This window comes from Gracilinanus agilis, chromosome 3 (assembly GCF_016433145.1).
Source record: "Gracilinanus agilis isolate LMUSP501 chromosome 3, AgileGrace, whole genome shotgun sequence".
Taxonomy (NCBI): domain Eukaryota; kingdom Metazoa; phylum Chordata; class Mammalia; order Didelphimorphia; family Didelphidae; genus Gracilinanus; species Gracilinanus agilis.
The window spans coordinates 82,456,309-82,578,583 of record NC_058132.1 but is presented as its reverse complement, the minus strand read 5'-3'; the positions used below and the strand labels follow the sequence as shown (position 1 = coordinate 82,578,583).

General features: G+C 39.4%; 1 protein-coding gene across 1 annotated transcript; it reads right to left on the bottom strand.

The window, feature by feature from the left end:
• Positions 1–8,940: 8,940 nt before the first annotated feature.
• PSMB2 (proteasome 20S subunit beta 2) lies at positions 8,941–44,436 on the bottom strand. The gene is made up of 6 exons (XM_044668060.1): positions 44,227–44,436; positions 37,278–37,400; positions 33,950–34,020; positions 13,192–13,354; positions 11,177–11,226; positions 8,941–9,179 (listed from the first exon to the last, which is right to left on the bottom strand). The coding sequence occupies exons 1-6, from the start codon at positions 44,315–44,317 to the stop codon at positions 9,075–9,077; spliced, it is 603 nt and encodes a 200-aa protein (XP_044523995.1). The 5' UTR covers positions 44,318–44,436; the 3' UTR covers positions 8,941–9,074.
• Positions 44,437–122,275: the final 77,839 nt, after the last annotated feature.

The following is a 122,275-nucleotide window of genomic DNA, read 5'->3' as shown; positions in this document are numbered from 1 at the left end:
CCCCCCCCCCTTTCTCTCTCCCTCTCTTCTCCCTCTCACAATCCTGGCCTCCAACAGCAAGAGGTTTTGCCCTCTTCCTTCCACAGCTGGCTCGAGTTAGAGAACAAGAATAACCTTATTGGATAACGACCTAATGGCACATTATCACGGAACGAAACCGCTTAAAATGTCACTTTGCATTTACAAGACTGCTCCCGGTTTGAACTGCGAGTATTGCTGGGGAGAAGCAAATCCCGTTCCTCCCCAGGAAGGCCAAGAAAGGGCCCCAAATTTGGAGGAAAGTGGGTTTGGGTTTGTTTCACTTAGAAAATGAAGGAAACCTTGACGGGACGGCGGAGGGAGGAGTCAAGATATCGAGGAGATGTCGGTGGCCATCGGAACAACTGGCGTCTGTGGAATAGAGTCAGAGCTCAGTTGTTGAGCTTTCAGGGTTTAGCCTAGCAAAGATGGTACCCAGGGAGAAGGTCCAGCCCCGCTCGTGGTTAGAGTTCTAGCGGAGTCAAGGGGAAAAGCCCCGTAGAGTCTCCCCCTCTTTGGCCAGGACTATTCTTGATGAACAACGCCTATGCCAACGCTATAGACACCGGAGAGTCCTCCCAGGTCATGTGCTCGAAGGATCACCCCGGGGCCCTGCAAGTTGAAGCTCTTTCTTTTGGGGGTGGGGGTGGGGAGGGCGATCTCCGCGGGTTACAGAGGGAAGGCTCAGAGGCCACAGTGATACCTTTCCAGGGAAGGAATTCTTGACCATCAGATTTCAGATATCCATGGACTGGCGTGAGACAAGAAAGACGTGTCATCTTTCTTTTCTTGACCTCTAGTTGAAATGGAGCATTACTTCCACTTATGAATTATTAGCAGTATTTATGACTCAATGATACAACTTGCATCTATGTTTGTGTCCAGCGCATAGCACAGTACCTGGCACGGGATGCCGTTGTGCAGTTGTTTTTCATTCATGTCTGATTTTGTGATCCCATTTAGAGTTTTCCTGGCAAAGACACTGGAGGGAGTTGCCATTTCCTTTTCCAGCTCACTTTACAGATGAGGAAACTGAGGCAAATGGGGTTAAGTGACTTACCCAGAGTCACCCCAGCCAGAAAATGTCTGAGGTTGGATTTGAACTCAGGGAGAGGAATCTTCCTGACTCCAAGCCTAAGCACTCTATCCACTGCCCCACTTGGCTGTGTTCATTCCTTACTTCAGAATGACCACATAGATCACATGGGATCAATTCTCCTGCTCTGAACTGCATTTCAGTATTATTGGTTTCCTTTGTGATCCTATTTACTTTATTTTATGCATTTAAAAACATTATTCTGAGAAAGACTTCACAAGCTTTAACAGACCACGGAAGGAATCCACCACAAAAAAGCTAAGAACCCCTGATCTGAAGCTATCCTGAGGGAGTCAGGCTTCTCACAAATTCCCTCTGGTCGGAACTCTGTCCCCTGGCTCCATCTTTGGCTTGGGTGTAAAGCAAGAGTGTCAAGGAGCCAGAGAAAGCCAGCACAGAGAATCACGGGCATATGGACAGTCTGTCTTTGGAATATGCCTTATGTAGCAACCCAAGAGGGCTAGCCGTACAGCACAAACCTAACTCAAATGTGGTACTAGAAAGCAATTTGGGAAACCACTGAGCCAAGCTTCTTTATTTTACAGATGAGAAAACGGAGGTCTATAGATAGGGCAAATGACTTATTCAGGCTCTTACTGGTAGTAAGTGGCAGAACCAAGATTTAAACCCAGGTCCTTTGCATCTAAATCTAGAATCCATTCCACTGCAGCACACTGTTTCCTTGGTCACAGAATTTCAGAGTTGGAAAGTAGCCACCGAGCCCAACCCACATCTGACAAAGAATCACCTCTGCAATGAATCTAACAGGTTGGTCATACAGCCTTTGGTCTAAGACTGCTCATGAAGGGGAGCCCATCCCCTCCTGAGGCAGCCTTCTCCTCTTTGGGAAACAGTTTATTAATAAGGTTTTTTTTTTCTTTTATCACATCTAAATTTGTCTCTCTAACACTCCCACCCTTTTAGTTTTGCTCTCTTAGAAGGGACCAAGCAGAAGTCTAACTTCTTCCATATCACCGTTCATTCTTCATGAAGGCAGCCATCATTATACCTCCTTTTCCCCTCCATTTCTTGGCACCCCTTCCCCCAATCTCTTCTCCAATCTAAACATTTCCAGTTCCCTCAACCAATTTTCATATGGCACAAATTTAAGATCCATTAGTATCCTGGTTGCTCCTGTCTGGGAACTTTCAATTTATTAATATACTTTCCCCTCTGAGATTACTTTCAATCTACTCTTGGATATGCCTGGTTACTTACATGTTAGATTCTTAAGGGACGTGTTATCTTTGTCTTTGTATCCCTACAGAGCCTAGTATGTAGTAAAGACTTAATAACCATCTTTGGGACAGCTAGAGTGCTGGGCTTGGAGTCAGGAAGACCTGAGTTCAAATCCGACCTCAGACATTTTCTAGTTGTATGACACTGGGCAAGTCACAACTCTGTTTGCCTCAGTTTCCTCATCTATAAAATGATCTGGAAGAGGGAATGGCAAATCACCCCAGAATCACTGCCAAGAAACCCAAATATAATCAAGAGGCAGACATAACTGAACAACAGTAAATGTCTTTTAAATTGTGAAATTTAAAAAAATTAAAAATAAATGTCTTTTGAAATTAAAAAAAATTAAAATTAAAATTTTTGAAATTTTGAATTTAAAATTAAAAAATTAAAATTTGGATTTAAAACTGAACAGATATTTTGAATGTGTCCTGCCCAGCATTAAGTCCAGTGAGGCTAGTATCTCATTTCTACATACTATGCATGTCTCAATGCAATCCATGATCACATTAGTTTTGTCTGCCACATCACACTATTAAAACCCAGATCCTTTTCTGACAACCTTGTCTAGCTATGCCTCCCCTATATGTACTTGTGGAATTATTATTTTTTTATAGTTATTTTTTAACCTATGTGTAACACTTTGCATTGATTCCTTTTAAAATTTCATCTTAGATTTGGCCCATGGTTCTAGCCTGATGCATTTGGATTCCTGACTTGCCTCCAGGGTGTGAGCTACCCCTCCTGGCTTTGTGCCACCTGTAGATTTGATAAACGTATGCCATCTATGCCTTCATTCAAGAAAATGAATCAAGAAAATAAAGTCCAGGTCTTTTGACACTAGCCTGTGATCCTATTAGTTACCTACTCACCAAAGGTCCTCAGGAAGGGACCATCTTTAGCCAGGAAATCGAAAAAATGAGAACAGGGTCTTGTTAACTTCTTGGGCCTGAGGCTTTGCTAATAAGACATATGGTCAGGATTATTAGCTGGAGCAGAGGCAACAGCTCACTGTGGATATTGGAACAAAGCAGAGAGGCATTAAAAGGGTCATGACATTTTTTTCCCTTTATGATTCTTTTTTTTTTTCTGGGGACAATTTTTATTATTTTTCAGCCCCTGACTTGCTTGGTTTGGCTTTAATGAAAAATAGGTGGTGATTTATATGTGTAGATGGCTGGTTTACTTAGCGGCTTTTCTGCACATCTGGTGGCCTCAAATGAAAATTCATGCATTTAGACAGCTAAGACAGCTGCTCATCATGACTTTTAAATCACTGGGAATTTAGACTTTTAGAAGACAACACTATATTACTGTGGAAAGAGCTCTGGACTGGAAGAGAGAAGACCTGGGATCTAGACCCTTCTCTAACACTATTTAATTGAGTGATGTTGGATAAGCCAATTCTTTTCCCCTAGCCTTGGTTTTCTCCTCTGAAAATGGAGGGTTTGGCAGATGATTTCTATGATGACTTCAGTTCGACAATCAAAATACCAAAATGAAGTCGTCTGTTAGTTGATGATTTGTCAGAATGGGATACCTCTCCATTAATAAAAATAATAAAATCCTTACTTTTCATCTATGCAATGCTGCATATTGGTTCCAAGACAGAAGAGTGGTAAGGGTTAGGTAATGGCAGTTAAATGACTTGCTCAGATTTGGAGTTATGCCTAAAGGGTTTTAAAAGAATGCGTATCTTTTGATCCAGCAATACCATTACTAGGTCTGTATCCCAAAGAGATTAAAAAAAAAAGTGGGAAAGGACCTGTTTGTACAAAAATATTCATAGCTGCTCTTTTTGTGGTGGCAAAAAATTGGAAAATGAGGGGATGTTCCTCAACTGGGGAATGGCTGAACAAATTGTGCTATAAGGAATGATGAACAGGAAGATTTCAGAAAGAGCTGGAAAGACCTACATGGACTGATGCAGAGTGAAATAAGCAGAACCAGGAGATCATTTTACACAGTAACTGAAATATTATGGGATGATCAAATGGCTTTGCTACTAACAGTAATGCAATGATCCTGGACAATTCTGAGGGGACTTATGAAAAAGAAAGCTATCTACCTTTAGAGAAAGCACAACTGGAATAGAAATGCAGATGAAAACATAATTTATCACTTGTTTGTTTGGGTATATGATTTGTGGCTGTGGTTTTATAAGATTATTTATTTAGAAAAATGAATAATATGGAAATGTTTTATATGATAATACATATATAACCCAGTGGAATTCCTTGTCAACTCCAGGAGGGGGAAAGGAAGAGGAGAGGGAGACAACAAGAATTGTATAATTTTGGAAAACTTATGTATAAATTTGTTATTGGAATAAAATAAAGATAATTAAAAAAAAACACTTTACCTTCCATCTTGGAGTCAATCTGTGTATTGGTTCCAAGGCAGAAGAATGGTAAGGGCTAGGCAATGGGGGTTAAGTGACTTGCCCAGGGTCACACAGCTAGGAAGTGTTTGAGGCCAGACTTGAACCTAGGACCTCCCATCTCTAAGCCTGACTCTCAATCCACTGAGCTACCTAGCTGCCCCTAAAATACATTAAAAAAAAAAATGACTTGCCCAGGATCACCCAGCTAGGAAGTAGCTTAATTCAGGACCTCCTATCTCTAGGGCAGGCTCTCAATCCATTGAGCTACCCAACTGTCCCCAAAATACATTTTTTTTTTAAAAAAATGACTTGCCCAGGATCACCCAGCTAGGAAGTATCTGAAGCTATATATGAATCTAGGACCTCCTATCTCTAGGACAGGCTCTAGTTGCCTGCCCACCTTTCCTTCTTTTTTTTAAAAGATAAAAATGCTGAGAAAAAAATAGAAAAAAATAATAATAAAGCAAAAAAATGCTGAGGATAAGGGTATGGAGATTAAAATTAATATTCAAAATTAATCAAAATTTAAAAAATCAAAATTCAAAATACTAAATATTATATTTATGAATACTTAATTAATAATAAACTAACAGAGACCTAACTAAAAGGTTACTAACCAGCCCACTCCCAGGAACAAAAGAGCAAGAGGGAGGAATTACAGCCAAATATAAAACAATAATGTGACCATGCAAATGTGGAGGCGCAGGAGAGATTAAAGGGAATTTTGGGAAAACTAAGGGACTTATGGGGGATGAAGTCCAAGGTTCAAAATCTGCATTTATACAAGGGGAAGAAAGGGAGTGGGAAAATATATTCCTTAAAAAAAACTCAGTAGACCCTCAGAAGGCAAGGACAGCCTCCTGAAAATTCAGACACCAACAGAAACATTGCTATTAAATCATAAGGCAGCAGGCCTTGAAAGGGTTTCTGGGAATATCCTAATTCTCCTTTGCAGATTTTGCTTTTGTAATTAAAGGCCTTAGTTATGAGTTTTTGGAGGGCCAGGAAAGCGCAGAAGGAGGGAACTTGACTGATCTTTGGCTCTTCCAAGGGTCTCTGAGCTGCACTAGTTGCCATTTTTAATGGCCCTTTGGAACCAGAAGGGGTTTTCAGTGCCCTTCAGGGAGCAGCTTTGTGTTGGCAGTTCAGACATCCCGGTTTCCTTCTTTCTTCCCAGAAGGTGCCAAGATGTTGGTTCCTGGTAAGCCTCCAGTATCTCTTCATCAGCTGGCCCTAGAGTTCTCTCTCTACCCTGAGGCTAAACAGATGCTCCCCACTCCAACCTACCTCCAACCCACAGGCCTGGGAAGGGAGAAATTGTTTTCTGTTTATTAATCACCTGTAGGCAGATGGGAGCCAATAAGAAGCGCATCCAAGTAGAATCTTTGGGAAGGAATCAAGGGATGTTAAAGGGACAGCATTGTCCCTAGAGTCTAACTTCGCCTGAATCAACTTGTTGAGTCTTACAAGGAGGCAGCAGAGGGAGAAGACCTCATGAAACGTTACCAGCCTTGGAAGTCAGACCTTGGTTCTAGTGCTGTTACGAGTTGTTTAATTTCTCTGATCTCAATTTCTCGTCTACAAAACGAGAAGTTGGATAGATGACTCCCTGGCTCTAATATTGTGAAACTATTAAGAACTACTGGGAATAGTCTTAGCATCAGAGGACTGAGGGCTGGAAAGGATCTAGAAGTGATCCAGAAACAGAAATTTCTATCACTTATTATCTAAATGACCTTAGATGAGTCACTGTCTCTGGGCTGTGGGGTATGGTGATAGGTTTAAGAGAATCTCTACAGTCTCTTCTGCCTTGGAATCCATAAACCTTTAAACCTTAAAGATCATTTAGCTCCTTTCTCTCCAAATGTATTAAAAAAACAAAACGACAACAAAAAAAACCACGTTTTTTGTCTTAGAATTTTATTTGTTCCAAGGCAGAAGCCAGTAAGGGATAGGCAACTGGGGTTAAGTGACTTGTCCAGGGTCACCCAGCTAAGAAGTGTCTGAGGTCAAATTTGAACCCAGGACCTCCTGTCTCAAAGCCTGGCTCTTGACCCACTAAGCTGCCTTCTCCCTCCAACTATCTTTAAATGATGTTACAAAGAACTCAGGTGACTTTTTTTCCAGGGTATAAGCATTGTAGCAGAATTGCAGCAGAAATTTTGAACCCGAATCTCTCAACTCTTAAGTGTAGGTCCTCCTCCATTAAAACCAAGTTTCCTCTCCTTTAACTCCTACTTATAAAGGACTAACAGTCTAGTTGAAATGCCAGCTACATGACAGAAGAACTGCATTCCTTTTGAAAAAAAAAATTATGCAAAACCAACTGGGAACAAAATTGGAGCAACTCAGCCTGCCAAACCAAACAGTGTTTGTCTAAGCAAACTCACCTTTGTTTAGGTTGCGGGTATATTCAAAATGGAACTTTGTTTCCACCATTCTTGTAGAACAAAGATCCACTTTAGGATCACACTGATCTCCCTGAGGATTCCTGAAGCTTTAAGGCCACCGGGACTGCCCCTCCTCTCCACTTCAGTTCCCACCACTTCCCAGGCCTAACCTTTGGCTTGGAATCTTTGTGGAGATGGCAAAAGAATTGATCCAAGGGTCTTCCAAGAATATTTTTTGGTAGCCAGACCTGGGTCTCTCCTGGGATTCCCCCCTACCAGAATGAGGAGAAATGGTAGGCGTAGTTAAGTAACTTGACTTAGGTCACTGTGGTGATCATTATTAGGGGCCTACAGAGTGAGGGTACCACCACCATAATAATGGTAGTAGTAGTAGTATTTATATGGTGCTTTCAGATTTGCAAAGCACCTTTAAAATATCTTATTTCATCCTCACAATAACTCTGGGAAGAAGGTGCAATCATTATCCTCATTATGCAGATGAGGAAACTGAGGAAAATAGGGTGAAGGGACAGGATCCTGCAGCTACTAAGTGTCTGGGGCCAGATTTGAACTTGGGAAGAAGCGTCTTCCTGACCCCAGACCTGATGCTCTGTCCATTGCACTACCTTGCTGCCCTACCGAGTCAACCTAACTGCAATTTACCCCAAATGGGGGCAGACACCAAACCGATGTGATAATCATTAAGAGATACCACATGATCTAAGCAACAGGATGGACATTTGGAGGCTGAGGTCCTGCACAAACATTCTGGGGCCTCTTCCATACGACTTGCTCTTTTAGGAACTGTCAAGCGGGAAAAGCATTTCATGAAAAATTACTCTGGGGGCCGTTAGGTAGTGCAGGAGGTAGAGTTGGTGGGCTGGGAGTCAGAATCTGGCCTCAAACTCTGCCCAGCCAGGTGACCCTGGGCAAGTCCTTTTCCCCCATAACTGCCTTTACTGCTGTCTGCCTTCCCTACTCAGAATCCATTCTAAGAAAGAAGATAATGGTTTAAGAAAACAATTCTGTGCTGGGGAGGCAGGATGGCAGATACTGTGAGCTAAGTTTGTGGCAGCCTGGTGCTTGTGTGTGCCTTACCTAGTAAGAAGGCATGGGAGCAACTTCTATGAACTCATGCAAAATGAAGGAAGCAGGCCCAGGAAAACAATAGACATAATGACTACAACAACGGGCGCAGAAAGAAAAACAATTGCCACCTCCCCAGACCTCCTGCGCAGAGGTTAGGAAGGATGAGAGTAGAACCCTGCACATAGCACACTTCTCCCAAGTGCTGGCTAGTTCTGCTGATTCACTCCACTCCACCCCCTCCCTTTCTTTTTTTTTAAACCCTCACCTTCCATCTTAGAATCAATCCTGTGTATTGGTTCTAAGGCAGAAGAGTGGTAAGGGCCAGGCAATGGGGTTTAAGTGACTTGCCCAGGGCCACACAGCTGGGAAGTGTCTGAGGCTAGATTTGAATCTAGGACCTCCTGTCTCTAGGCCTGGCTCTCAATCCACTGAGGCACCCAGCTCCTCCCACCTCTATCCCCTTTCTAAAAATCAAGAGTGATTGAAGGGAGGGCAGGATGCATGCAGATATGTGATATTAAAACAAAAGATATCAATAAAAACTAAAGAAAGGGCAGGAGAGCCTAAAGCAGCACAACACAGGAGTCCATGGGGCAGAAGTACCTGGAGCAGGGAATCCAACTGAACTAAACCCAAGAAAAAGGGGCCATTCAGCAAATTTGATGGCAGAATGTATCTTCCCTGAAAGAAGGGCCCAATCAAAAAGAAAGAAGAAAGGAGTCCAATTTGTCAATATCCAGCTTTATTGGAATTATCTAATTCTCTGAGAATTGAGTTTCAGAAGAGTAGAAAACAATATTGAAAGAGCCAGTCACGAAAAGGTAACTTGGCAGGTGGGATGTTTTGGGGTGGGGGGTGGCTAGGACTTCTTTGAAGGGACGATAGTGTCCAGGTCATGGATTCCATCTTTGTCAATGATTCGGACGCTGAAGGAAGGCAAGTTCAGGATAAAGCGCTTCTGGAGCTGCAGGGGAGACAAGAACGATTGTGATCTAGTGCTATGCTGAGGCTGAGGCCAGGAAGGCCAAGTAGCATGGAAGGGGTCTAAAAGGAGCCAGGGGATGCGGCTGTAGCCTGACCCAGCAGACATGGGAAGCAAGAAAGCCCCAATCCTTCTGCCCTTCAACCTGCCATCCCAGTCATTTCTGTGGAACTCCCTGGCCTGAGAGACAAGGTTGGGAATACAAAGAATAGGTTCTAGTCTTAAAGGGGTAATGAGAATCTAGATTTGTTAAACTACTCAGGCAGCAGTACACCAATCTCTCCTATGCTACAGAAAATTTGTCTAGAACGAATACCTAATAAAAGCAGAAGCAGGCTGGGGGCCAGGGAAACACCCCTTCCAGGTCTCATCAGCCAAGCTCCTAGACCAAAGTGAGAGTGAGTCCCCCTTTCCACTTCAAACCCCCTCTCCCACTCTCTGCTTCTCCAATTTGGGTCAATCTGTCAGTGGGAATCAGCTCTGCTTTCTAACAAGCATTTCTGTGTGAGAGGAAATTGCAAGGACCTATAGTCTGCACATTTCAAAGCAGACTGCTGCTGTCCCAGCTGGGGATAATGGAGGAATGAAGCTGGAGGAAATCACTGCTTTTCTATGTCCTTTCTAGCCTGCTCCTTCCCATAACCCTCCTTAGAAAAGGAGGAAGCTTCCCCAGGCTTCCTTTAGGAGGCAGACACTGAATCAGCCTTGTGCAAGCCTTCACACCTTGAAGCCTTTCCCCATGCAATTCCAACCCAACAAGATAAACAGTCCAAGAAATTCCTGCTCCCAGAAGCCTCCTTTACGGCTAAGACCATACTCTCATTTACACGCCACCAAAAGCTTGAGGTCAAGTGCCAGGCTCACACTGGGCAGTGCAGTTTGGATTGACAGTCTTTGTGAGTGCTAGGGAACAAAGAGGCTCAGTAGCACATGGGAAGATTCTAAGTGTTCCCCTAAAGCCACCTCTGGGCCCCCCAGCTGCCCCAGCCTCTCAGCTGACTTGTTCAAGAAACTATGAAAGAGAGTTTGTTCTCAGATGCTGCTCTAGTAGGGAGATTTACAAACAAGGGGGAGGGGGAGAGGGAGCTGTGATGGAGTGAATGCAACAGGCTTGTGGGAGAGGATAAACTAACATTCCCTGTACACACTCACTCCCACCCAGCTTTCCTCCTACACAGATCAAGTTGTGCTCTGCCCTTCACTCCAAGGAGCATGGACAAAGAAAATGATGAAAGAATTAATGTATTCTGAGAAGCCTAAAGTGGTTATTTTCTCCAGAAAGAGAGACTCTCAGCCTTCCATTTTTAGACTGTCATGTGCAACGTTGGGATGATGGATCAATAAAAAGAAACCTTTTCCTTCTTAGCTCAATGACCAAATGTCCTGAACATCCATCTCTACTCTGGCCCTTTCCTTTGCCCTAGACCTCCAAGTTTCTTTTTTGTGCTGCTTGAATAGAGACTTGTCTACACTCCATACGGAAGTTGTTTATTTTGTCTATACTCCATGCTGAAGGAAAATTATCTTAAACAATTTTCAAATTATTTAAGAAATCACATCCACCTAAGAATTGATACAGCACGTTGTTAAAGTCTGTAAAGTGCTTGATATAGCTTACCTCATTTGACTGATGCCTTTTAAAGAGGTCAAATCTGAGGGTCACAATAGATACAAAGCTTAAAAAAGTGCCATACGTGGCTGGCCACACCAATAGGATGTTCAGTTTAGAAGAACCAGCAGTGAGGAAAAGCAATTAAGCTGAAGAGTTTACTTTGGGGAGGATGTGAACCATGCTAGCAAAGATAACAAGGCTGCTACCCCCAAATCTCCCCTCAGTAGCCATTCCACATCTGGCTAGTGGGTATTTATTACGCCTTCTGGCAAGGACAGGAAAAAAATGCGACTAAGGAACAGGAAAAATATTGGCAAACACAAGCAGACAAACATTCCTTTCTCAAGATCACATGGGAGCCACTCACCTCTTCCAGACATTTCTTCAGGAGTTCTACTGCCTCCTCACGTGTGATACCTGAAAGAGAAAACACAGACACACTGCTACACACACGCACACACAGGTTGCTTTAATTAAAGCCCAACTCTCCTACCCCAAACATTTTATTAAGTTTAAACAGCTTTTTCAGCTCAGTGCACACACGACCAAAAGAAAAGAGCTGAAGAAAAACTCTCCTTCCAACTTTGAGCAAACACATTCCATATGTACTCCAGGGTGCCCTGGACCCAAGCGTTCCCACTGCCACAAGCCATTGCAAATCGATTTGTTACAGGGAATGGGAAGCATGACGGAATTTTGCCTCCCATGGCCAGGGATCTGCCTTTGGAGAAGTCCAGCCGTCTCTCTCCCCTTGACTTTATTACGGATTTAAATCAGCTCCATCTGCCTAGGGCCGGCTGCAAGTCAAGGGGAAAAGCAGGGCCTGGGTTTCAGTGCTACTTTCCCTGCTGGGTATTAACTATAACAATGGGGAAGGCACGTGTGGGCTATCTCTGTGATTCTCACACATTAGGACGAAAAGGGGCTCTCAAAGGGGATGGCAAACTGAGATGACATATTGTGCAATTAAGGTTTGGGGGAGGCTTGGGTTTTTTCTTCCTGGTTTTTGGTGGGTAGGCTGGAAGAATCAATGACAAGTCACAAAAGAGTATACAGAAGGCAATGACTAGTAATGTCTTAGATGTGAATTATAAGACTGGTATGGTTGGGGTTATAGGAGATGGAAACAGTAACAAAGGGAAACACTTCATTTTTATTGCACTGGATGAAGAAGGAAAGAGGAAAATTTAGAGAAAAGTTATGTCTTCATGGCCAAGGTCTTCACAAACTAAGTAAGGCTACTGGAACCACCTGTTCCTTGATGTGGTTAATGCAGGTGCTAGGATGCATAGTCCTAGGCTGGAAGGAAGGAGTTATAAGGCCAGAGCCAAACACAACTCAGGATCCCTATGTTTATAATTTTTGTTCCTAGTTGATTAGTGGCTTTAGAGAAAACAGCACTGATGTTACTATGGCCCTGATCCCCTAGCACAAGGTTTTGTACATAGTAGCTTAATAAACATTTGTCAAACTAAATCAGAAAACTAGTCTTAATCTCCAAGGAGGGACTGCTACTGGTTTATATTGATCCAGGGGGATAGGGTGGATGTAGAAATAATGGGTCAAAAACTGGTTAAAAAAAAAAAACAGAGCCACAGCTGTCATTGCTGAGACTTTTCAAGGCTCTCTGCTTAGTCTCTTCATCCTCCCCTCCTCTGGTCACTGAATTCTGAAGGCAACTGACTGACTACCTGTTCAGTTCCGTGGGAGCTGTAGCTCAGGTACCAATGACACAGAGAGGGACAAACTGAGAGGCAAATTACAAGTGCTGAAGACCAGTAAAGCTAAGACTTGTTAAACAAAGGTTTGTCAAAATGAGAAGATTGCATTTGGTAAAAAGTTCTGCATATTTGCAACATTTCTTTGAAAAAAAGGGACTGTTCTGTTGGCAAGAGAAAGAGATTCCTTTAGATTTCTGAAGACCATCAAGCCCCACATGATTATTTTTTGCATTAGTCTGAAAGGAAGACACATCAAGACCAATGTTTTACAGAATCTCTGGTCTGGTTACCTATTTCCTGCCTATCTCAGAGTAGGAGAGTGCCCAAATCATCATTGGGGCTCTGCCCAAGGACCTCTTGTGACAGGAACTCATTACTTCCCCAAGCAGCTCACTCACTTCTGGATGGCTCCGAGGAAAAAAGCTCTTCTTGACTTTGAGTCTAACTCTGCTTTTCTGGAATTTCCACCCAGTGTCTTTGGGATCAAGCAGACAAATCCTTGATCCCCAAGCTAATCCTGTCAATATCAGAAAGCCTCAATCTGTGCCAGTCAGATACCATCAAAACAGCCCTAGTGACTCATCTTTGTATGCCAGTGGACAGTGCCGAGAACCAGCTAGCTGTGGCCTTGCTGCTTCCTCCAGGGAACACTGTTACTTACTTGGTTTGTAATAACGATCTAGGATGCTGAGGGTCAAAAAGGCACCATAACCGTGGGCTGCAAATGGAGCTTTGGCCAATGCTGCCAGGTAATCCATGTAGTACAGTGCAGGGCCTTCATGCTCATCATAGCCGGCTAATAGGAGGTTGACATGGTATGGGGTCTATGGAGGAAAACACACACATATTTGGTTTTAAAGCACCAATACTAATTTGCCTTTCAATATCAATGGTGTTTCCCCCAAACCTTCCCACTGACAAGAAGATGTTCCTTAGCAGCTGAACAAATCATCCTTCAAAGACTATTTCAACAGAGAACCTGGGATGAGGAAGTGGGGATAGGGAGAGGCACTGCTGCTTTCTTCTGCCTCAAGTGCATTTTTGGTACACTGTTGTGACCTCAAGGCCCATTTCCAGAGCAGGCCACAGCTTCCAGAGTGAAGCCTGGGCTCTTTTAGGAGCCCTGCATGTCTCAACAGTAAGGTGGTTTGTAATCACAAATGTGAGTGTATTGGCCCAAGCCATGCCTTTCATTATTAACATGTAGGAGGACCCCAATAGCTGGTCCAAAGTATCATATGGTAGCCTGGCTATTCATATTAATGTGAAAGAAATCATCTTTTAGTTAGTGCTCACCTTCTTCTAAGAAGGAAAATGAGAGAAAAGTCCTGCAGTTTAAACAAATATTAGGAAATTAGAAGAGCTTAAATGAAATTGCTATCATTTAGGATCCCAAGGATTTAGAAATAACCTGTAATGCTGCTTGGACTTCATCTATATTCTTTCCCGTTCTTGCTTCCCTGTGGCCTTAAAATGCAACCAGTCAAGGGAAAATTTGGAGAAATATACTAATTCTTCACATCCAAAAAATATCATCCATTTCCACTAAAAGAGCCTGGCCATTCACCACATGAAGTTCACAGACAGGCTAATGCTTTAAAGCCCTTCCTTGCTAGTGGCCTCCCATTTTACATGGTTTCATTTTTTTCCCCCTGCACAACATGTATTCATCTTGCATTTGCCACAGTGGGGAACAGTATATGTATATGGTTATACGTGTATCCTAAAACATATGTGATTATATGCACATTACTCTCAAAGCCCTTAACTATCACAGAACACAGAATGATACAAGTTCATGGAATTGAATTATATGCCTATAAAAAGTGGCATTTTACATTTTCTGAATACTAAATTATTAACACAGATATTTGGCAGCCAGAGAAAACCATGTTAGAAGAGCAATGAAAATATCATGCATTCATTAGAAAACGGAAGTAGATAAGGTGGCCAACCTAAGCAAGAGAGCTCACTAAATAAAGAGCCACTGACTAGATGGGCAGCCCCAGACCATAGGGTTTGATCAAATTGACAGAACCTTGAAAAAAGAGAAGACTGACAAGTTATTTAAGACTTCCACTGAAGGTAACTCTTGGCCTATCACGTTTTCAGAGGACATTTCAAGAGACAGCAAGTCTGGACTCTTAGGTTTCCAATCTAGTTCAATGATCAACCAGCTAGCAAATAGGGAGGGAGCTTCCTTTCATTTCTATGTGCCTATTTCCTCACCTGTAAAATGAGATTAATTGTCCTTTCTTTTTTCGAACTGTTTATAAGTGAATATGTTTTCCAAATTCAAAGAATATTTGAGATCATGACTGGTCGGTTAGTGCTCCCACAAGATCAAAATGCTTAATTAACTCTGATAGATAGAGAACTGAGTTTGTTTTGAACCTAGCACTGTACTACAAAGTAGGCATACAAAAAACAGCCTGCTGCTCTTACGGTTAAAATCAGAATAGCATTTTGACTATTTCCTTGTCTCCAATAAGGCTTCTTTTGTTGACAAATATCAGGTAAAACTGTTTGGTTCCCTTATTTATCATACTATACAAAAATGCACATTTTAGATCTTAAAAGGTTATTTGTATTCTGTAGACTGGCCCAGACCCAAAGGTGGGAGCCCTATAGGATGGCTATCTACATTATAGTTGCAGAGTTGCAAAAATGTATAAGACTAAATCTGGAAAATACAAAGACTGTTAAAGCTAGGCATCTAATAGGTTCTTGCCTGTTCTATCCTTTCCTATTAGATCAAAGTAGGTTTACAAAAAATCTAGGAGATTTTAAAAGGCCTCTATCAGAAAATCTTGGATGGAAGCCTATGTCAAAAGAATTCCAGATGTAAGTTGTTACACAGATGTATCACTTAATTGGTCTATATAATATCATTTATTTATGCTTAAGCATCTGACATGCACTCACTAAAGTTGGGATTCAGAAGCCACCACACGTGGTACAGAAGATAACTCACAAATTATTGTGTGACTCTGAATTACCAACTTTTGTATGTGTGAGATGCTTAAGCATAAATAAATGGTGTTATCTAGACTAATTAAATCGATACATCTGTGTAACAACTTGCAGTTTCTGACATTCTTCTGACAGTGCTTCATGGAAGAGCTCTAGCTCACACTGTCTTTTTAAAATTTCAAATAAAGTCTTGTGTGCCATCACGCTCTCACTCCTCTAGAGAGGTGGTATTTTAAATACTGAAGACATGGTTTTGCTTTCCTGTCTGTATGCCTTCATGCTCTTGAGTGTCTGTAACACACCATCATTCCTACTCCATTTTCTACGATAGTTCCTATATCTGACCTCTTATGTTATCTGTTTTAGAAAATATTCCATACATGGAAACAGGTACAAGTTATCGTCTAAGTATTAATAATGTTAGGTTACCATCAAATTTGAATGTGTCACACATTTCAGCAACAAACAGTTAATGTTTAATAGTGCAAGAAGTTAACAAGCATTTTACTAGTGAAGATAGGGAAGGAGTGACTAATGGAGCCAATTAAATTACACCAATGATTAAGAAATGGTCCTTCCTATTTTGATTTTTTTAAAAACCTTTACCTTCCATCTTAGAAGAATGGTAAGGGTTAGGCAATGGGGGTCAAGTGACTTGCCCAGGGTCACACAGCTAGGAAGTGTCGAGGTCAAATCTGAACCTAGGACCTCCCATCTCTAGGTCTGGCTCTCAATGCACTGAGCCACCCAGCTGCCCCCTCCTTTTTTACTTTAATTCATAATTATTATGGGGTTGTATGGCATAAAGAATGGAAGAGTTGGAAAGACCTGGGTTCAAATTAAGACCCATATTGGCTGTGTGACTGTGAGAAAGTACCTTCACTGCTCAGTGGCCCATGCAGCAAACAGTGATCCATAGGACATGCCCAAAGGAAAGGGGCAGATTACCACAGTGAGTGAAGCCTAGACCCTTACCAATAATATTACATTTTTGTTATCCTCAGGATAGAACCTCTGATATCTCTTCTCAGATGATTATGCACTGAGTAGGCTTTGATTCAGTCATTCAAAACCCAATGAAGTATCCCAAAAGGTATTCAAAGCTCTCTGGGCTAATTTCTCCCAGGCCTTATGGTAAGCATGTTCACTATCAGAAACATTTCTATAGAAAACTCATGAAATTAAAGCTCACAGAAAATAAATGACTACCTTTCCTGACACTAATATGGATTAGGTACCCATCAACTTAGCTGGCTTTCGCTCAGGTTGTATGCAGTGGGAGAGTCCTTGGAAGGCAGAATGTATAGTAGCATCCTAAATATTCACTTCCATTTCAATTTTGTGAATAACTATGCATACACCCACACATTTAACTGTCTCTCCCCGCCCCCCTCCAGCCCCACACAGGAAGTTTGAAGGTCCACTCTCATTCTGTTTAACACTCAAGTATGTGTGCTCACCCCCTCACCCCCCTTTCCTTTAATGCCAACAAGTTCATTTTCTTCCCACTACCATTGTAACTTTTTTCATTATATGTGAGAACTTTCCCAATTAACTGATAAAAGTGGGCATTTATCAGTCATCACTGGATGCTTCACATCTGGATGGATTCATTTCACGAAGAAAGGAAAGAAGCACATAAGTACCTACTATGTGCCAAACTCTGTGTTAAGAACTTTGTAAATGTTATCTCATTTGAACCCCAAAATGGACCCTAAGAGGCCCCAGTGCTATTATTATTCCCATTTTACAGGTAGGGAAACTGAGACAGAGTGGTACTATGACTTGCCCAAGGTACCACTTGCCAGTAAGTATCAGGGCCAGTTTGAGCTCAGGCCTCCCTGACTCCAAGACTTACACTCTGTGCCTTTTGGCGCCCCCTGGCGGTGAGGCCTGCACAACGCTGTGCTGGATTTGACCATGCCACATTCTCTAATGGTTTCAGGGGTCCTGCTCTTGCCTCTCCAGTTAGACAAGAAGCTCCTTCTGGACTTAAATTTCCTTTGCATCATTCACAGCATCTAGCCCAGAGCTTGACACAGAGAAGTGAAGAGGCCACAAGCATTTCATGTAAATTTAAAGCATGAGCTTGCTGTGTGAACATCAATAGATTCTGCTTATAGTCAAGTTCATTTGAGCACAGGAAGAAAGAGGGACTATTCTGGGGATCCAACTAAGTTACTTTCAGAATCTGAAAAGACCTGGGTTTGAATCTCAGGTCTCCCACTTACTATGGGCAAGTCAGAGTGTTGAGGGGATTGAATAAGAGATTTAAGGACTCAAGAATGATTATGTAAATATTAAATATTGTTAAAACTCTCCTTGGGGACAGCTGGGTAGCTCAGTGGAGTGAGAGTCAGGCCTAGAGACAGGAGGTCCTAGGTTCAAACCCGGCCTCAGCCACTTCCCAGCTGTGTGACCCTGGGCAAGTCACTTGACCCCCATTGCCCACCCTTACCAATCTTCCACCTATGAGACAATACACCGAAGTACAAGGATTTAAAAACAAAACAAAAAAAAACTCTCCTAAAATGTTCCTCATAGTTATAAGGGAACTAAATACTAGGAAAGTATACTAGTAAACTAAAAATTGCCTTCTTTCTTACCTTAACAAGGCAACATTTATTTAAAATGTATCACTTTTCTGAGGTACGATTATTAGATTGAGGATCGTTCTTTTGTATTGCATAACCAACCACTGAATGGGAACCATGGAAATTATAAAAGTTCCCTGAAGGGTTGAAATGTAAAAACAGGGGAATGGCCTTCAAACACATGAACCCCTGAAAAACAGCCTATGATATAGTGGAAAGAACGAGATGTAGGACCACAGTTCTGGTCTCCACAGGGTCACTTGCTGGCTTACTTGGTATGACCACAGGCAAGTCCTTCCTCTTTTCTGGGGCTAAGTTTTATCCTTGGTAAAATGATGTGAACCACCCTAAGATCACTTCTAACTAGAACATTATATGATTCTATATCTTTCTTATTGCTCCTTAGGCTTCTGGGGGAAAAAATCCTATTCTTAGTCCTCTCTTATGTTTAATATAGTTATACCAGCTACTTTTTACATCTAAAGGGAAGGCAAACACATTCTGTTAGAGACAATATTTCCCACCGCTCAACTCTTGGTGCATACTTAAGTTCTTGTATTTTTTTCCTCTGATTTAAAAGAAACACACTGTAGCGATTAGAAGAGCGTGAAATTCCATAAATTTTACAGCTAAAGAGAACAGTTGTGATAAATACACTGAAACAACAAAATCAGCGACGGGAGTCTGGGCGGTGACAAGCAGCGGTGTGACATCTGGCGGAAGCCAAAGTCACAGCAAGGGGGAGCGAGGTGGGCGTGAGGAAGCATCCTGCCGAGCGTGGACACGGAAAAGGAGAGGAATTGACAGGCTTCCTTTGGACCCAGGCCAGCCTTTGCCACCTCTAATTGAATAGGACACCACTCTGAACTGAGGTGCCTCAGAAATTCTGCTATTTCTTTACTACAAATATGGGCAGCACCATGTTATGCTAAGCAGTAAGCTTCTATTCCCAGAGCATTAGCAATTTGGGGGTGAGGGAAATAAAGCTGGTGGGACAAAGAAATTTGTATAGTAATGACACTGAAACTTTAAGTAAACCTTGATAAACTAGAGTGCTCTTTGAATTTAGACAAAATCTGCTGCTCCTTCTAGGGCAATCAATTCACTATGCTATCAAACATTTTTGAGGCTGGACTTTTAGCAACAGAACTATGGGAATATTGCGTGTCTGAATAACTTAAAGAACTTGTTCATATAGGTATGAAAGATATATAACGGCCCCAATAAATCGGTCTTGTTTATAATTTTCAGTCCAAACACACATCATATTTCTTCAAGTTCATGTAGCTCTAAGAAGACGGATTTATTGGCCCAACCCCTCAATCCCATCCTGACCATAGCTTCTGATAAAATCTTGCACCTTGGCAGGTAGACTCCTTTCCCTAAATGAAATATAAATGGTAACATAGGATTAGCATTTAAAATTAAGTCCATTCAGGTGTTCTGATCAATAAAGAAGACAAAAGAAAAGATGAAACATTCTTTATTCATATCAAAGTAGGCTAAGAAAATTATAATCCCAGGAGAGTCTATGCTGCTCAATTAAAACCTGCAGTTCTGTATTCCATTTCGATAACCATGTTTTAAGGAGGATATCAACTAGACTGTATCTAGGTGGGTGAAAAGATTGAGAAAGAGTATGGAAACCATGTAATTATTATTAAGAGAGTGCCTGAATGGTGAGGTTTGGTTTGTCTGAGCCTTCAATCTCACTTCATGGCTAGAAATCCTTTCTTCTCTTCCCTCCTCCTACATAAATACTTATGTACCCAGTTGATAAATTTCATGTGCTCTTATATCTATTTTATATTATAGTTATTTGCATATATGCCTTATGTCCTCCACTAAATAGTAAGCCCCTTCAGTGCAGTTATTCATCTTCCTATTTCCCTCACTTTCTACAATATGGTACTTCATTTAATACTCTTAATAAATATTTACTGAATGGATGGTGTGACAGGTATCTTCAAATATCTTAAGAGTTGGAGAAACTGTGGAGAAAAAGCATTCATGAAAAGTTTGGAAGCACTAACTATGATTTTAGACATGATATACAACCTTTTGCAACAAGTTTCTTCTTTAAAATGAAGAGACTAGATTAAATGGTCTCTATAAAAAGCCCTTTCTACTTCTAATATTCTATATAAAAGAATCACACTTAAGTGCTTTAAAGGGGCAAGATGAGGTCTGAAGAACAGAAATTATAGAGAAATTGGTTTCGGTATAACTTAAAACTTCCCTAACAATAAAAACTATTTTTAAAAAGGGAATGAATGGTCTTATGAAGTAATGAGTTCCTCTGCTAATATTATATCTCTTTCATGCCTCACTTTTCTTAACCCATTCACTGTCCTCAGTAGGATGTCTAGTCTCTAAGTATTTTCCCAAGCCATCATCTTTGTTTTAGCTTCCATTTCCCCCTCTGCTCAATCTTGATTCTATAGTTTAATAATATACAACATTCTCTACAATATCTTGCCCCCTCGTCCTGTTGCCATTTATGCCTTGCCAAATTCTAATTGTAGATTACTCTCCCCATCTACCTTCTCTGTTCCTAATCGTATGCATCTGAAAGGTAGTAGAGAAAATCATGCAACAGTACAGAGTCCACCACAAAAATGGCAATCCTTTTACTCCTCTCTAATTGATCTCCAAGCCTCTCACAATATTCCTCCCCTACACCATCTCAACAGAGAACCTTCACTCATACTTTGCTGAGAAAAAAGGCCATTCACCACGAGCGCCTTTCATTTCCTACTCTACATCTTAAAAACTTGATACCTTTCTTGCCCATCCTTCTCTAATCATTTCTGAAAAAGTGACCAACCTTTTCACCAAGGCCAGCAATTATGTGCCAGTCATTGTGCTAAGTGATGGGGACCCAAATACAAAAGTGAAATAGTCTCTACCTTCAAAGGGCTCATATTCTAACAAGAGAAGCAATGTGTACACATGTAAGCATGTACATAATACATGGTTTTGGAGGGCATAAGGGTGTATGCTAGCAGCTGGAGAGCCTATGAAAAGCTTCATGTAGAAGATGTTGTTTGAGTTGGGTCCTAAAGGAAACCAGGGATTCTGAGAGGTGGAGAGCATTTCAGGTATAGAGGACAGCCAGTGCAAAGGCTGCAGACAGATGAGAGCATTGTGTTTCTCCAACAGCAACAGGCCTCTATGATTTGGAGCACATGGAGGGCAATAATGTGAAAAGAAGACTGGAAAAAGTAGGAGCTAGGTTGTGAAGAGTTTTAAGGACCAAAGACAGGAACTTATATTTGATTCTAGAGGCAACAGGGACCCACTGGAGCTTTTTGGGTAGCTCAATAAACCCATTCACTGACATGATTAGAACTGAATTTTACGAGAATCACTATGGCTACTCAAAGCTAGGAGACCAATAAGGAACCTGGATTATTGCAGCAGCAATGTTCTTATTTTTCAATATATTATTTTGATTCTGTTCGTTTTACTCTCATCAGTACATATAAGACTTCCCAGGTTTTTAAAAACCATCTATTTCATCATTTTTAAATAATGCAATAATATTTCATTACGTTCATGTCACAATTTGTTTAGCCTGTCCCCAGTTGACAGACACCTTTGATTGTACCAAACTGTTGTTGTGTGTCCAACTCTCATTTCTTTCAGATAAAAGTGAGGTTTATCTATTGTCTGCTGTACTTATTCTTCCAGGTTTTTATACTGTTTCTCAAGCACCCTAATTATGAGAAATAGCACATTCTTATTTTTACCCAACTTTTTCTTTTCCCTCTTAAAACCCTCAGAACAGAACCAGTCCATATCCAAGTCTTCTGTTTTTCTTATTTAATTTCTTCAATAACCTTCAAAGACTTTAAGGGTCTGAAGAGAACTTGTTTCTTCTCCATTAGAATGCTAGCATGACCTCACTATATAAATCCTTCCAAGTTCTCATATAAATTTGCCCTTCTAGGGTTCTCTGGATTCTTATGTTTGTATTTTAAAGGTTCTACTCAGTGTTGGCCTTTTCATCAGAAATGCTTAAAAGTTCTTTTTTCCATTAAAGATCCATTTCCCCCCATAGGATTATTCTCAGTTGTAAGTCTTTTGGAATACTATATTCCTAAATCCTCTATCATTTTAGCATAAATTGCCAAACTTTGTGTCCCCGACTATGGTTTCTTGGTACTTGAACTGCCTTTTTTTTTTTTTTTTTTCAAATCCTGGCAGTACTTTTTCTCTGGTGTGGCAGAGCTCTGGATTTTGGTAATGACATCTCTGAGACTTTTCCTTTGTCCCTAACAATACTCCCTCCTCTAACAACTATTTGCCTCTAACTCTATTTGCCACTTGATTCTATTAGATATGGGCAGTTTTCTTTTGATTTCTTAAAATACAGATTTGGGTTTAAAAAATATTTTTATGGAGTCTAATAATTCTTAAATGATCTCTTCTTGACTTATTTTCCAAGTCAAGTTGTTTTTAACATCAGATCTTATGTTTTCTTCTATTTTTTAATCTTTTGAATTTGTTCTACTATTTCTAGCTGTTTCATGGAACTTTTAATTTGTTTGTTTTGTCCTTTTCAAGGAGTTCATTATGTAGGTAAGTTTTGCCACTTTCTCTTCCATCCTATTTATTCTTCCAATTCTTTCCTCTAGTACTTTTATTTCATTAAAAACAACAACAACAACAAAAACCCCAGCAGCAACAACAAAAATACCAAGTACTTAATTTCTTACAGTTTTTGTAGCAAACCAATTTTTGTATCCTTTGAGTTTCAGCTTGCAGTTGTTAGAGTTATTCATGCTTTCCTTTAGGAATCTTTTGATCTATAATATCTTTTTAAAAAAAAAAAAAACCACTGGTCAGTGTTTTCTTTGGTTAATTCATTTCTCCAGTTTTAGTTTTTGAACTTAGTATTAGTGTCAGGGCCAGGCCTGCTGAATTTTCACCTGGAGTAATTGGTCTTGTTTGGTCTTGCCCTGGTTTCCCTGGATTCCTGTGCTGACCTATGCCTCTCTTCCTTCAATACTCAGCCCAAGTACCACCTCCCACTATGCCTTTAGCTACTACTACCTCTCTTTATTACCTACTCCTATTCCCAGCTTCTAATACCAGTTCCCTCTCCGTGTCCTTGTGTTTACTTTATAAATACCTGGATGGAGTATATGTTGTTTCCCTGGAGAGAATGTAAGCTTTTTCAGGGCAGGAACTGTTTTTATCTCTGTATTTCAAGCAACTAGCTTAGTGTCTGGAACACAGTAGACACTTAATAAATGCTCAATGATTACTGAACACGAAGGGATCTTTTAATGGGTAGCACACTCTAGATAATCTCTAAGGCCCCTTCTCATTTTACAGTATAAGATCAAACATTTTGGATGGAGTAAGTAAGAAAATAATAATAATAAAAATAAGTCTTCTTCCTAACTTTCAAACTCATCTATAACTATATGGGAAAAATAATTTCTATATTTCCCTTTGAAAGTCTCTGATTAAGTCTTAGTTTTATTCATGATTTTATCTGCAGAACAGAAACACACAGATCTGGTTCTACTCTTTATATACCCATGTACTCTCTGTAAGTATTCAAACATAAAGAAAATCTCAGCAGAGGTAGTATGATCAATTATATTTTAATAGCTCAGTTATGATATCTTAGATTTCTACTGCAAAGAGTCTTTGAATTGAGTGATCCTTTTTTTATTCATTAAAAGTAGATTTATTGTTTCTCTTTTTAAAAAAATCTGTGCAATATGTGCTGTTCAAGACATTCTGGAATCTGGTTTGTTGTTCACCTCTTCTCAAGCATCAATTTGGCAATGCTGAACATGTCCACTAAACCCTTCGGCATTCCTTTCTTGGCCTTCATTTTGTCCTTTTCTTTATCTCTTTCTTTTTCTCTTTTCCAGCTTTCTCTTTTTTCCTATCAGTCATATTCTCTTGGTTTCCATTCATTTGTCTCTCTAGAGAGTATGGTTAGTCACTTGCTGTCTCTAGGCCTGGTTCTCAATCCATTGAGCCACCTAGCTGCTCTCTGAGTGTCTTTTCTAGGTACAATTGATCAGGTTTTCCTTTCCCTTTGTTGGTAGACATTTATATTGTCAAGTTCAGGATATGTAGGCTGGTAGTCATTGTCTTTTGTCTTATTATGACAAATATCTAAGATTAAATAGTAAACTAAAGAGTTGTTTTCTAAAGGCAAAAACATTAGACCCTAAAGGTAACTTAGAAATTGTGTGATACATTCAACTTTATTTTATGGAGGAGAAAACTGGGACCCAGAGAAATTAAGGAAAATGACCAAGATCATTCAGCTAATTCATGACATTACTGGGTCTAGAGTCCAGGTTCCCTGGCTTCAGATACACTTCCTAGCTATGTGACCCTGGGCAAGTCACTTAACCCCCATTGCCTAGCCCTTACCACTCTTCTGCCTTAGAATCAATACTTAGCCCCCTGGAAATTAATTCTATTAAGACTTAAATCATGTGTGCATAGAACTGAGATTTATCCTTAATCAGTAATAATCAGTAAATAACTTAATGTTTCAACCAGCTTCAATTCCACATTCTGAATGTGAATAGAAGGTGATGCTCTAATGCAGTAGAAGGAACACTAGGTTAGCAATTAATAGGAAAGATAAATGCACCTGTGGCTATCACCGCCCCCCCCTCCCCTGATCGCTGCAGCACCCACCAGGGGGCGGTGGTGCCCACTTTGGGAATCACTGGTCTAAACCATATTACACAGTCCTGACTCAAAGGCCTTGAGTCTTTATGGAATAAAGTACAAACTTTGGGCTTGAGTATCTAGGTGGTTCAGTGAATAGAGTGGTAGGCCTGGTATCAGAGAGAGATGTCTCTCTGAGGCCAGTTCAAAATCTGGTTTGAGATACTTATTAGCTGGGTGATCCTGGACAAGTCACTTAACCCTATTTGCCTCAGTTTCCACCTTTGTACAATAAGCTAGAGATGAAAATGTCAAACCATTCCAGTATCTTTGGTAAGAAAACTCCAAATGGAATCATGAAGAGTTAAGACATAACTGAAAAAACAGAAACAACTGCCAGACTGGAATATCAGATGTACTCAAAGCTCATCCTATGCTGTCTCTATGGTATGTTTACATTTCCATTTCTCTACACCTGGAATTACCCCCCTTTCATTTCCTTGCCCCTTTAAAAAATGTCTCATTTTAATACTCATCTCAAGTACTACCTCTTACAATCTGAAAACCTTCCTTGATCCTTCTAGCTAAAAGTGATTCCTCCCTTCTTTGAATTTCTTATGCTATGGAACTTGCCTGATATACTTCAGCATATTCTAATTTGCATTATAGTGTTTTGGGTATGTCTTGCCTCTTCTATTAGATTATAAGCTCCTTGAAGGCATGGATTTTGCATTATTTCATCTTTATATACCTAATGGCAAGGCTAGGACATTGTAACAAATAAGTACTTATATTTGTTTAATTTCAATTACCTCCACACACATTTTCATAGATGGAAATGGAGTGTAGGGGAGGGCCCAACAGTCTCTTTTATTTATTTATTTTTCATGATCAAGCATTTATTATTATTTTTTAAATTTTATTTAATTTTGTTAGAATGATTAAAATATTTGAAGCAAAGTGTGCTATAAATCTGTGTGCTTGCTACCTGACATTTATTCCCCAAAAATGATCTTCAAAAGCCATGCAAAAGGAAGGTTTTAATGGAACATTAGCTGTATTTTCTGAGGATATCACAGAGCACTTTGTATTGCCTGTGTTCTGTTCTGCATTACTGTATTTACTCACAAGGGCAGAAACAACTCTGTATCATGTCTAGAACAGAGAATTACACAGAAAGCAAGCACTCAACTAAATGTGCACTGAATCCAATAGCAGAAGATCATTACAACTGCTACATGAGAAGGACAAGCAGTAAAACCATACAATTCTCAAAGAGCACAGAATGCAGTTTTGCTTTATGAAATAAGAACCAAGCACTTATTTTGTCATTTCGAAAAGAGAAGGAATAAGTGTTCACCATCTTCTTTGTCTGTGGGCTTCTTTCTGATCAAGTGTGAAGGCTGGTGATATTTTTGTGCCATTACCTGGGCCCCAAAAGATAAGGAATGGAATGGATGCTGGCAGCAATATTGCTTCCATAACAGCTCACATTTCTAGAGTCAGCATGCCTCGGTCACTAATCCTGAAGATCTCGTTCACTTACTACCTGTGTGACACTGGGCAAATCTCTTTTCTCAGTGTAGGCTTTTTCATTTGTAAAGTAAGGTTGAACTAGATTATTACAAAGATTTCATCCTACTCTAATTTGCTGTGATCCTGATTTTTCTGTATTTCCTTGTCCTGGAACAAGTCATTTAACCTCTATGGGCCTTGGTGCCCTTATGTATAAAAGGAGGGGAATGGGTTGAACACTTGCTAAGGTCTCCATCTGCTCTCAAGCTCTATTATTAGAACTATAAAGGGCACTAAAATCAAGGACAGCATATATATCAGTTTCCTGAAAAATCTGAGTGCTATATATTATTACTTCAAGTTTGTCCATGGTTTCAAAATTTCTGGAAATTTTACAACTCTGGCCATCACCAATCCTGAGTTTGCTTAACTTGCTTGTTAAAACTGGAACCACATGGTAATTAGAAGAGTTTCAAAATCTAATGACTTGAGATACAACAGGGCACAGCTGCCTTATTATACCAACTAGTTAACACAGTATTTGTTTTCGACATTAATTTCACTTGCTAATCAAAAATACTGCTTTAAACTCAGCAAATGACATGAAAATAAAATTGCTGTGTATCCAATGGCAAAACCAAATGAGATCTGCAAAAGGGCCACTTTGGTTCTTTTTTCCATTAAATATTAACTTATGGGGAAAATGTACCCATCCACACCCCCTATGAGCCAATTCTCAATGTTACAGCCAGACACCATGCTTTGTGACGGAACTGTACACCAGAAGGAAGGGCTAGCAAGCAATGAATGTTAAGCAGGAACATAAATAACTATGAACTCAGGATGTTACCTTAATGCTGACTCATCTACATGAGCCAAAAGCTAGTTGACATTACTGTGGAAGGTGATTAAATGTTTGGGCCAGATACACCTGCTGAGTGACACCAACTTGAGCATAAATGAGCATAAAGCAACATGTATACTGACAGGTCCACAGACAGGAACAGACAACACCTAAGTTAGATAATGAAATACAAATAAACTACATTAAACTGACAGGCATTATGCTCCCCATCTGTCCCAAGAGACCTGGCTTAATACACTAACCATAATCCATGTCCACAGCTTAACTGGCCATGAATACTTATATTCTCCCAGAATAGAAAGTGACTTCCTGGTCAAAGGTAAGTGTGTAAAGATGTTTAGCTTATTGTAGAGTTAAGTGTCAGGCAGACTACTGGTTGTAAGGTAGGCTGTATGTAGTCAGTATTGAACACAAAATCACAACCAGCCAAGGAAGACTTTTCTTCCCTTGATTTCCTTTTAGACTAGTTGCCATCCTCTCAAATTCAAATACATATCCTCAAAATGGGAGTGTGCTACAACCTATATTGACAGACAATATAATTCTCTTGCTGAATTAGGCCAAAACCCCTGCTACTTTAGGCCATAGTCATCCTCAGACATGTTATTTTACACACACACACAAAACCACATACACCTCTTTTTACTTTTAAAAGGCACAAGGTTTCAGAAGGAAACATATCTAAAGCAGTCACCTATGACAGATAAGAAAAAGCAAGGTCTTTACTAGCAAGGTGACATTATAGGGCAATATAATTTCAACCCTCCAATGGGACAATTCTACTCAATCAGGAACCAGGGGTTCTCTGCTCTCAGTAGGCATTCAACTGGGTAGCACATACATGCTCTCTGAGTGAGAAAGCAACACCTTCTCACATACAACCCCCTGGAGAGGGATGGGGAAGAGGAGGAGGGAGGACTTTACACCTGCAAACTCTTAACTATCAGCACTAAGGGTTGGGAAAAACATCACATTAAAGAAAAAGGAGGGAGGGTGGGAGACTTCTAAATATTCCAGGAGCTTTCAAAGACAAGTCACTTTAGCCATTTTATTACTGTGTCAAATCAACATTTTTTTCTGTACAGGACTGGTCAAGTTACAAAGACAGGAAAAGCAAAATGTATTTAAAATGGTCATTGTCCAAAATCTCATTTCCCCAGGAGAAAAGAACACTGTACAAGAGCAAAATGTTGTCATATTAATTAAGTCATTTCCACTTCGATGCACATCTGTCCCCATACAGCTGGATAATAAAATTAGCCACTAAAAACATCAGTGGTGTCTCCAGTGGGGTTAACATAAGCTGTTCCCAGTCCTAAGAGGTTTCCTATGGGAATGGACCTAGGCTTGCACATATGTTCTACAGAGGGCTTTTCAAGTTGACAAAGCAAGATTGTGTCCAATATGCATTTACAATGAAAGCATGTGCTTTTGTAATTCTACTAGGTTATTATTATTCACAATATTGGTCCCAAAAGAGGTTATGCCAACCTAAGAACCCAGAATTAAACCGAGAGAGAAATATGTGGGGAAGCTGCTGTTTGGGGTCAGGAGGTCAGAAGAGCCATGCTCACTCAGGTCTTCTGAGAAATTTCATTGATTTTTTTCCTGTGCTTGCCACTGAAAGAGAACTCTGTGACAGTCGAGATGCCCTGGCTGGGTGGCGGTAGAAGTGGTGTCAAAGGCTGCCATTTGCTCCCAGGCATTGCCATCTGCAGCAGCACAGAGTTCTGTCTCCGGTAAATAAACACATCTGCCTTTGCCAGTGTCCTCCCCACTGTGCTGCCCATCTGGAGCAGGTGAGCTGGAAGGCAAGCCTGGGCTTGGGGGAGATGGGGGTGAGCACAGAGGATCAGGCCTCGAGGGAGATGGCACGTAGAGGAAGAAGGCAGTACTGCGTCATGTCACATCCTGCTAACTGCGTTTGCCAAAAAGCATGTTCAATTACTCTCGTTAGTGATGTTTTTAATCACATGTAACAAATGGCTGTTGGTAGTGAGGGGACAGGACATGTAAAGTCAAGGCTTCTTTCACCTGTGCCATCTGTTCACAAGGTCACGGGACTTCACTGACACCAACAAACAATCTCTTGGGCAACCAAAAGCCGAATCTTTTGTTTGATTCACAGAAGGCAGAAGGATAGCACAACTGCTCCAGTGGCCAATATAGAGGCTTAATCCTACAGCAGCTAGGGTCAGAGTCACATGGCTCTTTTAAGAGGCCCACATAACACTGACTAGGGCAAATCTAATTCCAAACAGACACAAAATGAAGTATCATCTAATACTTGCAGGTGTCATGACTATTCTTTCAATTTTTCAAGGAGTTACAAAACTGTTTGTTGGATTAGCAAATGAGGATGAGGTCTCCCTAATTTTTCCTCATTGCCATAGTTTACACTTAGCACATATAAGGAGCACAAGTTGTAGTATCTCTGGCAATCAAGAGGCTTCTAAAAAGGCATCGTGGCACACACTCAGTGTCATTATTTGTAAAAGGGAACAGTGGATATAAGATAGTTTAAATAGGACATAGTATATCAAGAACTGTTTGCTAACAATTTTGCCAAAACTTTGCCAACAATTCTACTTTACCAAGGGCAGTGAATTTTGCTGATTTCTTCCTCAGTTTCCCTATTATAAAATAGAAATAATAGTTCTTTAAATACCTTGAGGGTATTCAGGCGACCTATTCTAAATTAATTATAATATTAATTTCAAATAAGAAATGGAAAGTTACTATCATCATAAAAAGTAATGGAGAATTGAAACAAACTTCTGACCTTTTTTTACCTTCTGTATATTGTCATGTATACCTACAAGAGTCAATAAGAAGTTGTTCTTAAAAAATCAATCTTGGGGGCACCTGGGTAGCTCAGTGGATTGAAAGTCAGGCCTAGCAATGGGAGGTCCTAGGTTCAAATCTGGCCTCAGACACTTCCCAGCTGTGTGACCCTGGGCAAGTCACTTGACCCCCATTGCCCACCCTTACCACTCTTCCACCAAGGAGCCAATACACAGAAGTTAAGGGTTTTAAAAAAAAATCAATCTTGTTAAAGAGCTGAGCAGCGGGTATTCGATGATCGAGTAATTCAGCATCAATACTGGAATTAAAGAGAGGCAGAAGCAAAGCATGCCTAGAGTTGGGAGGATGTCACAGATCATCTAATCTAGCCCATACCTAGAAAAGAATCCACTCTAAGAGATCTAATGGAGTGGTCAACCAACTTTTGTGTGAAAAGCTCTACTGGGAGGGAAGTCACTACACCTCCTGAGGCAGCCCATCCAGTGCATCTCATTCCACTGCCAGGTATTTGTTAGGAACTTTCCCTAAACATGTGGCCTAAATTTGCCTTTCTGCAGCCTCTACTATTGCTCTCTATGGACAAGCCTAATCTCTCTTGCATCTGACACCCCTTTTAATACTTGAAAAATCCTCTCCTACATAATTCTATGTTGCCACCTAGCCCAAATCAAGTGTAAGCCCGAATGTTTCAAAAATAAATCTTTGAAACTTCTTGTACTTTTCCATTGAGGGAATTTGCTACCTCAGAAGCAAAATGAAGTACAAATACATGTTTAATAATAATTATACAAACTTAACATTATGTAACAATTTCATATCATATAAATAACAATTATATTTATAAGTTTATTAAACAAAAAAAGTGATTGCTTTTTGCTTTCTCAGTCCAAACCCAAATGGCCTCATTTCTGGTTTCCCATCTCTCTTCTTTTTTTGTTTTTCCTATTTACATTCCATTTTTCTTCTTTCTCCAGATCAAGTATCTCTCCAATTCTTGCATAGCCGCACCTTCACATTCCCTTGTGTCCCTTTTTTTTTTTGTTCTTTTAAAAAACTCTTAGGGGGCAGCTGGGTAGCTCAGTGGATTGAGAGCCAAGCCTAGAGACGGAAGGTCCTAGGTTCAAATCCGGCCTCAGACACTTCCCAGCTGTGTGACCCTGGGCAAGTCACTCGACCCCCACTGCCTACCCTTACCAATCTTCCACCTATAAGTCAATACACAGAAGTTAAGGGTTTAAAACAAAAAAAAAAATTAAAAAACTCTTACCTTCTATCTCAGAATCATTACTAAATATAAGTTCCAAGGCAGAAGAGAGGTAAGGGCTAGGCAATAGGGGTCAAGTGACTTGCCCAGTTTCACACAGCTAGGAAGTATCTGAGACCAGATTTGAACCCGGTTCTTCCCCACTTCAAGCCTGGCTCTCAATCCACTAAGCCACCTGGCTGCCTGGGGGTCCATTCATCTTCACAACAGTCTTCCAACATTAACTCCACATTGTCATTTTAGTAGCATTTATTGGTTTGCACCAGCTCATCTTCAACCATAGGCCCTTAGAGGTGATATTCTCTCTTCCTTTTTTGTTTTTGATAAAAATATTTAAAAGTTGACTCAAAAGATATCTGTTCTCCCTATCTCATGCCAGTACCTAACAATATCATCAACTTAGCTATAATGACTGGTCATTCCAAGAAGTCTTTCTTACCCATGATACCAGGTACCTGTAAAACTCCTAGCTGACAGTTGTCAAATGAAAATATATCCTTTATAATCACCATAGATTCTTCTCTCCCTCCCCCGGCTCTTTACTAAAGCTCCATGTCACTGTTTACAAAGGAGATTCTTTTGCTAAGTACATCAAACATCTTAGCAGCTAGAAGATTAAATGGACCTACTGCATTTGCATGAGCACTGCCAGTCTTATCTCGATTTTAAAAGGAGCTTAGTTCACTTATTAATACCAGGGTATTTACAACAAAATGTTTATTGTGCCTAAAGGCAGAATTTGGAATTTGCCTGATAAGTCAGAGAGATACTTTACAAAGCAAGTCACATCTTATATTTTGCTAAATATCACAAGGAATTTCTGGATGGCTGGGATTTGGATTCATTTTCCAATTATAAAAGTGAAGGAAGAAATGTTATTGGGTATTCATTTAGTCAAAATATTTTCTTTTGAGTCTTCCTACTCCACCAAACTAATGTAGCCCACGCCTGAATTGTAGTTTCCTTCAGGTCTAGAATTTACCTGGTGTTCAGGCTAATGAGAAACTCCATTTCTCCAGAGGATCCCAGAGAAAAAGTGTTATGAGGAATAAAAATAAATGACCCTGAAGAGCTGCAGCATCATTTCCTTAGACCTGACTACAAAGCACCTGCCCAATTTGTTTTTATAATTGCAATATGTAACTTAAGCAGCTGCATAATATAAGCTCGTATGGCACACAATATTGAAATTGCTTTAAACCAAACCACACAATATGTTTTAGGCATAAGAAAATATTACCAAACACTATCCAAGAGTTTTGAGGTACCAGTGAAGATGCAAGGCTTTTATAAGATAAAACAATCTAAAAAGAGCAAAAGAAGGGGCAGCTGGGTAGCTCAGTGGAGTGAGAGTCAGGCCTAGAGACAGGAGGTCCTAGGTTCAAACCCGGCCTCAGCCACTTCCCAGCTGTGTGACCCTGGGCAAGTCACTTGACCCCCATTGCCCACCCTTACCAATCTTCCACCTATGAGACAATACACCAAAGTACAAGGGTAAAAAAAAAAAAAAAAAAAAAAAAAGAGCAAAAGAGGAGGCAGCTAGGTGGCTCACTGAACTGAGAGCCAGGCTTGGAAATGGGAGGTTCTGGGGTCAAATATGAGTTCACACATGTCCTAGCCATGTGACCCTAGGCAAATCACTTAGCCCCATTGCTTAGCCTTTATCATTCTTCTGCCTTGGAACCAATATACAGTACTGAATCTAAGACAGAAGGTAAGGATTTAAAAAAAATTTTTTTAAAGAGCTAAATGACTGTGAGAAAACCATTCCACCTGGAAGTTATGGCTTTACATTTGGGACTGAGGACCTTCCAGGCATCTCAGTTTTGTTTCTGACTTGCCAAGAGACCTTGGGCAAGTACCATTGCCATTTTTTTTGTCTCTTCCATACCAGTTAAAAAGGGTTAGACACCACTGGCACCAATGGGATGCTACCTAGACTAAATTAAGGAAAATGCTTTTCTGCAAAAGTCTTATAAATAAGAAATAGCACTCTTCTATGGTTGGCAAGTTCTCTTGACTTTACAGATGAAAAAACAAGCATAGATTGGTGAAGTCATATGATAAAGATTCAGTTATATGGTCTCTTCAGGGAGGGAAAATTCACATTATAGCAATTATACACACTTTCCTGATAATATTCTATAAGGTGGTCATACACAATCTTCATACATTCAGTGGCTAACAATGTGTTTTGAAAGGTAGAAGAGGGACAAACTAAATCAGTGACTAAACTAAATCCAACAGAGAAAGGCTAGTTCCAGATGGTGCCAGTCAGAAAAATTCTGATTAGAGTAAGAAGTTCAACATCAGCGAGAAGGATAGCTACTTGCTTATAAGTCTATGAAAACCTGGATTATTTATAAGGTATAGAGATAGCTAATGTATATGGTAGGGCCTTCAGTTATATGACAGAAACAAATTAATTTGTGCAAAGTTAAAAAATAAAGCAAATTTTAAAAAACCATTATCAAGTTCAAGTAATGGTATATTCTGATTAAGGCTGCCTCTCCAGTGAATAGGTGGTATGTGTTACAGATTTCACTTAGGAAATTTATAGACAATATAAAATAAATCCAAAGAAAAAAAGACCAAACCTATTGTCAAGGGGAAGAGCTACATCAAAGTGAAATAATATGGACTATTTATGATTAGATGACCTACAAAGAGTAAAGAATGCATGTTCCACCCCCGCACCCCCCAGCCCCGTAACCCCCACCATTCAGCTTTGCCTGTCTGCACTCCTTACCCGACTCCGGAGGTAGTCAGCCAGATTTCGACGTGTGAAGTTAGCTGCTGCTGTAGGGGACAATTCATACCCTAATGCAAGAGACAAAAAGTCAGACTTGTGCTGAAGTTAACTGTTTTAAGTGTAGTCAAACTGCAGACCCTCCAAAATGCCTAACATTCAAAATATAGAACCATACTATTAAAAGTTATGAATAGATTTTAAAGGTCATTTAGTCTAACTTTCCAGAAAGGAATCTTCTTTATGTCATCCCTGACAGATGAACATTTACACTAGGCCTAAAAACCCACTGTGACAAGGAACTCACTCTCAGTCCTGGGTAGACAATTCTAAATATCAGAAATGCAATTCTTACACTTGATTGCAATCTGCCTCTCTGAAAGTTGGTTCTCCTATCTTCCTCATTCTCTCTGATAAAACTATGGTCTAATCTTCCTTCACAGAGCAATACTACAAAGACACGAAGCTCTGCAATTCTGTCATGCCTTAAGTGCTCTCTTTATCACATCCTTTTAGCCCTTCTATACACATAAATTAAATAGTTTTGAGTATTATAAGAGTGGCAAATAGTATTTGATTCACTGAATATTTATAAAGCACCTATTACATGCAGAACAATGTGTGAGGCACTAGGGGAGATAGATACAAAATTAGGTATGATTGCATTAGCTTATAATCTACTAAAGAACAGAACACAATATTCCTTCTAAGGTCTTAATAGTATGCAATATACCATAGGACTACAATCTTTTTTTGGATAGTTTTCTATTAAAACAGTCTGATTGGATCAGTTTTTTGGGCAGCCATACCAATTATAGTGAACTATCAAGTCAATTAAAACCCCTAATCCTTTCTTTTCATATAAACTGTTCAGTCAAGTCTCTCACATTTTGAACTTGAACAATTTATTTTTTAACAACTGGTTTCTAAAATTAAAATGCAAGACTTTATATATGTTTCTTTTAAATTAATATCATTAGTTTAGGTCTATAATTCCATTCTGTTGAAAATTTGGATTCTTTTTTTGTTATTCAATTAATTAGTTATCTTTCATATTTCCATAATATCTATATACTTGATAAGCAAGTCTATGTCTTTTTTCAAATGCTGATAAAAATGATGAATAAGAAGGGATAAGGCCTGAGTACTGGGATACTCAAATACAAGCCTCCTCCTAGGTTTATAGTGAGTGATCTAATCACCAAATACTCTCCTGGTATGTTCTTTAACCAGCTACCAATCCATTTAACTGTACCATCATCTAGCCCATATCCTGGCTACAGAAATTCAGACAGGAAAAATGTTTTTTATTTTTAAAAATTGTCTTTTGTTTATCAAATTGAGATTATTGGTCCACTCTTGGTAGGGCATTATAGACATAGTTGTTTCTCTAGAGGTAAGGGTGGATATAGGCTCTCTGGCCTCTTCCCCTGGAGGTGAGAGGAATGGTGCAGTCTCTAGCCACAGTAAGAATAATATGAATTGACCTACAAACTTGTTCAAACTCACCAGTGTGATAACCTTCTGTACTATTACAGCTGTACTCATTCAAGAAATGAGATACAGGGGTAGCTAGGTGGCTCAGTGGATTGAGAGCCAGGCCTAGAGACAGGAGGTCCTAGGTTCTAATCTGGCCTCAGACATCCTAGCTGTGTGACCCTGGGCAAGTCACTTAATCCCCACTGCCTAGCCCTTACCACTCTTCTGTCTTAGAATCAATACACAGTAGTGATTCTAAGACAGAAGGTAAGGGTTAAAAAAAGAAACGAGATACAAACATATAAGTATAAGATGAACAAGAAGTTGTGAGAGACAACTTGAAAAGTATAAAAGAATCAACCAAGGGAAGAAATTGAATGTGTTACTTTTGGGGGCAACTAAGTGGCTCAGTGGATAGAAAGCCAGGCATGGAGATGGGAGGTCCTGATTCAAAATCTGCCTCAAACACTTCCTAGTTGTGTGACTCTGGGCAAGTCACTTAATCCCCTAGCCCTTAATGCTCTTCTACCTTATAAAAGATATTTAGTATTGAGTCTAAGACAGAAAGTCTGGCTTAAAAAATTAATTTTAGAAAAAAATAATGATTTTAAGGCATAAAACCATTAAGTAGTTTGAAGAATATTAAAGTATACACAAAGAACATTTAAAAAATAATTTTCTAACAATTTAAAAATAGAGGTTATTAGACTATGTGTCCAATGATTAAGATGAGAAAGAAAAATACTGTTGTAGATACTATTCACCTACCTTGTATACAAAAAGAAAATTCTCTCCCCCACTCCAATAAGCATTTATTAAATGCCTCACTTGTGCCAAGCATGTGATATGCAAAAAACCCCACAACATTCTTTAATGCATTCTCAATATAAGCTTCATGTATGTTAAACAAGCCTGCTGTTCAGAAAATTATATTAATGCACTTACTGAATTCTTTTATATACAATTAATAGATGCTTTTATATGTAAATTAAATTCCTTTCTGGTTCACATGTCTACAATGCAGTTATACCTGAAGAATTCCCCCCACTACATTGCCTCTACAAAGGGCTTTGTGTCTGAAACTTGGCCTTTCTCATCAGAGAAGAGCCTGGGCCTTGAAAACATCAGTGTCCCTTAGTCCTTATTCTTCTAAACACCTCATTTTCCTAGCAATTTTATACTTCTATCATATTCTCTTGACTACAAATTTTGTTATACTATACACTATGCCATTTCTTCTTAATGAGGTTAGCTAGCTACATAAAAAAGCACTAAGATTACTAAACCTATCAACTTAAGGAGTCTGTCAGATCCTGGTCTCATACCAGCTTGCTGTGTCTAAAAGTGCCATCATATTTTTGGCCTAAATGGGGTTTCATCTCATCATTGCTCACTCATGTTCTGCCCGTGAGGCTTGGTTCCCTAGAGATTGATGTGGAGAGAAATTCTAGCTGTGTTAAGGGGCAGTGCTTCTTGACTTCTATTGTTCTTTTTATTAAAATCAGAAACATAAGACTGAACAGCAATATAAACTGTTAAACTACATCATTTCAATCCAATAATGAAATTTTAAAAGTCACTCTTAAGTCCCTATCAGTAGTTTTTGAATCAGTTCTTATTTCAATTCACTCAAACAAGCATTTTAGCCATAAGAAAAAGCAGCAATAACATAAACTTATAAAATCAAGTAATCTCATAAATAGCAGGTGCTAAATAAATATTTGCTGATGAGAAATTCAAGTGAGCCAGCCAGGCCTGCACCATTACCATCTCCCAAGGACTGAACTTCCTACTCTTTGACTAGGAGGAAAAGCCAGGGCCCAAATGCCCTACTCTGAGGGCTACCTACCATTGCGCATCTTGTAGAGCTGTACATTTTTCTGAATGTATTCAGCAAACTGCACGGTGTCTCCAGCCTCTCCTACACAAAGAAGTAGGATCTTCTCACTCATCTTAAACATCTTGTCATGATCTGCTCAGAAAATAAAACACATTCAGCACCACAAATCATGCACAAGTCCAATAAATACAAACCTTAAGTAAAAACGGATTTAAAAAAATAAACAATATTCAACAATGTCAGGCAGGATTCTCATTCCTCAAGGAATGCCATCAAGAATAAGCATACTTCATTAGTGACATTTGCTACTGGAAATTACATAGAATTTCCAGATGGCCCTAAATAAAACCACAAACCCTTTTATATATTCAGGACTCATGCAGTGAAGAAACTTCAGCAATTATGCCAAAGGTGTGAAAACAATCCTTTAGCTCATGTTAACTAAGGCCCTGAGATTTTCTTCATGAGATCAAATCAAATTTTGGTTTTTGAGGGGATATGGTAGGAAGGGAGAGAATCTGATGATACAAGGAGAAAGATGCCACAATTAAATTAAGAAAACATCAAAAGAAAATGGCCCTTGAAAAGGTAAAAGAGTAAATACTGATAGAACTTTGTGGAGAAATCAACTGAAAATATAGACCATTATAAAACTATTAACTAGTATTACCCCCAAAGCATAGGCAAGAGAAATTTAACAATAATTTATATAAAAATACTTTAAAAAAACCCCAGATATTCCAATCTTATCTGGTTATGCCAGATTCCTGTTCTGATTAGAGAGAAATCAACATTCAGGCAGCCACTAGTGCCTAAGGAACATAACTCCTCATATTCAAGCTGGGGTTTCAGTAAAACATAATCTCCCTTTCCGACTCTGACTTTCACTTTCAATTTTTCAAATACTGCTGAATAATCTTCCCTGGAAGACATGTTTCATGTTTGAACGCTTCTGAAAAGTCTCAATCCTTTAATAGGATTTGGAAAGCATAATGCTGCTGTTAAATAGTTTAAAAAATATTTGAGTACTGAAACAGCCATTAATATGGTTGGATAGGGCTAGAGGGAAACACATAAAATGTAAATGTAAAATTATTAATATGTGGCTTCCAGGTCATCTCTGTGTGGACTGGAAATACAGAAAACCAAAATTGTATTTGTTACATAGGGTGAAGGAGCTTGTTAGTTTGCAAACAAGTTTAACAATTTTTGTCATTAGATTTAGGAAAAAAAGCTAGAGTTCCAAGAATGCTATTTTTCATTGTGAAATGAACTTAAACAAGTAAAAAGTTATGTTAAGTACCTGTAGTTTTGTGCCCAGAACAGTGTGGTGCAAGGTACTACAGAGGATATAAAAATATCAGGACTTGTGACTTATAATAACCACATTGCAATAGATTCTAGTCCAGGCTCTGCCACACTTAGCTGTGAGATCTTGGGCAGATAACTTCACCTGAATTTAAACTTGAAACATATACTAATAAAAGAAGGGGAGGAGGAAAAGAAAAGGGAGAGAGAAAAGGTTGTGTGGTTTCATTGGTATAGACAATTCCTGATGAGGTAACTGCCAGAAGATCAGAAACTGTACTAAAACTATACTAATCTTAAAGACTGGTATGATAATAAGATATGGAGACTTGCTCAGGATATCCTTCCTGGGTCTGAGGTCAGCTCTCTATTATATACTACCTCTCAAAGGATCATAGAATCAAAGATTTAGAGCTAGAAAAGGCCTTTCAGGTCACTGAATCCCATTCTTATTTTCCCGATGAAAAAACTAAGTTCCATAGAGATAAATAACTTACCCAACCTTAAAGGGCTGTTCTTATCAAATTAAGAATACATGAAAATGTGCTTTATGGTTTCAAAGTGCTATATAAATCTAAGGTATTTATATTATTACAACTAAGTGTAGAGGATTATAAAGGCTCTCAGTAATACAAGAATTCAGAGAATGAAAAAAATCAAGTAGGGCTGCAATAATCAAGGTAATTTGCAAGCATTTCTACAGACCAGATAAAGAGACTCAAGATACATAGTATTATAGAAAATATATTATGCTAAGTTAATAAAAAGCATAATCTAGGACCTTGAACAAGCAATTATGATTCTTTTTCTTTAGGAAATGAGATCTAACTTACATTGAAAACATGCTGGCAATAAAGTGGGTGACACAGATACCCAAAAGAATAGCTTCAATGAACAAAGATGGCAAGTCAAAGCAAACTCAATTCTTTCCACTTTCAGCACTTCAGCCTACCTGACAAAATAACTATTACAAACTATAGGAGGTAGGAAAAAAAAAAAAAAGCTCTCAAGCTCATATGTGAACAAATTTTTAGTCCTGGAAAAATAGTAAGGAGAAAATGGTGGAAAGCTATGGATATGATGTTATTATTATATATCCTTTAAGAATCAGCTCAACCTCTTTCCTCTAATAGGCTTTCATGGCCCACAGTGATCTTTCCCTCCTTTGTGCTTCTGACACTTTCTTTTTGTAACCTGTGATAACTCTAGATATTGTTTAACTTCCTCTAGTTTTGTTTCCTTTCCTTAACTATATTGTAAATTCCTTCAGGCCTGGAATTTTATTTCTTATGAGATCCAGCATTGCTTTCTACATAGCTAGTACTAAATCAATATCATTATTGCAACAGAACTAGAAGTGGATAGTTATATCTTACATTAACATTGCCCATTTGACTTTTTCCAATATGTTTTCTCTCAAAGAAAAAACTCCACTGGTCCAATGAAATAACTGTAGGCTTCTTCATTAAAGGAAGAAAGTTGCTACTTAGCTAACTTAAAAACCCCTATTCTGTGAAGGGTTTTGTAACTACTCCTTCCCACAGTGGTTGCCTTGTGTGACTGCTCAAAATGATTCTAACAAAAAAGCAATAAGGTTTCTTCTTTGAATTATAGATCAAAGAATATTAGGAATCTTCTAATCCAAACTCTCCCCTGCTGCAGGAATTCAATTTCCAATATCCCCAAGAATTGGTTTAACCTCTGCTTGAATACTTCCAATGTCACTATTTCATGAGGCAGCCTATTCTATTTTGGGGAAACCTATAAGTATTAAAAAGTGCTCTCTATTAAGTCCCCAAATCAACGTCATAACTTCCAACTACTTCTGTCCTCTAGAGTCTCTCTCTCTCTCACACACACACACACACACACACACACACACACACACACACACACACACACNCACACACACACACACACACACACACACACACACACACACACACACACACACACACACGACAAATCCATTTTTTATATACACAAACCTTTCCATTTTTGAGCACATACCATACCATCTCCAAGCTTTACTTTTTCTACTTCCTTTTATCTCCAATTCTTCTAGCAGTTCCTCAGATGATTTAGCTTTCATATACCTCACCATTCTAGTCTCCTCCCTTTGGATGAACTTGTTTGTCAGCATCCCTCTTAAAATGTAAAGCCCAAATCAGAACTGAAAGGGGGAAGGAGAGAGAAGCAGAGGAGCTGCTGTGGGCTTCCTCCCTTTTTGTATTTACTTAAGTGAAACTGGAATATTGGAATCCAATTTTCCAACTGGATATTGGAAAAAGTAAAATGTGCTATATTAATGTGAAGTAAATTATTTACTATATCCTTTTAGTTGTCAGTTATGATACTGAGAACCAGCCATGTGCAAAGCACTGCTGAGTGTTGTACATGTATACTTCTCCTGAAGCTTTATTGCCTAAAAATGTAACTTTCCTCAATTAGTATTTCTCATTCTAAGGTCAAGAATATTTCATTTGTAAAATGGAACAATCTAGATTAGATGGCTTCTGAAATATCTTTTAGTTTTAAATCTATGGTTCTAATTAAATATTACTTAAGGCTCAAATCATGTGTTTGACAAAGTATTTCATTTCCAAAGTACAAAGATTCAAGCCAGTGATATCTATTGGGGGAGGGTTATGATCTTCAAGAGAAATGTTTCCCAAATTAAGAAGCATTTTCATTTAAGGAATAAATCCATCTTACAGATATCTTGAGAAAATGTTCATTAATATACCACTTTCAAGGCCCTACTCCATTAAAAAGTAACATGCTCTGAATTAATGGAACTCAGGGAAAAGTTTTACAGATATTATTCCAACTCCCCATGTGATGAGAGAAAAAATAGTGGACCTTTAGAACTTCAAGAAACTGGAGATACATTCATTTATTCAAGAGATCTAGATCTGGAGTCAGAGAAATTGCATTCAAACAAATCCCAGCCCTGTCAGTTACTAGCAGCATGACCTTAGGCAGGTCTCTTTACTTCTTTGCATTTTAGTTCCTTCATCTGTTAAAAAGGTACTAAGGTAACCCTCAAAGATTCCTCCCAGCTCTAGATTATGCTCCTAAGATTTGCATTCAGCACTTCTTGCCTTTTAAAAACAGTACTACCAAGTAAAAAAAAATTAATCAAATTAATCACTTGATCTGGAAATATTCCATCAATCTTTCTTTCCTCATTGTTTAAAGGCCAAAATGAAAGAAATATCATAAAAACTTTGCCACCTCTTTCTTTAAAAGGGTTATTACAACAACTCTGAGGTACCACCTCACACCTAGTAGATTGGCTAATATGACAGCAAAGGAAAGTAATAAATGTTGGAGGGGATGTGGCAAAATTGGGACACTAATGCACTGCTGGTGGAATTGTGAATTGATCCAACCATTCTGGAAGGTAATTTGGAACTATGCCCAAAGGGCTTTAAAAGATTGCCTGCCCTTTGATTCCAGCCATACCACTCCTGGGTTTGTATCCCAAAGAGATAATAAGGAAAAAGACTTGTTTAAAAATATAGTTGAGCTCTTTGTGATGACAAAAAATTGAAAAAGGAGGGGGTGCCCATCTATTGGGGAATGGCTGAACAAATTGTGATATCTGATGGTGATGGAATGCTATTATGCTGAAAGGAATAATAAACTTGAGGAAGTCCATGTGAACTGGAATGACCTCCAGGAATTGATGCAGAGTGAAAGGAGCAGAACCAGGAGAACATTGTACACAGAGACTGATACACTGTGGCATAATCAAACATAATGGACTTCTCTACTAGCAGCAATGCAATGATCCAGGACAATTCTGAGGGGCCTATGAGAAAGAACACTATCCATGTCCAGAGAAAGAACTGTGGGAGTAGAAATGCATATGATCACATGGTTCAATGGGGAGCTGTTTGGGGATGTTGGCTTTAAATGATCACACTATTGCAAATAGTAATAATATGGAAATAGGTTTTGAACAATGATACGTATAAAACCCAGTGGAATTGCTTGTTGGTTCTGGGAGGGAGAAGGGAAAGAACAAGAGTCTCAACCATGAAAACATTTTCTAAATTAATCAAATAAATAAATAAATAACTTTTAAGAGAAAGGGTTATTACAATGTAAATCGCAAAGCAATTTCCACTATTATGTCCATCCATGGTGAACTCAAAAACAAAGTAGACCAAACCTACCAAGAGAGACTACTGTGCTGAACAGAAAAGAGTGAGGCTTGGATCCAGGAAGTGCCAGAATTCAAGTCCTACCTCTACACATAGTGCCTGGGTGATTCAGGCAAGTCACATGTAGCATAAAATTTGCATTGGAACAGGGAATTTGCTCATCTAGGTATTCCCTATATCATTGAAATCACAGATCCAGCTCCAATCCCTAATTTTAGCAAATCAATAAAGAGACAAAGTGGTGATGGGGGTGGGGGAGATAGTTGACCTTTTTTGCATCCCCATCATTTGGCACAATGCCTAGCACATAACAATACAGGCAAAATATTTTAAAATGTAATAATAACTATGTAAATGTTAGTTGACTGGAAAGAATTTCCGGCTGTAAGTCAGGGAATCTGGGTTCCAAAGCCTGCTTTCACACAAGATCACTGTGATCTTAGTTAAGTAATTTCCCTTTTCTGAACCTGATTGTCCAAATATAAAACAGGGACAATGATACTTCCAGTATTTCATTGGACTGAGAAGAAGTTAACTTTAGAAATGGGGGCAGCTGGGTAGCTCAGTGGATTGAGAGCCAGGCCTAGAGGGGGGGGGCGGGGTCCTAGGTTCAAATCCGGCCTCAGACACTTCCCAGCTGTGTGACCCTGGGCAAGTCACTTGACCCCCATTGCCTACTACCCTTACCACTCTTCCACCTATAAGTCAATGCACAGAAGTTAAGGGTTTAAAATTAAAAAAAAAAAAAATTTAAAAAATTAAAAAAAAAAGGGGGGGGGCAGCTGGGTAGCTCAGTGGATCGAGAGCCAGGCCTAGAGACGGGAGGTCCTAGGTTCAAATCCGGCCTCAGACACTTCCCAGCTGTGTGACCCTGGGCAAGTCACTTGACCCCCATTGCCTACCCTTACCAATCTTCCACCTATAAGTCAATACACAGAAGTTAAGGGTTCAAAAGTTTAAAAAAAAAAAAAGAAATGGCTTTTCATGTTATTATTAATGTCAAGACCTTTAGAGTTCATTCTGCCCCACAACCTAGGTTTCTGTCACAGGAGCTGTCTTGCAGTTCAAATATGACTTGAGCAAAGCACATACATTTAGAGATGGAAGGAAGTTCAATGCTCTCATTTTACAGATAAAGAAACCGAGAGGAAAAGGAACTGAAGTCCAAGGTCACATAGATAGTGGGAGAGCTAGGATTTGAACCGAGATCTTCTGACTTCAAACTCAGAGGGGCTATTTCCGCTATCCTCAAGCTGCCTGCCAGTCAGGGCACAAGGGAAATGGACCAAGCCAGAGGTGGCCGGAGAGAGCGCCGAGCTCCCCACTGCAACTCCATTAACAATATTCACCCACGGGCCTAGGAGCTCAAAGGAGAGAGGGCGGCAGGGTCCGCGCTCCCGGGGTCATGGCTGCAGGAAAGTACCTGGGCCCTTTTCCCTCCCGCCTCATCCCCGCCGGCCGCGCCGGGCCTCGCTCACCATCCTTCATCTGGACTATGTTGCTGGCGGCCACGCGGTCGGAGGCCACCAAAATGTAGTCGGGCCCTTGGATGCCGATAAGGTACTCCATAGTGGGCGGCGGGACAGGTCGAGACTCAGCTTCGGCCCAGCCTGCCTGCAATTTTTTCTCACCGCCGGCTCCCGGGTGAGACAGCACAGATCAGGCTGAGGAGGAATAGGCGGCGGCGCTGCCACCGTCGCGCTCGGATGACGTCACGACACATCGCGAGAATTGCTTGCAGTCAGCTCCGGTTCAGCCCGGGGAGAATAGAATTACGGGACCGCTGGCGCCCGCCCCACGGGGAGAACAGTCTGAAAAGGGGCGGAGCCTAAATGGTCTAGGTCCTGCCCCCTTTCGTCTCCCCACCTATCCTGACCTAAGCTCTAGCTCCCTGTGCTTTGGTCTGGTCTGATTGCTCAGCCTTAATTAAGGGCCTCTTGCGTGCGAAGCACTGAGAGACTTGAAACAAATTTAGACCTAATCTTGCCTTCCTCTTCTTTCCTTCTCTTTAACTTTTCCCATCTACCCCTTTAATCCTACCGCTGACGTTTCCCCAAATTCCCTCCATCCCTGCTTCATCGTATTCTTCCTTCCCCCTTTCTTTTCCTCTCTCAGCCTCATCACTCCCTTCTTTTCCCCAGCTTCATAGCTCTTCTTCCTTCCCTCATGCGTTTCCCCTCCCTCTCAGTCCCACAAGCCTTCCTTTTTTCCCTCTTTTTCCTCTCACCTCACCCGCTTCCCTCCTTCCCCTCTGACCCAAATTCTTTCTTCCCTCATTTTCCTCTTAACCCAGTATACCTCCCTCCACCCTTATTTTCTGCTCCATATTCTAACTTCCCTTCCTTTCTCTCTCAGCCCCACATTCTTCTTTTATTTTTCCCTTCGCAGCCCTACATTTCTCCTTTCTCCTTCAAACCCATATCAGTCCTTTTACTTTCAGTAACAGAAGGTTAACATTTGTTTTTACATGTAATTGAGGAAAAAAATAACTATAAAAAAAGAAAAAGAGGCCCTTCCCAGACAAAGCTCCTTACTCCTAACTTCATCAAAGTGCTGCTAACTCAAGCCTTGAGTGACTCCACCTCCCTCAGTCTCCTCTCCGCTATAGTTGGAAGACTGGAGAGCAGAGTACCCAGCTCCTTGCTGGGCTTTTCTTTAGAGCAAGTTGAGACTGCTGGATAAGGTGGCCCTTCCCTATAGATGACACGAGACAATACTTTGCACACTTTAAGGTGCTATGTGAATGTGAACTACCACTATTATAATTGTGCTTAGCCTACAACCTTCCTACTGAAGATGGAGTTCATCCTCTGAAAGTATATCCTTCCAGCTATATGAAGTACAATCAGCAAATATTAAGTACCTACTATATGCAAAGCACTATATCGGAGTGGTGGAGGAGATACAAAGTTCAAATAAGATCCAATCCTTGCCACTTACACACGCACACAGACACATAGAGAAAACTATAATGTACAATGTTGCATGATGAATGCAGTAGAGGGATACAAAACAGAATGCTATGGAAAATCTCAGGGAGATGGGCTTTATCAAATGGGGGAGGCAACTCAGTTGGATTTAAAAGATATGTAGGAGGAAGGCCATTTTAAGGCAGAAAGAACTGTGAGCCCCTGCATGTTTAGGGGATTAGTCATGGAATCATTTAGTTTGGTTAGAACATAGAGGATAGGGCAGTGTGATACAGTGGCTAGAGAGTCAGCCTTGGAGTCAGAGATCTGGGTTTAACTCTAGCAGCTGACACTTACTAGCTCTATGACCATGGGCAAGTCAATGTCCAAAGAAACACTTTAAAGCTCTAAGTCCATAACCTGTACCAATAGTGGGAATTTTCACAAGAGGATTTTCCTAAATTCATTAAATCAGTCCTGCAGATTCCCATAATAGTACTCTTCACTACCACCACCACCAAGTTTATAAAGAGGGGAGTAGCATGATATAAGGCTAAAAAAGGAGAGTGAAGTTCAAATGTAATGGAACTTATGTGCTGCAGAAGAATTTGCCCTTTATTAGATAGGTGATAGGGAGCCAATGAAGATTTTTGATCAGAAGAGTAACATGACAAGATCTATAAAGAAAATAAATTTGTAAAGGATGAATTGGAGGAGGAAGAGAGTAGAAGCTTCAAGATTTGTTTAGAAGATTATTGTCTAAATGGATAGTAATAGGGGCCTTTTTTAGGTTGGTAGAGTGGGAATAGAGAGGAGGTAAAAAGGAGATATATAATCTGTAGCCCGGGGGCCCCCTGCTCTTAAGGGGAGAGGCTCCAGGATTAATATCTATAGAGAGCCAGCTCTATATTTTTGGGGATCCTGAGTGGCGTTTAGTGGCATCGAATTGAAAAGACCAGAAATAGAAAACTGAGAACAGCCAGACTAAATGTTTAGCTCGTAGCTGCTCCAACTGCTATGAAGTCAGAGTTTATTATATACTGTTTTCACACAAAGAACACAAAGAAAGAATCACATCTGTGAAGGGGTTACAAATCACATAAAAGAAAATCCATGGAGGCTTCAGAGTAAAGATAGAACAGAGACCAAGGCCGAATTCCAACCACCAATTAGTAAGAAGTTAAATCTGGGAGCAGAAATATATTTCATAGAGATTTTTACTAATTGATTGTCCTCTAGATTTACAGGACTGCACCTGGTCAGATAAAGTCTTGTCTAGCTTTGTCTGTGTCCGGCCTTGACTATATTTTTTAGAGTTCAGGCCTTTTAATTATCAAGGAGAAAAATGGTTAACTCAGTAGCTGCTGGTCTGCTAAGGACTCAAAGCTTTCCAATAAGAATATTAAGAAAAGGTGGGGATCTGAAAATGACTCAAAAGAGGAGTCTCAGATTTTTACCTTAGATGGCCCATTCTGTTTGCATCCTGACATGCAGTGCAGAAAAAAATCATACACACAGTTTTACTTGCGGATGATTTTGTAATGGGATCCAGATAAAATATCTATTACAGAATCTATTTCTCTAAATGACTCCCAATAGCCTCCTGGAGGGGTCAAATTGTTTTTGGATTAACCAACCTGCTGGTACCAGAGCTTTTCAGGGCTCAGATGACCAGGACCAAACACAAAGACTGCCTCAGCCTGGATTGGTCATGTAGAGAATCTAGATAACAGACCCTATCCAGACCCTATTTCTCCAATCAGCCTTCTATAAATATCCAAATTCATTGTAGGGTGGAGATGGAAGGCTGACTGCAAGGAAGGTTTGTGTGTCCTCTCAGATTCATGTTCTTTCTGCATCAATTTAGTTTCTTTCCATAGTAAAACTCCAGGTAAACCTCTAAAACAAAATTTAGGTCTCTCTCTCATGTCTAGTGTCTCCTCATAAAGTGGGGATTCATTCTCAAAAAGGTAATCAAAAGATATAAAGCATATTACCTCCACCACAGAAACTGTTCAAAACACAGCTGAGTATTAGGAAAAAGAAAACACAGAAAAGATCTTGAATGACCTACTGCTCTCATATTCCCTTCAGAAGATAAAGAAAACATTGTTGGATTGTAGAATAGCTGCTTCACTTTCACATCAGACCCATATGACCTGTACTCACAAGGATGAGATCTCTAGCTATCCAGGATATAGCTTTCCTTAGTCCAGAATGGTCCTGGAGGTGCTTTTCTTCTCTGAGAAGCTGCCGTTGTGGGAGTCTCTCAGAACAGGTAGTGCTCAAAAATTCTCAGATTCTTGGAGAGCCACCAAAAGAGGAAATGCCAATTTCTTAAGATTGCTGATTACTGACCTATGTTCAATATGGAAAAAAAAGAAATTAAAGGAGAAAACACCAGAGACTTAGGGTCACATCTTAGATTTTCCTAGGTAAGTACTGGTTGATTATCATTACACTGGGTTTCTCCAAAGCAAGCTGCCATTGCTACTGGGTATAGATGGAGAGAGAAATCTCCTCTCCTTGGTTGATATTCCAAGGAAGAGAAAGGGCTAGTAGGGAGTCCTAAATGGAAAGTCTTGAAGATGGGGAATCCTTTCCACAGTTCTCATAGACAATTGAGTACATTCCTGACTCAGTTGCCAATCACCTTTGACACAACTCCCAGGAGTCATGTGAACCAGTCAGAAGTTGCTGTGTCATCCCAGCAAAGTACATGGCCCTTAGTGAACAGCCAGAGAATATAGTCAGTCACTGTGCTAAGTGCTTTTACAAATATTATCTTATTTGATTTTCACAATAACTCTGTAAAGTAGGTGCTATTATAATCCTGTCTGAGGAAACTGAGGTAAACAGAGGTTAAGTGACACACAAAGAGACACATAGCTAGTAAGTTTCATGAGGCTAAATTTGAATTTAGGTATTCTTATCCTCTGTACCACCAGCTGCATCTTAATAAAGAATAGGATCAAAATTACAAGGAGAATGATTCATTTATGGCCACTAGAAATATCATTTCTCATCTGTAACTATAGAGAAGGAGGAGAGAGTGGTGATAAAGACAAAAAAGAGTGTGAGGAAAGGAGGATCTAAGAGAGCTCTGCTTAATAAACCTAAATCTTGTCAGAGAAATAGACATAGTGCTCATGCACTAGGAGATAAGTGTGAATATACCTGGGGATTTTAAAAGGAAAGAAAAACTTCAGAACAGTGGCCATAGGCAATGAGATAGGGAATTGATAGTGGTAGATAGAATCCTTGAGCATCAGTAAGGTCTGACATGAGGTTGAGTACCATGAATTTTTTTAAGCCCTTATTTTCCGTCTTAGAATCAATACTAAGTATCAGTACCAAGGCAGAAGAGTAGTAAAGGCTAGGCAACTTGGGGTAAGTGACTTGTCCAGAATAACATAGATAGGAAGTATCTGAGCCCATATTTGAACCCAGGACCTTCCATCTCCAGGCCTGGCTCTTTCCACTGAGCCATGTAGCTGCCCTGTGTACTATGAATTTATAATAAATGAGTTCAAGATAATTTCTCAATTTTTTTTTATTAGTAAAAGAAGTTCCTTTCCAGGAGCAGAAACAAACAAAATAGATAGTGAGGGTTAACAGGGAATGAAGAATAATAATGTGGGAGTGGTGGAAGGTTCTATAACAAGATGTAGTACAGGGGTTCTTAACCTCTTTTGTGTCACAGACCCCTTTGGTATTCTGGTGAAGCCTATAGGTCCTTTTTTCAGAATAATAGTTTGATGCCTAGATTCATAATTGAGGGAAATGTTAAATTTCAATTTGAGGGCAGGAAAAATAAATATATAATTTTTCCCTTCCAAGGACTCCCTGAAATCTATTCATAGACCCCAGGTAAAAAGTCATTAATATAGCAGAAAGAAAAGGACAAGTTCTTGGTCTTTGAAACAAATTAAGTATGTGACTAGGGGCTAGCCACAACTTCTCACTGCCTTTAAAGCTATAAATTACAGATAATTGCCTATATGAGTTCCCACAATGGGAGTTTCTGAATGAAATGAAATCATAGGTCCTGAACAAACTTTTCTCTCCTTTCAAAAATAACACAATATCTTTTTGTAAACAAAGTGCCACAGCTGTCAATGTATAGCACTAGGTTGTAGTTCATCCTTTTTTAAAAAACATCAATGACAGCACAGAATGATGCTTCAACTTGCATGTTGAATCTGCACAAAGGCATCAGGCTCCATCTCTCTTCCAGAATCATCAAAGTCTAGTGCCAAGACAAAAATCAAGATGACTGGTGATGGCTTGGGATGGAGTGGATGACCTTGGCTTCTTCTATGTCTGTAAACCTCTGGGCTTAAAGTCTGGAAGACTTGAGTTCAAATCCAGCCTTATTGGCTGAGTGACTCTAGCATGCCATTTAACATCTCTTAGTCTCAATTTCCTCATCTGTGAAGTGAGGATAATCATAGCCTCATCTCTCAGGGTTGTTGTGAGGATCAAATGAGGTAATATTTGTAAAGCACTTATAAGACAGAGTGTCTGATACATTGTAGGCCCTTTTTTTGGTGGCCTTGTAACATTGTCAACTCAAATCAAGCTTATAATTCATCATATTTCTATTAATACAGATTAAGATTGGTTGATCTACTTTATCCTTTGTTATCTCCTGTTGAACCTGTCTCCACACTATTGTCTACTGTTGAACCTGGAGTCAGCTAAACATCCTACTCTTTTCCTTGTGAATTATTGTATAATCATCTCTCCCTATGTATACTTGATTTTTAATCTAAACATAAGATTTTACATTAATCTCTATTAAAATCATCGCTAAAAAAGTCCATTACCTCAATCTATTGCCACACTTCCATACTTAGTGGTCGCTTCTCCCCTCCACAAATGCTGTATTCCAGTCAAATTGGCTTTTTACTGTTTTTCACTCGTGATACTTCATTTTCCTTTTCCACATCTCTTCATTGGCTAAGTGAATCTTTATTTCTGCATCTCAAGATCCTCAGCTTCCCTCAAACTTAGTTCAAAACTTTACCTTCCAAAGGAAGGCTTTCCTCATCCTCCCAGCTGCTAGAGTTTTTCCACTTCAAATATCTTGTAACTATTTGATGTATGCTTAGGTAATGGAGGGCAGCAGGGATCCAGTCCTTCCAGCAAACTCAGGCACCTCTGCCTGATGCTAACCCACGGAAATTCATGGGGTACATGCTTCTGGAAATGAGTGATGATGGGGAATGGAGGGCACGGCCCTCTACTTCAGAACATGAGGAGATTCTATGACAGTCTCTTGCCTGCTTACTGAGTGGTAATGAAGAGTTGGTTATGGAGTCAATTTTAGGGTGGTGAAAGTCAGAATCTTTCAGATTGTCTGAAAGGGTTGGTCTGACCACGTTACACCTGCACTCAGTAGATTCCAGTGGCTCTCTCCAGGATCAGATATAAAATTCTTTGTTTGATATTCAAAACTCTTTATAACCTGTCCCCTGCTTTCCAGTATTTCTACACTTTACACCCCTATTCAATCCAGTGACACTAACCTTCTTGCTATTCCTTATACAAGACACTGTCTCTCTTGGCTTCCCAGCCATTTTCATTGGCTGGTCCCCGTGCCTGGCATGCTCAACCTCCTAATCTTTTCATCTTCTGATTTCCTTCAAGTCCCAGCTAAAATTCTACCTTTTACAGGAATTCCCCTAATCTCTCTTATTTCAAGTGCCTTTCTGTGGTTGATTATTTTGAATTTGTCTCATACAGTTTTTTATACTGTGTAATTAGAATTCTGTACCCCAGGACTCTGTTTCCCAGAATCCTACTTTTGTCTTTATGCTACATTCTTACATCCTTACATTTTGGAGTAAGGCCTCTCTCTCTTCTCCCTTGGTTGGGAAAACCTTCTCTTTACTCAGGTTCTTTCTATTTCTTCCATTTCAAGTGATTATTAATAAATCTTATAAAATATAATACTTGGAGTTATTGGATATTAATTTTAATCTTACATTTCATGGTTGTTACATGTTGTCTCCCTTGGGTGACTGTGAGCTGTGGACTGTCTTTTTGTCTTTTTTTGTATCCCCAGGGCTTAGGACAATGTCTGGCATATAGTAGGCACTTAATAAATATTTATTTATGACACACCTTCAAAAAGAAGTCTTCCAAGTTTTCTTTAATCTTAGTGCCTTCTCACTGAGAATATTTCTAACTCATCTTATCTATAGCTCATGTGTTCAGTTGTTTGTGTGTTGCTTGTCCTATAGACTGGGAGCTCCTTGAGCTATCTTTTGTCTTTCTTTGTATACCCCGGTTTAGGACAATGTCTGGTACATTTTGTTGTTGTTATTTAGTTGTTTTCAGTTGTGTCTGACTCTTCATGACCCCATTTGGGATTTCATTAGCAAAGATACTAGAACAGTTTGCCATTTCCTTCTTTAGCTCATTTTACAGATGAGGAAGCTGAGGCAAACAGGGTGAAGTGATTTGCCCAGGGCCACACAGTTAGTAAGTGTCTGAGGTTGGATTTAAACTCAGGTCTTTCTGACTCTAGACTTGATACTCCATCCACTGGGCCACCTAGCTGCCTCACCTGGTACACAGTAGGCACTTAATAAATGCTTGATCACTGAATGAAATGACTTTCCAATGAAAGTGGGAGTTGGGAGAAGTATCCCCAGTGCTAATGTTCAGTGTGAATATTTACACTCCTGAAACAAGCAAATGTCCTGTGGATTGTCTAGCCTTAAGAAAGTGAGGGGGAAAGTGTTAATAATGCAGATGCACTTTCAAAGTGTGTTGTGCCTATATTTTGTTTTGGAGAATTAATTATCAAACATTTACCAGGATACTCCCGGCATGACTATATTTGTACATGCTATCTCTCCCAATAGATTGTTAGTTCCTTGAAGGCAAGGACTGTTTTCAGTTTTTCCTTGTATACTCTGCACTTAGCACAGTGCACTTAGCACAGAAAATACTTAATAAACGCTTATTGATTGTTTGATTATTGAGACTATTTTGAATCTTTGTCCTGTCATCTAATAATAATAATAAATTTATTTTATTAACTAGTTAAATTACTAATAATAAATATAGAAAATATATTATAGAATATAACATATAATAAATTATTATATATGATTATTTAATTAATAAATAACATTTATATAGCACTGCAAGACTTATAAAGCACTTTTTATATACTATTACATTTGAACCCTATAGCACCTTTGTGAAAAATTAAGTATAGGTATTATTATCTCTATTTTACATATGAGAAACCTAAGGTTCAGAGAAGTAAAATGACATATTCAAAGTCACACAATTAGTAAATGTCAAGGATAGCATTCGAACCAACAGTTTTCCTGACCCAATTCTCTGCCCACCATGCCACAGTGACCCCTTACCCATAAGATGAGAAAAGAGCTGAGATCAGAGATACAGGGAATACCTACATTAAGATAACATGAAGGGCAGGTAACACAGTGGACAGAGTATTAGTCTGAAATCAGAAGGACCTGGATTCAAATCTGGCCTCAGGAACTTCCTACCTGTGTGACCCTGGGCCAGTTGCCTAGTCCTTGCCATTCTTCTGTCTTAGAACTGTTACTAAAGATAGAAGGTAAGGGTTTAAAAAGAAAAAAAAAAGAGGATGAAATGAGACTCTAGTCCCAAAAATACTACTTACTTCCCTATGTGACCTCTGAGGGTGAATCCTCCTCTCCATGCTTCAGTGTTTCTACCTTAAAAAGAAGATCTCCATCTCTATTTTTCCCTAGAGAATATACATAAAGTGTGTGGGTCCTTTTCCAAGACAGACTGGAGATATATCCTTCACAGCAGATTCAGATGACCCAAGGGCTTTTGGAAAAGTGATACCTTCTCATTCCTCCTCCCTGTTCCCTAGGGATCAAGGGTCACATCTGTTTATAGCCAAAAACACAATGCCATCTCTGAGGAGTTTGATGGAGCTAATGCAGCCCCAAGAGAACCAAGCTGGGCCATGTCAGGACTGGCTCTGTTGCCAGACAACTGAAAGCTTGATGTAACTGGGACACTTGACCCATTACTTACTCTCAATTGTCATCTGGAGCTTGTTTTAAAAAATCCCATTTTAAAAAGTTGGGGAGATGGATACAATGACCTTTTGGACTGAATAGGCCCAAAAAAGTCTTTGCATTGTAACTCCCATGATACTTTCGAAGAAGCCACAGATATAGTTGGAAGTGCTTCGGAAGATAGGAATTAATTCACTTATGATGGAGCTGTGATGTTGGCCCCAAACATACTGGAATATTATTTGGAATTATTCTTTTTAAAAAAGTGATGAATGTAGGAGACATCTAGGTGGCTCAGTGGACAGAGAGCTAGGTCCAGAGATGGGGAGTCCCAGGTTCAAATTTGATCTCAGACATTTCCTAGCTGGTTCACTTTGGGCAAGTCACTTAATCCTCATTGCCTAACTTTTAACTGCTCTTTTTCCTTACCATCAATACATAGTATTGATTCTAAGATGAAAGTTAAGGTTTTTTTTTAAGTGATAAAAATATATATACCCTTTGGCTCAGAGATCACACTGATAAGCATATACTGCCAAGGAGGTCAAGGACAGAAGAAAAATATTCATTGTAATTTTTTTGTGATAAGAAAGAACTTGAAGGCACTCAACTAGGATTAGGGATAGGTCCTGGACTTGTGTTTTCATTGATAAGGAGAACTCCTGGATATGATTTTCATATCCAACAGATTAGTAAATGTGGCAACATCAGAAAATGACAATTGTTGGAAGGATAGCTGCAAAATAGGCATATTAAGACACTATTGTTGGAGCTCTAAATTGATCCAGTCATTCTAAAAAGCAAAAAGTGCCCCCCCCCAAATCCCTAAACTATGAACCCTTTGATTCATCAATACTGCTACTAGAATTATACTCTAAAAAGATCAAAGAAAGGGGAAAAGGACCCATTATGTCCAACAAAATTTATAGTCAGTTTTTTTTGCAGTTGCAAAGAATAACAAACTAAGGAAATATCTATCAACTAAGGGATGACAGAACAAATCAGAGCATATGAATGCAATGGAATACTATTCTGCCCTAAGAAATGATGACATGATGGTTTCAGAGAAACCTGGAAATATTTGTATTAACTGATATAGAATAAAGTGAGTGGAAACAGGAAATCACTATATGATGACATCATAAAGAAAGACAACTTTAAAAGACTTGAAAACAGTGCACTGATAATGGAGTACAATATTCACCTCTTGACAAATAGGTGATGGATTCAAGATGCAGAATAAGACATATATTTTGGACACAGCTAACGTGGGAATTTGTTTTGCTTGACTATGCATATTTGTTATGAAGATTTTGTTTTTATTTTCCAATGCGAGGTGGGCTAGATAAGCAGGGAGGAGGGAAAGGTCAGATAAGGATAGGGTAGCAACAAGAAAAGAAAAGGAAACAAAAAAAGAGAGCCATTGAGGCATCTTTTTAAAAACTGTAGAGAAAGGGAACAGAAGGAAAGTCAGAAAGAACCATAAATAAAAAGGGTGATTTGGACTGGATTTTTGGAAACTTACTATATAATTTTAAAGAAAAGTAAGCTTTACATAATAGAGATCTGCAATATATAGTCCTCTTTTTCTGTTCTACTATGTATATGGAAGTGTTCAGTTTGTTAAATGTTTAAGTTCAGAATAAAGATAAAAACTTTTAAATGTGATGATGGAATATTACTGCATCAAAAAAACACCACATGAAGAATTCAGAAAAAGTATGAGTTACATGAACTGATACAGAAACAAGAAAACAACATATATAATGATTATAACAATGTAAATAAAAGGAACAACAAGAAATTATAATGACAAAATTCGACTTGGGGTAAAAGTTGAGAACCTCCCTGAGAACAGAGGTAGAGAACCAGAGATGCGGACTATATTAGATACCTGAGATGCCTCTGTATTTCCTCTGTTCTTGTCATCATCCTCAATCTTTTCTGATTTCTGTTGGATAATGGATACAATGGGGTACAAGGGGTGTTCTGGGGGTACTATCATCTCTGGTGTGAAGACTTGCCCAGTCCTTTTCAGGACTATTCATCCATCTTCAGTATCCACCTGTTACCCAACTCTCATCGGTGGCTCTAAGAAGCTATAGTGTGCCAGTAGCCATATTCTAACATTTGAGGATAACTGGCAGGCCTCAAACCCGCTGATGAGTTAGGGAAATGTCTACCCTATATATAGTATATATCAGAAGGTGTGTGGAAAGGCAAGCACACAAATGCATTGTTGGCAGAGTTGTGAAATGGTTTGATCACTCTGAGAAGCAATTTGGAATTATGAGTAGAAAATCATTAAAATGTCCATGCCTTTTGACCCAGAAATTTGACTTCTAGATACATACTCCAAGGAAGCCAATGACACACACAAAAAAAGTGTCTCATATAATACAAAGAACAAGAAATAAAGTAGATATCCATTGATGGAGGAATTACTAAATAAATTGTAGTGCATGAATGTAATAGAATATTGCTCCACTGTAAGAAATGATGAATACAGAGAGAGAAAATGGAAAGACTTATATGAATTGAGACAAAGTGAAGCAAGTTAGAAACAGGAAAACAATACAATGACAACAATGTAAATAAAAAGAATAAGAACAAAGTCAAAACTGAATAATCAACAAGCATGTATTAAGAAATTATGGCAATTCCCTCTTATGCTAAGCTTTGAGTGCTGCAAAATTTTAATGAGCAAATTTGGGCTCAAAGAAGAGATAGGAAAAAAACACATTTTTCCTTCTGCTTCCTTTCAGAAGTGGGGGATGATGAATGCAAAATATTCACATACACTGTCAGACTTTTTTTATAAGTTGTAAGTTTTGCTGAACTTTTGCAAAACTTTTGTTATAAAAGATTGCTCTCAGGGAGAGGGGAATGCCCTGGAATGTAGATGATACAGAATAAAAGATATCAGTAGAAAATAATTTCTAGAGAAAGGAGAATAGACAAGATGGGCTTGAGTGTTTCAGAAGCTGTGTTGCTATGGATAGAGTATTGGACCTAGAGGAGCAAAACTTGATTTCACTTTTTTTAATTTAAAAAATTTTTAAAAATTTCTTTTAAAAATATCTTTCCATGTCTACATGATTTCTTTTCTTTCCCTCCCCCTTCCCAGAGCCAATAAGCAATTCCTCTGGGTTATACAAATATTATCATTTGATACCTATCTCCATATTATTCATTTTTGTTATGGAGCAATCTTTTAAAGCCAAAACCCTAAATCCCCAAATCATATACCCACATATACAAGTGATAAGTGATGTCATATGTTTTTCTTTTGCATTTCTACTGCAATAGTTCTTTCTCTCAATGTGGATAGCATTTTTTCTCATAGATCTTTCAGGACTGTCCTGTATTATTGCATTGCTACTGGTAGTAAAATCCATTACATTGAATAGTTCTACAATGTTTCATTTTCTGTGTACAATGTTCTCCTGATTCTGCTCATTTCACTCTGCATCAGTTCTTTGAGGTTCTCCCAGTTCATATAGAAATCCTCCAGATCATTATTCCTTATTGCACAATAGTATTCTATCACCATCATATAATCAGGCATTCCCCAATCAAGGAACACCCTTTCATTTTCCAGTTTTTTGCCATCACAAAGAGTGCAGCTATGAATATTTTTGTACAAATATTTTTCATTATTATCTCTTTGGGGTACAAAGCCAGTACTGGTATTGCTGGATCAAAGGGCATGCAATCTTTTAAAGTCATTTGGCCATAATTCCAAATTGCCTCCCAGAATGGTTGGATTAATTCACAACTCTCTCAGTAATGCATTAGTGTTCCAATAAAACCTGATTTCAAATTTAGCTTCAGCCACTTGCTAGCTATGTGATCCTAAGAAAGTTATTTAAGCTCTTCCTGCTTTAATTTCCTTAACTGTAAAATAAGATGAAAAAAGTCAGCTAAGTGGCATAGTTGGTAGAACATTGGACTGGGACTGAGGAAAGACTCATCTTCCTGAGTTCAAATCTGGCCTCAAATGCTTAATAGGAATGAGTTCATGGTCAAATCACTTAATCCTGTTTGCCTCCATTTTCTCATCTAAAAAATGAGCTGGAGAAGGAAATGGCAGACCATTCCAGAATCTTTGCCAAGAAAACTCTAAATGGAGTCACAAAGAATTGGCACAACTGAAAAATGCCTGAAGAACAAAAAAAATGGAATGATAATAACATTACTTGTCTCCCAGGATTGTCATAAGGAAAAAAGATAATATTTTTAAGTGTTTTGCTTTAAAGTGCTTAAAAACACTATAGAAATGGTAGCTATTATTATTAATTTCCTTATCTTTGAAATGAGGTCCCATCTGGTTCTTAATCTATAATCTGGATCACCTCCCCACCAAAGGGTTTCTTGGCATCATAATATGGTGCTCTGGTATAAGGCAGTCCACAATGCCTGACCAATTCAAGCCTAATGGGAGGACCAAAGCACCATCCCAAGCCTGCAGTGAGGCTCCAAGTTCCATTACATAGCAGGCAATAGTGTAACAGGCTGTATAAGCCCAGAGTGAGGCTCTGAGCCTCTGCCCAAGAAAACAGTGAAAACCCTAACCCCAATGCAAAGGAATGTGTGCTTGGCTGATGCTAGCCTAAGGGGAGCTTTGCCCAAGCCTGCACTGAGGCCCCAAGCCCCAGGGCAAGGCAATCTGCATTGTGCATTGCCAGTAAGTCCAGAGTAAGGCCTAGAGTCCCTGCTCTGGTTTGGGTGAGTCCCTGAACCCCAGGTCAAGGTAGCTCACAATGCTCTGAGCCCTGCAAACTATTAGCAGTCCCTGGAGGAAACTGAATCAGCAGTGGGAGAGGACTTTCAGAACTCCCAATGCATAGGCCATCATACCAGAACTAGAGCTGAGAGAAGCAGCAAGGAAAAACTGAAGTTTATGAGAGTATCCTCTCTACCTTGAGAACAAAGTCCAACTTTAAGATAAAAGTAATTTTAAGAAAAGCCTGGGAAAATGAGCAAACAAAAAAACCCAGCAAAAACACCCAAACATAGAAAATTATTATGGACACAAAGAAGAGCAAGGCACAGACTCAAGGAGACAGTGAGAACAAGGCAGCCAAATGCAAAACTTCAAAGAAAAATGGGAATTGGTCTTGGGCTCTGGAAAAGCTCAAAAAGGAATTAAAAAACCAAATGAGAGATAGAAGGAAAATGGAGAAGAGAAATGAAAGTAATGTTAAAAGAAAATAATGGCTTAAAGAGAAGAATTGGCCAAATGGAAAAAGAGGCACATAAAAATCCAATAGAAAAAGATTTTTTTAAAAAGTAGAATTGGCCAAATAGAAAAAGAGATGCAAAAATCCAATGAAGAAAAGAGTCATCTAAAAAGTAGAATTGATGAAATGGTAAAGGAGATTAAAAAGCTCACAGAAGAAAATCATTCCTTCTTATCTCAAAATAGAATTGGGCAAATAGTAGCTAATGACTACATGAGATATCAAAAAAACACAATAAAACAAAATCAAAAGAATGAAAAATAGAAGAAATATGAAATATGTCATTGAAAAAACAACTGACCTAGAAAATAGATCTAGGAGAGACATCTAAGAATTATTGGACTACCCGAAAGTCATAATAGAAAAAAGAAGCCAAGACCTCATATTAAATGAAACTTTCAAAGAAAACTGCCCTGATATTCTTGAACAAAAAGGTAAAATAGGAATTTAAAGAATTTGCATGGACAGCTGGGTAGCTCAGTGGATTGAAAGTCGGGTCCAGAGATGGGAGGGTTCAAATCTGGCCTCAGACACTTCCTAGCTGTGTGACCCTGGGCAAGTCACTTAACCCCCATTGCCTAGCCCTTACCACTCTTCTGCCTTAGAACTAATACCCAGTATTTATTCTAAGACAGAAGATAAGGGTTTTAAAAAGAAAAGAAAGAAAGGAAGGAAGGAAGAAAGAAAGGAAGTAAGAAAGAAAGAAAGGAAGGAAGGAAGGAAGGAAGGAAGGAAAGAAAGAAAGAAAGAAAGAAAGAAAGAAAGAAAGAAAGAAAGAAGGAAAAAAGAAAGAAAGAATTTGCTGATCATAACCTACAACAAATCCCCCCAATGTCCCAACTTTTGGGATAAGAACTCAGTATTTGACAAAAACTGCTAGAAAAAACAGAAAACAATATGGCAGAAACTAGATATAGACCAATATCTTACACCTTATACCAAGATAAAATCAAAATGGGTATATGATTTAGACATAAAAGGTGATACTATAAGTAAATTAGGGGAACACAGAATAGTTTACCTGTCAGATCCATGGAGGAGGAAAGGATTTATGACCAACAAGAGCTAGAGAACATTACAAGATGTAAAGTGGACAATTCTGACTACATTAAATTGAAAAGGTTTTGTACAAAAAATATTCATAGCCAAGCTCATTGTGGTAGCAAAAAATTGGAAAATGAAGGGGTGTCCCTCAGATGGGGAATGGCTGAACAAATTGTGGTATATGATAGTAATGGAATACTATTGTGCTGTAAGCACTGCTGAACTGCTTGATTTCTATAAAAACTGGGAAGACCTCCATAAATTAATGTGGAGTGAAATGAGTAGAATCAGGGAAACATTGTATATAGTAACTGAAACATTATGGAATGATCAAATGTAATAGACTTTGCTACTAATAGCAATGCAATGGTCCAGGACAATCTCAAGGGACTTTTGGGAATACTATCCACATTAAAAGAAAGTAGAAATGCAGAAGAAAAATATATAATTCATCACTTGTTTATATGGGTAAAGGATTTGGGGTTTGGGTTTTAAAAGACTGCTGTATTACAAAAATGATTAATATGGAAATAGTTATTGAGTGATAATTTATAATTCAGTGGAATTGCTTGTCAGTTCCAGAAGGGGGGAAGGAAGAGGGGAGGGAGAGAACATGAATCATGTAACCATAGAAAAACGCTTAAAAAAAATAATAAACTTTAAAAAAATTTTTCAAGGCTAGTAAAAGCCTTAAAGCATTGGTATATGGTTTATACTCAGCTGTGAGACTATTTTAACCAATAAAATGTTAACAGGATAGTAAAGACAAACAAACAAATAAATATGTAATAAATAAATAAAAATCTATAAAAGGTTTTGTACAAACAAAACCAATGCAACCAAGGTTAGAAGAGAAACAAGAAATGGGGGAAATTTTATAACAGATTTCTCTGATAAAGGCCTTATTTCTCAAATATATAGAAAATGAAGTCAAATTTATAAGAATATGTCGTTCCCCAACTGACAAATGATCTAAGGATATGAATAAGCAGTTTTCAGATGAAATCAAAGCTATCAATAACGATATGAAAAAAGTATTCTAAATCCATTTTAATTAGGAAATGCAAATTAAAACAACTTTAAGATACCACCTCACACTTATTAGGTTGGCCAATATGGCGATACAAAAAAATTATAAATGTTGGAGGGGATGTGACAAAATTAGGGCACTAATGCATTGTTGGTGGAGTCGTAGACTGATTTGACTCTTCTGGAGGGCGATTTGGAACTATGCCCGAAGGATTATAAAACAGTGATTTTGATCCTGTAATACTCCTAGTAGGTCTATATCCCAAAGATATAAAAAAGAGGAGGGGAAGAGCCACTTGTATGAAAACGTTTACAGCAGCCTTTTTTGTTGTGGCAAAGAACTAGAAATTAAAAGGATGTCCATGATTGGGGAATGGCTGAACAAATTGTGCTATATGATGGTGATAGAATACTATTGTGCTGTAAGAAATGATAAACAAGATGATTTCATAAAGAGCTAGAAAGACCTACATGAACTGATGCAGAGTGAAATAAAGCAGATCCAAGAGAACATTGTATATAGTAATAGCAATATTGTGGAATGATCAGCTGCGATAGTCACTCTCAACAATACAATGATCCAGGACAGTTATGAAGGACTTATGACAAAGAATGCTATCCACCTCCAGAGAAAGAACTGTTAGAGTCAGAAAGCAGATCAAAGTATACTATTTTTTATTTTATTTTATTTGGACTTTTATTGGGGGGGTGGTTTTATATGATTATTCTCTTACAAAAAATGAACAATATAGGGGGCAGCTGGGTAGCTCAGTGGAGTGAGAGTCAGGCCTAGAGACAGGAGGTCCTAGGTTCAAACCCGGCCTCAGCCACTTACCAGCTGTGTGACCCTGGGCAAGTCACTTGACCCCCATTGCCCACCCTTACCAATCTTCCACCTATGAGACAATACACCGAAGTACAAGGGTTAAAAAAAAAATGAACAATATAGAAATATGTTTTGCAGAATGGTACTTGTATAGCCCAGATCAGATTATTTTCCATCTCTGGGAGAGGGAAAAGAAGAGAGAGAGGAGACAATATGGACTACATAACTTCAGAAAATTTATGTGGGAAATTGTTATTACAAGTAATTGGTAAAATAAAATATCTTTATTAAACTTAAAAAATAAATGTAAAGTTCTCTTACCAAAAAAAAATTATTGCAGAGCTTTCCTCCACCACCAAAGAGCTTTTGTTTACATAGGTCATAGCTTTTGATGATTACCATATTAGGAATTAAAACATCTTAGTATTATTATGAAAATAGCTTTAACCTGGAGGACTTGAAAGTGTCTTGGGGCCCCCAGGGGTCCCTGTATCACCTTGAGAACCACTACTCTAAAATACTCTGCCACACAGATAACCACTGCCAAGCTCTTTGGAAACACTGTTAAAAAAAAAAAAAGAGAGAGGATTCAAGTAGAGAAAAATTTGTATAGCAAGGAAGCTATAAGTGGGACAGCACAGCCGATCTACCGTTCTAACTGGTTCCCAATTGCCTGTGGCTGCCCTGGCTAAATTAAGTGCTCAGCGCATAAATCAAAGCAGGAGGGAAGCTTCCAACCACCTGACAACAAAATGACATATTCTCCCCAGGGGGCCAATGGGAGTAGAGGGTGCTTCCTGTGTGCAACCAATATGAAGCCTGGGGGGAGTTTTGCTTTTTTAAAAAATCATTTTCCTCCTCTGAGATATCTCCTCCCACTCTGCTAGAAGAGGTGAGATAGAAGAGATAGCTTAAAAAGGGAGGGGGAAGTGGGTAGGAAACAGTTGAGTATTCACAAGCAGCAGACCCTATCTCTTTCTCTCCCGAGTTGATTTTCATTGTGCCTTGGGGGTAATTAAAATGTTGAGACTGTAACCGGAGATGAGATGGCTGACAAGATTGGGCTTCTTCTTTGGGTTGTGGGTCCTTCACCTCCTCCCCATCCTTTCCCCCATCCACCCCAAAGTGTGAAAAAACAAATAAACAATTTGTCCAATGTGGACACATTATATGGCCTCTGTGGTTCCTTCTAGTTCTAAATTCCTTTATTCTAAGATCTCTTCTCTCTTCCAGCCAGTCCTTGCTTGCTCTTTTCTTCCTTCCCTTTGGAAAACAATAACAAAACAATAATAATAACGAAGCATGGATACAATAGCTACTATGTACCAAGCATCACGCTAGGTGCTTTACAAATATCTTATTTAATCATCACAACAACCCTGGGCAGTTAGTTTCTAGCATCAGTTAGATGCCATCCAATAAAACCTCCATTTTACAAATGAGGAAACTGAGGCCCAATATGATTACCTGTCTTTTCTATTTCAGATTGTTTTTAGCTTCTAGAAAACCAGCTGCCCCTGATCTAGATGGGTCTCCAAGTACTCTCAGGGAAAAAAAGCAAAGGCTAGTGTTGAAGATCTTTAAAACCCAGTGAGAATATAGGAAGATATATCATTTAATGGCTAGCACAATATCTAGGAGCATACTCCTGGAGAACAGTCATGGACATATAAATGCAAGCCTAAGCGATACAGTCCATTGAGTGCTGGACCTGGAGTGAAGATAGACTTAAGTTCAAATCTGACCTCAGATATTCACTGGACAAAATCACTTAACCTCTCTTTGCCTCAGTTATCTCATCCGTAAAACGCTTTGCAAACCCTAAGGCATAATATAAATGTTAGCTATTATTGATATTATTATTGGCTTCAGACAGTAGCTGTGTGATCCCAGACAAGTCACTAAACCTCTGTTTGCCTCAGTTTCCTCAACTGTAAAATGAAGATAATGATCAACCTCACATGGTTGTTGTGCTGATCAACAGATTATAATTGTAAAATGTTTAGCACAGTGCCTGGCACATAGCATTCAGTTTGTTTGTTTGTTTGTTTGTTTGTTTTTTAAATTAAAACCCTTAGCTCCCATCTTGGAGTCAATACTGTGTCTCTAGGCCTCACTTTTAATTCACTGAACTACCCAGCTGCCCCTAGCATGCAGTTTTTAAATGCTTATTTTTTCTCCTTGTCTATATTTCCTTCCATGTGCAAGGCAAATTCACCTGGGAAGAGGACTTGTCTCCTATTCTATCTATTTGTAGTGTGCTGTGTTTCTATGCTGCTGCCTATGCTAGGGAAGAAAGCATGAATTTCTACTTCCTTAATGGTGCTTTTTCTTTCTCTTGCTAAATAGGATTGTGACATGATGGAAATAAAGAAATGCAATAGGATCTCTTTTTTGGATGGTGGAGAGTTCATTTCATGCCTATTGTTTTGGCATTTTTTTTAAGAATCTTGGAATCAAAGCACCTAAACTTGAGCATTGGCTTTATCATCACTAACTTCCTATGTGACTTTTCACAAGTTTTCCTCTATAGACCTCCACTTTCCCATCTGTATATAAAAATGAGTAAAATAATTCTTTCACTAAATACCTCAGAGAACTGTTATGAATAAAGAGCCTTTTAAACCTTCAAGTACTAATTAATTGTGATCACTTGTTAAATATTACTGTATACTGTTTTAAAAAAATTTTAATATGCCATTTTATTTTTTAAAAATTAAGCTCATTTATTTAATTAATTAATTTGGAGTATTTTTCCATGGTTCCATGATTCATGTTCTTTTCCTCCCCTCCTCCCAAGCTCCCTCCCATAGCCAATGAGCAATTCTACTGGGTTTTACATGTGTCACTGATCAAGATCTATTTCCATATTATTAATATTTGCGTTAGGGTGATAGTTTAGAGTCTACACCCCCAATCATGCCCCCATAGAACCATGTGATCAAGCATTTGTTTTTCTTCTGTGTTTCTACTCCCACAGTTGTCTCTGGTTGTGGATAGCATTCTTTCTCATAAGTCCCTCAGAACTGTCCTGGCTCATTGCATTGCTACTGGTAGAGAAGTCCATTATATTTGACTGTGCCACAGTGTATTTGTCTCTGTGTACAATGTTCTCTTGGTTCTGCTCCTTTCACTCTGCATCAACTCCTGGAGGTCTTTCCAGTTCACATGGAATTCCTCCAGTTCATTATTCCTTTGAGTACAATAGTATTCCATCACCAACAGATACCACAATTTGTTCGGCCATTCCCCAGTCTAAGAACATCCCCTCATTTTCCAAATTTTTGTCACTACAAACAGTGCGGCTATAAATACTTTTGTATAAGCCTTTTTCCTTATTATCTCTTTTGGGTATAAACCCAGCAGTGGTATGGCTGGGTCAAAGGGCAGGCAATCTTTTAAAGCCCTTTGGGCATAGTTCCAAATTGCCATCCAGAAGGGTTGGATCAATTCACAATTCCACCAGCAATGCATTAGTGTCCCAATTTTGCCACATCCCCTCCAATATTTATTACTTTCCTTTGCTGTCAAATTAGCCAATTTGCTAGGTGTGAGGTGATACCTCAGAGTTGTTTTGATTTGCATTCTCTAATTATGAGATTTAGAACACTTTTTCATATGCTTATTGATAGTTTTTATTTCTTTATCTGAAAATTGCTGATTCATGTCCCTTGCCCATTTATTAATTGAGGAATGGCTTGATTTTTTGCACAATTGATTTAGCAAAGGTAATTAGACCTTTGTCAGAGATTTTTGTTATAAAGATTTCCCCCCAATTTGTTGCTTCCCTTCTAATATTGGTTGCATTGGTTTTGTTTGTACAAACCCTTTTTTATTTAAAGTAATCAAAATTATTCATTTTACATTTTGTAATATTCTCTATTTCTTGCTTGGTCTTAAAATCTTTCCTTTCCTATAGATCTGACAGGTAAACTATTCTATGTTCATCTAATTTACTTATAGTTTCCTTCCTTATACTGTTTTTGAATGGGGCAATGGAGTCATTTATTCTCTTCTTGATTCTGCCTCTTCAAATACCATGGCTCCATCTCACTACCACTGGTTATGGTACATAGAGACAAGACAGTGATGTTATCATTATTGTTGAAAGCAATAACAGATACCTCTCATTTCTATAGCACTTGCCAGGTTGGGGGTGCAGGGACAGCTTCAAGTCATTGAAGCAATAGAGAAGTGTATCCCTTGTGTCAAGGGTCACAGGCACCTAATGAGGTCATCCTGCCTATTCTCTGTCTCAGGTAGGGAATAGGTTAAAGTCATGAGAATTTCATGTTTTTCAAAGACCCTTCTCTTTCCCTCCTGATTCTCTTCCATTTTCCATGAAGAATCCATCAAGTTCCTTGATCACAAGAGCCCCAAGTCTAATAGTAATCTCTCACCGTAAGGAAAGTTGTTTTTGTTTTCTTTTACTATTTTGTGAATTCTAGGAATGACTTCTAAACCCAGTTGAGCAATTTTAATTTTTTGGATGATGGGGACTCTAGGCCTGTTCATGGGTTCCCCCCCCACCCCATTTTCTTGGCTTTCTCTCAGAAGAGGAAAAAGGAAGATTTTATGTTGGAATGTGGACAAACCAACCACATTCCCTTTTCCCCCTTCTCCTTTGGCAATCAGAAGGTTTACAAGTCTGCTAGGAGTAAGCCCAGAGTTAGGGAGCCAATAAATGAGTTCCATTGAGGGACATTCAGGGATGGAAGACAACAGAGCATCATGAAGGGTTTGGAAACTCTGCTACAGAGGGACTGAGGCTAGGCTAGAGGAGTTTTAGTTAAAGATTAGGTTAGAAAGCTTGGGAGGCTTCTCCATCCAGGAATGGGGAAATTTCTATTTACTTTTAATTCTCTTAAATTGATGCATCAGTTCTGAATTACCATATTCTCTTCCCTCTTGTCAAAAAATCAGTCTTGTGGTCTGGACAGTATAGAGATGGTGGGGCAGAAGCAAAGCTGGAACAAGACCAGGTTGACCTCAGGTGTTGACATAGGTGGTTGGGGGCAGTCTGTTTCTTCCCCATCCCCACTTTCCTCATTCCAAACACTCATATCCCCCGTCAAGTCCTCAGGGACTGGATTCTGTGGCTTTCCCAGCTTTTTCCCTGCTGCATTCCTACTGAATCAAGACTGCCCCCATACTTGACCTGGGGACCATCACCATGTAAAATTCCTGGAATGGGGGAAGGGACTAGTGGCCACTTCACATCCCTCCTCTCACAGTCCTTCTATCTTCTATTGTTCTCTAAAACCTGGGAAATTTGAATTTGCATAAAATGACTAATAAACAGAGACCCCCCACACACACACATACACACACACACACCCCAGGGGTCATCTGATTTAACCTCTTTATTTTACAAATAGGGAAACTGAGACTGGAGGAAATTAAGTGATTTGTTTAAGGTCATGGAGGGAGTAAGCATCAGAAGTAGGATGTGAACTCGGGTCTTCTGACACATGAACCATCTATCCCTTGATCCCTAATTTTTATCTTCTTCTTCCTTCCTTAGCCCCAGTCTCTGCCCTCTGCTCACTATGGCCCTCTTCCTTCCTCAGCTGAGCTCTCCAATGGGAGATGAGAATCAGAAGTGCTGGATTAGGGAGAGGAAGTGTATCAGATTTCATTTAGCAGGTGCTGATTGCCCCAAGAGCTCCCAGTCCAGGAAAAATGAGCAGCAAATGCAGCAATTGGAAACCAATACAAGTCAGGAAAGCTCTGATCGACTTGGGAGCTCTCAGGCATCTTCAGGTTGCTGAGGTTGAGAAAGAGTGGCTAGGGATTTTTTATGAAGACTGCTAGACTAATAACTTGTTTGTTTACCTAAATACTCTTGTCACACACACACACACACACACACACACACACACACACACACACACACACATTTNTGCTTACACACACACACACACACACACACACACACACACACACACACACACACTTATCTGAGTAGAGGAAGTAGTATCATAAGTAGTGGAAAGAACCCTTGATTTAGAGGCAGCTAGGTGATGCTGAAGTATATAGAGAACTGGACTTTGAGTCAGAAAGACCTGAGTTCAAATCTGGCCTCAGATACTTTATTAGCTGTATGGTCTTGGACAAGTCACTTAATCCTATTTGCCTCAATTTCCTCATCTGTAGAATGAGCTGGAGAAGGAAATGGCAAGCCATTCCAGTTTGTTTGCCAAGACAACCCCTAAATGTAGTCATGAAGAGTTGGACAATTGAAATGACTGAACAACAAGAACTTGAATTTGAATTCTGGCTTACTCACTGATAGGCAGAAGGATTTTGAACAAATTAATTCTCTTTTCTGTGCTTCCTTTAATTTATTTGTAAAATAAAAGAGTTGCTTTAATTCAATTCATGAAATTTTATTAAGACTAAATATGTAGGGGCAGCGAAATAGCAAAGTGCCAGGCCGGGAATCAGGAGGAACTGGGTTCAAATTTGGCTTCAGACACTTGTTAGCTGTGTGATCCTGGGCAATCATTTAATCCTAACTGCCTAGCCCTTCCCCCTCTTCTGTCTTAGAATTGATCTAAAATAAAAGGTAAGGGTTAAAAAAAAAGACCCAATATGTGAAAGGCACTGTGTAAGGCATTCCAGATAAAAAGGCAAAGATCCTGACAACAGTTCCTGCCTCCCAGAAGTTAACATGAATAAATAACTAGATACATGATAATTTGTGGAAGGAGAGGATGCTAACAAGTCTATCACAGAAGGCATCCTGAAGAAAGTAGCACATGAACTGAGCCTTGAAGCAAACACAGGGTTCTAAGAGGGAAAGGGAGTGGATTCTGTGTACGGGGAACAACTTGTTCCTCATGATGGAGGGGCAAAGTCATGGAAGGTAGGAGATTGGATAGTGAGTTCAGAAAGTAGCCAGTTCAACTGGAACTTTGAGTGATGGAGCATAACATGAACTAAGTCAGATTCTGAAAGGTTTTAAATGCCAAACTGAAAGTTTGAATTTTGAATTTTGTTCTGGAGTTTCTAGAAAAATTCTTGAGCTGGAAGTTGATTTGCTCAGTCCTACTTTTTGTGGAATCTATGTAGAAGATGGCAGCTAGGTGGCACAGTGAATAAAGTGCAAGGTCTGGAGTCAGAAAGACTCATCTTCCTGAGTTCAAGTCTGAACTTAGATACTCAATAGCTGTGTGACCCTGGGCAAGTCAATAACCCTTTTAACTCAGTTTCCTCATCTGTAAAATGAACTGGAGAAGGAAATAGCAAACCACTCTATCTCTGACAAGAAAACCCCAAATGGGGTCATGAAGAGTCAGACATGACTGAAAATGACTCCACAACAATCACAATGTAGAAGATAGTTTGTAGAGGAAAAAGAATGGAGGCAGGGAGAACCATTAGGAAATTATTATAGTAATTTCCTAATGGGGTGAGGTAGGGGGAGGGAGAGAACTAAGTTGGTAGCCATATGGATGGAGAGAAGAAAGGAGATGTAAAAGAAATTATAGAGATAGTATTGATAAGTGTTGACAACTGATTGGATATGGGCAGGTGGGAAATGGGGGGAAAAGTAGGGAAATACTTTAAGATCATATATGTGGGTGGCTGGAAGGATGGAGATGCCCTTAACAGAAAAAATAAAGTTTGGAGAAAGTTTTAGTGTTTGGAGTCCTATTTTGGACATAGGTTTAAGGTAGTACATATCCATGATAGTGGAAATATCTAGCAGATAGTTAGTGATGTAGGACTAGGGTTCAGGAAAGAGAAGAGGGCTACATTCAATTTAGTTCCATTTAATTCAACAAAACACCTCCTGTGTGCCAGTTTCTGTACTGGGACTACAAGGAGAAAAACAAAATAATCCTTAACCTCAAAGAGTTTATATTCTAATGGCTAAATAAATAGATCTAGTAGTACTGTATCTGCATAGAAACTCTTTAGGGGCTGATATGTAGGCCCATGATCCAATATAGTTAATAATAACAGAAAAAGAACAATAAAGATGAGTGATTTGGCTTCCAGGCAGAGTTTGGTGATTCCCGACACCTGTCATCATTAGGGGATTTCTTGCCCAAAGCTAACTTGTTGAAATATACATGACTAATGACTTATTATGTTAAAATGATCTGCCAGGTTAATCCGGATTTTTATTACTCTAACCATTCTCACCATGGATATTTTATTTCAGGAAACACATAAAATGCCTACTATGCTCAAGGCACTGTGCTGGCATTGTGGATACAAATTTAGCCAAGAGATAGGCAGTAAGTTCCTCTTATTTAGTTAAAAAGTGTCTTTCACTGGAGAATCCTTCACATATTTTGACAATTAACTCATTCTAACCTCTCTGTAATTCTCAGAGCATGGATGACCTATCTTCCAGCTCTCCCTCTTTTTGGGCAACCATACCAATCCACTATTTAGGGGGTTTAGATTTACCTTTTTTTACTAGATAAGAATGAACTCAACTCTCCTACAGCTTTCAAACCTTGCCTTTTCATTTAAAATTTTAAAAATCTTTTATCTTTCTTTTAAATTTTTCTTTTATCTTCTGTCTTAGAATCAATACTAAGTATTGGTTCCAAGGTAGAAGAACCAGAAGAGCTAAGCAATTGGGGTTAAATGACTTGCCCAAGGTCTCACAGTTAGGAAATGTCTGAAGTCAAATTTGAAACCAGAACCTCTTGTCTCTAGGCTGGCTCTCTACCCACTGAGTCACCTAACTGCTCCTCCTTTTTTTTGGTTTTGTTTTGAATTTTAAACTTTTATTTATTTTATTTATTTTAATTTTTTAAATATTTTCCCATGTTTACATGATTCATTTTCTTTCCCTCCCCTCTTTCCTCCCCCCTCCTGGAGGCAACACGCAATTCCACTGGATTATACAAATGTTATCACTTGATACCTATTTCCATATTATTCATTTTTGCAATAAGCAATCTTTTAAAACCAAAACCCCAAATCATATGCCCATATAAACAAATGATAAATCATAAGTTTTTCTTCTGTGTTTCTACTCCCACAATTTTTCCTCTTGATAGCATTCTTTCTCATAAGGCCCTTGAGATAGTCCTGGATCATTCCAACTGCTCCTCCTTGAGCGATCTCTCTTACCTTGTTATGTTTTATTGACACTTGGTCATAACACATTGGTATAATGTACATCATACATTATATATATTATACATGTGCAGGCCTATATAAAGTATAATTCTCCCCACAGGAATGCACAAAATATGTTTGACTGTACACAGTAATTTACTTGTTAGAGAATCAATGATAATAATAAACAATATATAATAAAATATAGCATAGGTATAAAGACTTTCCTAGACTCAAACAATTGTCAGTCAGTCAGCTTGCATTTATTAAGCACCTACTATGTGCCAGTCACTGTGCTTTGTAGTAGATATACGAAGGAAGACAAAAAAACAGTCCCTGCTCTTAAATGGGATGGTCCAAAGCCAGGAGTTCCAGGGAATGTATGGTCCATTTTGCTTACAGTTGCATGGTCACACCTCTTTTAAATGGGTAAAGGAGTGTAGACTACACAATACAGTTTGCAACTAATGTTTGACCCATGAATTCATAAAGCCAGACATTCTGGAAATCTCAGAACTTCTGGATTGAGCTCATGGGTCACATAATCAGGAGAGAGAACAAAATTGGCTTCCAGTATATTTTTTTCTTAGTTCTTAGTTTTATCACTGGGAGAGTCTACAGTCACATAGCTCCTTGGGGACTTCATTATTAATGAATTGGAGAAAGTGGATTCAGTGACATGGGCAGTCTAATCCAACCACTACTCTACCCTGAAGTATCTTTCTTTTGAAGAAGAGGGATAGACCAATTTCAGCAGGGTTAAGGAGATCAAGGAATACTTTGGAGAGAAGGTTGCACCTGTGCCAAGGCTTGAAGGAAGAATTTAGACACTGAAATGAGGAGAGAGAGCATTCCAAATGTCCCTGTCTTTGTGAATGGCATTACCATCCTTCTAGCCTCCTAGGTTCACAACTTGGTGATATCCTCATTTCTTTATTCTCCCTCACTCCATATATCCAACCCAGCACCAAATCTTGATATTTCTACTTCTACACCATCTCTCAAATACACCCCTTCTCATTACTCACATAACCACGACCTTACTTCTGACCCTCTTCACTTCAAACATAGACTACTGCAATGACTTGCTAACTGGTTTCCCTACTTCAAGTTTTTCACACTCCAAGCCATCCACCACTCAGCTACTAAAGTGATTTTTTTCATGTGCTGGTCTATCAAGTTATTTCCCTATTCAATAAACTCCAGTGGCTCCCTATTGCCTCCAGAATCAAATATAGGTTCCTCTATTTGGCTTTTAAAGATATTCATGACTTGGCCCCAAACTATTTCCCTAACCTCATCAAACATTAATTCTCTACCTAATCCTGACAGTCTAGACGAAAGAACCTTCTTGAGTTCCCCACACATAATTCACCACCTCCTGTGCCTTTTCCCTATTATCTTTAATGCCTAGAGTATACTCCCATTTTGTCTTTGCCAAATACATTCCTTTACTTCCTTCAAGACCCAATTCAAACACCTTCTCCATCAACCCTTCCTCAGGCCCAAGCTGCTGGTGACCTTCTTCCCTAACCTACTTCATATTCATTCTCTATGTACTTATTTAAAGTATATGTTGTCCCTTTTCCTGATAGAATGGAAGTTCTTTGAGGGCAGACACCAATTTTTTTCTTTGTACTCCTAGAGCTTAGCATGATGCTTAGCATATAGTAAGGACTTATTACCTGCTTGATGATCTATTGATCCTATCAAGGTATTGGGAGGAGGGAAGGAACAAGGAAAGAAATCTTCTTGCATATTCAATAAAAAGAACTACATTTCATCATGCTTTGTTTGGGTAATAATAATAGGTGACACATCTTTTAATTAATCAATAAATATTTATTCAATGCCTAGCACATTCTGGGTGCTGTGCTAAATCCTAGAGATACCAAAATGAAATGATATCTACTCTTAAGGAGCTTACTCTAACAATGGGTAGCTATCAAGGTATATACAAGACACATATAAACTAGACACAAGGCCACCCTCAAAGAGAAGGCAGTGAGTGTGTCAGAATAGGCCTCCTGATGCCTAGAAGTCATCAGAGTCAAGTAGGGATACTGTCTCCATCACATTGCTGGGGAAAAAATGCTTCTTAAACCTCAAAGCCCTCTAGAGATGTGGACAATGATGAGCTGGGTTTTTGGTCAGGATTTAGGATTAGAGAATTTAGAATTAGTTTCTTATGTTTATTGACTTTTTTCTCCTACAGTCTTTTACACCATCCAGGTTGGGAATAAAGTTCAAATCAATCAATCAACAAGCATTTGTTAAGCACCTAGTATATGCCAGGTACTGTGCTAGGCTCTAGGGCTACAAAAATTAAAAAGGAAGTAATCTCCACTCTCATGGAACTTACATTCTAATAAGAGAGATAATTGTTATTTTTCATCCTTCATTTTCTTTTTTTAAACCACTATTTCCTGTCTTAGAATCAATACTGTACATTGGTTCCAAGGCAAAAGAGCAGTAAGGGATAGGCAAAGAGAATTAAGTGACTTTCCCAGGGTCACAAAGCTAGGAAATGTCTGGGGACAAATTTGAACCCAGGATCTCCCATTTCTAGGCCTGGCTTTCAATCCACTGAGCCACCTAGTTGCCTTCTTCATCCTTCATTTTCAAAGAGGACCAATGACATCACAGAATGATGCTTGACTTGCATGTGAATTGGATTTAAATGAGGCAGAATTGAACAAAGTTGTTGGCCTCAATCTCTCTTCCAGAGTCATCAAAATCCAGTGGCACGACAAAGGTCAGGATGATTGTCAATGGTCTATCCAATGCAGTATATGGCCTTGGCACCTTCGATGTCTGACTAGGATTTAAGCTCTTCACAGTGCCTTCTTCACCTGACTTCAATGCCATTGGAAAAATTGTTATTATCTTCCCATTCTGCCAAGGGAAGTCTTCACATGTTTGGGGTAGACATCTCCCTAATTCACCATAGGTTAAGGCCTGTGGAGAGGGCAGATAGTATTTGCATATATATTTATACAGAATAAATATAAAACCAATACAAAGAAGGCAGAGAGAAAGGAGGGCTGCAGCAGTTGAGGGGCTCAGAAAAGAGAAATTTTCAGCAAAGCACATGTTAAGGAGGGGCCCAAAGTCTTTATACCAGCAGAGGTCAAAAGCTTGGCATATGTTCAATAATAGTTCAATTCTACAAACATTTATTAAGCACCTACTAAATGCCAGGTACTGGGAATATATAAAAACAAAACAAAATAGCCTGCTTTCCTGGAGAGAGCATCATACTTGTGTGGGAAAACAACAGACACAGAGATAAATACAAAAATCGATATCAAGGAGTCAATCAATGAACACTTATTCAATGCTTACTATGTCCTAGAAAAATAAAAAAGAAAAAGGTAAGATGCCAAAAAATATTTTCTAGTTTAATGAGTATGAAGTAATTTTAGCTGAGGGCAGTGAGGTGGCACAGTAGATTCAATGCTGGGCTTTAAGCCAGTAAAACTCATCTTCCTGACTTCAAATCTGGCCTCAGACATTTATTATGTGACCCTGGGCAAGTCACTTAACCCTGTTTCCTGTTTCCTCACCTGTAAAATAAGCTAGAGGAGAAAACAGCAAACCATCCCAGTATCTATGCCAAGAAAACCCTAACATAGGGTCATGAAGAGTCAGAAGCGAAATAACCAAAAATTATTATTAATAGTCACCAAGCCCATAATAACTACATTTCAAGGTTTTCAATTCATGACTTCACAATTTCAGCTGGACAGGAATGAGGAAGAAGACTAAAACTTGGGGTAGCACTTGAACTGAACTTTGAAGAGAGTGAGTGATGTTTAGAGATGGAGGTGAGGAAGAAGTGGATTCTAGGTATGATAGACAGGTTATACAAAGACCCATAAAGAGGCAGGAGATGGAGAATATTAAGTAGTCCAGTTGGCCTGGAATGTTAGCTGTGTGAGGGGGTGTGAGATTCATATTGCAGAGTGGAATTCTAGCTGCAGAGAGGGCTTCAGGTCACAGCTCAGAATTCCATAGCCCCCTCCTCCCCCCTGTGAACTCTGAGAGAGGGGGCAGTTAAGGCACTTAAGGGAGTTGGGTCCTGGGTTTAGAGTAGGCAGGACACACTCTGCTTGCTGGGTCTTGGGTCCTGGGTTGCTCTTGGGCTTGAGGCTTGAATCTGAGCAAAGCCATTTTAGTTCCTAGCTGCCAATCTGCTTTACCTTGATTTCACATTCAACTACATCACAGTTACCTCTGTTTAGTTATTTAGATATAGCAGAAGATTATTTATAGGCTTAGAGAGCAGAATAGCTATTCAAGTTACCTTTCCCCTTTGGGGGGAGGGGCTGCTTGGACATAACAGTGTGAGGGCTTCCTAGACCTTGTCAATCCTTATTTCATCTCCCTTCCTTCCCATCCCCTCCAATTATTAAACCTTTAATCAATTGGGAGCAGTGCCTGGTTATATTTAGGGAGATACTCACAACTTCCTCAAGCTGAGTTCCTCTTACTTGGTAGCCCTGGTTTCTATCTTATCCTCAGAGCCTATGAGCTTCAAAGACACCAAGCTTCTCCTATTCACTCCTATTCAATCCTGTGGGGAAATAGTTTAGAGAGAGTTACCATCTTTAGGAGTTCAGCCTTTCCTAAATTACTGTCCTGGTCCTGTAGTTAACAAGTCTGTCCACCATTATCATACAGTAACTGATTTTCCAACTGCCTAGTGGGAGGGGGAAAGTGAAGGAGAACTCAGTAAGATCCTGCCCCTCCCTTCCAGTTCAAGCCTGTTTGTGTGTGTGTCCCTCCACAGACCAAAAGATTAGTGAGACTTGATTGCTTCAGACCCTTGGCATCTTACAGCTTCCCAAATATAACAGGGGGACATATGAAGCCAGTCAAGAAAAAGACAAGTTGAAGCAACTATGTAGAGGACTTTAAATGCTAAATAGGGGACTTTGAATTTATTTTCCTAAAGGCAACAGGGGGCCACTGAAGCTTCTTAAGCTAGGGAATGAATTAGCAGGAGCTATCCTGGAGAGCAATTTCAGGACCCAGGACAGCTTTCTCCAAAGTTCAGAGTAGCATTGGGGATTGTCATTCTCAAAGGTCCTTGGCTGTTGGCTGTAGTTGTTTTCCAGAAAGGGTGGTGGGGGTTGTTGGGATGATGGAAGAGAGAAAAAGGGAGGGAGGGAGGGAAGAAGGGAGGAGTGAAGACCTGCATCTGGGGCAGGGGACCAATACCTTTTTAGTTCACCTGTGGGACTGGTCACCCAAAAGGGGCATCAGCTGCCAGAGTTGCTGGCCAGCTTTCTTCTCTTCTCCTCCTTCCCTTGCTTCTCATTTTTCCTCCCCCACTGAGCCATTGTGTTTGGACAGATGGGTGGTAAACACTGTCTACGAAAAGGGATTTGTGTCAGTTTATGTTTCGATCATGATCTCTAGCCTCCCTGGACAAAACCTCCTGGAGAATAGGGAGACTGGTGCCATGTGGGGCTCCCAGAGGCTTCCTGGCTGCACCTGTTACCCACTCAACCTGGCACCACATCAATAGTGATGCCGCCCCACCCCCACCCCCCACCTGGGGCCCAGGGGAAGGAGATGGCAGCTGTGGGCCAAAGCAACTATCTATGCATCCTGGACAAAGTTTGCAAACTTTTCCACTCAAGTAAGATTTCTCAAATTGCCCACTGAAGGGTCTGACCTTCTCTGTAATATGAGGGACTTGACTGATCCCAAACTCTGCCTAGGCTATTCTACTGCTCCAAACCCTTCAGTCCTTCCTTCAAACTCCTTTGCCCACCATTCAAAGCTCTTTCTACCGCCTGCTATTTCAAGCCTTATCAATTCAATGCAATATCTATTATATATGCCTTTTAAGGGCAAGGCATGCTGTTAAGTGCTAGAGATATAAAGACAAAAATTAAATAGTCCCTGCCCTCAAGGAGTTCTTCTAGAGAAGGAGTCTCATATTACTTGCTTCCACACAATCTAGACTTTAGTCACATAATTAGAATCTGCTTTGATTTCTCTTGCCTATGAGCCTTTGCTCACATTCTTCCCTATTGCCCTTCTTTTTTTTTAAAATGACTGTGATTTTTTTCTTTTCTTTTTTGAGAATGGGTCTTCCCACAGTTGATTACCACAGAAGCTTTGGCTTGACTCATTTCTGACCTGGGCTAACTTGTCTTTCCTTAGGGGCCTTGGTGACCTCACATTCTGGAACAGGGAACATTACACTGAAAGCAGACATAGTATAGACACCCAATCACTTTTAACTCTATTGCAGCATAGAGCTCTCAAAGTGGTCTACCAGCCTTAGCTTCTCAGTAGCACTCTACAATCATGTATCACTGTACCTAACATGTCCTTCTTTTCATATCCAACTCAAATGCCACATTCTCCAGGAAATCTTCATTGATACCTTGATTAGGAAGAACCTTCCCCCTCAGGCTGTAATGTAATACTTTACACTTTCTGGTGCTCTTGTCAAATAAGAATGTGTAGACACTATTGGTGTTTGTGACAACTCCCTAGCTTGGAAAGTGCTGAACCTAGAATCAGAGGTTTGTTATTGTTTAGTCATGTACAACTCTTCATAACTATATGGACCATATAATACCAAGCCCTTCTATCCTCCACTGTCTCCTAAAGTCTATCCAAGCTCACATTCATTGCTTGCATGACCCTCTCTCTTCATCTCATTTTCTGCTATCTCCTTTTCCCTTTATCTTCAATATTTCCCAATATCAGAGTCTTTTCCAGTGAGTCCTGCCCTCTTATTATGTGACCAAAGTATTTAAGCTTCAATTTCAGTATTTGAACGGCCAGTAAATAGTCTGAATTAATTTATTTAAATATTAACTGGTTTGATCTCCTTGTTATCCAAGAGACTCTTAAACAGCTTCTCCAGCACCACAATTTGAAAGCATCAATTCTGCAGAGCTGAGCTTTCCTGGTAGTCTAAGTCTCTTAGCCATCTGTCACTACAGAAAAACAATAGATTTAACTCATTAAAATTTTGTTGGCAAGGTGATATCTCTGCTTTTTACTATACCATTCAGAGTTCACCATAACTTTCTTTCCAAGGAGCAAGTGTCTTTTAATTCCATGGCTGCAGTTGTTCTCTGAAGTGATCTTTGAGCCCAAATCTGACACAGCTTCCATTTTTCTACTATTTTCCAGGAGGTGAAGGGGGCTAGTTGCCAAGATCTTAGATTGCTTTGTTTTGTTTTTTAATTTTAAACTTTGAGCCAGCTTTTACACTCTCCTCTTTCACTCTCATCAAGAAGTCTCTTAATTCTTCACTTTCTGCCATCAGAATGGTATCATCTGACAATCTGAGATTGTTGATATTTTCCCCAGCAACCTTAATTTCAGCTTCTGATTCATCTAGCCTAGCATTTTGTGTAATGTATTCTGCATTTAAGTTAAATAAACAAGGTACCAATATGCAGCCATGGTGTACTCCCTGTTCCATATTCAGTCCTAACTGTTGCTTCTTAACACACATACAGGTTCTTCAGGAGACAAACAAGATGATTTGGTATCCCCATATCTTTGAGGACTTGTCACATTTTTTTTGCTGTGATTCACAATAGTCAAAGGCTTTAGTGTAGTCAATGAAGCAAAAGTAGATTTTTTTCCCCTTGAAACTCCCTTGCTTTCTCCATAACCTAGTAAATGTTGGCAATTTGGTCTCTAATTCTGCTTCCTCTTCAAAAACAAGCCTGCTTATTTGGTAATTCTCAGATCCTAAATTGCTAAAGCTTTGTGGAATCTTAAGCATAACCTTGCTAGTATGTGTGAAATGAGTGCAATTTTTTGGTGATTTGAACATTGTTTGGCATTACCTTTCTTTAGGGCTGGGATGTAAACTGATCTTTTCCAATCCAGTGACCACCGTTGAGTTTTCCAAATTTACTGGCATACTGAGTACAGTACTTGAACAGCATTATCTCTTAGGATTTTAAATATCTCAGCTGAAATTCTATCATTTACACTAGCCTTATTGTTAGAAATGCTTCATAAGGCTGACTTAACTTCATTCTCCAGGATGGTCAACTCTAGATCAATAGCCCACCATCATGGTTATCACTGAAGTTAAGATATTATATAGTTCTAATTTTTCCACCTTCTCTTAATCTCTTTTATTTCCGTTAAATCCCTACCATCATTGTCTTCTTTCATGTCCCTTTTAACATGAAATGTGCCCTTAATACCTCTAATTTTCTTGAAGAAATCTCTCATCTTTCCTATTCTATTGTTTTCTTCTATTTCTTTGCATTGCTCAATTAAGAAAATCTTATCTCTCCTTGCTATTCTCTGGAGTTCAACATTCAGTTGGGTATAACTTTACTTTTCTCCTTTCTCATTCACTTTCCTTCTTTCCTCAGCTATTTGTAAAGTCATACCAAATAGTCATTTTGCTTTCTTACTCTTTTTCCCTGGTATGTTTTTGTTACTACCTCCTGTTCAATACTACGAGCCTCTGCCCATAGTTCTTCAATCACTCTATCAGAGCTAATCTTTTAAGTCTAAAGGATATTATGTTGGTCATACTTCTATGATCTGATGATTTTCCCTATTTAAGTCTGAATTTTGCAATAAGAAACCCATGGTGTGAACAAGTTAGCTCCAGATCTTGTTTTTACTGACTGTATAGAGCTTTTCCACCTTTGCCTGCAAAGTATATAATCAATCTGATTTTGATGCTATCTAATGACGTCCAGGTATACAGTTGCCTTTTGGATTGTTGAAAAAGAGTGTTTACTATGAACAGTGAATTATCTTAGCAAAATTCTATTGGTCTCTGCTCTGCTTCATTTTGTACTTCAAGGTCAAACTTGCCTGTTATTCCAATTATCTTTTGATTTCCTACTTTAGCATTCCAATTCCATATGATGAATGTGATATCTTCTTTTGGAGGGGGTGTTACATTCAGAAGCTTTTGTAGGTCTTCATAGAACTGATCAGCTTTGGCCTCTTTGGTGTCAGTGGTTAGAATATAGGCTTGTATGATTGTGATGTTGAATGGTTTGCCTTGGATTTGAGCAGATATTCTATCATTTTTTTTCTTAACCCTTAACTTCGGTGTATTGTCTCATAGGTGGAAGAGTGGTAAGGGTGGGCAATGGGGGTCAAGTGACTTGCCCAGGGTCACACAGCTGGGAAGTGGCTGAGGCTGGGTTTGAACCTAGGACCTCCTGTCTCTAGGCCTGACTCTCACTCCACTGAGCTACCCAGCTGCCCCGATATTCTATCATTTTTGAGAAATACCCCAGTACTGCTTTTTCTCCCCCTTTTATTGACTATGAGGGCTACTTTATTTCTTTTAAGGTATTCTTGTCCACAGTAGTAAATATAGTAATCAGCTAAATTAAGCTCATCCATTCCCATCCATTTAAGTTCCCTGACAAGCAGGATGTCAATATTTAATCTTTCCATCTCCTGTTAGACTACATCCAGCTTACCTTGGTGCACAGATCTTACATTCAGATTCCTATACAATGTTGTATAATCAGGGTTTCCTTTTGTCGCCAGACATATCTGCAGCTGAGCTCCCTTTCAGCTTTGGCCCAGTCCCTTCATTAGTACTTTCCCAGTGGCATGTTGGACACTCTCCAACCTGAGGGGCTTATCTTCTGATGTCATCTCTTTTATCATTTCAGTACAGACCTTGGGGTTTTCTTGGCAAAGATACTGGAGTAGTTTTTCGTTTCCTATGCCAAAGGGTTACCTTCTGTCAGAACTCTTCACTTTGACTTGCCTGGCAGGTGACTTTGCATGGCACAGCTCATAGTTTCATTGAGAAAATCAAGTTCTTCCACCTTGACAAGGCAGTGATACAGAAGGGGAGTATCAGGGGACTGGAGTTTAAATCCTACCTCTGAATTTTCAACTTGGGTGACCTACTAAACTCTTCTGAGCCTCAGTTTCCTCACTTATAAAGTGTGTGTGTGTGTGTGTGTGTGTGTGTGAGAGAGAGAGAGAGAGAGAGAGAGAGAGAGAGAGAGAGAGAGAGAGAGAGAGAGAATGGAACTCTAATGTACCTTCCAGACCTAAATCTATGATCTCCTCATTGTATGAGTTTTGTGAGACCAGCAGCTATGACTCACTTAAAATTTACATCTCCCTGGGCACTGAGCAAGCATTCTGCCTATAGTAGATGCCGAATCAATGTTTGTTTCATGCCTAGCACAGTGCCTGGCACATAACAGGGCCTTAATAAATGCTAGTTAACTGATCATTGTGGTGTAAATAGTTGACAAAGGAGAGTCAACAAAACTCTCAAGTACAATGCTTGATATTAATAATAGTTAAGGCTAGAGGGCATAGCTCTTTTCTGTTAATGATAAACTTAAAAAAATTAAACTCATATCTTCTGTCAGAACTGATACAAGTATCTGCCCATACAAGAAATTATTTTTAAGGGGAGTTGTTTGGTTGTTCAATTCAACTTAGCAACCCAACATTTATGAAGTGCCTACTGTGTACTCAGCTGTAGGCTAGGTGCTGGGTATACAAAGACAGAAAGGAAACAGCCTCTACCCTTGAGAAGCTTATGTTTTACAAATCTTCATTGAAAAATATCTTTTGTGTCAAAAGAAAACATAAAATATGGATAATGTAAATAAATATTTGCTGTTGAATGGGTAATTGTAAAACAAATACCGAAGGGGTCTAGAGAATAGGCTTCTTTTGGTATTAAAAGTATGTGCAAGGGCAGTTAGGTAGCACAGTGGATAGAGAAGTAGGCCTGGAGTCAAGAGGACCCAGGTTCAAATCTGACCTCTGATACTTTCTAGCCACATGAACCTGGCCAAGTCACTTAATTCCTAGTCCTTGCTGATCTTATGTCTTAGAATGGATATTAAGACAAAAAGGTAAGAGGTTTTGTTTAGGTATATGCATTATTATTATCCCTTTTTATAGATGAGAAAACTAATTTTTTGAAGTTAAATGACTTGCCCATGGTTACCCAGTGAAAAGTAGAGATAGGAATCAAACACAGGGTTCATCTGTCTCCATATCTATCACTTTTATTACCTGACACTATAGCTATCTTGTCAGAGAGACCACGGCCCAGCAGACAAGTGCTGGACTTGGAATAAGAAAGATCTGATTTTTTATGCAACTATGGGCAAGTCAATTAATCTCTCAGCTGTAAGCAACTCACATGGACTAATTATCTAAATTATAGGAGGTTTCAATCTGAGGAAGTCATAGCTCCTTAACGTAGATATATAAGAATAGAGGAATTTTCCAAAAGAAATATCAAAATGTGTCCTTTGTGGTGACTTCTGCATGTTGACTCTTGGGCAGCCTGTTCCCAATAGACCAGCTCAGTCTGAGACCGGTGAGGGCAGTCCTAGAAGCTGGTATCTGGAAGACCTAATCCTCTGGTTCCCCATAGAGCCAGGGGTTCATAGAGTTAACCAGCCTCCCTCCCTGAACCCTGAGCCTCAGGAAAACATATCCACAGCTGGTGGTAGTGTCAGAGAGTGTAAGAATGAGAAATCGATCCAGGTTTCCATGTGAAAATGGATTGTAAGGGGGCAGCCTATTGTGTCAATTGCACTGATTAGCACTTGTTTGAGTGTCCAGGCCATCGATTGGCAGGTGAAAATCATTCTGGGAGCAGCAGGGCCCACAGCCCTCCTAGGGTGGAGTAAGGGAGGAGGGGTGGGATGAAGAGAATAGCTTTATCAATAAGGCTGTATTTCCCCTCGGCTGCCCAAGGGGAGTTTAGTTGCCACCCACACTGGAGAGATGAAGCCTGTGCCCAGTTGGCCTGGGTAGGGACAGTCCAATGGACCCTCCTTCCCCAATCTAGACTGCCAGGCAGTGATAGCCTAGAAATGTTATGGGTTCAACAGACTGGGCCATGTTGGGGATAGAAACTAATGAGCACAGGGGAGTAGAGTTTGGAATGCCTTGCCTTCTCTGCACTATCCTCTCAAAATGGGATGCTCAGAATTCACTCTTTTCCAGGAAATGCTCCCTGACTAATCTGGCCCAAGCCTCTCTGCATCTATGACTAATAATATACCTTATTCGTAATTGATAGCTCACATTTATATCCTGTTTGCCAGATTGCGAGGCGCTTTCCATACATTATCTCTTTGATCCTCACAGCAAACGTGTTAAGCAGCTGCTAGTATTATCCTCATTTTATAGCTAGGAAACTGAGTTTCAGGGGGGTCAAGTGATTTTTCCAGAATCAGAGTAGTCTTAACTCAGATCCTCCTTACTCAAAGTTCAATGCATTTTCCACTCTTCCAAGTTGCCCACGAGTCATTTAATCATCTGTGCTTTCAACAATAAAAACAACAAAAAATCTTCCAAAGTTCCCAGTGCAGATTTTTTTTAAATTCTTACCTTCTGTCTTAGTATCAGTTCTAAGAAGAGCAGCAAAGGATAGGCAAATAGGGTTAAGTGACTTGCCTGGGTTCACACAGGTAGGAAGTGTCTGAGGTCAGATTTGAACCCAGAGCCTCTTTTTTTTCCATTTAATAATTTTTTTAAAGAAAAGTTAACATGGTTACATGATTCATGCTCTTACTTTCCCCTTCACTCCCCCCCCCAACATAGCCGATATGCATTTCCACTGGTTTTAACATGTGTCATTGATCAAGATCTATTTCCAAATTGTTGACTGAACCCAGAATCTCTTGACTCCAGGCCTGGTGCTTTATCCACTGTGCTATCTAGCTTCCCCTTCTCAGTGCAGTTTTAAGCATTGTTAGCTTAAAACTGCATTAAGATTTTTGAACTAATCTGTATTTATTAAGTACCTACTAAAGGCACAGCATTGCGCTGGATGCTGGGAGTGATGCAGATGTAATAGGAGATGGTTCCATGGGATCCTTGTCCTCAGAGCATGTGCAGCACACTCTACCTGCTGTCAAACCATGTGTATGGGGGAGGCTAACCGATGCTGATTCTGGAAGTGGGTGCTGTGTAATGGAGTGCCCTGCTCCTCACTTTAGAGATTGTTTCAAGACATAACCACATAGGGGAAAAATGAATTTCTGATTGACTGCTGAAACAAAAGTGGGTGTGTAGCCAACAGGAAGTAACCAGACAAAGTGAACCTCCCTTTCGCTCTCTCCTGCAGGTATCAAATTTAGTTAGAAAGCAAGGATTGGTATAAGCCTCCAAGTGGGGACAGAGAGAGACAGACAGAGAGAGAGACAGAGAGAGAGAGACAGAGAGAGAAAGAGAGAAGCAGCAGCAGACAGAGACTCTACACAGGCAGAAATGTGTTTTGTGAATGCACTTCAGAATGGAGCTGCTTCCATTCAACTGTATCTATTTTTTCCTGACTTTGGTAAAAGAGAATTGGAGAGAGATTGGACAAGGCTATAGCCATGTGAGCTTTTAAAGTTCCAGAGAATGCCAGAAGTCCTGGGATGGGAACCCTTGCCTGAGACTTATTTAATAAATGCTTGTCAAAATGAAGTGAATTAAATTGAATTCGCTGCATGAGTGGGATGTAGGATCCACATATAACATATAATCTACTTCTTAGACTGCCAGATTTTGGAACAATGGCCCCCAAAATCTTTCTGTCAGAGATAGGGGACCTCAGGATGCACCTGAAAGAGCTCTTAACTAGGGCCAATGGTATTGTTATCAGAAAAAATAATTGCTAACATTTTCCTAGCACTTTAAGGTTTGAAAAGTGTTTCTATATATGGTATCATGTGATCCTCCCAACATTATTTTGAGGCAGGTACTGCCCTTATACCTGTTTTACAGATGAGGAAACTAAAGCTGAGAAGTAAAATATGTAGCTGTGTGACCCTGGGCAAGTCACTTAACCCCAATTGCCTAGCCCTTATTGCTTTTCTTTCTTAGAACAGATACTTAGTATTGATTCTAAGTTTTAAAAAAAGTTAAATGACTTGTCCAGGGTCACACTGCTAATTGTCTGAGGTAAGATTTGAACTTAGGGCTTCCTGACTCCAAGGTCACTTTTCTGTATACTATGCTCTTAGTCACCTGGAATCCCTTGTTATGGAGTCCCTTACTCCTTATGTCTCACCTATAGTGCTGGCATGGAAAAATATTAGGAAGATTGGGATGTGTTGACATATGAGCCTTGAATAATCACTCAATCAATAAGCATTTATTAAGCACCTACTAGGTTCTAGGCACTACATAAAGCACTGGAGTTACAAAAAGAGAGAAAAAAATGCCTGCCTGCAAGGGGGAAATACCATACAAACAAACATATCCAAAACAAGTTATATATAGATAATTAAGAAGTGATTCATTTTTTAATTATATAAAATAATTAAATGATATAATGTAGAAAAGTAATATTGAATTGAGATATTTTTTGAGAAATGGTTCCCCCTTTGGCCACCCAAGAATAATTTGATTTTAAAAACTACAAAACAGTTTCTCTCCCAGGGTATGAAACTCCACTGGGTCCTTCCTTCTTTTGTCTGGATGTAAAAACAGGCAGGATGGAGACCTGTTCCCTATTTATTAGTAACCAAGGACTGGATTAGGTAATAAAACTGGCTAGGCAGCCACCATGCTAAGCAATCTGTGCCGTGTAGCAGCATGGCAAGAATTTTGGCATCCTACGAACACTCCCCTTCCCTTAAGATGAAGGGATTCCAGTCTCTGATTCTATTTCCTTTGTGACTGTTCTCCAATTAGAGTTGTCCTAGGGAAGGACTGAGGGTTGATATCAGATATGAATTGGTTTGCAGAATAGGAACAGTCTTTTTTGCCACAGCCTCTCTCTTCCATCAGCTAAGCCTCTAGCCCCCCTCTGGCTCAGCTCTTTTGCCTATCTGCTAATTTTACTTATATTTAAAATTAAGCCTTCTCTTTCTCTCTGTCTCTCTCTCTTTCTGTCTCCTCTCCCCCTGTCTCTCTGTCTATCTCTCTTTCTGTCTCTCTCTGTCTGTCTCTGTCTCTGTCTCTGTCTGTCTCTGTCTCTCTCTCTCTCTCGCCCAGCCTGGCTGCCTGGCTCTATGGCATCTGTTTGGACTTTGAGGGAGTCCATTGACTAGTTAGATTTTCTTGAGCAGCAAATTAATAAATTAATATTTTAAAACTAAAAATACATCCTCCAGAGAACTTCATTCATTACAATATTATTAACATGATAAATTGGGGTTGTTGGGGGTGGGGGGAATGGGGAATTACAAGCCTTAGAGGCAGATCAGGAAAAACCACACATACGAGGGGGCTTTTTAATTGAGTTTTGAGGAAACCAGGAGATTCTAGGAGGAAGAGGCAAGTAGGGAGTGAATTACAGGCATAAGAGATAGTCTAGCAAAGTCATGAAGAGAGGAGATGAAATTTTTTGTAGGAATGGCATCAAGACTACTTTCACTGGACTTTGGTGTGTGTGAAGTGTTATGAGTAAGATTAGATTAGCTAGTTATTAGGTATTGATTATATATTGATTAGGAAGTACCCAGCAGGAAGGAGCTGGAGCTGGGAATTCCAGGTTGGAATGAAGGAGGAGGAAGTCTATGTGTGTTCTGTGTGTGGACTCCATTAGTGGTAGGCAGAAACTGTTGCCAGCCTGGGAGACCTCAGAGCAAAGGACACCTTGCATCCTGTTTTCCCCTGGGATCCTGTGTGGTGTGGCATTTAAGGAAAGAACAAGAGAAGAGGACAGTGCTTCAAGCAAACCCCTTACTGCTTGGTTCCTGAGACAACTGTAGCTCCTGGCATCCAGACATCATCAGTGGATTGCAGTGAGAAATCCCAAAGCCACAAACCCCAGCTGTACTCAAGCCTGGCAGGTTCCAGGTGTGAGGCAGAAACCCAAAGACTCCAGTATAGCTCCTTGGGCCCTGTTAGTTAGATAGCTTAAATTAGTGTAGTTGAATAAGTCCTTCCCTGTCCCTTTGGGTTTTGTTATTAGGTATTAAGATTTTAGAGTCGTCATTCCTATCCCTCCTTTTAGTTGTTTCTAATTAAAACCCAATTTCACCTTGTTACCTAGTCAGTTAATTCAAGGCCTCTGGCCAGAGTGACAGTTGGCTGTTATTTTTCCAGTTGGGAGTGGTGTAGCTGTACAAGACTTCAGTGTCCAGTTTTAGTCTCTCTTACATCCCAGAGAGTGTTCCCACAAACCCCATAGTTGATTTTAATATCCCTGGTGACCCCATTACTTATATTTTCCTACAGAAGGGAAATAATTTATTATAATCCAAGAAAGGTAGGGTAGAAACAGGATGGCTTTAAGTGCCAGAGAGTCCATATTTAACTCTAGAGATAATGACAATTGGAAGCCAATGGAGTTTAGTTTACAGAAGAATGGTATGAATAGACCTGTGCTTTAGCAGCTATCCAGAGGATGAATTGGATGGAACCAAGACCCGGAGAGAGGAGATGGGAGTTTGAACTAGGAGACAGCAGCCATATGAATAGAGAGAAGAAGGTGTGTGGCTGAAATGTTTGGATAGAATCAGCAACCGATTGGATATGTGAGATAAGTGAGGATGAAGAATCAGGATGACTGAAGTTGTGAGCCTGCCTGAGTGAAAAGAAGGCGAATATTTCATGGATACTTCTCGGGAACTCAGAGCCTTTATGCTGGACTCTTAAGTCTCTGCCCACCTACCTCTGGAATACTGGAAGAAAAGCTTGATTTGATTGATCTAATTAAAGAAAACAATTTAGTGAGGGCTCTTGTGGAAATAAGAAGTTTGTGTTCAATAAAAGAAATTGCAAACCTTGATGAAGAAGCAAAAATGTTTGTTCATTGCAGCCTGTGAAGTTCCCAGCTTGGGATTTCCCCTGAAACAAGGATTTGTGTCTACTGACAATTAGAGAATGATGGCTATACCTAAATCACCTACCTACAAGCAGCAACTTAAGCCATAATTTAGTAGGAATGAAATGAAAACAGCTCTGGGCTAGATATCAGGATTTCTAAATCCTGGTTCTGACCCTTCCACTGATTTTCTGTCTAATATTGAGAAATCACTTTGTCTCTCTAAGAGTTAAATAGAGGCAGTAAGTAGTATACCAGAGTGCTAATCTGGGAGTCAGTTCAAATCCTGACTTAGATATTTACTAACAGTATGACTGCGGACAAGTCTTTTAGCCTCAGTACCTCTTCTGTAAAATGGGGTCAGATAATAGTGCTTGTCTTATTGGGTTTTTTGAGGATCAAATGAGAACATGTGTACAGAGCTTCATAAACCTTAAAATACTATTACCAAAGGATCTTGTTTTGGAGGGGGGAGGAGGAGGCTGGCAATAAGCATTACTAAGTACACAATATATGTCAGGCACTGTGCTTAGCAGTGGAGATAACCAGAAAAGCAAAAGAAAGTCCCTGCCCTCAAGGAATTCACATTTTAATGGGGGAAGCAACATGAAAGCAACTATGCACAAACAAACTATAGGCAGGGTAAATTGGAAATAACAGAATTAAGAGGAATTGGGAGGGCCTAGCACAGTAAAGTATCAGGCTTGGAGTTGAGAGGACCTGGGTTCAGATCTGACCTCAGATACTTCCTGGCTGTGCAACCCTGGGCAAGTCACTTAATCCCAATTGCTTAGTTCTTACCACTCTTCTGCCTTAGAACAGATATTTAGTATCCATTCTAAGACAGCAGGTAAGTTTTTTTTTAATTAAAAAGAAGGAGTGAGAAAGGTTTCCTGTAGAGGTGGGATTTTTGCTGGGACTTGAAGGAAACCCAAAAGTAGAGATAAGGAGGGAGAGCATTCCAAGCATGGGAGATGGTCAATGAAAAATGCCTGGTGCTGACAAATAGTGTCATGTTCAAGGAACAGAAAGGAGGCCAGTGTTATTGGATCAAAGTGGTAGCAGGGCAGCTAGATGATTCAGTGGGTAGGGAGCCAGGCTTAGAGGTGGGAGGTCCTGAGTTCAAATCTGTCCTCAAACACTTTCTAGCTATGTGACCCTGGGCAAGTCACTTAACTCTTTGTCTAGCCCTTATCACTCTTTTGCCTTGGAACCAATACTTAGTATTGATTCTAAGATAGAAGATAAGGGTTCTTTGTTGTTTGGGTGTTTTTTTTTTAAGAGTAAGCTAGAAGTATTAGATATAAGAAGACTGGAAAGATGGAGGGGAAAGAGGTTAGGTTATGAAGGCCTAGATTATAAACCCCAAAGAGAAGATTTTATATTTTATCCTGAAGGTAACAGAGAGTCATTGAAATTTATTGAGTATAGGGGTGATATGGATGGACACACACTTTAGGAAAATCACTGTCAGCTGGAGGATAGACTGGAGTGGAGGGGGACAAGCCAACCAACCAACTATTATAATAGACCAGGAATAAGGTGATGAGAGCATACATCAGGGTGGTGGCAGTATTAGAAGAGAGAACAGGACGTACTTGAGAGATGGTGCAAAGGGAAAATCAACAGGACTTGGCAAAGGATTGCAGGAGAAGAGATAATGAGGAGTCAAACATGACATCCAGGTTGTGAGTCTGGGCGTATTACAAGGATAGTAGTGCCCTTAACAGTGATAAAGAAGTATGGAAGGGCATAGTTTGGGGAGAAAGAGAATGAGCTTGATTTAAAACATGCTGAATTGAAGATTCAACAAGGACATCCAATCCGAGATGTCTACTAGGCAGTTGGCAAAATGAGATTGGAAGTCAGCAGAGAGGTTAGGGCTAAGTGGGTAAATTTAAGAATTATCGACATAGAAACAATCATTGAATGGATAGGAGCTGAGGAGATCATGAAGTGAAGAGAAGACGACCCAGCACAGAGCTCTATAGGAGAAGCTGGGAAAGAGAGGGGAAAGACTGTTGAAGGTATTGGATCACCTAGGAGTTGTTAGTCTAAAACTGTTCACTGACAAGTGCCAATTTGACCAAGCCTCTGTCAATGGGTTGCCTAGTAAATATCTAAACAGATAGGGACCACCGATCTTGGAGGCTGTATGTTGCAGGGAAAAGAATCCTGGATTCATGGTCATAGAGCTGGGATTCAAATCCTGAAAATGTACCATTGGCAATGATGCCTTTTGGTAGAGCAGCTCGCACAAAAGCAGCCCGTGCAGCAAAGATACCATGCTTAACGGGAAGCAGCATGCAGACATTACGGAAAGAAAAAGGACACAGGCAAGTAAAAGGACATGGGGCTCTGGGGGTTGAGGCATGAGTTGCCTTAACTACACAGATGCCCTAAGGATGTGCCTCTCAGCTATTGTACTCCACATGTGTGCTCACTCTTTCCTGTGTGTTTGTGGGAAAAGTACCTCCAGTTATAGGGGGATTGCTTTGTTAAAAATTATTCATGCTAAACCATTTCAACAAATGCCTTTGCTTTGAGCTAATTGTATCAACTAGTTGACTGGAGTAAAAATAAATAAACCAGTGGTGACTCATGAGCCATAGTTTTTGGAGTGTGGATCGAGGGCAACTGGAACCATTATCCAGGGAATCCAACCTGTGCATGAGTTGGGGAGGGGAGTATTAAAGAAGAGATATTACAAATATACTATGCCAAGGGTGCAAAGATTTAACAAAAGTAATCAACACATCGACTATATGTCAATACACTACCTCTGCAAAGAAGGTACGTTTTCTTAACTCTTTTCTGGGTCCAAGTTTGGTCATTATAATGACACGGTATTTACTTTTATTTTATTGTTTTTCTTATTTGTACTCATAATAATTTTCCTGGTTCTACTTGCTTCTCTCTATATAATTTTATATGGATTTCCCATGTTTCTTTGAATTTTTCTGAATTATTTAATACTTAGCAAGACATGACCTGAAGGCTAGAGTTATATACGTCAGAAATATGTTCTCTTTCATGGACTAAAATCTGACACATTTCCATTCTATAAATATAGACCTTGAGAATCAACTAATAAACTGTGTTGGAATGAGCAAATTATCAAAAATTGAACTGTTAACCATAATAAGCAAGATGTAAGAACTTAAGAACAATGCTTTTTAGTAGATGTTGTCATACCTTCGATCAATCAGCTGCATGTAATAAAAAGCTCCCAAAATATAAAGATCTATCAGAAATCATAATTATATGAAACAGGATGAGGTCAATATCATTCCTGTCATCCTGTTTATAACTAGAACTTTACAGAAGATACTTTCAGTGAACCTAGAGAAAGTGAGTTCATTTTTTTTTATTAGACTACAATTCAGAATAATTTTATTCAACTACAAAAAGCAATTATTTGTTTCCATCAATACAATATTCAAGGGTGCAGCTGGGTAGCTCAGTGGATTGAGAGCCAGGCCTAGAGATGGGAGGTCTTAGGTTCAGATCTGGCCTCAGACACTTCTCAGCTGTGTGACCCTGGGCAAGTCACTTGACCCCCATTGCCTACCCTAACCACTCTTCTGCCTTGGAGCCAATACACAGTATTGACTCCAAGATGGAAGGTAAGGGTTTAAAAAAAAATAGAATATTCAACATGGGTAGCTAGACTGCTAGAACTGGAGAGAGAAAGAGATGAGTTTGGAATCTTTCTAGGATACTTAATTAGTTATATGACTCTGTGAAAGTAGTTTACTTCTTTCAGCCTCAGTTTCTGCATCAGTAAAACTGGGATACTGGCACCTACATCAGAAATTAGATAATGAATGTTAAATGCATTACAAACTTTAAAATGTTGGATAAATGATAGCTATAATTATTATATAAAAGAATAATGGCAAGATACCTATTTACCCCTAAGACATTTCTATCTGCATTATTCTAAGCAAGATTAGAATAATGATTTTTCTATAATAACAACATTAGCAATAATAACATACTTATATATCATCTAAAGGTTCACAAGGAACTTTAAACACATTATCTCATTTGATCCTTGTAGGAACCCTAGGTGATAGGTGTTATTTTAAAATATATTCTCTTTTTTCTTATTTCTTATTTCTTAAATAAAATATATTTGCCTCTTTTTTTAAACTTCCCATTTGTTTGCGATGCATACCTTTTTTGCCCCCTCTTCCCCAAGTGACCTCTTTAAGCTGTCCCTTATAGCGAATATTGAACATGAAGAAAAGTGAGTTAATAAAAACAATCAACATACTGACTATATGTCAATATACTACCTCTGCAAGGAAGGTGTGTTTTCTTCACTCTTCTCTGGGTTCAAGATTGGTCACTATAATGGCACGGCGTTTACTTTTATTTTGTTATTTTTCTTATTTATACTCAGAGTCGTTTTCGTGGTTTTACTTGCTTCTCTCTACATTATTTTATATGGCTTTCCCATCTTTCTCTGAAGTTTTAGTATTTGTCCTTTCTTATGGCACAAATAGTCCATTACTTTCATATCCCACAATTGGCTCACCTTGTCTATGACTAATGGGGCTACTGTTACTATTTCCCTATTGAGGGTGAGGAAATTTGAGACTTAAGGAGGTCACACAATTAGTTGTGTCTGAAGTAATCCGTGAACCCGAGTCTTCCTAAGTCCAGTTCCAGCACTCTATCATGCTATACTAGGGAAAATATGATCTACTTTAAGACTGGTAGAAGCATGTTGAGCAAGCCTGGGAGATACGGCTGGATAGGAAAAGTGAGATTAAATAATGGAGGGCCTTGGATGTTAGCACGAGAGTGGAGATTTGAGTCCATAAACAATGACTCTCAGGGGCAGCTGGGTGGCTCAGTGAATTGAGAACCAGGCCCAGAGATGGGAGGCCCTGGGTTCAAATGTGACCTCAGACACTTCCTAGTTGTGTGATCCTGGGCAAGTCACTTGATTCCCATTGCCTAGCCTTTACCACTTTTCTGCCTTAGAACTAATACACAGTATTGATTTTGAAAACTATAGGTAAGTGTTTCAAAAGCAAACAAAGAAACAAAGTGATTCTCCCCTTCTGCCTTAAGACAAATCTCTCCTAAAAGACAAACAAACAAAAGGTCACTTAACTCAGGTGCTCCAGGGCTCCAATCCCATTTGTTCCTCTCCTTCCTTTTACTCTCAAGCTTTTAAAAGCTTGGATGTGTGCAGTCTCTTCAGTACAACTTTCCTGATACTCTTGGATAGTTTATTCAGGACTCAAGTTAAAATGTTAAATATTCAGGGCTCGACATCCACCCCCTCAGAACAACTCCTACTATTCAGAACCAGCTAGTCCATATTCACTATTATAACAAAGTAACATCATTTCATTAGGTTGGGGGAAAGTATTATAATTTGAAGAAAATACATCCTCCCAAGCAGAGTTGTAAGCTCTGTCCAGTCCTGATCTTTGGACCTAGACAGCCCCAGGCCCAGCTTCAGCCCCAAAGGCTGAAGTTAAAGAAGCCAGGAAGTTGGAATAAGGATGTACAACCTCACCAACACCACAGGAAGCCCCAGTCCTCAGGATCTGTTAGCCTCAGGGCTATTGTTTCCAATGCAGGCCTGAGATCTCCCCAGGTCAAGGAGAGCTTGGGCAGCAGGCAGGGGAAGCAGTGGAATCTCCCAGCCTGGCATGTGTATGGCTACATTCATGCCCAAAGTCTGACCTCTGTGGGAGGAAACAGGAAATCTTCCAGTCCTCAAACCTCCAGCAGCACGCAGCGCACCCTGGCATTTTCCTTTCCCCTGATTCCTCCTCCTGTTTCTTCCCCCAGTTCACTTTTTGAAATTTTGGCACATATTTCCTGAGACCTGCACTTCTCCAATCCGAGCCCGTGCTAGCGCTTCATCACCAGTTGCTAGATCCCTTACAAAAGTAGAGTTATTTGTGTCCTGTCATAGACCCCAGGGCCACTAGGTGATGATCTCCTGGAGGGAAGAGATTCTGATACATCGAAACTTTCCATCTTCCATAGAATGTAGCCTGGAATTCTATATGTAGCTGCTACTGTATTGAGGCAGTTTTGTTATTATAGAGAAAAGATCACTGTATTTCCTGGTTTCAAATCCTGCCTTCTTGCTCTCTATGAAGCAAGTCCCAAAATGTCTCTTGACCTCAATAAAGATGAATGAGTTTGACTAAATGAACACTGAGATGCCCTCTAGCTCAAAATTCCTTGATCGTTTGAAATAAAAATTTAGAACAGGGTTTGGGGGGCAGCTGGGTGGCTCAGTGGATTGATAGCCAGGCCTAAAGATGAAAAGTCCTGGGTTCAAAGCTGGCCTCAGACACTTCCTAGCTGAATTACCCTTGACAAGTCACTTGACCCCCATTGCCTACCCCTTACCGTTCCTCTGCCCTGGAATCAGTGCACAGTATTGATTTTAAGATGGAAGGTAAGTGTTTAAAAATAAAAAATGAACAGGGTTTGACCATTGTACTAGCTGTACCTCTCTACAGCATACCAAACGAATTATGGGTCCCAATTTGGATCAATTCTATAGACTTATTAAGTACTCATTATGAATGAGGCACTGGACTAGATGTTCAGTAGTTTCAGAGGTGCCCAATGCTTCATGGCCCTATGTTGGATTTTTCTTTGCAAAGATTCTGAAGTGGTTTGACATTTCCTTCTCCAGCCCATTTTCCAGATGAAGAACTGGGGCAAATAGGGGTTAAGTGATGTGCCAGGTTCACACAGCTAGTAGGTGTCTGAGGCCAGATTTGAATTCAGAAAGAGGAGTCTTTCTAACTGCAGACCCAGTACTCTATCCACCGTGCCACCTATCTGCTAGATAATAAGGCTACAAAGGAGGGGAAAATGAACATACTTGACTTTCAAGGAGCTCAGACAGGAATAATACATCAGATGCAGGACTGAGTACAGAAGCTAAGCCCAAATGCTGGAATGGCCTAAATGGAACAAAGGGACTAGAATGTCTGTTGCATGAGTAGGGAGGAAGAATCAGCAACTAAAAACAAAGAACACTTGAAGAATCATTGTGTCATCTCAAAGACATTATCCTTTCCCTCCTGGTGGGAAAAGCTGAGAGGCTTCCCCTAGGTGCTTAGAGATCCTTTTCCATAACTACTCTGCCTCTGGGCTGGGCGATGCTGGGAATTCTATCCCTAAGTCGACAGAAACAATGTTCCCTGAGCCAAATTTCATTTGACAGTGTTTATGGGACGTTAGTTCAAAGCAGAATGCCCTGCGCCTGCCTGCCAGTGGCAGCGGCCAGAAATGATGAGCGATGACAGACGCACACACATGGAGATGACAACCCAAGCCTTCGGGGCCGGGGTGTATTCCTTCTGTTCTGCTCTGAAGGTCAGAGCTTGCATAATGCAAACCACACACACACACACACACACACACACACACACACACACACGCATGCGTGTGCATGTGCGCATGCACACATACATGCACCCAGATACATAGCCTGGCTTCAGGGCACACGCAGCGATGCACAGAGGCCCATCACCAACTTGTGAAAGCACAGAGCCATCAGGCTTCCCCAGATCTTTGCACACATGATTATAGGAAATTCACACATGGGCACTTGCACGCATTCATAAGGGTGGGAACTCCCAGCCACTGAATCCTACATCCCCAACCTCTATTAAAGCAGGCTAAATGGAGAGCAAGTATCTCCCAGTCTGAGGGAGTGAAGGAATTAAGCAGGAGCCTGGGAGGGCTTAGAAGACTCTTTCCAGGACTACCTCATATGGTATTCTACTTACCATCCATTCCTATCCAGACTTGGACCCAAGCCAGGCCAAGCACCCACTCTGCTCTAGAAATCTCTCCTCCTCCCTCATTCTCATTTTGATGGAGGGCCCTTAAGACACTTCCCATTCTCACTTCCCTCATGTAGGTATAGTCCAAAGACCCTCGCAGAGTTTGCCCATTATTGATTTCGCTCCTGTACCACTAACCCATAGCTCTTCTCTTTGGTCAAATGTGATTATTTTCTTCATATGCTTCCTTCCTCCCCTCTCCTCCTCCTCTTCTTTTCTTCATCTTCCTTTTCTTTTCCTCCTTCTCATCCTCTTCTCCCACCTCTTTTCTCCCTCTTTATTCTCTATTTCACTCCTTTCTCCTTCTTTCTCAATTCATCTTCATTCTCTTTTTTCTTTCTTTCCTTCCTTCCTCCTCCTCTGTTTTCCTCCTCTTTTTTTTTTAAAAGCTTAATTCTGAACAGCCGGCTATGTTCAGCCTGACTGGTTTGTTATGGCTTATAATTTGTGTTAGGATTAATTAACTAATTACTGACGAATGTCCGCTGGCAAGATTTGGCTTCAGCTTGTCAACTTGAAGTATTTAATTATTTTAATCATTTACTTTCATCTTCAGAATTGATGCTCTTCCAAGAGAGTTTCCAGGCATCTTTTAATTATTATTCGTGTGTGTGTGTGTGTGTGTGTGTGTGTGTGTGTGTTGTTTTTTGTTCCTAGGGAAAAGGAAGGATCAGGTTTTTTTTTTCTTTCACTGTTTCTACTGGAGCTTGCATCCCAATATCCTGACATCTCCCAGAAAGCACTTCTCTAGAAAGGGCCAAGAATGATGGGTGGGATTGGTTTCCTCAGTTCCAGGGTCTTCCCTCTGACTGCTCTGCCCTAGAATTAAGTATGAGGGGGGTGTGTGTGTGTATGTACAGGCTCTTTTCTTACTCTGACTGTGTCCCTTGATCTAGGTATAGCCCACAACTTCTGGAAGAAGGAGTTTTGTGTGGTAAAAGGGAAAGAATGCTAGTTTCAAACCCAGAGATGTGGGATACTCTGCTACTTGCTTCCTGTGTAACTGGGCAAATCACTTCTTGTGGGTCTTAGTTTTCATCTTGGTAAAATGTGGAGAATCAAATCTCTAAGGTTCTGTCCAATTTAAAATATATGACCCTATCAGGAACTCCTAGTCTCTCTGAGGAGGCCCTAACCCTGAAGAGATGCAGGACTATAGTAGGTCTTCCTTAACAGTCCCCTTCATTTTCTTTGTCCATTTGGCATCTTTTCCTATGGAAGGAAAGACTCATTATGGAGCCAAGGAAATCCTTATTAGCAGGTATATCTGGGAAGGGGATGGACCTCCAAACCATGTGAGACCCCATGGCTGTTAGGGTGAGGTGCAGCTTTCTTTGTGGGTAGAAAGGACAAAATGCTATCTGGTCGGGACTTCTCCAATAATCATCCTATTCCCATGTGCCCTCTCCTCCTTTGGAGGCTTGTCAGAACAAAGGGGAGGGTCACAAAGGTTTTCCCAAACTAGTCTTTTCATTTTATTTACTTAATACCAGAATTCAAATTTCCAGGCCCTAAGCTACAGGGAATCTCCAGAGTCCCTCTTCAGCTCTTCCCTATAAATGGGCATCTTTGATCAAGAATGAGACCTGAACTCTTGTGTCCTTGGAAGGTCTTGACTGGTACTCCAACTGAGACAGACTCTTTGCCAACAAGGTACTACCCACGCTGACGAAAAACAATATGTACACAGTTAAGAAAGTGTGTATGTATATACAAAGTAAAAAATTTATAATATGGGAAAGGGTCCTAAAAACCAGAAGAGTGTGTGTATGATGGGGAGGGGGGGGGTGTCTCAAGAAAGGTCACATGATAGAAGTCTCTAAGAAATGATAAAGGGAATGGTTTCTGAAAAACCTGGGAAGACATAAATAAATTGATGCAAAGTGAAGTGAGAAGAACCAAGAAAACATTGCCCACAGTAACAGCAATACCTTAAAGATGATCAATTTTGAATGACAGTTAATGATCCATGACAGCTACAAAAAATTCTTGATAGAAATGCTATCCATCTCCAAAGAGAGAACTACTGGATTCTGAGTGAAGATTGAAATATGTTTTAAAGAAAGAGAGAGAGAGAAAGAGAGAGAGAGAGAGAGAGAGAGAGAGAGAGAGAGAGAGAGAAAGGAAGAAAGGAAGGAAGGAAGAGAGAAAGGAAGAAAGGAAGGGAGGAAGAAAGAAAGAAGGAAAGAAAGAAAAAAGAAAGAAAAAAGAAAGAAAGAAACAAAGAAAGAAACAAAGAAAGAAAGAAAGAAAGAAAGGGAGGAAGGAAGGAAGGAAGGGAAGAAGGAAGGAAGGAAAGAAAGAAGGAAGAAAGAAAGAGGGAGGGAGGAAAAGAAAAAAAAAGTCATACGGAGAAGATAGCACTTGAGCTGGTCCTTGAAAGAAGCCAAGAATTCCAAGAGACTAAAATAAAGTCAGAGTACATTCTAGGTTTTGGGAAGAGCTTGTGCAAAGGTATGGCAATAGGAAATATAATGTTCTGAATGGAGAATAAAGAGTAGGCCGATTTAGTTGAAACAAAGATTTTGTGAAGGGAAGTAATGCATTTACCACAGTGCCTGGCACATTCTACATGCTATATAAATGTCAGTTGCTATTACTATTGGTATTATTGTTATTATAACAAACATGGCTGGTAGACTGGAACCAAACCATGAAGGGCTTTGCATGCCAAACAGAGAAGTCTGTATTTTATCCTGGAGACCAAAGAGAACTCTTGAAGCAGGGGAGTGATGTGGCCAAACCTGTGTTTTAGGATTATCGGTTTGGCAGTTGTATAATAATCCAGGTGAGAGGCAATGAGGCCCTGAATCAAGGCAGTAACTATGTGAGTGGATTGAGGGGAGCATGATGCAAGAACTGTTGTAGAGATAGAAAATGAGAAGATTTGACAACCACTTACATGTGTAGAATGCAGGAGAGGATGGAAGTGATGATTCCCTGGTTCCAAATTCAAAAGACTGGAAGGATGTTAGTGCCTCAACAGAAAAAAGGAAAGGTCAGAAGAAAGACAGGATTGGGGTGGGGGTGAGGGGTGGAGAGGAAATTAGTTCAATTTTGGACACATTGAGTTTGAGACACCTACCGGACTTCCAATTTGAAATTTCCAATAGGTAGTTGGTTATACAGAACTATAGGTCAGGAAAAGAGACAGCTAGGTGATGGAGCAGATAGAGTACTCGGCTTGGTGTCAGGAAGATGAGTCTTCCTGAATTCAAATGGGGCCTTAAACCCTTACTAGTTGGGTGACCACAGGCGAGACATTTAACCCTATTTGCCTCAGTTTCTTATCTGTAAAATGAACTGGAGAAAGAAATGGCAAACTATTTCCATATCTGTGCCAAAAAACCCACCAAAATGGGGTCACAAAGAGTCAGACGTCACTGAAATGACTTAACAACCATAACAAAAGCTCAAAGGAAAGATTAGGATTGCGTTACATGTCTGGGAGTCTTCTGCACTGAGATCTGAACCCATATTTTGCTGACGAGATTGATGAAAGATAGTGTAGAGAGAAGAAAAGAGGGTCCAGGCCAGACCTTGGGGACCTAAGGGGAGTCTGCTCTGAAAGGGCAGCATATGGAAGACAATACAGTGAAAGAGTTTGAGGAGAGGTAATACAGGTAGAACCAAGTGAGAAAAGTGTCTTGAAAACTCATGGAAGAGAGTATCCAGGAACAAGAGATTGTCATAATGGCTAGTAATAATAGCTAACATTTACATACTGCTTTAAGATTTGCAAAGCACTTTACATATGTTAACTCATTTGACTCTCCTCCAAACCTATATGAGATAGGTGCTAATATTATCCCCATTTTATAGACAAGGAAACTAAGGAAGAGGTTAAGTGGTTTACCCAGGGTCAATTGCTAATTAGTGTTTGACATAGGATTTGAACTCAGGTCTTCCTGACTCCAGGTCTTATACTCTATCTATTGTGCTACCTAACCACCTGGTTAATAATGTCACATGTTGCAGAAAGGTCAAGAAGGAGGAGGATTGAGAAAGATCATTGGATTGGGCAATTAAAAGATCTCCGATAACATTGGAGAGAGCAGTTTCAACATACATATGTGAGTAAATGCAAAGTATATTCAATGTAATACAAAATAATTTTGAGACAGAAATTGCCAACCACTAGGGGTTTGGAAAGGTCTCATGGAGGAGGAGACAAGAATGAATGATTTTGCTGATATGGGCACTCCTCCACCAAGGCAGATCACAGCCCCTCCGTATCTTAGTAGGTGGTCTTCATGAGTCATTGTACCTGAAAACTTAATTTCCCTGGAGGCAACTTGGGGATGAACCTCTCTGGATGTAGGGCAGGCTGGTCCTGGGATGAAAGAGTCAGTCCATCATCTAGCCAGACCCTAGGCCTTTAAGGTCTGCAAAACACTTTACATATGTTAACTCATTTGATCCTCACAACAGCCCTATGAGGTAAGTGCTATTAGAGCTTGGTACAACCTGCTGGAGCTTGTGCTCACACTGACATAGCCTTTGAGATGAGAACTGAGGGTCATCTCCCTGCCACTTCCTTGCATGCACTTGGCATGCAAGGAAGACCTCAAAGAAGGCATATTTGGCTTATGAAAACCAGTTAGGGATGTCTATGTTATGTGCCTCTCCTTTTCATTACATCTCAGAGCTAGAAGAAGCCTTAGTAGATGCCAGATCTAGCCCACCTGAATAGGAACCTCCTCTGTAATATTCCTAACAAATTGTCCCATCCAGGCTCCACTTGAAGAACTTCCATGACGGAGAACTCACTTCTTTCTAGAGAAGCACATCCAATTTGTGTCAGTTCTAAATGGATGGTTTCTGAGAGGATGTCATGGAGGACTTCCATATCTTTCTATAAACTAGTGTTTAAACCATGGGGTTGACTCTATTGCATATGCAATGTGTTAAGATGGAAAAACACACACTGTCCTTGAAATCTGAAGTTCAAATCTTAGTCATACCCAGCACTTAACACAGAGCCTGGCAGGTGTAGGTACTTCATAAATGTTTATTGAATTAAGCTTCCTGCTTATGTGACAATGGGCAAAGAATTTCACCTACTGGGATTTTGTTTTTTTCATCTGTGAAGTGAGAGGGTTGGACTAGATGGTCTGTGGGTCTCCTCCATATCAGAGTTTATGATCTATGATCCTATATTCTCTGTGTGAAGAAATGGTCTTCCCCATACTTGGTGAATGTAGTTTCACTGATAAAAGGCATCAATTGTGCCAAGGAGCATTGACCCAAGATTTGGTAGGAGGGATTAGAAGAAAGGTCTATCTTGAAATGGAAAGAAATTTGGACCTTGATCAAAATGAAGCTGAATGTTAACTACTTGGAATTCTTTCCAGTGATGATGATAGAATTAAATATTGCAATATATATGGCAATCTCAGAATGTTATAGCTGGGAGGGAACCATTAGTCCATCTAATCCAACCTTTATCTATTAGTTCCCTCTACAGGTAATCACCTAGACTCTGGTTGAAGTCCTCCAAGGAAGAGGGAACCCTACTTTTTTTAAGATTAACAAATATGTTATGTCCTGTCTTAGGATCAATTCTAAGAAAGAAGAGAGACAAGGGCTAGGCAATCAGTGTTAAAGTGATTTGCCCAGGGTCACATAGCTAGGAAGTATCTGAGGCCATATTTGAGCCCAGGTCCTCCTAGGAAACCCTGCTTATACAAAGCTGGAATTTGTTCTTTTTGCAACTTTTATCCATTGTCTTTAGTTTGTTCCTCTGGGAACAAGCAGAAAAATACCTGAAGACAGTAATACATCCCCTTCAAAGTCTTCTCCTTTGTTGGTTAATCATCCCCAGTAATTTCATTTAATATTTATATGCCATGATTTTAAGGTCCCTGACTATCTTCCTTGCTTTCCTCTGTATATTTTGTTCTCCCCAAAATGTGATGTCCATCACTAAGACAAAGCTGAGACATGAGGTAAACGAGAATCAGGCCAGTTGTTTTAAGAAGCTATGCTGACATTTATGGCAGAAAAAGGCCATCTCAGACTTGAATCCAAGGATTCTGTGCTATGACAATTTTGTGGATAGTTTGATTCAGCTCTCGAAAAACATAGGCTCTGTATTGGGTGACTAAGATGAAGAAGAGGAGCCCAAATCATCTATTTTGAGGTTGAGAAAAGGGTTTGGCTATGAGACCTGGTTCTCCTTCTGCTGGGTTTTATTCCCTCATCAAGTGAGGCTAATTGCTCCAGATTAGTAGAATGGCCCAGTTAGTAGAGTGTAAACTCTTTGAGGGTAAAGAACACTTAAAAAATCTTATACCATTTGTCTTAGAATTGGTACGAAATATCAGTTCTGATGCAGAAGAGTACTAAGGGCTAGGCAATTGGTGTTAAGTGACTTGCCCAGGGTCACATAGCAAAGAAAAGTCTAAGGTCAGATTTGAACCCAAGACCTCCTATCTCTAGGCTTGGCCCTTAATCCACTAAGCCACCTAGACACTCCTGGGGGAGTACAATTTCAAAGAACCTTTAGAGAGACTTGTATGAACTCTTGCATAGTGAAATGAACAGAATGAAAGCAATGTAATATACTAACAACCAGACTGTAAAGACAAACAACTTTGAAAAACTTAAGAACTGATTAACGCAAAGACCCATTATGATTCCAGAAGACTCATGATGACACATGCTACCACCAGTACTACGGATACACAGTATTGATTCTAAGATGGGAGGTAAGGATTTTATGAGAGAGAGAGAGAGAGAGAGAGAGAGAGAGAGAGAGAGAGAGAGAGAGAGAGAGAGAGAAACAGAAGAAGAAGAAGAAGAAGAAGAAGAAGAAGAAGAAGAAGAAGAAGAAGAAGAAGAAGAAGAAGAAGAAGAAGAAGAAGAAGAAGAAGAGGAAGAGGAGGAGGAGGAGGAGGAGGAGGAGGAGGAGGAGGAGGAAGAAGAGGAAGAGGAAGAAGAGGAAGAGGAAGAGGAGGAGGGGGGGAAGGGAGATAGGAAAAAGGAGGAAAGAAGGAAATGATATGGGGACATTGGGCACATGCAGGACAGTTGACCAGTCAATAAATATTGATTGATTGATTGAGTACTTATAATTACTATTTGTGGGGCACTATGCTAAGTGCATGCAACTAGGTGATATAGTAGATAAAGCACTGGCTTTAGTAATGGGAAGACCTGGGTTCAAATCTTGCCTCAGACCCTTACTAACTGCGTGACTTTGGGCAAATCACTTGGCTGCTGTCTGACTTAGTTTTTTCAAATGTAAAATGAAGACAATACAAACACCTTCCTCCCTGAGGCAATCAAATGAGATCATACTTATGATTATAATTATTAATAATATTTATTAAGTGTCTGGCATAGAGTATATGCTGTTTAAATGCTAGATATCATCATCATCATCATGAAGTGTTTTGGATACAAAGAGAGGCTAAATAAAATGTGTTCCTTGCTCTCAAGTTTGCATTCTAACAGAGCAGACAACATGCAAGCAACTATGTATAAAGAAGATATTAGTATATATGAGAGAGAAGATGTAAGGTAACTTCAGAGTGAAGGCACCAGCAATTGGGAGAGGAGTGTAAGAGGGGAAAGATCAGGGAAAAAATTATTTCAGGAGGTGGGATTTTAGCTCCCTCTTGAAGGAAGCCCCTCTAGAAGCCAATAGGTGGAGATGAGAAGGGAGAGCTGTCCAGGGATGGGAGATAACCAGTGAAAAGGTTTGGAGTAAGAGCAGGATTATCCACATAAGACTAGGAAAGTGGATTGGGCTAGACTCTGAAGGTCTTGAATGCCAGACAAAATAAAAACAGAGACAGAAACATTGATTGATTGATTGATTGAAGCTAAGAGATAATTGGGGGTGGAAGAAAAAAGGAAGATGATTTTGTATCCAAATAATTTCAAGAATATGAATCAATTTGGTTCTAAACCTCTTCCCTTTCTCCTGTCCCTTCAATAATATATACATATTATATATATATATATATATATTACATATTATATATATATATATATATCTCACTTTCTTCTGTAAGGAAGTTATTCCTGAGATTTATCCTATATCTTTCCTGCTGCAGATACTAATGGCATGATGGTTCTCAGCACTAGTGTTCTGGAGTATGCCAAAGAAAAGGAGTTTGAAGAATTTCCCCCTTTAGACCTTCCAGGGCTCTACTAGCACCAGAGACTTTTTTTTGTCGTTTTGCCTGAGTCTATGTTGGGCTCCACTGTTGTCCCATGGTGGGGGTTGGGGGGTGCTCTTCTCTGCCTACACAAGACATGCTAAAGGTTAAACCCCAGCTGCAGGACCTGCTTGGCCAATCTCCCCTCAGCTCTAGCTGAGAGATTTAAACAAGAGGAGAAAGATCATCTTAATTAGCTTGGAAATCCCATTAATTAGGTGCCTTCTTGCATTAAAATTCACTTCACTAGCTGGCCTGGATGAAGAAAAGGGCTAGGACCAATTGAAAGGAGACAGCCAAAAGCTCTGACCCTATCAGGGTAAAATTTGATGAAATTTGGCCATTTTCTGGGTCCCACTAGGGTATAATAAATAAATTATTTGGTTTGGATCTTGAGGACCTATATGAATTAAAATCCATGCTGTGCTACTTATTACCTGTGTGACCTTTGACAAGTCACTTAACACTTATAGGCCTCAGTTTTTTTCATCTGTAAAATGAGGGAGTTGGACTAGATGAATTTAAAGGTCCCTTATGACTCTAAATCTATGACCCCATGAACCAGTGAGATGTTGGAGAATGATCACAGAACATCCTTTCCTGGCTCTAATGGCTCTAAATAATAGGAAAGATTCTGATGAAGCCATTAGATGAGAATCTTGTCCTTCCTAACTCTGGAGACTGCCAATATTAATATACATCCACCATCTCACCAGTAAACACACAAAGGCACTACTCTGTGTATATACTACATACTCTGACTACCTTCCTCCCAAATGGCAGCCCATACAGGCTTGTTCCCATAGGGTAAAATTCATCCCTTCCTTGTAGTCCAATCTCCAGCATCTTCCATCTTTTCATATATTATTCAGATCTGTTAAGATGTCCAGAAGTTCCTCTCTTCAGTTGCTAATCCTTCCCTCTCAATCCCTAACTTTAGTAGGACTGGACCAGACTAGCTTGACTGGAAAATGATTGCAGCTCACTGGAGACTGAGCCGGCAGCGAGACAGAGTTTCATTACCTTGAAACAGGCCTGCATGTAACCAAAGTTGCTACATCTTACTAGTGAGACTAGGACGAATGAATGAACAGATGAATAAATAGATGAAAAAAAGTATTTATTAAGCATTTACTATGTGTCAAGCATTTGTTCTAAGTGCTACATTCTAAGGGATACGGTGAGAAAAGACAGACAGTCATTGCTCTAAAGGAGCTCATACCCAAGATTCCAAAAAGAGGTACTTGTGGCAATGTCATAACTCACAATTCCTGGGTAGCTGGAAGTCATTTCCTCTCTTCTGAGAGTCCTTATAAAACTGTTAAGTGCAACTCTCTGCCAGGCTCTGTGGATTTGTGCCTTTCTACAGTCCTAGCCAGCATCTTCTCCACCATGGAGTGGTCACACTCTCTGAAGCTGCCTCCTCCCTCGGGGTGGCCATCTCCCTGTATCCCTGTATCTTTGTGGGTATCCCTGTGTTGTCTTTAGCACTCCTCTGTTGGCTCCTGGTTAAACTCATTGCCTACTATGGTCCCTTCTCTCTAATGGCATGGCCAATGGCAATAGAGGGGAGAGGTAGGAGGGAAAGAGAGAGACTCTCCTCTCCACCAGAGGGCTTTCCTTTCAGGGTCTTCACTGCGATTGGAATCTTTGATTCCTGAACTGAAGTCTTCCATTGTTGGACAGGACCCTTTTGGATTGGGAAACTGATGAAATTTCTGTTATTTAAAGCTCCCAAAAGTCTGGGTAGCTTGCTTGGTATACAGCCATCATGCTTTGCACCTAATTCACCTCAGGGGGAGGACTTTCCTGTTAACGTATCTGATGTGCATTGGTAAAGTAACTCATTTAAAGGTAAGTTCTCATCTGATAAAAGTATCAGGGCATAGAGTGTCTTGTTCATGGAAGGGTCTGTGTGTCTGTGTGTGTGTGTGTGTGTGTAGGGAACTCTTCTTACACAATGATATATACTTTGGATGTTCACATTGCATAAAAAAGAGGGTGATGGAAGTCTGCATGGTCTGAATTCTTTATATATTACATTTTATATTGCATATATATGAAAATATATTTTATACATTGAATATTTATATTATACATGTATATAAATGTCAATGTTTGAAAACATGTGTACATAGGATATAGGGACAGTATGTAGGATGTATATTTTGTGTTTTTAAAATATAGTTTATTATATATTATTTATTTATATATAATATATACATTACATATATATTATGTACATAATATATACACAAAAATACACACACATACCAATACTTTTGGGTGTTGTTGCTCAGCCTTTCAGTTGAGTTCAACTTTTGGTGACCTCATTTGGGGTTCTCTTAGCGCAGAGGTTAATTGACTTGCCCAGGGTCATTTAGCTGGTAAGTGTCTGAGGCCAGATTGAACTCAGGAAGATGAGTCTTCCTGCTTCCATTTGCTGCACCACCTAACTGCCCCTGTACCTTTGTATACACACACACAGAGATATTTATATTTATATGTATTATATATTTGTATTTATGCGTAAGTGTAAATATATATTCTGGTGGTGGGTTCACTATGCTTTATTTATTATGATATTTACTATATTTACCATATTATATGGCAAAGATCAGGTGTTAGGCTAATGGTGGCATTACCTAGCTAATCTGGACACTAACCAAAATAAATGTGCAAGATTTTAAAAGATCCAAAAAAATAGAAAATATTACTGTGGTAGGAGAAACACAGAAGAAAAACAACTGCTTGAACACATGGGCTGATGGGGATATGATTGGGGATGAAGACACTAAATGATAACTCTAGTCCAACTATCAATAATATGGAATTAGGTCTTGATCAATGATACGTGTAAAACCCAGTGGAATTGTGCATCGGCTAAGGGGGGTCAGGGGAGTTTGGGGAGAGGGAAAGAACATGAAACATGTAACACGGGGAAAATATTCAAAATAAAAATTTTAAAAAATTAAAAACAAGCAGGAAAAAATAGAAAATATTAACAAGATGTATATGTAGACTAGTTGAATCTGCATGCAGAACTAACAACTTCCCCAAAACTCTTTGGACAAGCCTGGTTGGTGTCACGATGACTTTGTAATATATACTTGATAATGCCAACCCCCATACCACAAAGTCCATATTCCCCTCCTAGACACACAGTACAGACACTTTACCTTAAAGAGCTGTCATGAGATCAAATGAGAGAAAGAGCTTTAAAGCATGAAATGCTACAGAAATATTAGGGGTATCATTCTATCCACATATCCATATCCTTGGTTACACACACACACACACACACACACACACACACACACACACACACACACTCATATATCACAGGATTTAGAGCTAAAAGGAACTTTAGGGTCTGAATCTAACCCCACCCCACTCCCTGCCCCTTGCATTTGTCAGATGAAGAAATTTAACCTTTCTTAACCTCAGTTTCTTCATTTCTGGCAATAGATAGAGTCCTGGGCCTACAGTCAAATAAACCTTAGTTCACATGAAACCCCAGGCACTTACTAGCTGTATGACCTTGGGCAAGTCACTTAACCTCTGTTTGCCTAATTTTCTCAACTGTAAAATGAGGATAATAGCACCTGTCTCCCAGGGGTATTATGAGGATCAAAGGTGATAATATTTATAAAATACTTAATGGTTCCAGGAGCATAACAGGCACAGATTAAATATATGTTCCCTTCTTCTTCCCCTTCACCACCACTCCCAGCCACTTAATCCCAGGGCCCAGAGGATTAAGCGATTTGCCCAGGGTGGCATAGCTAGTTAGTATCAAAAGTAGGATTTGAACCCTGATCATCCTGACTCCAATACAATTCCCTATCCAGGAATGTACTTACATGGACTCATATACACCAGATATGGGCACATACACATTATATACATGGGCACATATGATCACACATATGTACCTAACTACATATTCCTACACATAAAATACACACATGCCTTCTTCACAAGGACATGCATATGTATAGATCCATGTGGGGACTCTCAATATTACTCATTCACTCTCTCATCTGTCCATGGCTCTGCCTGGGGCCTTTTGAGCTGATTCATGGTCCATGTGCCACTGAGGATGCATCACTTAACAGATCATTCTATTGACCTGTGGCTCAGCTCAAGGTCATTCATTTAGGCAGAGGAGATAGTCATGATGAGAAAGTGGTAGGAGCAGGGGCAAGAGCAGGATGGGGAGAGGAAGAAGTGGGGAAGGACAAAAGAGGAAACAAGAGCCTAGCTCTCTAGAGTCAGCCTGGAGCACTTGTAAAACAGGCTCTAGAAAGTAACCTGGACCTGGGTTCCTTGGTTCCTACCCTGGATGAAAGGGCAATGGAGAGTGAGTCAGGGGAAACCAGAGACTCCCTTTCTCCCCTATCACAGGCACGGAGTCTAAAATGTTCTCATAATCTTTGTGTTCAACTAATGAATCCTTTCTATACCTTAATAACATATTATATTAGAGATATGGGGGAAATTGGGACACTAATACACTGCTGGTGGAACTGTGAACTAATAGAATCATTCTGGAGAGCAATCTGGAACCATGTCAAAGAGCCATAAAACTATGCATGCATACCTTTTTACCCAGCAATACCACTTGCTAGATCCATATCCCAAAGAGACCAAAGAGAGATGAAAAGGAACTGCTTGTTCAAAAATATATTTAGCACCTCTTTTTATTGTGACAAAGAATTGGAAACTGAGGGGGTGCCCCTCAATTGGGAAATGGAGGAACAAGTGGTGGCATATGGTTGTAATAGAATACTATTGCAACATAAGAAAAGGCAAACAGGATGGGTTCAGAAAAACCTATACTTATATGAACTGATCCAAAGTGAAGTGAGCAGAACCAGGAGAACAATGTATATACAGTAACAAATGTCGTATGAAGATCAACTGTGAAGGACTGAACCACTATTAGCAAAACAAAGCCCCAATAATAAAAAATATTTACATAAATAAAAATCTGTCTTCTCTTCTTCTCACCCTCCTCTTCCCCTCCATTAAAAAAGAAAGAAAGAAAACCCTTGTAACAAATATGCATAGTCAAGAAAAACAAATTCCTTCATTGGTCATGTCCAAAAAATGTATGTCTCAATTTGCACTGTGTCCATCACCAAGAGGTGATGTAGTATGCCAGGCGGTCAGGAGGTAGGCAAAATGTTTCATCATTACCACTTGAGGCAGGCCATTCCATTTAGCGATATTTCTAATAGTTAGGAATGTTTTTTCTGGCAGTAAACCTAATTCTGTCTCTCTTCAACTTTTACTTGCTACTCCTACTTCAGCTTCCTGGGACCAAGCAGAAAATAAAATCGAACCAAACCAAACCTAATCCTCCCCCAACATGGCGGCATTTCAAATCCTTGAAGAAAGTTATAATGCCACTCCCTCCTTCTCTTCTAAGTTAAACATCCCTAGTTTCTTCAACTGATGCTTATAAGAAATCATCTCAGTGCCCTTCTCCATCCTGATTATTCTTCTTATCCTCCATCTTATTTATATTTTTCCTAAAGCATGGCACCCAGAACACATTATGACACACATGCTTCAACTAGGACAAAGTTCCCTTATCCTAGATATGACGTCTTTACAACTTTCCTTTCCTGGGAATTAGGGATTGAATATTGAAATATGGGTATCAGTATCATCTGCACTGACAAGCAGTTTGTTACATTTGGGGGAAAATAGTACAGGTATCCTTTCCACATTGCAGGAGTTAGGGATAAGGTTCATTTGTATCAGAGAAGTCTGGATTTTTTCTTTTTCCTTCCTGGATGTTTTCAGGACCTCATTGTAAAGTTTGAGTTAAGTATTTTATTTGGTCATAGATTATATGTAGGTCAATGTTAAGATAGTTCTACATTTCTAGCCTTTGTGTATTGTCTAATGGTTTTTACATTCTTTTTAGAAACTTTAATTTTTTACTTATTTTAACTTTAAAAAAGAAATCGTGTATATGTATGGTTAGTTAGAAGATAATATGTGCTGATATACAGTATTGTGCATATATTTTATTCATTTTTGAGTTTCTAAACTTTTTCTGTGTCATCTATTGGCCTTTGCATGTCATCTGCAACTTCTGCAAAAGTTCTCAAAAATTCCCATTTAATTTCTTATGCAAATCCAAGATATATTGAAAACTTGATAGGGAAAGGCATGATATGGAAAGGAAACCTGTAATTTGGTTTGGAGATGAAGGACCTGGTTTTGTATTTCAGCTCTACTAATTACTATCTTTGTGACTTTGGTCAAACTAACTGAGATTCAGTTTCCTCCTGGGTAAGATGGAAGAGTTAAACTAGATGTTGGTTAAGGTCCCTTCTAGGCTTAAAATCTATAAATCCCAAAATTTCACCAACTGAAATCAGGAAAAGGAGAAAATTCTCCACAGATCCATTGCCTAGGGGAGTAGGTAGATTTTTCTTTCCTGGCATAAATTCCCTTCTCCTCAACCCCCACCAAGTGTAGATCCTAAGAAGGATCCCATTCCTTAGTTTAGACTCTATTGTCAAACCACAATTCAGAGAATCTGGGTCCCCAGTAGTAATATTGATTGATCCATGTGACATATGAACTTTGGCGGGTTCTTTTCCTGTCCTGGTTGATCTTCAGGTTTTTAGGGTTTTGTCTCCATGATTCAGTTGCAATCTCACCCTGGAACATCCTTCCGTCATGCCAGCCCCCTTCTCCCATTGGTGAGTTTCTCCCAAGGCCTCCATTTTGGGGGAGGGGTTCCTTTCCTGGTTCTGTTTCTGACTCACCAGACTTCAATACCATTCCTTTCTTTCCCTCACCCATGAAGGCATTTTCCTCCCCTCTCATCCCTTTTCAGCTCCCTTTTGTGTGTGGTTTTCACTCAATGGAATGTATATTCCTTACAATTCCTCAATTAATAAATAATCAAAGGATATGAATAGGTAGTTTTCAGAAGGAAGAAATCTGAGCTATCAATAGCTATATTTTAAAATGTTTTCTCACCAATAATTCAAAAAATGCACATTAAAACAACACCAAGATGACATCTCACACCACTCAGATTGACAAAATTGAGAAAAAAGAAAAATGACACATACTGTTGGCACTATAGGAAAACAGGTAAATCAATATACTGTTGGTGAAACTATGGATAAAGTCCAGCCATTCTGAAAAGCAATTTGGAAGTATGTAAAAAAAAACTATTAAACTGTGCACGCTCTTTGACCCAGCAACACAACTAATAGGTCTATACCCCTGAAGTGATCAAAAAAAAGGAAAAGGGTCCATAGTGCACAAAAATATTTATAACAGCTCTCTTTGTAAGGGCAAAAAATTGGAAACTGAGGGAAAGGCACCAGTTGGAGAATAGGTAAATATATGTATGTGATGGAATACTGTTGTGCTGTAATAACAAATAAAGTATGATTATTATTCCTGTTTTCTTTTTTCTTTTTCTATTTAGAATATTTTTTCAAGGTTACATGATTCATGATCCCCACCCCCACTCTTTCCTCCTCACTCCCAAATCTGACAAGCAGTTCCACTGGGTTATACATGTATCACTGTTCAAAACCTATTTCTGTGTTATTCATATCTGTAGTAGCGGAATCCTTTAACATCAAAACTCCAATCATATCCCCATCACATTATGTGATCGATTGCATCTTTTTCTAATGCAGTTCCATTTCCTCAGTTCTTTTTCTGCATGTGGACGACATTCTTTCTCACAAGTTCCTCTGAATTGTCCTGGATCATTGCATTACTGCTAGTAGAAAAGTCCATTAAATTTGATTGTACCATAGAGCATCAGTCTCTGTGTATAATGTTCTCCTGGTTCTGCTCCTTTCACTCTGCATCAATTCCTAGAGGTCATTCCAGTTCCCATGGAATTCTTCCAGTTCATTATTCCTTTTAGTACAATAGTATTACATCACCACCAGATACCACAATTTGTTCAGCCATTCCCCAATTGATGGACACCCCCCATTTTCCAATTTTTTGCTACCACAAAGAGCATGGCTATAAATATTTTTGTACTAGTTTTTTCCCCTTATTTCCTCTATTGGGTACAAACCCAGCAGTAGTATGGCTAGGTCAAAGAGTAGGCATTCTTTTAAAGCCCTTTGAGTATAGTTCCAAATTGTCCTCCAAAATGGTTGGATTAATTCACAACTCCACCAGCAGTGTATTAGTGTCTCAATTTTGCCACATGCCCTCCATCATTTATCACTTTCTTTTGCTGCCATATTGACTAGTCTGCTAGTTGTAAGAGAGCTGAGGAAGAAAGTGCTTGCTTTGGGTGACTGGACTGAAGGGTGGGGCATGCAAAAAATGTCCTCAGGCACTGGGAAGAGGGGTAATGCAGGAGCTCCCCTATGCTGGGGGCAGCACATGTGCCAATACTTTGCCAATGCTGCGTTATACAATAACAACAACAAGTTTAAAAACAACATTGAAAGAGTTGGGCACTCTGATCAACACAATGATCAATCATAATACCTAAAAACTCAAGATGAGTCATGCTACCCACTTTCTAGTAGAGAAGTGATGGACTCAAAAAATACAGATTGAGCCTTTTTAACTTTTAATTTAATTTGTTGATTTGAAGATATTTTATTTTCTCAATTACATGGTAATAACAATTTTCAACAAATGTTTCCCAAAATTATAAGGCCCAAATTGTCTTATTCCCTCCCTACTCTTGGAGATGGGAAGCAATTTGATCTGGATTAGACATGTATTATCATGCAAAACATACTTCCATAATGGTCATTGTTGTAAGAGAATAATCATATAGAACCAAAACCCAAAATACAACTGTAAGTAACCTAATGTGAAAGATAGCATGCTTTGATCTGCATCTGACTCCAACAGTTCTTTCTCTGGAAGTGGATACAATTCTTTACCGAGATCATTGTATTGCTAAGAATAGCTAAGCTTTTTCATAAGCAATCATCATACAGTATTGCTGTTATTGTGTACAATGTTCTCTTGGTTCTATTTATTTGTTCTGCATCAGTTCGTGTAGATCTTTCAAGCTTTTTCTGAAATCATCTTGCTTATCATTTCTTTTTTTTCATTTTTAAAAAACATTTATTAATAGTTATTTTTTGAAAAGTTAACATGGTTACATAATTCATGCTTTTACTTTCCCTTTCACCCCTGACTTCCCCCTCCCCCCCCATTTCTGATGTGTATTTCCACTTGTTTTAACATGATCAAGACCTATTTCCAAATTGTTGATAGTTGCATTGGTGTGGTAGTTTCGAGTCTACATCCCCAATCATGTCTGCCTCAACCCATGTGTTCAAGCAGTTGTTTTTCTTGTTTCCACTCCTCTAGTTCTTCCTCTGAATGTGGGTAGTGTTCTTTTCCATAAATCCCTCAGAAGTGTCCTGGGTCATTGCATTGCTGCTAGTACAGAAGTCCATTACATTCTATTTTACCACAGTATATCAGTCTCTGTGTACAATGTTCTTCTGGCTCTGCTCCTTTCACTCTGCATCAATTCCTGGAGGTCTTTCCAGTTCACATGGAATTCCTCCAGTTTATTATTCCTTTGAGCACAATAGTATTCCATCACCAGCATATACCACAATTTGTTCAGCCATTCCCCAATTGAAGGACATCCCCTCATTTTCCAGTTTTTTGCCACCACAAAAAGCGCAGCTATAAATATTTTTGTACAAGTCTATTTATCTATGATCTCTTTGGGGTACAAACCCAACAATGGTATGGCTGGATCAAAGGGCAGGCATTTTTTATAGCCCTTTGAGCATAGTTCCAAATAGCCAGCCAGAATGGTTGGATCAGTTCACAACTCCACCAGCAATGCATAATGTCCCAATTTGGCCACAACCCCTCCAGCATTCATTACTCTCCCCTTCTTTCATTTTAGCCAATCTGCTAGGTGTGAGGTGATACCTCAGAGTTGTTTTGATTTGCATTTCTCTAATTATTAAAGATTTAGAACACTTTCTCATGTGCTTATTGATACTTTTGATTTCTTTATCTGAAAATTCCCTATTCATGTCTCTTGCCTATTTATCAATTGGGGAATGGCTTGATTTTTTATACAATTGGTTTAACTCCTTGTATGTTTGAGTTATTAGACCCCTGTCAGAGTTTTTTGTTATAAAGATTTTTTCCCAATTTGTTGTTTCCCTTCTGGTTTTGGCTACATTGTTTTTGTTTGTACAAAAGCTTTTTAGTTTGATATAATCAAAACCATTTATTTTACATTTTGTAATTTTCTCTAACTCTTGCTTGGTTTTAAAATCTTTCCTTTCCCAGAGATCTGACAAGTAAACTACTCTATGTTCACTCAACTTATTTATAGTTTCCCTCTTTATATTCAAGTCATTCACCCATTCTGAATTTATCTTGGTGTAGGGTGTGAGATGTTGATCTAAACCTATTCTCTCCCATATTGTTTTCCAATTTTCCCAGCAGTTTTTGTCAAATAGTGGATTTTTGTCCCAAAAGTTGGGCTCTTTGGGTTTATCATACACTGTCTTGCTGATGTCATTTACCCCAAGTCTATTCCACTGATCCTCCCTTCTGTCTCTTAGCCAGTACCATATTGTTTTGATGACCGCTGCTTTATAGTACAGTTTAATATCTGGTACTGCTAGGCCCCCCTTCCTTCACATTTTTTTTCATTATTTCCCTTGATATTCTTGATCTTTTGTTACTCCAAATGAACTTGGTTATAGTTTTTCCTATTTCAGTAAAAAAGTTTTTTGGTAGTTTGATAGGTATGGCGCTAAATAGGTAAATTAACTTGGGTACAATGGTCATTTTTATTATGTTACCTCATCCTACCCATGAGCAATCAATATTTTTCCATTTGTTTAGATCTAGTTTTAATTGTTTGGAAAGTGTTTTGTAGTTGTGTTTGTATAATTCCTGTGTTTGTTTTGGTAGATAGATTCCTAAGTATTTTATATTGTCTAGGGTGATTTTAAATGGTGTTTCTCTTTCTACCTCTTGCTGCTGTGACATGTTGGAAATATATAGAAATGCTGATGATTTATGTGCATTTATTTTGTATCCTGCAACTCTGCTAAAGTTGTTGATTATTTCTACAAGCTTCTTAGTTGATTCTCTGGGATTTTTAAAGTAGACCATCATATCATCTGCAAAGAGTGATAGCTTAGTTTCCTCGTTGCCTATTTTGATACCTTCAATTTCTTTTTCTTCTCTAATTGCTACTGCTAGTGTTTCTAGTACTATGTTGAATAATAGAGGTGATAATGGGCATTCTTGTTTCACTCCTGATCTTATTGGAAAGGCTTCTAATTTATCCCCATTGCATATGATGCTTGTTGAAGGTTTTAGGTATATACTGTTTATTATTTTTAGGAAAGGTCCTTCTATTCCTATACTTTCCAGGGTTTTCAATAGGAATGGGTGCTATGTTTTGTCAAAGGCTTTTTCAGCATCTATTGAGATAATCATGTGATTTTTGTTTATTAGACTGTTGATATGGTCAATTATGTGGATGGTTTTCCTAATGTTGAACCATTCTTGCATTCCTGGTATAAATCCCACCTGATCATGGTGGATGATCCTCTTGATCACTTGCTGGAGTCTCTTTGCTAATATTCTATTTAAAATTTTTGCATCTATGTTCATTAGGGAGATTGGTCTGTAGTTTTCTTTCTCTGTTTTTGATCTCCCTGGCTTTGGAATCAGTGCCATATTTGTGTCATAAAAGGAATTTGGTAGGACTCCTTCTTTGCTTATTATATCAAATAATTTGTATAGTATTGGGATTAGTTGCTCTTTGAATGTCTGATAGAATTCACTTGTGAATCCATCAGGCCCTGGCGATTTTTTCTTAGGGAGTTCTTTGATGGCTTGTTCCATTTCTTTTTCTGATATGGGATTATTTAGGTATTCTATTTCTTCTGCTGTTAATCTAGGCAATTTGTATTTTTGTAAATAATCCTCCATATCTCCTAGATTGCTATATTTATTGCCATATAATTGGGCAAAATAGTTTTTAATGATTGCCTTAATTTCCCCTTCATTAGAGGTGAGGTCTCCCTTTTCATCTTTGATACTGTCAATTTGGTTTTCTTCTTTCCTTTTTTAAATTAGATTGACCAGTACTTTGTCTATTTTATCTGTTTTTTCAAAATACCAGCTTCTAGTCTTATTTATTAATTCAATAGTTCTTTTACTTTCAATTTTATTAATTTCTCCCTTGATTTTTAGTATTTCTAATTTAGTTTTCATCTCAGAATTTTTTATTTGCTCGCTTTCTAGTTTTTTGAGTTGCATGCCCAATTCATTAATCTCTGCCCTCCCTAATTTGTTAATATATGCACTCAAGGATATAAATTTCCCCCTGAGTACTGCCTTGGCTGCATCCCAAAGAGTTTGGTAGGATGTCTCATCATTCTCTTCAATGAAATTGTTGATTGTTTCTATGATTTCTTCTTTGACTAGCTGGTTTTGGAGAATCATATTATTTAATTTCCAATTAGTTATTGATTTGCCTATCCATGTGCCCTTACTAATTATTATTTTTATTGCATTATGGTCTGAGAAGGTTACATTTATTATTTCTGCTCTTTTACATTTGTTTGCAATTTTCTGTGCCCTATTACATGGTCAATCTATGTGAATGTACCATGTGCAGCTGAAAAGAAGGTGTATTTCTTTTTGTTCCTATTTATTTTTCTCCATATATCTATTAAATCTAATTTTTCTAGGACTTCATTCATTTCTCTTACCTCTTTCTTATTTATTTTTTGGTTTGATTTATCTAGATCTGAAAGAGGGATATTTAGATCTCCCACTAGTATGGTTTTACTATCTATTTCCTTCTTGAGATCTGCCAGTTTCTCCTTTATGAATCTGGTTGCTATGCCATTTGGTGCATACATATTGAGCAATGTTATTTCTTCATTGTCTATACTGCCTTTAATCAGGATGTAATGACCTTCCCTGTCTTTTTTAATCATATCTATTTTTACTTTGGCTTTGTCAGAAATCATAATTGCCACTCCTGCCTTCTGTTTCTCATTTGATGCCCAAAGGATTTTGCTCAAGCCCTTTACCTTAAACCTGTGTTTGTCCACCTGCCTCATATGTGTTTCTTGTAGACAACATATGGTAGGATTTGGGTTTCTAATCCACTTTGCTATTTGCTTCCTTTTTATGGGTGAGTTCATCCCATTCACATTCAGAGTTATAATTATCAGTTGTGTATTCGTTGGCATTTTGGTATCCTCTCCTAGTTCTACCCCTTCTTCTTGCACTATTTCCTTTTAAACCAGTGGTTTGCTTTATGTCAGTAACCCTTGTCCCCTCCCTTGATTTACTACCCTTTCTACCCTCTCCCTTATTATTCCCCTCTATTTATTTTTAAGGCCTAATGAATTCCCTCCCCCTTCTTCTCCCCTCCCTTTTATGACCTCTCCACTCCCCTGCTCCTCTTGGTTTTTCCCTTCTGACTTTCTCAGTAGGGTTGGATAGAGTTTTATACCCCAATGGATAAAGCTACTCTTCCCTCTCAGGGTTAATTACACTGAGAGTAAGGTTTAACTATTACCTCTTAATGCTCTCTTCCTTTCCTTCTTATAATAGTATTCATGCCTTCCCCTTCCCATGCCCTCTTTGTGTGTAATAGAATATCCTATTTTTCTTATTCATTCAAGTTTCTCTTGGTGTCCTCTACTATTCACCTCCCTCTTTCCCACCCCCATATCATCTTAGACCATTTAGTATTCCAAACTCTCCCTATGAATAATTCTTCTAATTACTGTAATAGTGAATACTATAATAGTGAATAGAGTTCTTTACAGAGAATTATACATAACATTTCTCCACATAGGAATACCAATAATTAGATCATATTGAAGCCCTTAAAGAGGCAAATTTAAAAAATATGAGTTTTCTTTCTTTCCCCTCTGTTTCTTATTTACCTTTTCATGTTTCTCTTGATTTTTGTGGTTGGATATCAAACTTTCCATTTAGTCCTGGTCTTTTCTATGCAAATACTTGGAAATCTTCTATCTTGTTGAATGCCCAAAGTTTCCCTTGGAAATGTATGGTTAATTTTGATGGGAAGGTGATCCTTGGTTGTAGACCCAGTTCTCTTGCGTTTCTGAATATCATATTCCAAGTCTTGTGGTCTTTTAGTGTAGAGGCTGCCAGATCCTGTGTGATCCTGATTGGTGCTCCTTGATATCTGAATTGTCTCTTTCTGGCTTCTTGTAAAATTTTTTCTTTTAGTTGGAAGCTCTTGAATTTGGCTATTATATTCCTGGGGGTTGTCTTTTCAGTGTCTAGTGTAGAGGGTGGCCTATGGATCCTTTCAATATCTATATTGCCCTCTTGTTGTAGAACTTCAGGGCAATTTTGCTGAATAATTTCTTTTAGTATGGAGTCCAACTTTCTATTAATTTCTGGTTTTTCAGGAAGACCAATGATTTTCAGATTGTCTCTTCTAGACCGGTTTTCTTGATCTATCAGTTTCTCATTGAGATATTTCATGTTTCCTTCTATTTTATCTGTTTTTTGACTTTGTTTTATTTGTTCTTGCTGTCTTGATAGATCATTGGCTTCTACTTGCCCAATTCCTGTCTTTAGAGACTGGTTTTCTGCTATAAGCTTCTGATTTTCCTTTTCAATCTGGTCATTTCTGGTGTTCAATTTGCTTATCAGTTCATTTGATTTCTGAGCCTCACTTTCCAATTGTAAAATTCTGCCTTTTAAACTGTTATTTTCTTGCCAGATTTTGGTTTCCAATTTGCTTACCATTTCGTTTGATTTTGGGGCATCTTTCTCCATTTGGGAGTTTCTATCTTCTAACCTGTTAATTTCCTTTAGAGCTATTTCCCACTTCTCTCACCAAATCTCTTCCATCTTTCTCATCATCTCAGATTTGAACTCTTCAATAGCTTGTGGCCAGTTTTCATTATTTTGGGAAGGTTTGGATATGATTACTTGTTTGTTCTCTACTGTTTGCTCTTTTGTCTGGATTTTATCCGTGTAAAAGTTGTCGAGTGTTACAGATTTCTTCTTGATGATCTTTCTCTTTTGGGGTTCTTGTCTCTGGCTTGCCATTGTTAGCCCTGCGCCCTCTCAGGGTTATCCTCACACTCAGGGTCTGTCTGTGCTCTTTAGGCTCCTGAGGTCTCAGTTGTTCTCAGGGTCAAGCCTCCTGGTGGTCCCCTTACTTGTTCCTCTGCTCGAGGCTCCTTTAACAGTCTCAGGGCGTTGCTTCCACAATTGAGAACCCCTTTTGCACTGGGTCCCCACTCAAGGTCCTCACCTTTGCTTAAGATCTGATTCCTCACCTGAGCTCAGGATTCGTGTCTGGGCTTGCATCCGCGCCTGCACTCATGCCTGCGCTCAGGGTCTGTGTTCAAATTCCGCACACGTTCTTTAGCCTCTTGGGGTCTTAAGTCTTGCTGCTCTCAGGAGCAGGCCCTGGTGACCCCAGGTAGCTGCCAAGGACTTAATGGATGCCCCAAACTTGCTCTAACTCTTGTGTGCTGGCTTTGGCCCTGTAGGTGGTGTGGAGTGGGGAAGGGGGTTGCTCAGCTTGCATTTTAGTGATAGCTGTTTCACCCCTTTATAGCATGGAAATGCCTTGATTCCACATACCTCCAATGCTGCGTCCTGTTGTGGGGTCCCTTTGTTCCTTTGGATTTGTTTTTATGTCTTCTTGAGGAGTCCTGTATGTTTTGGTTAGGAGAGGTTAAGCATACTAGTATGCTTAGAAAGACTTGAGAATTAAAATAGCATGAAATGGGAGAAGCATAAATCATGTAGATTTGTAGTGTTCCTTTCACCAACACCATCTTTCAAATCCCTGAAGCAACTCTCATGCCCCAGTGTACTTGATTTTCTTAGGGATAAACATGCCCAGCTCTTTTAACTGATTCTCCTATTTGCATGGAATCTATGACCTTCGCTATCTTAGTCAGCTTCTGCTGGATATGCTCTAGCTTATCACTTCTTCTTAAACTGTAATATGATGCCCAGAACTTGAACACCACATTGAAGATGATGTTTGACAAGGGCAGAGTACAGTGGAACTATCATATCCCTAACTCCTTTTAATATGGCCCAAGACCTCATTAGCTTTTTTTTTTTTACTACTATATCATACTACTGACATATTCAACTTGAAGTCCAGAAAGTACCTCCCTCCCAACTTAATTAGAAGAAGAGCTCTCTATCTATGTCTCTTCCATCTTGTTTTTGTAAAGCTGATTTTTTGCACTCAGGTGTAAGACTTTATTTCATTTATTCATATTGGATTTCATCTTATTAGACTCAATCTGCTTCTCTAGTCTATCAAGATCCTTTCAGATCCTGACTGACATCCAGTGTGTTAATTATCTCCATTCCCTCCTTTCCCATCTACCTTTATCATTTCCAAATTCTGTGAGTATGCCTTCTATGCCCTTGTCCAAGTTAATCAGATGTTAATTAAGTATATAAAATGTTAAATAGCTCAAGGCCAAATACAGATCCCCAGGGTACTCTACTGGAGACCTACCAGACTGATATTGAACCATCAACAACTGCTCTTTAAGTTCAGTCATCCAATTGGTTCTGGATTCCTCTAATTGTATAATTGCTTAATCCAGTAATGGGCAAACTTTTTAAAGAGAGGACCAAAAGAAAGTAAGTGCTCATCTGTCAGTCTGTTTCTAAGGCAACTCTTTCAAAGTTTCATTGTATTGTATCCTACTCATTGTATTTGTCAGATTAAGAATAATGTCGCAAGGCCAGATAGAACATTTCAGGGGGCCACATCTGGCCTGTGGTCCGTAGTTTGCCCATCACTGGCTTAATCCATGTCTTTCCAGAGAAACTTTTTCAAAGGTAGGCAAAAATCTAGAGTCTCTTGAACAGCAAGGAGATCAAATCAGTCAATACTTAAAGAAATGAATTCATATTATTCACTGGAAGGTCAAATACTGAGGATGAAGCCCTAAATACTTTGGCTACATAGTAAGAAGATAAGATTCAATGGAAAAGACCTTAATGTTGGAAAAGATTGAAGAAAAAAGGAGAAGAGGATCATAGAGGATGAGATGGATAGATTGTGTTATGGATACAATGAACTTGATCTTGGACAGATTGGAAGGTAGTGGATGTTAGAAGATCCAGTTGTGCTATGGTCCATGGGGTCACATGAACAGTTGCACAACAACTGAATCACTGACTTGAACAACATGTAAACTATATCTATAGAATTCTCCTCATTTATAATATAGTAAATACTATTTTTTAAAAAAGGAAATTAGGTTACTCTGGCATAATCTTTTTTTTTGTACTCAATATGGTGACTTTATTGATGGTATAAAATGTAGGACTCTATGCTCCTCGCCCCTACTACAGGGATGCTTTGGAACAAGGACTATGACTGGGGCATTGGATCCCCAGTAGTAGAACTCCTCTTTTGACTTGTAATGAAGATCTATGCTTTCCATTTTACTCCTTCAAGGCCATGTAGACCATGATGTCTACTACATAGTTGCAACTCAGAGTTGGACACTCATTGTCACATCAGGGAATGAGTTTGGCAAAACAGTCACTGAGAGCAACTCCAGTGCCAGCATTGAAAGGAAAAGAGCTGATCGATGTCTTATCCCTTCTACTGGATATGTCATAGTATGTCCTATTAGCTTTGTATCGATCCCAAGGCCTGACGAATAGTGGGCACTTAATTTTTGTTGAATTAAATAAGATGCCTAGGTAGATTCTAGCACCAACACTTACTTGTTGTATGATCTTAGCAAATCACCTCACCTGTTGAACCTCAACTTCCCCATATACAAAATGGGAATAATATTGCTCAAGATTTTTATAAGGAAAGTAGCTTGTAAACATGAATGTGCTCTAGAATAAGAACTCATTTCTTTTATTGGATAGGAATGACAATTAGTAGATAAGCAAGTGGGTAGTCAATTAGTCAACAGGGAGAGACTATATGAGGCATATAGATGCTCTGACAATCAACTAGCTTTTATTAAGCACCTTCTGTGTGCCAGGCATTGTGTTTAATAGTGTGTACACAAAGATAAAAGCCAGTGCCTGCTCTCAAAGAGCTTACATACAGGTTCTTTTCTCTTCCCCAGTTCAAGCCTCTCTTCTCAGCCATCCCACCTGTTCCATCTGCCCTGAGAAAAGTCCCCAAGTACTGTAAGGGTGAAAAGGGGGTTAATCTAAAGATGGGCAGTGTAGACTTAATCTAATTATCACAATACAGAATAGCCAGTTCTGAGCCTCCCAAGGAAAGAGTTGAGATCCTACTCCAGCTCTTAGAATCTGTTAGAGACTTTTCAGTTCTTTCTCTTCTTATCTCTAGTCCCCCTGCATAGAGGAGCCAGGAACAGGGGCAGGAGGGAGTCAGAATTAAAGTTCTGCATTGCCTTTCCATGCTGGCTGCTCCTCCACTCCCTCCTCCCTGCTGCTAGTTACTCAGGAAAACTTAAGAAGAAAGAGAGGGAGGAGGAATTCTGAGATGGAGCGGGGGAGAAGACATTGACAGAGAGAGAGAGAGAGGGAGGGAGGGAGGGAGGGAGGGAGGGACAGGGAGGGACAGGGAGAGAGGGAGGG

Excerpts from the sequence above, each read along its gene's own strand:
- PSMB2 (XM_044668060.1), bottom strand. The coding sequence starts at position 44,317 with ATGGAGTACCTTATCGGCATCCAAGGGCCCGACTACATTTTGGTGGCC. Across the intron at positions 11,227-13,191 it reads AGATCGTTATTACAAACCAA|GTATCACACGTGAGGAGGCA; the intron begins GTAAGTAACAGT and ends TTTCTCTTTCAG. Across the intron at positions 9,180-11,176 it reads TGAAGAAATGTCTGGAAGAG|CTCCAGAAGCGCTTTATCCT; the intron begins GTGAGTGGCTCC and ends TCTCCCCTGCAG.